This window comes from Schistocerca gregaria, chromosome 9 (genome assembly GCF_023897955.1).
Source record: "Schistocerca gregaria isolate iqSchGreg1 chromosome 9, iqSchGreg1.2, whole genome shotgun sequence".
NCBI lineage: Eukaryota > Metazoa > Arthropoda > Insecta > Orthoptera > Acrididae > Schistocerca > Schistocerca gregaria.
The window spans coordinates 25,499,999-25,644,177 of NC_064928.1; the positions used below are offsets into that span (position 1 = coordinate 25,499,999).

The window sequence follows — 144,179 nt, forward strand, 5'->3', positions numbered from 1 at the left end:
GGGGTCAGGGATTTTCCGTGCCTCGAGGTGACTGGCTGTTGTTGTGTCGTCTTCATCATCATCATTCATCCCCATTACGGTCGGAGGAAGGCAACGGCAAACCACCTCCGCTAGGACCTCGTCTAGCCGGCGGCGCGGGTCTCCCGCATCGTCCCCTACACTCCTCGGAGTATGGGACCCCATCATCATCACCATTGACTTCTGTGTTCCAAGGAGATCGTTTGTAGTCTTGTCGGGCTCAGTCGAGCTGGAATCTCATTGACTGGAATAGAATTGCCTTCAGTGGTGAGTTCCACATCAAAACTGATGATGTGTAACTAACGTGTTTCTACGGGTTATTACGTTAAGATTAGGGTCGCCACCGACTAACCATAGAACTAATGAAAGGTTTGGCCGAGTCGGAAAATAAATTAATTTGATCACAGACCAGAAAGACATAAAAATGCATAAGTTTTGATGTGGCTCATAGGGGATGCGATGTAATTAACAGTATTGCCCGTGCACTGTTCTCGAGAATGAAACGTTTAAAATAAAATAGCAAATGCATCAACACTGTGCATAAGATCAGCTCCCAGTAACATACCTGAAAATAAGACTTAATATAAAGCATTTGTTTTAAAATAAAAGGGGAGACTAATCACTGGACCTGTGCGTAAGGAAACGCGTTGGATGTGCTAGCGGGAAAGCTACGAGGTGAGTGGCTTAGGTGCGAAAACGTAACCTCGGAACACAAGAGAAAATTGTGGATAAAATCATTTATTCCTAAGATATGGATATGAGTCACGTACACAACTGCTGATAACATTAATTCCTAAAACATTAAAGAAAAAGATCGATACATTCACCGTTTTAATCTACACCTAAAATCATTGTTGTGAATCACTCATAGACCTGCTGTTGCCTTATAACTGATCGCAATAACTCGAGAAACGCTACACGTTTCGCAGTACACCCGCGTGCCCACGTGGTTTGTGGAGACGCAGTTTCCAGGTATCGTCGCCAAGTTTGAACAATATCACATCACACAATCATGAACAGTTAACATTCTTTAAAATAAAACATGAGATCGGACAGTTAGTGATGACGGTAGCCCAAAACGTGGTTGGCTCCCCACGGACGAAAGACACATAGAGCAAGGAAAATTTACGAGAAGGGATAGCTATTAATATATAGAAAAATAAAAGCGTATTCAGGCACACCTGGAGGCAAAGAGACATTCATACAGAAGCGAGTGCTCACTTCTTGTCGACACCTTTGTGTGGCGCTCTTCCGGCGGATCCAAGTCTGCTATAGAAATTTACTAAAAGAAACATCTGCCAAAGTTTAGCATTCCTCGCTGCGACAAGGCAAAGCAATCTCTCAGAGCTGAAAAGCGAGACCAAAAGCGAACAGCTCTCCCCTCGCCAAGTAACAACGCGGCACGCGGTCGGTCTAACTCACCCTTCTCCGACTGGAGCACAGCTATGGACGCTTCACGTACCGGCGGCAAACTGCCTCCCTTTTTCTTCTCCAGCCTCCTCCACGCTCCGCGTGGCCCGGAAATCCCAAAGATGCCATTTCCGCCACCAACCTAACGCAGGTGGATTTCTCGCAAGTAGCGCAAACCTCTTTGCCTACTTGACCACTACGAGAGTTGGCTATTCTGTACAACTGCTGCTGAATCTGTACGACTGTCGCAGACTTTCTGCAGCAGACTACGGCACCGTCTAGCAACGTGATACACAACCACATTCAATGAAATACACCACTGTAAGAGTTATGAGGAAAGACAAACAAGAAAGAGACACGCTAGTGGAAACGGGCTACCGGACTACTGAAAGGTGGGTACAGGACCCTTTCAGATGCCCCAGACAGCGATGGGCTGCCGCCCACAGCGCGCCCCGACAGCCAGGACTGATGGTCTGGGCGGCAGCTCGACTCACTGCCGGATCCTCTGGTTGACGTCCGCGGCACACCGGTACGACGGCAATATTCTGCGCCCCTTCTTGTTACCCCTCAGGGCAAGCCATCCTGGTCATATATTTCGGCAAGAAAATGCTACTTCTTGTCTTCAGGCTCGGCAAACCCTGCCTTGGCCAGCAACGTCGCCGGATCTCTCCCCAGTTGAGAACGTTTGGAGTGTTATGTTTAGGGGTCTCCGACCAGCTCATGATTTTGACCATGTAACGCGCCAGTTGGAAAGAATCTGGCACGGTATGACTCAGTAGAACATGTAACAACAACGACTCTCTACTGTTGTACATATAAGTAATTCTTTTCATCTGATTTTACGACATACTTGTGTAACTGATGTTCTGATTTCATTTCTTTTTGTTTCATGCCACTATGTTAAGAAACCTGTAAATAAGTTTCAATGTGAATGTTAATGTTTATGTCAAATGTCAAGTAATATTGTAGTAGAACTGATATGTAACAAATGTTGAAACTGTTGTAAGACGAAACTTCCTGGCAGATTAAAACTGTGTGCCCGACCGAGACTCGAACTCGGGACCTTTGCCTTTCGCGGGCAAGTGCTCTACCAACTGAGCTACCGAAGCACGACTCACGACCGGTGTAAGATGTTTAAAATTGTAGCTGTGTGTCTGGTCCATACGCAGGCAATGTGTTAGGATATGTAGAATGCAAAACCTCGGGTGAATACCCGGTCTGTCAGGGAGCGGTAAAAGGTGGATGGCAGGCGAGCGCGGGACAATGCAAGTGGGCTCTGTACGGCACAACGGGCTCAGCAGTAGTTGGAGTTTGGCACTGGTCTGAGCAACTCCTTCTGGAGCGAGGAGGCTCTCCTGGTAGAAATAGCTGCACTGAGCCTCGGGTGTGCCGTTCCAACGCCCACACAGCACGGCAAAAGTCCATAGGCACTAAATGGAAAAGTATTGCGATGCTAAGAAGAATTAAAGTGCCGATACGTCAAGATCCATAGCTGTGGTTGTGTGTGTGCTCTGTGCCTCGCCATCTTGCCGCCCTCCAACCGCCGCATCGATACCAGCAGGTTGAAACTTTTAGTAATGTATTCGTATGGACCAGAGAGTGAACTGTGTTTGTATGGTGCAATAATAACCTAAATTTTACCAGAACTTTTCATTTAATTATCCTCACAACTACCCTAGACAGGTTCCTTTCCAAACGTTATGCAATCCGAGTGTCCCGAAATCAAAATTAAAAATTGTGTTAATAATAATTATTTGCAGAACTAGCTATATTAGAATGGTGTTTCAAGAAATGTTTTGTTAATGAACCAGTAAATTAATAGCGAAGGACTAACGAAGTCGAAAGATAACTTTAGTATTGCTATAGTAATGAAGTTTATTATTTCGAGATAGATTTAAAGGCATTTAAATGAGCAGTACATAAGATGAAAAGAGTAGTAACTTATATACTGGAAATCTTGAATTAATAATAAATTAAGTAATCAATTTTTTAAATACAGCGATCATAACAGTTTTAGCGTCCCCCCCCCAATTCACTTGAATTCTGAACTGTGCTAAATTGGTTTGACCAGCAAAAGTAAAAATCAATATAAAAGTCAAAATTTACCAGTGTTTTATCTTCATCAAAATTGACATTCTGTGTGTGTGGCATGAAAGTACAATTTCTAGGGTAACCTATGCCTGATTTTAGTCAGATTAATACACAGTAGAAAGTTTTGTAGTAAACATTATAGTGTAGTGTTATGTATTCATGGTTTTTCCATATCAGTACAGAACGTGAAACTATCAGTTTAATAGATTTTTTGGTTCTAAAATTCTACTATATTATGCAGTGTTACAACTTCTTGTTTTGCATGAATATATACCAACTTGTACAGGGAAGAAACTCAGTTAATACCTAAATAGGCTGGCGACCGTATTATTGTCACGTTGGTAACAGCTTCTGGTTTGCTTTTGATCCATCCTGACGTGTGATTGCATTTCGAACTTACTTGACGGATCATTGTTATTACAGAGTGGGTGTAAGTCTGATTTGCCACCATTCAGGTACACACTGTCGATATCTATGCGAAAATCCTTTCTCATGAGGTGAATCCCGCTCACTCACCATAGCACAGGCTTTAATGAGTAGTGTGTCAGGGATTACAAACACCCAACAACTCTATCAATCAATGCCAAAGCGAATAACTGCTTGCGTAAGGATCAGATGTGGATCGACACGTTACTGATTTGCTCAATTTTTGGAGCTCTTTCTCTTGAATTCATCATCCAGACATTTGTTTGTCTTTATATGTACATCGCATCTACCAGTTTCCGTCATATTCGAATAATTCCTTCGCAATGTGTGTGTGTTTGTTTTTTTTCTTTTTTTCTTTTTTTTTTACATGTATTTCCCTTACTGCGTCAAGTTCTGAAACGCCATCAGGTATCATTCCATCTCGCAGTGGGTAGTGGTCGTAGTGTATTGACTAATTAATGTAGATTCCTCTTCTTCTTCTTGCGTTTCACCCTCTTTGGGGTATGCTGGATCAATCATTTCTTTGTGCGTTGTTCTTTTCTTAGGGCCTAGTATTTCTTCATTCTTTCTGACCTTCTTTTCCTCTCTTCTTTCGAGATGAAGGGTTTGGAGTTTTGTGTAGATTTGTCTTGGAACCTTATGTTTTCATTTTTAGTAATTAATTTAGCTGTTCGATCGATAAGTGAATTTTCTGAAATATTTAATTCTACTTGGTCTTTCTCAGTTTCTTTAAACCAGTAGGGTTTAGTTTCGCGGTTACGGAAAAAGTCAAAGATTTGTTTCGTTAATCTGTTGAAATTCATTCTGAGAAGATGGCCATAAAATTTATCCTCCTTTTTTACATAGTATCTGAAAGTTTTTCGATTTTCTTCTAGAGAGTTTCATTTTTGATGTATATAACTTATTGTCTTGAAATTTTGGTCCTATGATTTTTCTTAAATTTTTTCTTTCCTTTCACTCAAGTTTCTCCATTTGGCCTTTGAAATTCATGTTTAGTGTTTCTGCTGCATACAGTGCTTCTAGCGTAATCACTGTCTTATAATGTGTAAGTTTGGACCCCCACGAAAGGGATTTTTGTTGTATGTATTTTTTGTTAGTTGGAAGGCCAATTCAAGTTTATTTTTTCTGGATTCCATTGCTTTCCTTTCGCAGCATTCCAACTAATCCATTCTCTGAGATATTCCACATAATCAAATAACTTTATGATTTTCTTTTGCTGTTCCTCCATTGTGGTTTTGTGTAACCACAGGTAGGTCAACAAACATAATTTTAATTTTTTCAGACGCTGTCGCACAATTTGATCATAATCATAAGCCCTTTCTGCCATACATTGGCCAATATGCGACAAGTCGGATGTGGCGAACAATTCGCTAGTTGCGTTCCCGTACCTGCAGTGGAGATGCTTTGAACGTATCGTAGCTGGCGCGGGGAGCCCCTGATATGTGTAGGGCAGGCAACCCGCCAAGCACAAGAGTCGGGCACAAAACTCCCGCCCGGCCCTTCTCACGGCTCGCTATCAGACAATGGGGAGACACTGCTGTACTAGGTCACGTCGACCGTGAGATCATTAGGATGGAGAGCTTGCTCTCGCAGGTCAGCAACAGAATAGGAAAGGAAATAGCCCCGCCCCTTCTTTTCAAGAGCGCTTTCGTCTTCTCGTTTCAGAGCAAAATGTCTCGACTTCACTACACCATCGTTGCGACGCTCCAGGTTTTTCAACTCGCAATGTTCATCAGCGTAGAAGACAGTCGGTGCATCCATCGTAGTTCAAAGGAGAGGAAGGAATATGCAGCCAGCCGTTGTGGACGAGCGGCTCTAGGCGCTTCAGTCTGGATCCGCGCTGGTGCTACGGCCGCAGGTTCGAATCCTGCCTCGGGCATGGGTGTGTGTGCTGTCCTTAGGTCAGTTAGGTTTAAGTAGTTCTAAGTCTAGGGGACTGATGACCTCAGATGTTAAGTCACACAGTGCTGAGAGGCATTTGAACGATTTGAAGGACTATGCCACTTTCGAGCTAGTGCAAGAAGTCAACATGCTTTCTGTTCAGTTCCAGTGTATTTACGAACTGTCTCAAAAGTGCACTTTATCTACATTGCTTAGATGACTCTTTTCCGTAGCCGCAGTCATACCGTGTTTTACTACCGTAATAAAAATTTTATTTGGACTATACGTGTTTTGCTTTATTTTACAGCATCTTCAGAGGTCATTGTGGTTACTCTTAAAAACCTGTTTGCCTAGGTCTTACACGCTTCTGAACACTGTTAAATTACTACAGTTACAATGACTTTTTGTTTTGCACTTCGTTTCTAACGTTGTTCTATACACTGATGTTCTGTTGTAGTACAATGCACTTCACAGACAAGGAATATATTTGCGTTTTCTTGCTTTGTGGATCAACTTAAGCCTCGTGTCCAGTACTTCGTTCTGATGTGGCGATATGTGATCGTCTTTTGTTTTCGTGGTGGCGTGGTTCTCGAAACTTCTGATATTCATTATTTGAATGGCTGCTAGCTGAGAACGGATATTAGAGGGAGGATATTTCATCTCTAGTGTGTGGCCTGTGGGAGATCGGGCTTCGTGAGAAGTGAAGCATCCGGGTTCGAATCTGAGCGCGTAATACACTTTCACATATCGCCGTTGTATTTAATGCAATTTCCGTATGCAGCTGAAAGCTGAAAATTTTCTTTCTATATAGAGAAATGCGGCTGCTGAATCATACAAGTGATGTCTGTTCTTTCGGGCATCTAAATATGAAATACGTACTATTTAACGACAACAAACACGGGCTCCTACCAGTATCAAGACACTGCTCGTCATAGACCAGGGAATGTAGAAAGCTGCGTCCTCTACACAGTGTCGGCCTCCATCTAACATCTAGTCAAGTGTCAAATCATTTCCGATTTAAATCTCGTATCAACTATTTAATTTGATGATATAATAATAATTAAAAAATCGAAACTCAGTGTTTATTTATCCATAAAACTTTCTGAATTATGGGATACATAAGCCCCAAAACAAAGCACTCCGTCTTCAGGCAACAAGTGGCCCATCGGGTCCATCCGACCGCTGTGTCATCTTCAGTTGAGGATGCGTATAGGAGGGGCGTGTGGTCAGCACACCGCTCTCCCGGTCGTTATGGTGGTTTTCTTTGACCGGAGCCGCTACTATTCGGTCTAGTAGCTCCTCAGTTGGCATCACGAGGCTGAGTGCACCCCGAAAAACTGCAACAGCGCATGGCGGCCCGGATGGTCGCCCATCCAAGTGCCGGCCACGCCCGACAGCGCTTAACTTCGGTGACCTCACGGGAACCGGTGTATCCACTGCGTCAAGGCCGTCACCATAAGCCCCATATACATACTGTTTATGACTTCTTGCACAGACATGCATGCACACACACACACACACACACACACACACACACACACACACATACATACATACATACACTTGCATAAAGTACAGAAAACGATTTTTTCTTTCCTTATCTGCGAACTTGCAGCAAGAAATTTTGCACTGCCTTGTTTCAGGTCTTGTATTTCACATGTTGCAAAGTACCTGCTACTGAATACAAACATTGATCAGTGACCTTAGGACTTTACTAAAAAGTGGAAATGATTAAATAATTTCCATCTTATGCAGAAAACAACTGAGGGGATAGGAAGCAAAGTGGTATAAATAACTTCTTGCAGTTGTGAGGAAAGTGAAATTAAAGTTCACGAGGTTTAAGAATTGTCCTGAAACCGTAAAGCGAAATTTCAAATTTTTTGTGTGTGTTTTAGACGTAAAATACTGTTTGTGTTTGCTTGTTGGAAGAACAAACTAACTTAAATGATCTGGTTTGTATAATAATTCGTAAAAGTCTGTATGCACCTGCATCTTTTTGCTTTCAGAATATTGTGTATTAAGGAAAGTTTGACTTGTGCTTTTCTACAATGTTTTATAAGTCTAATTACTGTTGTCAGTTCAGTTATTATAAAATTGCTATTTAGAGCTATACGAAAACATTTACGAGAGTAAATTACGCCTTCAGTAAGTACTGCAACACTTACAGCCCGCCCGGTTGGCCGTGCCGTCTAACGCACGGCTTTCCTGACTGGGAAGGAGCGCCTGGTCCCCGGCACGAATCCGCCAGGCGGACTTGTGTCGAGGTGCGGTGAGCCGGCCAGTCTGTGAATAGCTTTTAGGTGGTTTTCCATCTACCTCGGCAAATGCGGACTGGTTCCCCTTATTCCGCCTCAGCTACACTATGTCGGCGACTGTTGCGCAAACATGTTCTCCACATACACGTACACCACCATTACTCTACCACGCAAACATAGGGGTTACACTCGTCTGGTGTGAGACGTTCCCTGGGGGGCCGAACCGCGCAATAACCCTGGGTTCGGTATGGGGCGGCGGAGGGGTGAAGTGGACTGCGGTAGTCGTCGTGGGGTTGTGGAGCACAGCGGCTGCGGCGGGGACAGTTCCTCTCCGTCGTTTCTAGGCCTTCAGGCAACATAACATAACATAATGCAACACTTGAACAACTATTCGCGCTTCAGCCCCTATAGTTTCATTACTTCAGAGAGGTGGCGGCGCCGGCCGGTGTGGCCGAGCGGTTCTAGGCGCTACAGTCTGGAACCGTGAGACCGCTACGATCGCAGGTTCGAATCCTGCCTCGGGCATGGATGTGTGTGATGTCCTTAGGTTAGTTAGGTTTAAGTAGTTCTAAGTTCTAGGGGACTGATAACCTCAGCTGTTAAGTCCCATAGTGCTCAGAGCCATATGAACCATTTTTGAAGAGGTGGCGGCGCTACACGTAGCTTTTAAAATGGCGTCTGTAACAGACGTGAATTCCAAGAAGAGTTGTCGTTCACGTTCTTTTGGCGGAAAACCAGAGTATCCCAGATACGCATAGGCTCTTGCAGAATGTCTACGGAGAAGCGACAGAGAACAAAAGCACGGTGAGTCGTTGGGCGAGGCGTATGTAGTCATGGCAACAAGGTTACGCTGACCTGTCCGATCTCCCTAGTGCCTGCCGGCCGCGCACACTGGCACTCCTGCAGTACTGGAGGTGCGTTCGCTCATTCGACAAGATCGACAGATCACAAATAGACACCTCTTTCTCCATGATAATGTGAGGCCTCGCGCACCCGAGAGCAGCTCACAAACCTTCACTGGACTGTTCTGCCTCATCCACCCTACAGCCAGCACCTCGCACCTTGCGACTTCCACCTGTTTGGCCCAATGAAGGACGCACTCCACGGGAAGCAGTGCGTGGATGATTGGGAGTTTATGGTGCAGAAAAACGTGGGCTGCGACGTCGGCTAGCAGAGTGGTACCGTGTGGGCATTCAGGTACCACCAGCACGGCACTAAACAAAGAGTGTTTCGAAAAATAGGGTGGGGAATAACACCGTGTACTGAAATCGATAATAAAACCAGCCTGCTTGCAGAAAAAAATATGTTGTGTTACTTATCGAACGATACTGCTACATGTGCACCATGCATTCTGTAGCTTACAATAGTGAAACAAAATAAGGAAGAATGCTATTTAACTCATTACCCCGTAACTGAAAATATTTCGCACCACCTGGGTCACTTCCCCTTCTCACGCATCATAAAAAGTGTTATAAACATATAAGACATAAAAAATCAACAAACCCTATTTGAACATAATGCATTTTTTTGACACATGATTTCAAAATTGTTCGGCAAAATAAGTCTAGTCATAATCCAATTCCGGAATTTCTTTTTTTGCCGCGGTCTAAGGCGTTGCAGTCTTGGACTGTGGGGCTGGTCATGGCGGAGGTTCGAGCCCTCCCTTGGGCATGGGTGTGTGCGTTTGTCCTCGGGATAATTTAGGGACTGATTAACTTAGCAGTTAAGTGCCACAGGATTTCACACACATTTAAACACATTCTTCAAGTTCGTCTATGGGTCATTCCTAGTTGTTCTTCCTGGGTGTCCTTCCTCCATGCGTAAGCAAGCGGAAGACTCCATTATGGATAAGAAGGATAAATGGAAGCATGTACAGATGGTTTTTGTATTTAGGAAGCTCAATTTTTGGATACTGGTTGTGCAGAACTGACAAAATGGCATTCGTGGGAGTTCTGCTTTTTCTGACAGCTGTTATTAGGTCATACGTGGGAAACTCACATATAAGTGCACTGGTGTCCCTTTTGTGCCAACTATTTCGGGACATCTTATAGCTAATTTCCTTTTCATTCATCAGCGAGCAGCACTGAGTTGGATTTGTATCACTTTTCCACAACCATATGACATGGCTTACCATGGTCTAGATGTACTCATTTTTTTGGGAAAATCTAACTTGTATTTCTTTGCTTCTGAACCCCTCGACTGTAAGTTTGTCTCGCTATATTTGCCATTGTAGATGGCGCTGACAAATGAAATTACGTCTTGCCATATGCCGTGTGATCCGTGAGTGTTTCAGGCTGCTTGACTGTCACAGTTTACTGAAAGCGGCGGAACAGTCCACCGTTTGTGTCGGTAACCGGCCGTCACAGTGATTGTGTGCGGCAGGGCAGATCGAAACGGTCGAGAGCTGTATGAAAGGACCCACGATCACAAAAGCGCCCGTGAGAGTCACGTCGTCCATAAACAGCCCTTTTCAGTCCCAGGCACGTTCCATAATGTCTAGAGGACATGCTAGCCACTCTAAGCGAGGGTTGTCGTTATCTTGAAGGACGTCATTCACGAAATGTGCACGATGAGGGCGAATTGTCGACCCCACATAATGCCAGGCCAAGAAAGCAGGGAACCGCCACCTTGCTGCGCTCGCTGGTCAGTTCGTCTAAGGCGTGCATCCTGACCGGGTTGCCGCCAAACACGCCTCCGACGATTGTGTGGTTGAACGCATATGCGACACTCATCGATGAAGAGAACGTGATGCCAATCTTACCGGTCCATTCGGCATGTTGTTGGGCCCATCTCTTCCGCGCTGCATGGTGTCGTGGTTGCATATATGGACCTCGTCATGCAGCCTATTGCGGACAGTTTGAGTCGTCACACGACGTCCTGTGGCTGCACAGAAGCTTTCTTCAACATGGTGGCGTTGCTGTCAGGGTTTCACCGAGACATAATCCGTAGGTAGCCCCTGGACGGCCTGACGAGGCACGTCATCAATAGTTCCTGTCTCTCTGTATCTGCTCCATGTCCGAACAACATCGCTTTGGTTCACTCCGAGACGCCTGGACACTTCCCTGGTTGAGAGCCCTACCTGGCACAAAGTAACAAAGTGGACGCGATCGAACCGCTGTATTGACGGTCAAGGTCAACACGAGCCGTGTACCTCCTTCCTGGTGGAATGACTGGAACTGATCGGCTGTCTGACCCCCTCCGTCTAATAGGTGCTGCTCGTGCACGGTTGTTTACATCTTTGAGTGGGTTTAGGGACATGTATGAACAGTCGAAGGGACTGTGTCTATGACGCAATATCCAGAGTCAACGTCTATCTTCAGGAGTTCTGGGAAACAGGGTGATGCAAAACTTTCTTTCATGTGTGTATATTTTGAGGCACCCCGTTTACATGGGGCTCACAAAACTGGATATCGTAAGTCGATTCCCAATACCACTTCTGAGTGATCCTGTAAACACTTCAAAATTGATTCTGGAAATTCGCTTGTTGTTGTGGGCTTTCCAATTCCGCAATAGATTTTTGCTACCATTTAAATGCTACCTCTTTTGGAACGTGATTGGGCTGTCAGGTTTTATCTTGTTTAAAAAAAAATTCCGGGTGATATGAACGGAGTGGCATTTTGTACAGTGAAGGGGAAGCGAAAATATTAGATTAGGAAGAAAAATTGTGATTGTGCTGACCCTATGAGAAATTGTAACAGCTATTTTCCAGGCGCAATATTGAACTGGGCTAGCAAATCCACTTCAGACCTTAGCATGACCGCGAAAAACGGTTTTGGAAATTTCGTCTTTCGGAAGATGCGTCGCATGTAAAGACGGTGACTGTAGCGTTCTTAACCAAAGTCTCGAGCGAACAGAGCCGCCCCCTGAGGAGGGAGAGTCCAGCACTGGGGGTCCGTCAGCTGGCGTCCCGTTCAAGGACGGGGCAGCCCAGCCGTCGCTCTCCCACCAGGGGCAGCTGGACTGACTGAGAGAGGCGTGGCGGCGTGCGGGCCATGCCGTATCGATTTGTGACGTCACGGTATGGCCTGCTGCCGGGAAACACCCGCCACACCTCCCCCTCCCAAAGCGTGCCCCCTGCCCAACCCACCTCCTCCGTGAGTCACTTACGACCTCTCCCCCCCCCCCCCCCCCCCCCCTGTGTTCACGTCTTAAAACGGCCCGTATACGATCAATATTTATTGACAACAGTAGTCTCATGTCGTGTTCAGCGTACTGGCGGTCTGAGTGTATTATTGAACGTGTGCGGAGCTCAAAAGGGCTTCTCACATGTTCAATATTTATTGCACCATAGTGGGTATTGTGCAATAGTACCGAACGTCTGAGATTGGTACAGATGGTTTGTACAATATGTGGAAGAGAGTTGAAAGGTGGCTATACTGAGTCAGAGCGCCAGAGATTGCGCCAAAGAGTATTATTCAACCGCCTCCACTGGCAGTTGCCGCTGAGAAGTTGTTGAGGGCAGTAGTAGTTCTGAGGTAGCCGTAGTTAGAGTACTAATTGCGACCATGTCGTGTGCACTTGTTCTGTTGGGCAAGACACCAGATGTTGTTGAATTGGATATGTTGTAATGATCAGAGTGAATTTTTCGTCGATATATTTGAAGGTAAAGAAAATTTTTTATTTCAAATGTCTTATGCCTCTTGGTCACAGGTTCAATCAACAAAGCATCTGGCTCGTGTTCTTGTGTTAGACTGTAATTCTGGTCTCTATGTGCAATCATAATATTTCTGTTTTTTTTTATTACTTCATTGTAAATGCCGTTTTAAGCATCTTGTCGTATTGAGGAAGAACTGTGCCAGATGTGTACGTTGAATCGCACTTCCACACACAGAACAGTTACATTTGTGCTTCGTTGTTTCGTAGCTTTTATAGTTGCTGGGGACTTAATTAATTAATTGTGTTAACGGAAATTTCCTTTCATTCTTTGTTGTTGTTCTGTGCAGTCAGATTGCGGAGTAACACTAGTTAGGGCCAACCGGTTACGAGACTGCGTAACCGGACAAACAGCGACTAAAACTAAAATTATTTGCATTGTATTTAATAAAGCCCCCATGCACAGTATATAGTGCAATATACTTTACAGGGAGCGAAAGGCTATTTACAATTTGTACAGAAACCAGATGGCAGTTATAAGAGTCGAGGGACACGAAAGGGAAACAGTGGTTGGGAAGGGAATAAGACAGGGTTGTAGCCTCTCCCCGATGTTATTCAATCTGCATATTGAGCAAGCAGTAAAGAAAACAAAAGAAAAATTCGGAGTAGGTATTAAAATCCATGGAGAAGAAATAAAAGCTTTGCAGTTCGACGATGACATCGTAATTCTGTCAGAGACAACAAAGGACTTGGAAGAGCAGTTGAACGGATGGACAGTGTCTTGAAAGCAGGATATAAGATGAACATCAAGAAAAGCAAAACGAGGATAATGGAATGTAGTCGAATTAAGTCTGGTGATGCTGAGGGAATTAGATTAGGAAATGAGACAGTTAAAGTAGTAAAGGAGTTTTGCTATTTGGGGAGCAAAATAACTGATGATGGTTGAAGTAGAGAGAATATAAAATGTAGACTGGCAATGGCAAGGAAAGCGTTTCTGAAGGAGAGAAATTTGTTAACATCGAGTATACATTTAAGTGTCAGGAAGTCATTTCTGAAAGTATTTGTATGCAGTGTAGCCATGTATGGAAGTGAAACATGGACGATAAATAGTTTGGACAAGAAGAGAATAGAAGCTTTCGAAATGTGGTGCTATAGAAGAATGCTGAAGATTAGATGGGTAGATCACATAACTAATGAGGAAGTATTGAATAGGATTGGGGAGAACAGAAGTTTGTTGCACAACTTGACCAGAAGAAGGGATCGGTTGGTAGGACATGTTCTGAGGCATCAAGGGATCACCAATTTAGTATTGGAGGGCAGCGTGGAGGGTAAAAATCGTAGATGGAGACCAAGAGATGAATACACACTAAGCAGATTCAGAAGGATGTAGGTTGTAGTAAGTACTGGGAGATGAAGAAGCTTGTACAGGATAGAGTAGCATGGAGAGCTGCATCAAACCAGTCTCAGGACTGAAGACCACAACAAGAACAACAACTTAACTGTGTGAGGCTGATATCGTGAAATACACATCGGTTCCTACCGAGATCGAGTGAAGTTCAACTCGCTACGAACGGATTTTCGCAAGAATTGAAAAAGAAAGACGAAAGATCAGGAAGTGGGCTGGAAGATCCATATGAAAGCGCCATGTGGTCCTCAGAAGGAAAAGAACTCCCCATTGATCATAAAACGTCGGATGTCTCGTAGTCCTCAATGTCAGAGGAAACTAAACATCATGGTGTCATGGCAGTAAGCAGAACTGTTTATTTTACTTAAATAACTTTTCGTAATTGGCAAATAAGAACAGACCAGGTGACCAGTGAGTATAAGTGTATTTTTTTCTGGCGACAGTTGTTACAGCACAAAATAAGATTATGGAACCTTTCAGTCAGCATAACTATTTTACTTCTTTTGCAGGAATAGTTAAAGTAGAGAAATTCATAGTTAACAGAACACGTACATGATAATGTATAAGTTAAGTAATTGCTGTTTACGAATATATCCTGCCACGAAAGAGTGCCTGATCCATTGATATGTTCATTGAAAGCTTCTCGGACTTTTTCGACCGTTCTGTATAACACCCGCTCGTGTTTTGCAAGGCAAGGAAATCAGCCGAAACGCATGTTGAGTTTCACAACATAGAGATGCGACGTTTTCGCCACGAAGGCAGATGTGTAAGGCCCTGTACCCACTAGTATACAGAGTCGAGCGGTTTTTGCACCTTGACAGTCTCAATAGACATTCGAGAGATTCTGTATACAGAGAACTGAGAGATATTCATGGCTATAGACACGCTTTTGCAACTAAATCGCAGAACATTTGACTACCGTTTGCAATGGGAGGCATAAGACAACTGTAGACAATGCTGAGCAATGTTAAGTAGTTTTGACGTGTTTGTAGACATGGTCTCCAGTTATTCTCTTTGTGGCACGAAAAAACCTTCGTCAATTTTGCGCCATTTCTGTTTTTACTATTGGTAAATATCACTCATCAAGATGTGGGCAGTGGAGAAAGGGTTACAACTGACTGTAGATTTTCACACAGCACCATGTACACTCCTGGAAATGGAAAAAAGAACACATTGACACCGGTGTGTCAGACCCACCATACTTGCTCCGGACACTGCGAGAGGGCTGTACAAGCAATGATCACACGCACGGCACAGCGGACACACCAGGAACCGCGGTGTTGGCCGTCGAATGGCGCTAGCTGCGCAGCATTTGTGCACCGCCGCCGTCGGTGTCAGCCAGTTTGCCGTGGCATACGGAGCTCCATCGCAGTCTTTAACACTGGTAGCATGCCGCGACAGCGTGGACGTGAACCGTATGTGCAGTTGACGGACTTGGAGCGAGGGCGTATAGTGGGCATGCGGGAGGCCGGGTGGACGTACCGCCGAATTCCTCAGCACGTGGGGCTTGAGGTCTCCACAGTACATCGATGTTGTCGCCAGTGGTCGGCGGAAGGTGGACGTGCCCGTCGACCTGGGACCGGACCGCAGCGACGCACGGATGCACGCCAAGATCCTACGCAGTGCCGTAGGGGACCGCACCGCCACTTCCCAGCAAATTAGGGACACTGTTGCTCCTGGCGTATCGGCGAGGACCATTCGCAACCGTCTCCATGAAGCTGGGCTACGGTCCCGCTCACCGTTAGGCCGTCTTCCGCTCACGCCCCAACATCGTGCAGCCCGCCTCCAGTGGTGTCGCGACAGGCGTGAATGGAGGGACGAATAGAGACGTGTCGTCTTCAGCGATGAGAGTCGCTTCTGCCTTGGTGCCAATGATGGTCGTATGCGTGTTTGGTGCCGTGCAGGTGAGCGCCACAATCAGGACTGCATACGACCGAGGCACACAGGGCCAACACCAGGCATCATTGTGTGGGGAGCGATCTCCTACACTGGCCGTACACCTCTGGTGATCGTCGAGGGGACACTGAATAGTGCACGGTACATCCAAACCGTCATCGAACCCATCGTTCTACCATTCCTAGACCGGCAAGGGATCTTGCTGTTCCAACAGGACAATGCACGTCCGCATGTATCCCGTGCCACCCAACGTGCTCTAGAAGGTGTAAGTCAACTACCCTGGCCAGCAAGATCTCCGGATCTGTCCCCCATTGAGCATGTTTGGGACTGGATGAGCGTCGTCTCACGCGGTCTGCACGTCCAGCACGAACGCTGGTCCAACTGAGGCGCCAGGTGGAAATGGCATGGCAAGCCGTTCCACAGGACTACATCCAGCATCTCTACGATCGTCTCAGTGGGAGAATAGCAGCCTGCATTGCTGCGAAAGGTGGATATACACTGTACTAGTGCCGACATTGTGCATGCTCTGTTGCCTGTGTCTATGTGCCTGTGGTTCTGTCAGTGTGATCATGTGATGTATCTGACCCCAGGAATGTGTCAATGAAGTTTCCCCTTCCTGGGACAATGAATTCACGGTGTTCTTATTTCAATTTCCAGGAGTGTATGTTGGGAGCTGGAAGTTCCGAATATAAAAATGACAACAGGAAAAAGTTGACCGTGGAGGAACTGGCCACAGGACACTAAGCAGCAGTGAGCACTGCGGACAAAATCCGTACTGTCTTTTACTTTTACTTCGGTTTCTTACACCATCCATTACTATCACTGAACAAGCCGCATTTAGCAAATATCGGGGAACAATTGAGTATCTAGACTGTCTATACAGGGTGTACATAAAATCAGGAAACACTTTCAATTATTTATTCCGCAAGAACCAAACATTGTACAGGTATCACACATAAGTCATTCTGAAGAGAAATACTGAAAGCTTTTTTTCGTGTATACCGCCAGAGCGTAGTTTGGTAATTTTCCGATATCGCTATTCGCGAACGTGGAGAGTTCAGATGCGAAGCGAGCTTTCTGTGTGTTGGAGTTCGAGAAAAACACCAGATCTCACTCCGTGTGACTTTTTTCTTTGGGGACATATTAAAGATGTGGTGTGTGTACCGCCTCTATCACGTGATGTAGCAGATGATGATTAAATCAAGATCCTAAGCTGCCGACAGGCGCTGATAGACATCAACGGGGACAGTTGAAAATGTGTGCCTCGATCGGGACTCGAACCCGGGATCTCCTGCTTACATGGCAGACGCTCTGTCTATCTGAGCCACCGAGGGCATAGAGGATAATGCGACTGCAGGGATTTATCCCTTGTACGCTCCCCGCGAGACGCACGTTCCCAACGTAATGTCCACACACTACATTCGTAGTGCTCCTGTAAGAGTTCGGACAATGCGTGTACATCCAGCACAGAAGAAGAAGGTCAATGACCGGTTAGCCTTAACTATATATGAAGATGGTATCTGACCCGCCAGCTTATCCGAGAGCGCTAATGCTCTGCTTCCTGGACTCGGGCAGGGGCACCTGCCCCGGTTCGAATCCTCCCGGCGGATTAACGACGAGGGCTGATGTGCCGGCTGGATGTGGTTTTCAGGCGGTTTTCCGCATCCCGCTAGGTGAATACCGGGATGGTCCCCTATTTCCTCCTCAGTTACACTAGCTCACAAGACATCTGAACCCACTCGCACTATTCCATTAATTCCACTCGATGCAGACAGTTCGGGGACACTGATTCCGTCCCAGGAGGTATGGGGTGGCGGTAGGAAGGACATCCAGCCACCCCTTTCCACTAACCTTGCCACATCTGTTCCTAACAATGCCAACCCTGCTTCAGCACGGGACATGGCACCAGTGAAAGAAATATATGAAGATGGTATTGTTCTCTCGGACATGTCTGAAAGAGCAGATACCATCTTCATATATATATGTAGCAGAGCTCCGGGACAGAATACGGGAAGCGACTGCCACAGTCGACGATGCCATGCTGGGACAGGTATGGCAAGAATTCAATTACCGTATTGACGTACGCCGGGTCATTCATGGTTCTCATATCGAATGATTGTAAAAAAACTTTCAGAGTTTCTCTTCTAAATGCAACACGTATGACATCTGCACCATGTTTATTTCTTGTGCAATAAACAATTGAAAGTATACCCTGTATACAGTGTTCGGCAATAAAGCCTCCGTCATTTTAATAGGTTGTCACAGCAATACTAAATATTATGGAGAAAAATTACTTTTATTTATGAGAAATACGTACTTTTCCATTTTGGACTATTTAGTTTTATAAACTGTATTTCGTAAATGACGTCCTCCACTGCTGACAGATTGACAAATACTATCCCAAAACTTCTGCATAGACCTTCGAGCCATTTATCTTGGAATGGCTGCCTCTTCTTGGGTAATAGCCTCTTTAAGTGCTTGCAATGTGGTTGTACAGTAGAGCCTTTAAATGTTGCCAAGGAAAAAGTCGCAAGGGGATAAATCAGGTGACGTTAAGGGCCACGCGACGTTTCCTCGTAAAGAGACAAGGTGACTAGAAACCAACTCGTGCAACATTTCCGTAGAACGCCGAGAGGTGTGGGATGTTGCTCCATCTTGCTGGAACCACACTTCTCGTCTTCATGATCTGTAATAAACTGGTTTAGCCTAGGTTGGAGGAAGGTCTCTAGCATCTGACAATAACCGTTTTCTGCGAAAAAATACGGTCCCCACACAAAGCATTCAGCAACCAGACAGCCGCATGAACGTTACGTAGTGGTCGCTGATGAATTTCACGAGGGCTTTCTGCAGCACAGTAGCGCAAATTCTGTTTGTTTACAGTTCCTTATAAGTGAAAATGGGTTTCATCCGAAGAAATAAAGAAAGCGCCAGGTGGAATGTATTGAAGGATTTCCTCACACGCAGCTTTTTCACTTAATTCCTGGGTGACCATGATTTTGAACGGGTGCATACGAAGTTCTCTATGAAGATTTCTTCTTACATTCCTATCCGATAATCCCAGGGCAGCTGCATGTTTAATTGCTGAACGCTTTGATGATTGTGCACGGACGCTCTCACACGCTCCACATTTACCGGCGTCGTTGCAATCCTAAGGACGTCCGGTAGGTTTTCTTTTCAGTGCTGAAACTGCCTTTCTAAAGTTTGACACTCACAGTTGATTAATTTTTCTATCCAGGACATGATCATGTCGATCAAGTTCGAATCGTCTCCGAAATACTCGAAGAGCACTAATCACAGAACCAGCGTTACGAATAAATTCCTCCACAACAAACGCATGATGCTGACCAAGCCGCGCCATGGCGCACACTGAAAATGGCACGTACACCGCTTTCAAACAAAACACACTCCACATCAGTATCTTCACTACAACCCGCACGCCCGCCACGTCAAATACATGTCTACAGACAGTCGCCTACACTGTCTATAGACAGTCGCCCGATTTTGTTTACAATTGTGTACTTCCTGGGTATAAATATTGCACAATATTAACGTGCCGTTCTTGGCTCCGCGCCTCTACGCAGTTCACTGAGCGTGTGAGGGTCGCCTTAAGACCTCGCTCCTGCAGGTAGCGGCATCAGCCGTGTGCTGAGAGCCCCGCCGTCAGGGGCAGTCAGCGTCACCGTACCGCAATAGTGTGCAACATCATTAAACTTTACCCTTGACTGCTCAATAAAAAATGTATGCAGTATTTTGTTCAGTCCGAAATGCTGGACGATTAAAGACGATGCCGCTATGTTGATTGGTCTCTTTTGTTGTATCCAGAAGAAAGAAAGGAAAACAGACAATTCGAATAGGACACGCGATTCCAGGCTTACGTGCAAACTTGCTTATGTACGCAGGGTGATGCAAAATTCCTGTTACAGGCTTCTAGGGGCTATAGAAGGGACTTTACAGATGAATTTTTGAGAAGGAACCCACGTCCGGAAATTTACTGTGTGAATATAAAATAATTTCGAAGACCGGATTACTTTCAAATCTCTCACTTCACGCTACGCGAACAGGGCGTGCAGCAATTTGCGGTTGTTTTCTGATGATGCTCTGGTGTACGGCAAGGTGTCGAAGTTGAGTGACTGTAGGGAGATACAAGACGGTTTGGACGAAATTTCTAGTTTGTGTAATGACTGTGGCAGCTAGCTCTAAATGTGGGAAAATGTAAGCTAATGTGAATGAGTAGGAAGAAAAACCTTTAACGTTCTGATACAGTATTATCAGTCATGTCGTTTGAATATCTGGGCATCGCTTTGCAAACGGTATGAAATGGGACGAGCATGTGAGGGTTGTGGAAGAAAGGCGAAGGTCGACTTGGATTAGTTGGGAGAACGCTAGGAAAATGTGGTTCACCTATAAAGGAGACTGACCACATATAGGACGCTGGTGCGACCTATTCTTGAGTACTGCTCGGGTGTTTGGGATCCGTACCAGGTCGGACTGAAGGAAGGCATTGAAGCACTTCAGAGGTAGGCTGCTACATTTGTTACCGGTAGGTTCGAACATCACGTAAGTGTTACGGAGATTGTTTGAGAACTCAAAAATGGGAATCCCCTGAGGAAAGGCGACGTTCTTTCGAGAAACGCTGCTGAGAAAATTTAGATAACTGGCGTTTGAAGCTCACTGCCGAACAATTCCAGCTCCGCCAACATACATTGGCCTTAAGGACCACGAAGATAAGACACGAGAAATTAGCGCTCATACGGAGGCGTACAGACAATCGTCCTCCCTCGCTCTGTTTGCGAGTGGAACAGCAAAGGAAATGACAAGTAATGATACAACGTACCCTCCGCCACGCACCGTACGATGGCTTGAGGAGTATGTATAGGTTTATGCAGAGCTCCTGTATAAGAGCGCTGCAAGAAGCTGGCACGTTGGCAACTGGAAGGGTTGGCTTTGGTGCTTCACGGACGCCGTCCACTGCGGACTTCAGAGATGTGCCACGTTACGCAGAAAAACACTGCACGTGCCTCGTGCCCCTACAGCCCTACAGAACATAAGTCAGAGCTAACTGCCTCTTCTGTGTGCGAACAGCGAAGGGGGAGATTTAGAAATGATCCGATCTTCAAACTAAATGTACACCTAAACGGTACGTGTCCGGGCATGGTTTCCTTGTCAGAACTTCGTCAACTAAATCCCCTCTACGGCCCCCATAAGCCTGTAGTAGGGATTTTGAATCATCCTGAACAGACATGTCATCTACAGGTTTTGATATGCGAGTTGGGTCGAAATACGAGGTCTGTTCAAGAAATTCCGGGACATTCGCAGTTTCCCGACAATGATGTGTTGGACCGAAACGCGATTGACATCCCTGTACACGCCTGTGTTTAATGTTTAACTGCCGAAAGTTTCATTGTTGTATGTTATTGTTCAGTGCCGTATTGAGTATAACGTCACACAGTTTGCGATTTTCAAGATGTTAGAGTTAAAAGAGCAACGCGTCTGAGTTACCTGGTGTACCAGTATGAAATGGGCGTTAAGATACAAATGTGTCGATAGAGAACATTTGTTGTGAACGAGCCTTAATTTTTTTTTTTTTTGTTTGGTCGGTACGACATGTGTCAAAGAGATTTAGTATACATCAAGTCATGGAACAAGCAACATCATATATTTTCATCGTGTTAACAATGTCGAATTTTGTACCAGAAAGTGATGATTTGCGGAAAGCATTAATTTTTTGTTTTCATTTGAAAAAAGTGCTGCACATCGAATGCTTGTCGAGGCATACGGTGATCATGCTCTATCAGAAGCAACATGCAAAAGATCGTTTCAACGGTTCAGAAATAATGATTTTGATGTAAGAAATGAACACCACCAAAAAACTTCGAAGACGCGGTATTTCAAGCAATATTGGATGAAGATGATACTTTGAGTCAGAAGCAAATGGCAGCAATGCTAAATGTTGCACAACAAACACTTTCTGATCGTTTGAAAGCTATGGGAAATACCCAAAAGTGTGGAAAACGGGTGCGACATGAATTGAATGAAAGATGGGAAACCAAAAAACCATTTGTCAAATTTTGTATCAAAGACTTGAAAGAAAATGAATTTTGCATCGAATTGTTACTGGCGACGAAAAACGGATTTATTTTAAGACTCCTAAACGGGAAAAATCATGGGTTAATCCGGGACAACCATCAATATCGACTGCAAAACCAGATCGATTCAGCAAGAAGACAACGCTCTGTGTTTGGTGGGATCAAAAAAGTGTGGTGTCTCATGAGCTTCTAAAATCCGTTGAAACCGTGAATACTAATCGCTTAATCGCTACAGACAACAAATGATCAATTTGAACTATACATTGATTGAAAAAAGACTAGAATGGGCCAGAAGACACGACAATGCACCTGCACACAAAGCAAAACTGGTTCAGGATACAATGAAAACACTTGCGTGGGATCTGATACTCCACCTGCTGTATTCACCAGACTTGGCCCCTTCCGACTACCATTTGTTTTCATCAGTGGGACACGCATTGGCTGAGGAACACTTCGATTCATGCGAAGAAGTCGAAAATTGGGTGTCTGATTGGTTTGCTTCAAAAGACGAACGTTTCTATTGGCGTGGTGTCGTCTCATTGCCAGAAAGGTGGTCAAAATGTATAGAAAGCAATGGTCAGTAATTTGAATAAAACGTTTTTACTTTTCAATTCAAAATTAGTGTTTCATTTTCACAAAAAAAAACGCTCATTTCATACCGGTACACCTGGTACATTTTGCGTGAAACTCGACAAACCCTTTACAGCGACACACCAAATGATCCAAAAAGCCTCCGGTTGATGGGTGCTTAAGCCGTACTCGGTGTTATGAATGGTTGACCCGGGCGGAATAACAACAAGATATCGTAGTTTAGGACGGCCTTCGATGTGTGCCGACACTGAAATTGTGAGTGCGAAACGCAGATTGCAGCAGAGCTCAACACTCCAGCTGGGTCGCGTCGTGGCGTCCTCACGCAGCGTCTGAGAATGCATCGTGTTGGAGTCGAGTTCGTCCCACGGCTCGTGACGCGAGACCACAGAGACCTGCGTTTCGCAGTCTGCGAGGAGCAAATGACAACAGATTCTCCGGACCTGGCCTCTACGGACTTTTTTTATTTCCAAAGATGGAAACCCCGCTGAAAGGGCGAAGATTTGCAACGATAGATGAGATAAAAGAAAACTAGAAAACTGGCAGAGAGCGCGCGCTGTTCAGCAAGATGCGTACGAAGACTGCTTCCGGAATGGAAGCGGCGTTGGCCGTTGGCAGCGCTGTATCAACTATGGAGGGGAATATTTTGAAGCAGGTCATGCACAAAACTACAAGGTAAGCCTAGAAAAATTTTCTGGGCCAAGTTCCGGAATTTACTGCACGGACTTGGACGTAAATGGTCGTATCAGTTGTTGCATTGACTTGCATGTTCAGTCCTTTCAGAAACAGATTGCTTGCAGAGTTTGATGATAAACTAGCTCCATACCTAACAACCATATACAGCCGCTCGTTCGAAGAAAGAACCTACATGAAGACCGGAAACTCGCACATGTCACACGAAAGGGAGTAGGAGTAATCCGATGAATTACTGACGTCCATTTGCAGTAGGATTTTGGAATGTATGCTGTGTTCGAATATTATGATTTACCTCGACGAAAACGAACTACTGACACGCCGTCAGCACGGTTTCAAAAAAAAAATCGTTCTTGTGAAACGTAACTAGTTCTTTATTCTCACGATCTCAAATTTATGCCATATTTCTAGATTTCCAACAGGCTTTTCATACTGTTCCTCACAAGCGGCATACAGTCAGGTTGCTTGCCTACGGGGCATCGTCTCAGTTGTGCGACTGGATTCCTGACTTCCTGTCGGAAAGATCTTAGTAACTGACGGAAAGTCATCGAGTAATATCGAGTGATATCCGGCGTTTCCCAAATAGACAATCTCAGCATCCGTCTGTGATTGTTTGCAGATGATGCTGTCTTTTACCGTCTAGTAAAGTCATCAAAAGATCAAAACCAATTGCGAAATGATTTAGACTAGATATATTTACGGTGCGACAAGTAGTAATTCAATTAAATAATGAAATGAAGTCAACCACATGAGTACTAAAAGAAATCCGTTAAATTTCTGTTACGCGATCAATCATACAAATGTAAGGCTGTAAATTCAACGTAACGCCTAGGGATTACAGTACGAAGAACTTGGATAGATTATGATGGGGGGGGGGGGGGGGGGGGATGACAAGCGAAGGTTGCGTTTTATTGGCAGAACACTTAGAAGATGAAACACGTCTACTGTACAGACTGCCTGCACTATGCTTCTTTGTCCTCTGATAGAATGAATACTGCGGTGCAATATGGGATCCTTAGCAGATAGGATTGACGGAGAACATCGAATAACTTCAAAGAACGGCATTTCATTTTGTATGATCGCGTAACAGAGGAGAGACTGAAACGGATATGATACACAGGTTGGGATGGCAATTATTCATTCAGAGGCGTTTCTCGTTGCGGCGAGATCTTTTCACGACATTTCAATATCCAACGTTCTCCTCCGAATGCGAAAATGTTTTGTTGACACCCACCAAAATAGGGAGAAATTATGATTGTAACAAAATAAGAGAAACCAGAGCTCGCAGTATTCGTTTTTCCCTCGCGCTGTTAGAGAGTGGAACGGTAGCGAAATGATGTGAAAGTCGTTCGACGAACCCTCTACCACGTTCTTAAATGTGAATCGCCGAGTCCTCATGTAGATGTAGGTGCAAATCTGATTTGTAACATAGGGTCACAGGATTTATTGATCTAGAAAAGACTTCAACAAGGTAAAGTGACGAAAGACATTTGAAATCAGCAGAAGAGTGGGAGAAAGCTACACTATAAGAAAGCTGTGGTGTACAGTGACGGGTCAAAGCATTACAACCAGCTGCATAACCCTGTTGCGCCACATGTGCAGCGCAGTAGAACAGCGACTAAGCGTGGCATAGGTTCCCTGGTAGGTTTCCAGAAGTACCATGACACAAAATGTGTAAGCATTATGGGCCAGCGGTTCACGGGCGCCGAATTGGCACCTGTTAACATTCCAGATATGTTCCCTCGGGTTCAGATCGGGCGAAGGCATCACGCTCCTGAAAATGATGCAACACGATTCTGGCCTTGTGACTCGGTGTGCTGCACGTAGGTGCCATCGCCGCCAGGGAATACACCTAATACGAGGGGATCCAGGTACTTCCCAGTGGTGTTCACTTAGTTCGCAGCTCTGTTGGTGCCTTCGGTTACTACCACATATTCTAGTCAAGCGCAAGTCAACGTCCCACTACAAAGCAATACTGCTTGCTCTCAACACGACCATCGATCTAGTGTGACAAGAAACGTAATTCGGCCAACATGGCAAACATTTCCATTGATCTGCGTTCCAGTCTTAATGATCCCGTGCCCACCGCAATCGTAACAGACGATTTTGTTTTGTCACAATGGCAACACGTACAGCTCAACTGCCGGCCCATATTAAAGATACACTATGTGATCAAAAGTATCCGGACACCCGGCTGAAAATGACTTACAAGTTCGTGGCGCCCTCCATCGGCAATGATGGAATTCAGTATGGTGTTGGCCCACCCTTAGCCTTGATGACAGCTTCCACTCTCGCAGGCATACGTTCAATCAGGTGCTGGAAGGTTTCTTGGGGAATTGCAGCCCATTCTTCACGGAGTGCTGCACTGAGGAGAGGTATCGATGGCGGTCGGTGACGCCTGGCATAATGTCGGCGTTTTAAACCATCCCAAAAGTGTTCTATAGGATTCAGGTCAAGACTCTGTGCAGGCCAGTCCATTACAGGAGTGTTATTGTCGTGTAACCATTCCGCCACAGGCCGTGCATTAAGAACAGGTGCTCGATCATGTTGAAAGATGCAATCGCCATCCCCGAATTGCTCTTCAACAGTGGAAAGCAAAAAGGTGCTTAAAACGTCAATGTAGGCATGTGCTGTGATAGTGCCATGCAAAACAAGGGGTGCAAGACCCCTCCATAAAAAACACGACCGTATCATAACACCACCGCCTCCGACTTTTGCTGTTGGCACTACACACGCTGGCAGATGTCGGTACCCCGGTATTCATCATACCGACACCCTGTCATCAGATCGCCACAGTATGTACTGTGATTCGTCACTCCACTCAACGTTTTTCCACTGTTCAGTCGTCCAATGTTTACGCTGCTTACACCAAGAGAGGTGGATCTAGGAATGTTTGGGAGTAAGGAAATGTCGCGTACAGACGTATGAGACAAGTGACAACCAATCACCTGACTACGTTGGAAGTGCCCCATTCTGCTCTCTCACGACGTCTAATGACTACTGAGGTCGCTGAGATGGAGTACCTGGCAGTAGGTGCCAGCACAACGCACGTTTTTGGGGGTGTCGGGATAGTGTTGATCAGATAATGTGTGTACACACTCTGTCCGAATGGGACGAAAATCAGTTTATGTACTATACATGTGCACACATATTGTAAGTAGGCTGTTTAGATTTTTATATTGGTAACGCCAGTTAGCACTCTGTATTAAAATCGCTGACTGCGCTGTGTGCAGTCTGTGGCTGGTTTGCATTGTTGGAATATTCGCTATTATAGTGTTGGGCAGCTGGATGTGAACAGCGCGTAGCGTTGCGCTGTTGGAGCTGAGCCGCCAGCAGTGCTGGATTTGGAGAGAGAGATGGCAGAATTTTGAGACCGGATAATCTGGACGTGTGTCCATCACAAAAAGGAAATTTGTAAGACTGGATCTCAAGAACTGATTTATATGTGATGACTTTTGTACATTATTAAGGTAAATACATTGTTTGTTGTGATGGACTCCCAACGGTCTTGCCGCAGTGGTAATACCGGTACCCGTCAGATCACCGAAGTTAAGCGCTGTCGCGGTGTGCCTAGCACTTGGATGGGTGACCGGCCATCTGGTCTGCCGACTGCTGTTGGCAAGTGGGGTGCACTCAGCCAGCCGGCCGCAGTGGTTGAGCGGTTCTAGGCGCTTCAGTCTGGAACCGCGTGACCGCTACGGTTAGTTCTAACTGATGACCTCAAATGTTAAGTCCCATAGTGCTCAGAGCCATTTGCACTCAGCTCTTGTGAGGCAAACTGAGGAACTGCTTGATTGAGAAGTAGCGGCCCCGTCTCGTAAACTGACATTCGGTCGGAAGAGCGGTGAGCTGACCACTGGACTGACGATGACATGGCGGTAGGTCGGTGCCGTTGGGCTTTCCTGGCCTGTTCGGGCGGAATTAAGGTATTGATTTATAGAGTTCTTGAATATCCTCCTGAGGGATATTGTGCCAAATTCTGTCCCATTGGGGCACTAGATCGCCAAAATCCCCATAATGCTCCAAACGTTCTCAGTTGGCGATAGATCCGAGTGCCTTACTTTCCAAGGTGGTGCGTGGCAAGCAGGAGAGCAAGCAGTCAAAACTCTCGTCGCGTGCGAGGATGCATTATTTTGCTGAAATATAAGTCCAGGATGGTTTGCTAGTAAGAGCAACAAAACGGAGCGTAGACTATCGTCGAAGTACCTCTGTGCTGTGCGGGCGTCGCTGATGACAAACAAAGGGGCAAGAAATGAAATGGCAGCACGGAGCACCCCTGGATGGCGGGTGACTGTCACGTTCGCAGCCCACCGCCGCCCGGGGCGACCCCAGACTCGTGTTCGCTGGTCGTCGAGGCTCAGTTCGAAGCGGAACTCATCACTGGAGACAGTCCTTCTCCAGTCAGTGGGATTCCAGGCCGTAGACGTGTCTGGAATCGCCCTGGACAGCGGTGGGATACCAACCGTACGGCCCGACAACCAGGAGTGACGGTCTGGGGTGCCATTTGAAAGAGCCGTCTGGTCGTCATCAGAGGCAGCCTCACAGCACAGCGCTAAGTCGACGATATCCTGCGCCTCATTTTGTCGCCCCTCGTGTCAAGCCATCCTGAACTTACTTTTCAGCAAGATAAAGACCGCCTGCATACGGCGAGAGTTTCCACTACTTATCCTCGTGCCTGCCAAAACCTACCTCGGCCAGGAAAGTAACCTCATCTCTCCCCAGTTGAGCAAGTTTGGTGCATAGCGGTCAGAGCCCTCCAACCAGTTCGGTATTTTGACGATGAACCACGCCAGTTGATCAGAATTTTTCACGATACCCCTCAGGAGAACATCCAACCACTCAATGCATAAATTCCGAGCCGAATAACTTCTTGCATAAGGACTAGTTCTTTTTTTTCTTACAGTGTGTTTTCGTTCAGTCTTGACAGTAAAAGTAAGCCTCTTTTACGTAACGGGCTGTGGAAATACGGTGTGGCGGATTAGTGGACCCTTCCTGGTCTTTCTTCAGCTGCTGAGTTCATGTCCGCCCTGCCGTTTCTGGCAGAATGACGTCGTCGCTAAGGCTGTAGGTTTTTACACTACTGGCTATTACAATTGCTACACCAAGAAGAAATGCAGATGATAAACGGGTATTCATTGGACAAATATATTATACTAGAACTGACATGTGACTACATTTTCACGCAATTTGGGTGCATAGATCCTGAGAAATCAGTACCCAGAACTACCACCTCTGGCCGTAATAACAGCCTTGATACATCTGGGCATTGAGTCAAACAGAGCTTGCATGGCTTGTACAGGTACAGCTCCCCATGCAGCTTCAACACGATACCATAGTTCATTAAGAGTAGTGACTGGCGTATTGTGACGAGCCAGTTGGTCCGCCACCATTGACTAGACGTTTTCAATTGGAGGGAGTTCTGAAGAATATGCTGGCCAGGGCAGCAGTCGAACATTTTCTGTATCCAAAAAGGCGCGTACAGGACCTGCAACATGCGGTCATGCATTATCCAGCTGAAATTTAGCGTTTCGCAGGTATCGAATGAAGGGTATAGCCACATGTCGTAACACATCTGAAAAGTAACGTCCACTGTTCAAAGTGGCGTCAATGCGAACAAGAGGTCACTGAGACGCGTAACCAATGGCATCGCATACCATCACGCCGGGTGATACACCAGTACGGCGATGACGAATACACGCTTCCAATGTGCGTTCGTCGCGGTGTCGCCAAACACGAATGCGACCATTACGATGCTGTAAACAGAACCTGGGTTCATCGGAAAAAATGACGTTTTGCCATTCGTGCACGGATCGCAGGCGCTCCTGTAGGTCATGCAGCGTAAAGGGTAACCGCAGCCATGGTGTCCGAGCTGATAGTCCACGCTGTTGCAAACGTCGTCGAAATGTTCGTGCAGATGGTTGTTGTCTTACAAACGTCCCCATCTGTTGACTCAGGGATCGATACGTGGCTGCACGATCCGTTACGGCCACGCGGATAAGATGCCTGTCATCTCTACTGCTAGTGATACGAGGCCGTTGGGATCCAGCACGGCGTTCCGTATTACCCTCCTGAACCCACCGATTGCATATTCTGCTAACAGTCATTGGATCTCGACCAACGCGAGCAGCAATGTCGCCATACGATAAACCGCAATCGCGATGGGCTACAATCCGACCTTTATCAAAGTCGGAAACGTGATGGTACGCATTTCTCCTCCTTACACGAGGCATCACAACAACGTTTCACCAGGCAACGCCCGTCAACTGTTGTTGGAAACTTTCCTCATGTCAGGACGTTGTAGGTGTCGCCACCGGCGCCAATCTTGTGTGAATGCTCTGAAAAGCTAATCATTTGCATATCACAGCATCTTCTTCCTGTCGGTTAAATTTCGCGTCTGTAGCACGTCATCTTCGTGGTGTAGCAATTTAATGGCCAGCATATTTCTTCTAATCGAACGCTTAATTGCTTTTCCAAACTGGTGAAAACAGAGACAGTATTTTTGGCGGTATGTGTAATTACTGGTGAGTGAATTGTAAAATGGGCACTGGAGTACGGTGTGAAGGCGTCCTGGTATATCGGTCAGCTGAGCAGCCTTGGACTGGTTTGCAACTAGACCAAGCGGCGCGGCTGGCCACGCACGCTTCTGAGAAGCTGCAGGTTTCTCCTCAGGCGCGCTTCTGTCCTGCTGGGAGCCACGCACACGAGTTGAGGGTAGTTCTTACTTCTGCAAACGGTCCGCTCGTAAAACCTGTTCTTCGCTTCCTCGCTGAAGTGGCAGACTGGTTACGCAGCGAACAATGGGGCGCCCCGGGCTTGCGAAATCCCCCGCCGGGCGGATTGCGGGTTTAGCTGACCCCCCCCCCCCCCCCCCTCTCTCTCTCTCCCTCTCTAGTCCAGACGGCTGCGCCAGCCCACGAGGCTGTGACGTCACGGTCTAGAGTTGCGCCGCCAAAGCCGACCGACTGTGACGTAGCGCGCCCTGATTCTCACTCACAAGGCAACGAAGGATACAGACAGCGGCTCAGCGGACTCGCGTATCGTGCGCAAAGCTGAAGTACACGCTTACTGTAACGAATGCTTCTCCAACGTTTCCGAAATATCGTGGTTCGAGATAACATTCACAAGTAAGAATAAACATTAAACTCGAAACAGCAATTCCTACCAAGGAACGAAACTGTACAACGACTTACTCAAACAAATTAAAGATATTAGTGAAACAAAGTTATCTGCCGGCGTAATTATTAGAGAGAGAAACTGCGCCTCAAATAATCGGACAATTTGATGTAAGGTCTACACTAGCAAATCTGATTGGATGAAAATGGTTCAACCAAATAGAACAAAAATTCTTCTCAACCAACCAGCACATCTCAAACAAAATAACCTACTATAGAAGAAATGTTGATGATACAATCTAGCCTTTTGATGGTACAAACAATGAAATAGATACATTAGCAGCAGATCTAAGCAAAGTGCACAAATATATTAAATTCACAGTTGAACGTGAAACTAATAAAAGCATTAACTTTTTGACCTGAAAATTTGCAATAGTAACAGTAAATATCAATTTAGTATTTACAGAAAACCTACCGCCACAGATGTCAGTATTGGCAAATCATCTCGCCACTCCCGCCAACAAAAAGTGGCATATTTCAGAACAATGCTACACCGAATTAAAAAAGTACCAATCAGTGACACAGACCAACAAAATGATATCTATATAATTAAAACAGTAGCTCATAATAACGGATATAAACGCATAATAATAGAAAAACTCCGCAACAAAATGCAGACAAAAACTACAGATCCACTTCACAGGGCGTTCTTCAAGTCAAATCAGTGTGCCACAGAAGCCAAACCCAAATATGCTACTCTCCCATACATAGACCCACTATCGTATCAATTAGAAAACTTATTTGAAAAGAAGAAAAATATTGCAATCAGCTTTTCCACAAATAATAAATTACAACAAAAAGTAATCCATGATGTAAATACCTCCAAGAGTCCCTACCGTAAATCAGGAATATACCAACTCAAATGTGATACATGCCCAAAATTCTACATCGGACAGACAGGCAGAAGTTTTGAAATTAGATACAAAGAACATATTGATGCTTTAAGACTTGGTAACTTGAACAAATCAGCATTTGCAGCAAGTATTGCTGAAGAAAACCATTCAATAGGAAACACTGAGGACAACTTAAAAATTTTGCATCTAGCAGAAAAAGGAGCCACTATGAATATATTAGAAGACTTAGAAATACACACACATAATAACAGCACCCCAGACTATACCCTTAACGAACAGAGTTAGCTAACACGCCTTTTCTGAAAAATTTCCCAGCCTCCTAAGCAAATAATATTAGTACACCTATCTGCAGATCAAGTAGCAAATTTATACGTTACTATAATTCTCATGATACTAAATGTAACTAAATAATATATATATAATTACTTTTACAATATCAACTCAAAAGTTCAGTGTCTCTGTACTAGTGTAAAAGGCATTACAGTTGCGTAAATGAATATATGATCCTTTCCAAACATAGGACATCATCGTCAACTGTTACGATATATCATAGCATCTGTGATACTCATACGTTTGTAAGCTCTCTGTATGTATCAAAAGATGTGGTGCGTGATAGAAATCTTCTCAGTGATAAATCTAAAGTGTTCAGTGAGAACAATTTACGTGTGCAGCAATAAGAATGCAGTGGGAACGTATCTACATCGTTTGGACGAATGTTATGGAAACAAACACTCCAAACCGACGTTTCACGTAAGTCACATGCAACGAAAATCTGTAACGCAACCATCTGTGTGTGGCGTGTTTATAATTATGTATTATTTATATTTTAGGACAATTGATCTGTAAAAAAGACACCACATGTCATAAAGAAAGCGTGTAAACCGTCTGAGGATGAATCACAACGATTAGAAACCAGTAACGGTACCCTTTGAATAAAGGAACTGAAAGTAAATTTGTGGCTGGTTGCTGTCCTAACACCATCAACATTTGGTTCAAATGGCTCTAAGCACTATGGGACTTAACATCTGAGGTCATCAGTTCCCTAGGCTTAGAACTACTTAAACCTAACTAAACTAGGGACATCACACACATCCATGCCGGAGGTAGGATTCGAACCTGCGACCGTAGCAGTCGCGCCGATCCCTTCTTCTGGTCAAGTTGTGCCACAAACTTCTCTTCTCCCCAATTCAATTCAGTACGTCCTCATTATTTATTTGATCTTCCCATCTAATCATCAGCATTCTTCTGTAGCACCACATTTAAAAAGCTTCTATTCTCTTCTTCTCCAAACTATTTATCGTCAATGTTTCACTTCCTTACATGGCTACACTCCATACAAATACTTCCAGAAATAACTTCCTGATACTTAAATCTATACTCGATGCCAACAAATTTCTCTTCTTCAGAAGCGCTTTCCTTGTCATTGCCAGTGTACATTTTATATCCTCTCTACTTCGACCATCATCAGTTATTTTGCTCCCCAAATAGCAAAACTCCTTTACTCCTTTAAGTGTCTCATTTCCTAATCTAATTCTCCCAGCATCACCCGACTTAATTCGACGACATTTTATTATCCTCGTTTTGCTTTTGTTGATGTTCATGCTATACCCTCCTTTCATGACACTGTCCATTCCGTTCAACTCTTGCAAGTCCTTTGCTGTGTCTGACAGAATTACAATGTCATCGGCGAACCTGAAAGTTTTCATTTCTTCTCCATGGATTTTAATACCTACTTCGAATTTTTCTTTTGTTTCCTTCACTGCTTGCTCAATATACAGATTGAATAACATCGGCGACAAGCTAGAACCCTGTCTCACTCCGTTCCGAAACACTGCTTCCCTTTCATGCCCCTCGACTCTTATAACTGCCATCTGGTTCCTGTACAAATTGTAAATAGCCTCTCGCTCCCTGTGTTTTACCCCTGCCACGTTCAGAATTTGAAAGAGAGTATTCCAGTCAACATTGTCAAAAGCTTTGTCCAAGTCTACAAATGCTAGGAACGTAGGTTTGCCTCTCCTTAATGTTTCTTCTCCAGAGTCCAGTGCTGCGGCACTCCTGCGCGCTCGCTCCGTCCCTACATGACGCTAGGCAGGCCTACGACTTTGTTTGGCTCTTCACTGTAAAACGTGAACGTAGGCCTTGAGGATAAGGCTGCAGCTCTGAAAGGAGCTTCACTAACGCGTCGTAGCTGTTGTGCCGATTAAAGATTAAAAACAATAACAGATAACTGAATATCATCAATTTCACATAAATTAAACGATTTGAGCAGTATACGCCACTTGCCGTCGTATTGTCGCGTAGCAGGGATAGTTTTCACTGTAGAGAAGATGAACAAGTGTTTATAGCACTTGAGGTGTGCAATTTAGAACCCATGTTCACTAGACACATTTTTTCTTGTTCGTCCGTACTTGTGAAAGCTTCCTACCCTGCAATCTTAGAAACAAAATGTATTTCACGGAAGCTTCCTACCCTGCAATCTTAGAAACAAAATGCATTTCACAGTCAGAACGATTTTCGCTCACAATTTCGACTCGTTCGTTTCCGGGGAGGGTCCCTTATTTCAAATTAAAGTGTTTACCCTCGTCCATTAGCCCTGAAAATTTGTAACATTGTCACGGAATCAACGGTATATAAGTCAGCATGTGTGAAAAGCTGTGACCAACCCGAAGGTAGGTTTGAGTGCCGTAGTTCAAGCGCAAGTAGCATACCGCTGCCTTCCCCTGACCTCTGAACTGACACCCACGCAGTTATTGGGAAGCCTGCGGTATAACGTGGAGTCCGGACCACAGAGAAAATTTGGCAGTTTTCACATTAATCAAGAGTGTCAGAGATGAAAGCGAAGGATGAGCGACGGATTGGTTGCTTGGTTGATTTTGTGGAGGGGACCGAACAGTGACGTCATCGGTTCCAACGTATGAGAGAAGGACTAGGAAGGAAGTCGGCCGTGGTCTTTCAAAGGAACCATTCCGGCATTTGCCTGGAGCGATTTAGGGAAATCACAGAAAACCTAAAGCTGGATGGCCGGACGCGGTATTGAACCGTTGTCCTCCAGAGTGCGAGTTCAGCGTGCTAACCACTGCGTCACCTCGCTTGGAAAAAATGCTGACAGGAATAGAATACGATACGTAAGTCACACATACCATTTTTGTTGCTTTAATAATTCTTAAAGTAAATTGCATACTAAAGATGCTTTTCAAATTTTTGTGCAAATCTTTTTCAGATAATACATTTATCTGTACTGCAATTTCTTGAAAGTTATGCTGAAGCGATATACTAAGTACTTATATAAACAATTTATTTAAAATGTTTAGTTCAACAGTTATACTATAGCGCTATTATTTTTAAACTGCTATGCATCTGTGACTACTTATAAGTGAGGGAGACAACAATCTATTTTTGAAGATGGGGAGTAGGCAGTAACGAAGTTGCGAACTAACACCCTATCCCGGAGTCGATTCATAGATCGGCGCGTGGTTTTGGGGACATCAAAGTCAATTCTCCAGTCCCAGACTGGTTTTCTGCAGACACGCTTCAAGGACGGCTGCCTCCGCAGTCGAATGGATCGAGACAGACTTGCAGCAGTTCAACAGTTGTTATAAAGTAAAATTATGCTAAATGTTTCATGGTATGTAATTAGTATGCTCCAGTTTTCCTCCTTTAACGTTAATTTTTTTATTGTTACTGCTGATGAGGTCTTTCGTAAGAAGGAAGGAAGGAATATTAGGTTTAGTGTCCCGTCGACGCCGAAGTCAAGCTGATTGTGTCAAAGGTGTGGAAGGAAGTCGGGCGTGGCCTTTCAAAGCAACCACCCCGGTATTTGCCAGGAGCGATGTAGAGAAGTCACGGGTAAACCTAAAGCTGGATGGCCGGAAGCAGGTTTGAACCGCAGTCCTCGCGGGTGCGAGTCCAGTGTTCTAACCACTGCACCACCTCGGCCCGTGAGGTCTTCCATGTGTGATTTTTCAGTTGTTTGTAACAGAATAATCTGCTGGAATAAAAACATATCTGATGCTATTCACATTTAACAGAAAAAATCGGTAAGCCTAGCTGTCTTCGGTGTGGAAGGACCTAGGTTTCATTGCCGATACTTCCTCTGATTTTTGAACGAGGTACGGAGGCATGGGCCGCGATCCGTTCAGCCTCGTGAAGGCAAATGAGGCGGTGCTATAATAGAGAAGCAGCGGCATCACCAGGGTTCACGATGTTTGGTCAGCTGCTCGGCTGTCGGCTACTTTCAGGAATGATGAGGACAACACAAACAGCCAGTCATCTCGAGGCAGGTGGGAACCCTGACCCCACAGGGAATCGAGCGCGTCCGGGATTCATACACAATCACTAGCGATACCGGCTAGAAAGACTTGCGGCGTGCTAATCTCGTGTCCCACGAACGTGGGCGCTACTCGTACTGCCCTGTAAGTCCGTTTTACACGAATGACTTTCTGTTCAAAAGCCGACTACTAGAAGTTCGTGCGTGCCTGTAAATCAGCAACCAACCGTGACGCGAATGTGTCTATTAACGCCAATGATCTATAGATAGCGCCGAGTTCTAAATTTCCCAGTATGCTGCGGTCCGCAGCTCAATGTCTAGTGGCTAGCGTTGCTGACTCTGAATCACAGGGTCCCAGGTTCGATTCCCGGGACGGGGGAATTTCCCTCTCCCCGGGAACTGGGTGTTCGTGTTGTCCTCATCATTTCGTCATCATCATCGCCATCATTCGTGACAGTGGATGGATTGGATTCTGTACAAACTGGACTGTGTAAAAATTGGGACTTTGTACGGGCGCTGATGACAGAACAGCTAAGCGCCCCACAAAACGATCATCATCCGAGTATACTGCTCACTGCTCATGCACACAGACGAAGGGCCTACGGCGGCGTCTGCTAATAGCATCTATTCTAGTTGCGCTCACTGATGGGTTTTGAACTTTCATGTCTTCTTAATGGTTATGTTGTTTCCTTTGTTTTCGTGGCACACTGAAAAGTTACACAAGGTGCTGTTTTTTTTTTTTTCCTACTAGTGTTCTACAAGCAAGACGAAGTAGCAAAAAGCATTTACATACATACAAAGATAAAATAAAAAGGCGCTATTTACTGCGTTCCACACATCGTACGATGTGTTTGGAAGTCCACACTTATTCGAGCAAATAAGTGCAAATCTTTTGAAATGTTTGGATGGCACGTTTCCTATTCTTCCAGTTCTGAGCCACGAGTGTGAACAATTCACCACCCGACCTTCGACAAGAACTTCGACTATGAACTCTGTTTTGGTCATTAAAAAATTCCATTGCCATTGCTTGTTCCTACATTTTCTTACCAGACTTCGTTTTTTTTCTTTAAATAGATTCTTCCTTCATAATCTCACTTTCACCATTCGTGTGCCAAACTACCCAGCAGGCAACTCTCCCAACACCGGCAATTTTGATTCTGACGTCAAACGAAAACGAGTGTTCAAAACAGGTGAGATAGTATGCGAATAAAACGCCAGGGGAACTGCAGTAGACGAACCTGCCTCACAGACATACACTCATGCTCATAAATAAGGGTAATGCTGATACATGGTGAAACAACGCTCTGGTGTACGGTTTGCGGCTTTAAATCACCTGCGGTCGTCGCACGGTGGCGCTGGCAGCAGTTCACATGAGCATGCTGGAGCATGACAGAGTAGGCTGTGCAGACGTTTTCATACGTTCTAATGGTGACTGTTTGTTTAAAATGGCTCAAAGAACACATACTGATGACGTTATGGGGGGGTAGAATACTAAGGCGACTCGAGGCTGGTCAAACACAACAGTAGCAGCACGGACCCTCCGTCTGCCACAAAGTGTGATCTCAAGATTATGGCAACGATTCCAGCAGACAGGAAACGTGTGCGAGCGCTACAGTACGGGACGTCCACAGTGTACATCACCACAAGAAGACCGATATGTAACCGTCAGTGCCCGCAGGCGGCCACGGAGTACTGCAGGTAGCCTCGCTCGGGACCTTACCGCAGCCACTGGAGCAGTTGTCTCCAGACACACTGTCTCCTGACGACTGAACAGACATGCTTTATTCGCCGGGAGACCTGCAAGGTGCATTCCACTGACCCCTGGTCACAGGAGAGCCCGTTAAGCCTGGTGTCAAGAACACAGTAGATTGTCATTGGAACAGTGGTCCCAGGTTATGTTCACGGATGAGTCCAGGTATAGTCTGAACAGTGATAGTCGGCGGGTTTTCATCTGGCGTGAACCAGGAACCAGATACTAACCCCTTAATGTCCTTGAAAGCGACCTGTATGGAGGTCGTGGTATGACGGTGTGGGATGCTATTATGACTGGTGCACGTACACCCCTGCATGTCTTTGACAGAGGAACTGAGACAGCGCAGGTGTATCGGGACGTCATTTTGCACCAGTGTCTGCCTCTTCAGGGGTGCAGTGGGTCCCACCTTCCTCCTGATGGATGATAATGCACGGCCCCACCGAGCTACCATCGTGCAGGAGTACCTTGAAACAGAAGATATCAGGCGAATGGAGTGGCCTGCCTGTTCTCCAGACCTAAACCCCATCGAGCACGTCTGGGATGCTCTCGGTCGACGTATCGCTGCACACCTTCAAACCCCTAGAACACTTCAGGAGTTCCGACACGCACTGGTGCAAGAATGAGAGGCTATACCCCAGCAGCTGCTCGACCACCTGATGCAGAGTATCCCAAACCGTTGTGCGGCCTGTGTACGTCGGCATGGTGATCACATCCCATATTGATGTCGAGGTGCATGCGCAGGAAAAAGTGGAATTTTGTAGCACATGTGTTTCGGGACGATTTTCTCAACTTATCACCAGTCCTGTGGAGTTATAGATCTGTGTCGTGTGTGTTCCCTATGTGCCTATGCTATTAGCGCCAGTTTTGTGCAATACCTTGTTGTGTGGCACCACATTCTGCAATTATCTTTAATTTATGAGCATGAGTGTACATTACTAGACTGGCAAAGACGTATGTTTTACTGAAGCCCGACGTTTGGTGAGATAAAATTATGGCGTCAGGGAGTTTTTGAATGACATAACTATGATTTTATGAAATGAAATGGCTTAAGATTTAGGAGGTGGTATAAATAAGTTCTGCAGTCGAGAAAATATTTGCGTACTAGTTGAGTTTACCGCATACAAGAATCGTGTTGTGAGAAGAACATGAGGTTGCATATACACACTTTTAAAACAGACTTAGTTTGCGTAATAACAGTGAAATAAGTAAGACAGTTGTCCTCAACCACAAACAAACCGTGCTGATTATAAGAGCACTTACATAACGAATTTACTATTCGAAGAAAAGCCGAAGTTGATCAAACCTGGTCAAAGCCGCATCATTAAGCTACGTCTGAAAATACTACAATGATTGAACCCCTTAATGTGCAAGTGAACTAGTATAAAACTGCCGGTTTTTTCAGGTGAGACAATCTTCATTGTAATTATTTAGGGTTGCCTGTAGACAGTCTGGAACCGCGCGACCGCTACGGTCGCAGGTTCGAATCTTGCCTCGGGCATGGATGTATTTGATGTCCTTAGGTTGGTTAGGTTTAAGTAGTTCTAAGTTCTAGGGGACTGATGACCTCAGATGTTAAGTCCCATAGTGCTCAGAGCCATTTGAACCATTTTGGTTGCCTATAGTGCATCTACATCTACATGGATACTCTGAAAATCACACTTAAGTGCCTGGCAGCGGGTGCATCGAACTACCTTCCCAATAACTCTCCATTATTGCAATCTTCAACAGTGCGCTCAAAGAACGAGCATCCATATCTTTCCGTACGAGCTCAGATTTCCCTTATTTGATCATGGTGATCGTTTCTCCCTAAGTAGGTTCTCGTTTCTCCCTGTCTAGGTCGGCATCAAAAAATATTTTTCCATTCGTAGGAGAAAAATTGTGACTGAAATTTCTTGAGAAGATTATTTCGCAACGAAAAACACCTTTGTTTTAATGGTGTCCATTCCAAACACTGTATGGTTTCAGTGACACTCTCTCCCTCATTTCACGATAATACAAAATGTGCTGCCGTTCTTTGAACTTTTTCGACGTATTCCGTCAATCTTATCTGGTAAGAATCCCACACCGCACAGCCGTATTCTAAAAAAGGACGGAGAAACGTAGTGTAGGCAGTCTCCTTAGTAAATATATTACATTTTCTAAGTGTCCTCCCAGTAAAACGCAGTCTCTGGTTAGCCTTCCCCCCAACATTTTCCATAAATTCGTTCCCATTTTCGTCGTTCGTAATTGTAATTCCAAAGTATTTAGTTGAAGTTACGGCCTTTAGATTTCACTGACTTAAAGGTGTAACCGAAGTTTAACGGATTCCTTTTAGCTCTCATGTGGATGACCCGACACTTTTCATTATTGAGAGTCAATTGCCAGTTTTCGCATCCTGCAGATATCTAGTCTAAATCGTTTTGCAATTTGTTTTGATCTTCTAATGACTTTACTAGTCGATAAACGACAGTCTTCTACAAACAGCCTAAGACGGCTGCTCAGATTGTTTCCCAAATCGTTTATATAGATAAGGAAGAGCAGAGGGCCTATAACACTACCTTGGCGAATGCCAGAAATCCCTTCTGTTTTACTCGATGACAGGAAATCACGAATCCAGTCAGACAGCTGAGACGATATTCCATAAGCACGCTATTTCATTACAAGCCGGCTGTATGGTACAGTGTCAAAAGCCTTCGGGAAATCCAGAAATACGGAACCAATTTGAAATTCCTTGTCAGTAGCACTCAACACTTCATGCCATAAAGTGCTAGTAGTGTTTCACAAGAACAATGTTTTCTAAATCCGTGTTGACTGTGTGTCAATATGCAGGTTTCTTCGTGGTAATTCATAATGTCCGAACACAATATATGTCCCATAATCCTGCTGTATATCGACGTTAATGATATGGTCCTGTAATTAAGTGGATTACTCCTACTACCTTTCTTGAATATTGGTGTGAGCTGTGCAACTTTCCAGTCTTTGGGTACGGATCTTTCGTCGAGCGAACGGCTGTATATGATTGTTAAGTATGGAGCTAATTCATCAGCATACTCTGAAAGGAAGCTAATCCGCGCCAAATTTCGAGCTTCTGTAATAGATCGCCTATCTTGGAGAGTTTGCGCCTGTTTAAATTTGGCATGTTCGTTTCGTTGTTTCCGCAACAGTGTTCTGATCCGTTCTGTGTACCAAGGAGGATCAGCTCCGTCGTTTTTTAACTTATTTGGTATAAATCTCTCAATTGCTGCCGATATTATTTCAAATGGTTCAAATGGCTCTGAGCACTATGGGACTTAACATCTATGTTCATCAGTCCCCTAGAACTTAGAACTACTTAAACCTAACTAACCTAAGGACAGAACACAACACCCAGTCATCACGAGGCAGAGAAAATCCCTGACGCCGCCACATCTGCTGTACGCTTATATTCAATTTGGAAGGAGTGGAGATTGTCTTTCAGGAAGGCGTCAGGTGAATTTTTACCTGCTTTTTTCAACAGGTATATTTTTCGTATGGTTTTGGAGGATTTGGGGGTCACAATATTCGCCAACCTTTTGTTCACTAATCCCTTTATCCGTTTTGATGCTCGAAGATACGTAAAACGTCTCTAGTTATGCTTGCAGTGACACATGTTCATTTCTTTGTATCTTCCGTCAGCTGTACGCAAAATTATAGCGAAACACGACACAAGTATAGACCTTTGTGTTGAATCTTTAAAGGAACGTAGCTGTATCATTTTACCTCCTTTTCACATTTTTGTCAGTGAACAAACAGTTGATTTACACGACCTCTTGCGCTTGGCACCATAGTGCGGTTCTAAGATGCCGACTTCTGTGACACCAATGATACTATATACGGTATTGCCCGTCTAGTGTGTGTGTGTGTGTGTGTGTGTGACTTGTCTCGAGTAGTCAGCTGGGACAGGAAAGTCGGTCGTGTAAAAGCGGCGGCCGCATTCAGCCATGTGGAACAGGCCTAGCCTCGAGTGGTTTTTACTTTGCGAACCTATGACATGAAGATCTTCGGTGTACAAGTACAGTGATTGTTTGTTCTGTGTGCTATTTGCCACATTTTCGTTCAGTGAAAGCCGTGTTTCTGTAGGAATAGCTTCTCGGTTCAGATATTTGCTTGTTGTGGTGTTAGCAAATAGTGTGTTTACTATCTCCACATGGGAGTGTCGCAGTGGTTCGTGTTTTGCACCAGAAGCAACTGCGCCGGCCTACATCCGAGTAACGGCAACGCTGCGTTGTGCCAGTACTGTAGACCCGTCCGTCGGCTTTAAAACAGACAAACCGGCAGTTCGTTGTAGCGCATGCGCCGTAACGCGGCGCAGCCTGCCACGTCACAGCCGGGCGCCGAGGGGTGGGGGGCGCGACTGGCTGCGGCCGGGCGGAGGCGTCCAGTTGTGTGCTGCACGTCACTGCCGGTGGAGGTCGGAGAGGGAGAGACAGCGGTCCCTGTCATACGTCTCACGTGTGAAAGTGGGGGGAAGCGATAAAAGTGTTTTCTCGGGATGCACGGAGCGTTCTCGCGGGCAAAATGATATTATAGTGCGTCACGGACAGGTACTGCGGGCGTGTGTGTTTGTTGTTGTCGTCGTTAGGTGGTCAGTACGCGCGACCTCCCCCGGCGCGGAGGAGGGACTGGAACAATTTCGATGAGGATGTCGGTGCTAGGGAAGAGACAGCACTGCTACCTGTGCGACCTGCCGCGCATGCCGTGGGCCATGCTGCACGACTTCACGGAGGCGGTGTGCCGCGGCTGCGTCAACTACGAGGGCGCCGACCGCATCGAGCTGGTGCTGGAGGCGGCGCGGCAGATGAAGCGCGCCCATCAGGGCAAGCCGCCCCCGCAGCAGATGCACGCGCGCGCCGGCGTGCACGAGAACGGCACGGCGGGGCTGGTCGAGCTGGCGCCCGGCGCCCACGGGGGCGGCGGCGGCGCCGGGGGCGGCGGCGGTGGCGGCGGCCGGCAGGCGCAGTCCCAGCAGCAGCAGCAGCAGGTGGCGCCCGGGCCGCCCCCGCCGCCTCCGCAGGGGTACGCGATGCACCACTCGCGCAGCAGCGCGGCGGCGGCGGCCGCGGCGGCGGTGGCGGCAGGAGCGACGGGCGGGCTGCTGGCCGAGTACCAGCCGGTGCCGCCCCCGCCGGGCGGCGCGACCGCGGGCGCCGGGGGCGGCGGCCGCTCCTCCGCCCCCGAGCACGACATGGTGCGCGTGCGGCTGCCGCACCTGTCGGCGACGCACCACGCGCTGGCGGCCGCGGTCGCCTCCCACCGGCCCCCGGGGGGCCTCAAGCGCGGCCTGTCCGCCTCGGCCGACCCGGGCGACGACGACCACGGCGCCGACTCGAAGCGGCTCCTGGCCGACGAGCACGGTCCCGCGGGCGTGGGCCGCCCGCCGCTCACCAGGGGCGAGTCGCTGCCCGCCGTCTCCATCAGCACGCCGCCCTTCCTCGAGAGGTCCTTCAAGGACAAGCACCCCATGAGGGCGCCTTCCTTCGATACGGCCACCGCCTTCAAGAGCAACGGTAAGCCCCGACGCCCAACCCACCTATATCAGAATAGCGAAGTGATCGGCTCACTGTATCCACTGCGAATCGCCGACTGCAATTATTTAAATCTGTGATTTGCGTGGGTATACTAATCATGCAATCAGGCACTTTCCTGAATTTCATGCGATTTATTTCATGAGTAACTAGTTTTCAAATCACCGGACGCCCGTTGTCAGGTTGAGCTGTTACACGATCATTACAGCTGCATGCAGACCGTATGGTCCAGATTCTGGCGGGAATACTTTTATTTCCTCGCAATCTTGTCGAATGCTGGCATATAGGAAACTGCTCCTGCTTTACAATATGAAGACTTATAATTTAAGCAGCAACCAGCTACAAGTATGGTTAAATAAATATTGAGTTAACGGAAGGTTTGTGAATCGGAATAATCATTTTTCTAGATTATTTACATTGCACTGTTTTTTGGTATCCATGACGCACTGAAATCGCAAGGCAGTACAGTCTAAGTAAGCTAAAACATGTAAATCGTGTTGTTTCATAACCTTTTCGATACCTAATTTCCGTTATTTCCTCCAGCGCCTGCACATGTACCGACAAGGCTATTCATGTAACAACTCCATCTGATCAGGCTGCAAAGACGTTCAACAAATCGTATGAAAACTTGAAACAGCGACTGGTTTTGCTTACTATACCCACATAAATCGAGACAGATGAAGAGTAGACAGGTCGTGTTGCCGGCTCACGTACTCCAGAACGCCCAATATGGCCGCCGCAGTAACAGCTGTGTAGTTGAGTACCGAATATTTGTGTTAGTCTGGGATACTGAGTTCGCCTAGCAGGTTTGTTACAGCTGCATGATTTTGCTGCCAACTAGCGCCATTCGCGAACAGATTCTTTTATGTGTTTTTAAGAGATCGGCAGTAAGAACCAAAAGCAATGGCGCGAACGATTCACAATTGTTCGTTAGAAGGCGGAGACGCCAGAAGGCACAGTCAAGCCTATGCAGTTGTTAATAAAGGAATTAAATTTCACAAATGAGCTAGCGACATTGTGAGTACTTCGTCAATAAAGACCTAGGTCGCTTAATACTTTTGTTGCATAGTTTCGGCTACTGCCACCAACAGATCTGCAATTGAGATTAATGGCACACACAGTGAAAGGTTTTTAACGAATTATGTGGCTATAAAAGATGGAGAAATTAAAATTTAAAACAAATTTTAAGAAGTTAACTCACAAAGATTTAGAAATTGTTACACATTTGCATGGTGGTTTACATAAAGTACCTCTAATTCTGTGTTCCTTTAACGCTGAAGATCAGAAGATTACAGTAGCCGAAACAGCGTAATATATATAAATGGATCAGAACGATTTTAATTACGAAGTTTTCCATTGTTATTAGGGTAGCGACTAGTTGTTAAACCACTTTCGATGTTCTGATCTGGGTGTAAGGCGACATACATGGCGCACGCTGCTAGGTATGGGACACCCAAGAGATCAGCAAAGAGCGGTACAGGACACCTGGACACTTCGCGAATTGAGCATCGTCTGTACGTTTTGTTGGGGGTTCACGGTTTTGGCCGATCGTTAGATAGAAGTTGAGTGGTTGTAATAGTTGTCACTGGTAAGATCGGGTCAAACCGCTGGAAAAAGTTGCATAGTGAAATTCTCCCATACCTTGCATTTTTCGTGTGTATTACATATACTAAAGGACTCGGTCGCTGCCCACTATGTGATATAGGTACTCTGAATTTACCTTGCAGTTTTAGCTTCACATGACACTCTCTTCATTTCACCTTGACTTCGCCACGTCACTACCGAAACTGTCATTTTCAATATCAGCTAGGTCTCGGGCTACACTACGGATCAGTGTGTCGCCATAGTCAGTATTTCAAGGGGCGCTACCATCACAAACTACAGTTGACACTTATGTCTACATGAGTAGTGGAATTAAATCAAAGGTATATAGTGCTGTTTATTTAAGATGAAATACTCAATAGCACTGGTCAGTTAAACAGTTGGTCCAAAGACTGTTACAACAAAGGAAAATGACTTGCAATTATTTTTATCTCAGACCCCCAGGGAAAGATAACCATAAAAGATAGCACTGGCAGCAGAAGTCATGGATTAGTATAATTTAAAGGGATCGTGGAAGACGTTAGGTGTGTAAACATATCAAAATATAATTTCAAGAGATGGATAGCGGAATTAAACGATTTAAAGCGAAAATTCCCGATTGACTGCGGCTTCATCTGTCACACCATGCCTACCCCAGAATAGTTTTGGCGCTTATAGGTCTCATATTGTTATGTGAGTATCATTAGCAGTAGAATGTGACTTTGTTGCGTGCTAGTCATGCAAATGTTTATGTAAATATTTCCTTGTAACATGTCGAACAGAGCGAAATGTGGAGATGGACCATTTTATATTTTACAAATACTATAGCTGGTCGTGGACGAATGTTTGAAAGGAGATTAGTAAGCGCTACCTGTTCGTGTCTCTCCAAAGCACAACTACAGAAATAAGAGATCTGTTGTGCCACGCTCCTAAATATTATCATCGCTCGAGTTGGCGCGTGGTTGACACTTGACTCATTATTCGAGACGATAACGGCTCAGATCACCGTTCGGCCATCAAGTTTAATTTTCCAGACATTTCCGTAGATCGCTTTGGGTGAATTCTGGACGTTCCTTTGAAAAAGAGACGGCAGGTTTCCATCTTTCATGTTTATAATGTCATCTACCGACTGTCCATGAAATTGTCGTTCGGAGTCCAGCGAAGAACTCCTCAATAAATCACCATCAACTTTCTTGGCTATACATACCCTGCCCACTTACATTTGACTTCATTTGCGATTTTAAGTGCTCCGCTCTATGCTTTGTGCTAAACAATTGGTTTAACGTCTCCATTGCTCAATATTTTTGGTGCGCTTATTATAATTAACGAATTTCTCTAAATCTAAAATTTGCTTAAGATTACGCACTGTTTTTTTGCGTATTGGTAGCTATATTCACTTAATATTGGCAAAACGTACCACTAGGTGTCAATAATATTTTTTTGTTTTGTTTTTGGTAGGTGCTCCATTATATTATTTTCTGTTCCTGTATGGAGTCAGCGATGTACTTCTTTACTGATTAATGGCTTAATGCATTTACATGGGTTTTTAAATAATCGCACTGGTAGCTATGATTTTTTAACATGTTTTCTGGCATAAGTTGACAGTGCCTCACTCAGGCATGTAAGGTATTTTTTTAATTTTATTAAGTGTTTTTAATTTCATTCCAGGAGTAAAATGTTTGTTCGATGTTCTTTGGTTTCGCGTATTGGGATCGTTGCTCTTCGTGTACGCAATATTTACTGCGAAGTTCTTTGGTTGAAGATTAGCGTGACTGATTGTTGTCGTGGACGTAATAGTTGCGATTGAAAGCTAATTATTTTATTTGATGGCAGGATATTGTGTCCAGTCATGGCAAATGATACGCAGTACACATTTTCTGCTCTCGATGGAGTATGTTGCAGATGGAAGTGGTATGTAAATTGCTTGCGTGTTGGGTTTTAAGTTTATGAATGTAAGTTCTCTGCACTCGCCTATGAAACAAGATGGAATTTAATTAGTATTTAGCTGCTGTTTACATATGGATCGGAGATTCTTGCCGGGAGACGTGCGGTTTAGTGCTCACTGCTACTTGCTTACAGTTTTTTTTGTCTAGAACATCTGATCCCTGTGACCAGCCGTAATCGGGCGTGAAATCAGAAACAAGCTCTATGTCTTATCGGCGATGGTTTTATTGATGCTTACTACTTGGAAGAGGAAAGTGGTGACGCATTTGCCACAGCACTTAATTGACTTATCAGTTGTATCGCTCTCTCTAGGGAGATAATTTTTGATCTCTTAATCCTAGGGACGCTTATCTTCACAAAGTCTTACGCAACACTGCTTACAGAGCTTACCGTCATACCATGTGGTAGATTTATGTAACGACGTTGTTTAGCAGAGCCATTTTATTAACTGTAGACGACGTACATAACGCAAAAAAAACCACGAAACTGTATGACGAAGGAACTAAAATGTTATGTATACAACCTATGTATCAATCTCATTTTGAAGGTTTCTTCAGTTCTTAAAGGTTGTCTCACTTGTCACATACTAATTTCTTCAAATGGTAACATTACTCCATTCGCCTGTAGTTCACATCCATTGTTTGTATATACATTTCATTCCCGTGGAATTAACGGATTTTTAATTGTGGCGATGGGGTAATTTGCAAGAATGATTGCCTATCGAAGTCAGGGGGTCCAGACGATACATATCGAACGTGCGATTGTTAATCGATCATGCGACTCTGGTGGCGGGAATTATATTTACGGTGGTCGCTACAGCAACGACAAAAGAAGAGCGCTACAAAAATACTTATAATGTAAAAGGAGACGACTTACCCTGCTCGTCATCGGTGTTGACATCATGTGAAAGTCCATTACAGCGGTGTGGATGGATAATTTGAAAGAGTTGAACCATGTATTCTTCCAGACATCCCACTCACTAACGGCATAAATCGTCAGGGATTCCCTAGCAACTCAAATAATTCGCGTCGGCATGTAATTTAGAGCAACTAACGGAACGACGGAAGACAGATAAAAATGACAATCACAAATAATTGATCACAACGCCCGTCACCAGAGTCGCATGATCGAATTGCGAATCGCACGTTCGATATGTATCGTTTGGACCTTGCTACTTCGATAGGCAATCATTCTCGGAAATTACCGGCGATGGTATAAATTTGAACAGTCATTTATGCATCATTGATCGTTCCACATTCATAGTATACAACTCGGTAACTCTTTTTCCAGGGTCATCCAGTATTTAATCTGAACGTAGCAAAAGACAGTTTGAACGTAACACTGTTAGTGATTTGCCGCTGTCCTATTTTATGTATCATATCGGCATTACTGCCGTGATTTTCATCAGCTATACGTTAGTAAACCCATCGTTCACGGACTAATCCACAGAAAATACATCACAGCCACGACTTCTGCTGGTTTGTACCTGCCTCTAGTAGCCAGATTGGATGTCTCGTTAATTACTTTAGTTACGAAGTACTGCTTGTGCTCCAGTAGGTCAAATGCTCGGGGGGGGGGGGGGGGGGGGAGTCACATGAAGGATGTGTTCCAAATTTCGATTCGATTTTCTTTTTGTTTTTGCATGGTGTCAAGATTCAATCAGCTCAAATAAAGCGTTATCCCGCAACAACGATGTGTGTCTTTGAACGATCAGTAGCTATTCAACCTCATTATTTGTACCGTAAATTAGAGCAGTAAGCACCTCCATCGTAAATGGCTACAGTTCTGTTGCCAAGTACTGTGTGCTTCATATCGACCAGTTAATGTTGAAACTGGCATGCAGAGCAACTGTACATTTGCTTCACAGTTTCAGAGGGAACAAATTCTGTGCTGGTCAGGTGAGGCCCCAGGAATACTTCTTCTCTCGTAGTTGAACCATGAAATACCTCTTCTAGCTTCAGTTTTTTTCCAGTCTTTGTTTCAAGACAACCATAATATGGCATCAGTATTTACCGGATAATAACATGGCCATTCATGTTCCACCCCACAGAAGTCGGTCTTGAATCGAGTGTGACTGAAATATTTATAGCCCGCATCTCGTGGTCGTGCGGTAGCGTTCTCGCTTCCCGCGGCCCGGGTTCGATTCCCGGCGGGGTCAGGGATTTTCTCTGCCTCGTGATGGTTGGGTGTTGTCCATAGGTTAGTTAGGTTTAAGTAGTTCTAAGTTCTAGGGGACTGATGACCATAGATGTTAAGTCCCATAGTGCTCAAAGCCATTTGAACCATTTTTTGTAATAGTTATATGAAGTGTATCGCTAGCAGAATTGTTCCTTAAATATGAATTACGGACTCACAATAATTTCCTTCATGAAAGGAAGTTTGGACATCACTCTACTAGCCTGTTATTGAGCTGCAGTATTATTGTGGTTCGAACCTCCATCTCATCTTGTTTTAAAGAGATTTATTTGTGTGTAAAGCAGAAAACTTACTTTTGGAAGCAATCTAATTAATTTTTTGATAGATTTCGTGAAACCTTCAGCTGCCATTCTCTCCTTCAAGTACGATTGTACAATTCCGGCTGTAGGCCATTTTCAAGTATTTATCAATGGTTTTTGGTATTGCTTTTAGCCATGTATATTGTTGCTCCTAAGACTTCCATGTCATGCTCGTAAAATAAATTGGAGGTGTTTTACACGTAATTATGCCATTTATGTTTCGAGCGTAAAACATTTCGGATTTATTTCACTAGCGTAACATGGTCATAGGAGCAACAACATACAGTGCATAGTTTCCTATCCATAAAATACTTGAAAATGGTCTAAGACCGGAATTGTACAAGCGTACATGAAAAAGAGAATGACAGCTGAAGGCATCATGAAATCTTTCAAAAAATGTATATTGCCGGCCGCGGTGGTCTCTCGGTTCTAGGCGCGCAGTCCGGAACCGTGTGACTGCTACTGTCGCAGGTTCGAATCCTGCCTCGGGCATGGATGTGTGTGATGTCCTTAGGTTAGTTAGTTTAAGTAGTTCTAAGTTCTAGGGGACTGACGACCACAGCTGTTGAGTCCCATAGTGCTCAGAGCCATTTGAACCATTTGAAAAAATGTATCGCAGCTGCAGATCCTATCGCACTGAAAATTGTAGACTCTAGTTAACGTATTCCGAAAGTAAGAGTGGCAGCAATCGCATACGATCACCCATACGTAGTGAAACTGTCTACTGAACGAGCGTCGAAACCTCGTATGGACAAGGTAGATGCTTTGGAGATCGCTGAGAAATGTCTCCGGAAAGGTTTCGTGCATTTTTGCTCGTTTAATCACACGCGTACTTCGCTGCAGCAGTCTAGACAAGCGTGAAGTAGTTATTTCTTAGTGTAAAACAAATTTAAAATGTTATTCTTCTCGGAAGACGGTGGCAGGCGGTTTGTTTAAAGATTTCTGCCGATTGATGACTTATGAAGGGGAAATACTCGGGTACTACAATTGATAGCCATGTAGAAGACAGTCATTCGTCACTCCAGCGTGTTTGCTTGTTTGTGTACCTCGACCGGGAATCCCGACTGTTATTTGAACTTCTAGGTGCGATATATGATTCGACGAAAGCGCTTCCTGGAATCGGCTTTCGTTGTAGCAATTCATGTACGGGAAGTGGAGTAGGATGTACAGAGCATGTGTAAACTGTTGTAGGCAAGGTGTGAACTTCCGTGAAGTAACGGCAGGATGTTGGCAAGCGAGCGGTGACGACAGCGATGTGCCGTGTGCAACACTGCTGTCAGCCGAACAGTGCCTCCGCTTCCACAGCGCGTGACATCACCAAAACGATATCACGCTGGGCACTTGTTTTCCTTCCGCTACGAGGTGGACTTTATAATCAGTTGCTAGGCAGAAATTTCTGAAGGCAGTGTTTACAACTTTGGGCTCTTCCGAAACAGTCGGTGTCGTTACTTTTCTATCGGTGACGAAAATCTTGGTTCAAACCCAGGGAGCTATTTAGACAAATGTTCGTGAGGTTTATTCGACTCTTATGTGATGATGGAATGTTTTTGCCTTATAGACTCGGATTAATAACTCATTGAACAAGGATTTAAAACGTTTATGGAGTTGGAAAAACAAGCTGTAGCGAAGTTCACAAAGGTGAAGAACTCCGTTGATGCAGAAACTATCGCAGATGCTAGGTTGCCAAGAGCATGACATCCAAGAAAAGATTGATTCCACTCGTACGGAGGAAGGCAGGATATCCGGTGCATCAGTTACTTTTTCATTACCATTACAGTAGCATAAAGTGTAAAAATCCGTTTGGTTAATTATTTTATTAATATTGTAGCTGTACAAAACTCAGTTTGTCAGTAATAACAGCATAATTCACTCTTCACGATATCACTTTGCACGTCTGCAAGCTTCGGAATTTCATTATTAAGGGCTCATGTTGAGCTTCATACAGTTGATTTAGAACTGGATATTAGTTTCACCGTAAAACTTTTTCAGGTCACATAATCGGTCGTTGTAGTTACCAAAATATTGTCTTAATGCATTTGGGTACTGATAACCATCCTTTAAAGTCATACACAGAATTTACTGTGTTTGGAACATAAATAGTTCTAAAACTGTCTTGGATGCATTAAAGGACGGAGAGTTTGTTAAGTGGATAGGGTAAGTACTTCTTTCCCGATTTCACCGTTTCTAACCAGTGAACAAAAAACAGTCGCCTGAGTGGATTGAAGTAAAAAATAAATAAATGTAGGTCAGAAGTTTGCACGTTGGACTTGCATTCGGGCTGACGACGCTTCAAATTCACTTCTGGCCATCCACATCTGTTTTCCACTGGTCATCCGCATCTGTTTTCCAAGGCCTCCCTAAATCGCATAAATTCGTTTGAAATGTTTACGGCCAAGTACCCTCCGCATCCCTTCTCCAGTCTGAGGTTGAGTTCCGTCTCAAATGATGTCGTCGTTGAAGAGGTGCGAAAACAATCTTCCTTCTCTTTCGTAACCTCGTGTCTTTCAGATGTACCCTAGCTACTTGAATCTATTATGGCATGGTACTGAGGCGTATTAGAGCAGGAAAGTTCCACTATTAGAAAAATAGTATGGAGAGCTGAGTGGGACAGCCGACTAAGGGTTGCGCCTCGACAGGCTGGGTTAACCGCAGAGATACGCGCAACATGCGGGAAATATAAATTACACTCCTGAGTGATATGTCATGTGACACTCTTGCAGCGGGGCGGGTGAGATAATGGGCACTTCCGGTCCCTTGTGACGGCTGTATACCCAGGTTTTGGACATCCTCGTATAAAACGAACGCTCCGACGTAATTCTGTTCCCACATCTGGTCACAGGAAACGCGGTGGAGCAGCTGTATTGGGTTAGGCTCCGACTGCCCTCCTTATTCACGTGTAAGCGTTGCATGCGGCATATTTCAGTTTATCTTTGCCTTACTGCCGTTGCATAATGGATGTGTGTCTGCTGCTTCCTGGCATTCTCGAGTTAAACTAGAAGAAACCGATGTACTCTGTGAAAGCCGTTAGGTGGAAGCGCTGTATGTGATTGAACTCTTTTTTTCTTCTTGTTGCCTGGACACTTAAATACATACTAGTCGACATGCACTCCTGGTATTCTGCTGAAATCTGTGGATGTGTGTTGGTGGGGAATCGTAGAAATTTTGTCTGGAAGACAAGTCATTGTCCAAACAATGAGATGTGTGTGCTGACATCCAATTGGAAAATATTTATGCCATGGCTTAATGGTTGTGCAAACGTCGAATTATTAATAAATAGGCCAATGATGCTATCCCCTTTGTTAGTGAGCCCTTTTCTTGTTAGCGTGACGATCACATCTGGCCCTGATTTGTCTGCATGGAAAAGTAAAATAGCATCTTATTTAGCATTCTACATCGAACTGTAGATTTGGCAGTCTTCAGTTTGGGAAAAGGATACTACTTTCTTTATGATAATGCCCAGTAGAGTTGTAATGGTCGAACAGCGATCTGCTTTTGTCGTAAAGGCAGGAACTAAAACACGAGAAAATCGAAGTTCTCTCTCTTACTAAATTGGTGATCCCTTGATGTCTCAGAATGTGTCCAGTCGACCTACCCCTTCCTTTAACCAAGTCGTGGTTCAATTTTCGTCAGTATCTCCTCATTAGACACATGATCTACCTATCGGATCTTCAGCATTCTTCTGTAGCACCAATTTTCAACAGCTTTTATTCTCTTCTTGTCGAAACTGTTTATTCTGCTTGTTTCTCTTCCAAACATGGCTACACCTTCAGAAAAGACTTCCTGTCCATGAAATCTATATTCGGTGTTAACAAATTTTTCTTCAGAAACGCTTTTCTTGCCGTTGCCAGACTACGTTTTACCTCCTCTTTATTTCGGCTGTCTTCAGTTTTTTTTCTGCCCAAATACCAGAACTCTACTTGTTTAACTGCTCTTCCAAGCCCTCCTCTGTCGCTGACAGAACTACAATGGCAACGAGAAAACCTCTTAAGTTTTTGTTTCTTCTCTCTGCACTTTGATTCCTGCCCCAAATTCTTCTTTGGTTTCCATTGTTCAGTGTACAGATTGAATAATATTAGCGATAGGCTATAATATTACTATAAAAATTAAAGATAAAAAAATTGTTACCACCTAGTAAACTGCAATTTACGCTGTATTTGATGTCGAATCCAGTGTTTCCCCAAAGTGCACCGTTCATGAGAAAGTACGGTTGGTAACAAATGGGAACTCCTTGTGTGATGCAAATACAAACCACAGTTGCGAAATAACGAGCCCGATGCATTGTGGAAGTTTAATCACTTGCGCTGGAGGGTAATGTCACACAAGATTCCTATCCAGGCCACTGTTTGAATGGTCAAGGCAGACTAGAATCCCACACGAAGAAGCACATGGACAGTTGAAGTTACAGATTGGTAAGGTATAACACGCATCCTGTGCATTGACCAGTGGAAAGGAGCTGGGGGGGGGGGGGGATACTTTGCCAAAGAGGCATGTTTCTAGCAGAAAGAAAAAGATAACGATACTACGGAACGATACGAGACCCGAATTGCAGTGTGGAGAACAGCTGTTCTCACTCTCATGTTTACCGGAGTATCTTTTCACCGGATCGTATTACGCCAATAGGAGCACGCATTCACGTAAACACAAACGCGCGAGACTTATAAACAATCGCAGTGCTAGCCACTGGCGAGCTATTCCTGACTGGTAAACAAGTCATAAAAGCCACAGCGCCTTCTCCCAGCCCCCTAAATTGCATCTCCTTACGCGACACAGCGCCAAACCACAATTTCAGAACTGCTAAACACAGAAGCGCGGTTATCATCCGTTACTAGGTGCTCTTACTTCCGAGCTAAAGCTTGAATAGGCTACTTTTTTTTTAAGGTTAAAAATATCGGTAGTGGTAATTCCCGGTATGAAAAAATTACTGTCTGGATGTCTTTCTACGACGTTACATCTCTTAAAGTGACCATTATTTTGTCAAATGGGTTAAAAATGAAAATACTAGCCATTTGATACCCATAATGGAAGCGGCAATCGTTATAAGAGATAATTACATCGAATGAACGCTTTATTTATTGGGTCCTTTGTGAGAATTTAACATAAATTGTTTGTAAATTTCACCTGTGGTTGGTCGTTCAGGTTCGAAACAAAGAATTTACTTTTGCCCCAGTCCATTTTGGCAGGTTTTATATATATAAAATCATGATGTGCATTCTTTGCAGCTTTAGGTGCTCAGTTATTACTCTCCCGAGTAATGGTTGAATTGTTAATTACTATAAAATAAACACGTTTCATTATTAACGAGAATACCCGTAGGTGATCATGTTTATCCTTTGTTTCGGATGTACTTAGCGGTGTTACACAAGCGCTCGGACACGTCAATTTATTCCTATGAGAACGAAAACTTGAGCAGGCGTTCACAGCCGGTCTCTGTGTTTGTCTTATCCAAGACAAGCAAAGGCATTAACGCAGCAGTAATGCCATTCGAGGGAAAAAATTCCAGTTACCTTAAGTGCGCTGAGAGATTACGCCGCAGCGTCAGCTGACATTTGTTTTTGTCTCAGCATAAGCTGACGAAAGCAAATAACACACTTTTCACCGACTATTGGCTGCGAGCAACAGTGTGACTGACAACTTGCCTGTCTTTTAAAAGGTTTTGTGTCATGACACGTCTTGCTAGATGACATAACCAAGACACGTTTAATGGTCGTTTCACGATCTGCACATAAAGGAAATGCCACGTCGGTGTAGCTGAGTGAACCGGCGAAAGCTGTACAGGGAACTAATTTCGTAAATCTGAGAGCCAGTCATTGATTTATATTTCAAAATAAGCTTATGTCAGATACCTCCATTACATGATTCCTTGCTGTTTACTCATATGGTTGTTCCTCGTATTTTAACAGGCGTGCTACAGTTCAGTTGTACAATTCGTATAGTTCCTTTATAAGCTTGGAAATGAGTAATGTAATATTGACAAGCCCTAGATTTTTGGATGTTTAGTTGAGCATGCCCAGTACAGCCAGTCGAGATGTGACTGACCCAGTTACATCAGCTGAAATCCGTTAGGGATGAAGTAATATCCAGGGTAAAATGACATTTAACTTCAGTTTGCCCATAATGTATAGAATTTGTTAATACCAGCAATTGTGTCACGAATTTTGTAAAATAGGTACAAATTTCTTAGCTTCAGCCATTTTTATAATCAAATATTGACGCTACACGTTTCGGTAGCATGCTGCCATCACTTGGTATTAGATATATATAAAGATTGATTCCCGGTGCATGTGAGATGACGAGATTTTTCCTTTTGATTTGCTGTAGTCGGGATGTTACTCATTAAATATATATCAGTTGTGTATAACAACATAGGCGTGCTTATAAGTAAGTGATTATAAAAGTGACCGAAAGTGAGAAATAGGCATGTATAATTAATAATTTAGCTCAAACGACGACGGCTTGGTAGGAGCAAGAGTAGTCCAGCGTTTCGCTGTCTAATCAAACCGGGGGCAAAGAATAGCTGTACATCTTTGTCTCCTTCCTTCACTTTAATTGGCTGCGACGAGAGACGTTAAACTACTCTCAGGGACGCAACAACCTGGCACACGAGAAACAAACGTGGCTGGTTCTACTTTTTTGTCGTGTCTGTTCTTTTAGGTGCGCTCAATCACCACAGTTTAATTAGAAACGAGGGAAAGGTTAAGTTGCGGAGCGCATTGCCAACCAAAGTTGTCCTCCTTCGGCGGCGTGTCGAATTCTGCCTGTGGATCTCGCACAGGTTGTAGCCGCAGTATGTATTGGCAGAAGTTAACACTAGTTATGTTTTGTACTTTTCATTCATGAGTGAGGAAGAATTACAGCCCCACCCATGTTTGTGCGAACTTTTATCTCTTTAAGAGCACACGGATGTTTTACGTTATATGGGGCACCAATGAGGGGCAAAGAATGAAACTTCCACTCTACAGCGGAGTGTGCGCTGATATGAAACTTCCTGGCAGACTAAAACAGTTTGCTGGACAGAGACTCGAACTCGGGACCTTTGCCTTTCGCGGGCAAGTGCTCTACCAACTGAGCTACCCAAGCACGACTCACGCCCCATCCTCACAGCTTTAATTCCGCCAGTACCTGGTCTCCTACCTCCCAAACTGTACTGAAGCTCTCCTGCGAACCTTGCAGAACTATGTCCTTTCTTTCAGGAGTGCTTGCTGGCCCTCCAAGGTTGGCAGGAGAGCTTCTGTAAAGTTTGGAAGGTAGGAGACGCGAGGTACTGGCGGAATTAAAGCTGTCAGGACGCGGCGTGAGTCGTGCTTGGGTAGCTCAGTTGGTAGGGCACATGCCCGCGAAAGGCAAAGGTCCCGAGTTCGAGTCTCTGTCCGGCACACAGTTTTCATCTGCCAGGAAGTTTCAATTAGGGGCAAAATTTGCCTGTGATAGAATAGGCAATAAATCTTGTAATATGTATTTAAGGGATTGTGTTTCCAGTGTGAGATTAGTTTAAAAGTGCTCAGTGACATGATAACTAAACACGTAATATTTGGAAATCTGTCCCAGACGTTTAAGATGATATAGTAATTTTCTCTGGTAAAAACAACAGTGGTCGAAACTTGGACAAGGAAAGTTTGAATAAACTAGAATTGTAAAGTCCGTACTACGTCCAGAATTTTTATTTAGTCTTTGATCTCGAATTACTGCGTAATAAATTCTTGTACTTGGACAAAAAGTTTCAAAAACAGAAATAAAAACACTTGTACAAATATAGGTTATAATGCATTGAAAACTTGCCTGAAACACACCCCAATCGGATAGAATATTGTTATTTACAGATATCATTTTCCCTCCACACACAAAATGTTTCATTCTGAATTATCTACACAGATGGCAATGACCTCCACATCCAGAGGGGTTGGTATGAATAGATTAATGGAGATACTATAAAAGAGAACAAAGTAGTAATAAATTTACGTGAGGAAACGGAAGTCTTCTGAATGAATTACTGATGTTACTCCGTGCCAATGTTACCAAAAGAGATCGACACCATGACAAGGCTGCCAAATGAAATTTAGATTCGATTTGAATTACGGTCACAGGTAGTACCAGTCTAGGGAAAAATACGCCCTTGAGCATAAAAGTTGTATTTATTTCCAATTTTTAAAATTTTGTGTTTGGCAAATATGCGATATAGTGGATCTCGTCGTAACGTCACAGTAGGTGCTGACTCCATTGTATACATCACAGCTGCACCTTTTCCGGAGCTTTTAGTTATGCCCGCATGCGACTTCTATACCTTGGACATGAAAATAGCAACAATTTTCTCATTGCTGTACATTCGCACTGTGATTAGAGTATTTGAAACTGGACTGTTCGTGAATCCGTATATTCAGATATGTTGGAAATATGTTTCAGCAAGATGCGTTAGAAGCAGTATCTGAAGTCAAGTCTTATCATCGTGCGTTATAGCGAAGAAGCGTTTCTGTGCTTTATCACTGAGAGAGCATATTTCGTTTGAAAGTAGGAGACTAATTTGTGTTTACTAGTAATGTTAAAGTTCTTACTTTTATTCGCTCTAAACTGTAAAATTTTCCGCGTACAAATTAGCGCCCTGTCGTTGGTTAAAGTGCAGATTCCAACAATTGTGTGAAGTAACATTGATATTCGTGGTCGATCCTGTGAAGGACGTATGTACTTCAGTTAAAATTAAAGATGTTTTATACGTTGAAGAGGACCGATGGCAGGTAAGCGTTAACAGAAGTTATATGCAGCAATTGTATAGTCTAGCCAATAAGGGTGACGTGTGTTGAAATGCTGTATGCACCACAGTGCGATGGAACAGTAAGGTAGCTTTTTACGTCGTCGTCTTAGTATTATTTCACATGTTTTAGAAGTTATTATTACCGAAGAATTGAGCAAAAGCCAGAAGCAGACCTCGGTGGTAGTAATAGGTGGATAAACTGTACCACCGATTAAGGGTGACGTGTGTTGAAATGCTGCATGCACCACAGTGCGATGGAACAGTATGGTAGCTTTTTACGTCGTCGTCTTAGTATTATTTCACAAATTTTGGAAGTGTTTACTACCGAAGACTTGAGCAAAAGCCAGAAGCAGACCTCGCTGGTAGTAATAGGTGGATAAACTGTACCACCGATTACAATTAGAGCAGCGCTTTCGTCATGTTGGGTTTTGCTGGCTTGTCCAGTCATTATAACAGACGATAATGAGAGACAAACATTCCGAATATAACATAGTACGAAGTGTGGTGTTGAAGACCTGAGGATCTCATATAGTACTGCAGTGCCGGTGGCGTTGTGATATTTCTTGTCATACCGACCACTCCCACACCCGAAATAAAGGCTGAACAGTAACCCAGTGGCATTACTAAAATAGTGGAGGAAAGGACGGAAAATGGGTAGGTAACCGTCTGATGTAGGTAACTCATTGGATCTATTAGGCATAATACGAAAGGACTGGGCTTTTCAGAACGGAAATCGACAGATGGAACTCAGTCAGCGGATGGGAGTGTCCTGGTGTACTCTAATGTTGTCTGCCTCTCTACTCTGCCGTTCTTGGGCTATGAGCCAGGGCAATTTTAATTTTACCTCGCATAAAGGCCACAGAGGCTGAAGGGAGGGGTCTTCTGGCAACCGATTCGCGGTCTCTCGTCTCCTTCCCTCCCGCGCTTTGCTCCTTCCCCATCGTACTAGTCATCGCTGGCATTGTGACGTAGCCTGGGCGACCTACAGAGCTTCATAATGAGCGCCGCAGGCTAGGTGCTAGCCGTATTAGTAATAATGGTGGCCTGACTGCACGCCTCGCGTCGCGTGGCTAGTATATTATCTCCTGACGGAGCCGGGCAAGGGCACAAAATGGCGGCGCGTCGGTCGCGTAACCCACATCTGGCTGGCGGCGGCATAGCTGCGCGCGCAGCCAGGAAGTGCGTGACGTCACGGCTGCGCGCGCAGCCCGTCCTGTCGTGCCGCGCCTAGCAGGGTCCCAAGGTTACGCGCTTCGTTCACAGGCCTTTGTTACGTAACGCCCGGCCCAAACTACTGACACGTGACGCCTCGCAGCAGCTGTTCGCCCTGAAAAGGACGTCTGCTACGACGTTGTCTTTGATGTTTCGCCTGCTTTAGAGTAGCCTCGTCCAGCTTATCGTCACGCATGCAGTGTTCTGCAATTGCTGCTACCAGTACTATGGAAAATAAGTTCGCCGAGCTGGAATAAGTCCGATTCATTCCAGAAGAAGCAGGAGGAGAGAGGGGCCGCGACTATAACGTCACTTACTAACAACTGGGAGCTTTTCCATGTCGCAGGGGGTTTCCTATATAATACTGCGTAGTGGTCGTGTAGGAAACTCACTCGAGTTATAGCTGTAGAGCGTATGTCATGATAGAACTGGATCATTAGATCCCGAACTGGAAGGAAAATAAACATGGACATTAGGGGCCATTTGAAGTGTATTAGGCAGGCGGCGACTACTAAGAGTATCGTCATTCAGAAGTTGTGGCAGTTGCATGTGGCTAGTTAAGGACGAACAGAGTGGCGTGCGTCTGTCGTTACGGAAAGGAAGAACCGGTTATTGCGTGTGTCAATGCTTTTGTGTGTGTGAGAGAGAGGGGGGGGGGGGGGGGCGCTTGCAGGTACAATATTGCCAACATAGACGAAAGCACGAGAGAGATTTACTGTAAGACTGCGAAATAGCGTTGCAAAGTGGTACCCATGTGGTGCCATAGATCAAAACAGCAGGCATATAAGGAACATAATTACACGTAATGAATACAAGGCACTTCAAAAATGAAACTTTTAATTCGGAAATGTCATTTCAGTACCTTACCTTCGAAAGTATGTTATTGTGAATTTACGCGTATTGCAATTGACAATGAAGACGAAGGACTGTCTTACTACTGCTGAGGTGGAAGTTGCTTGTTTGACAGGTAACAACGTTGCCTATCTTTACACTACATACGGAACGTACACACGAAGAACACCGATAATACTTCTGTGAGCAAACTTACAGGAACGGAAAAACGATATCGCTTCTATACTAGACTCTGTAGGCAATCTTAACACGCCAGTTGCAAGTAAGACATCTATTTCACGCTCATGACCCATTCTCGCCGCGCTATACGCTAGCGATGCCGCTTTGTTAATTCGTTTTCCATACAGCGAGGCTTTGCGCCATGTTGGTCTGAAATTGTACAGTCTGCCAAATGCTATCTGCTAAATGTGTCCAGCGTTATTACTTCGCGCGACTATTGCATTTGTAGTCCGATAGCATACAGCAGCAGCTGGGTTTACCGGTATAACGCATCAGTGCCCTAAATTTCCAGATTGCTTCAAGGTCTAGCACATAGAAGTGCGCTCTTAAAGAAAAATTGACTGCCAGTAGACTACATAATTACTCGGGAGACGAAGCCGTTTCGAACTTCCACTTTTCCGGAGGCAATTTATCAATTACGATTTGCGACATTTCTCATATAATGTCTCATCCCTTCTCAGTAAAGGGTGCTTTCGAAGAAAGTCTCATAGGTTGTTTATCTGATTTCGCTTAAGAAGTGACACCTTCCCTACACAGATTACAATATTTTACTACCGTTACATGTAGCACCCCAGCATATTGACTATTAAAAAAGTTCATTTGTATGTGTGTATAAACTCGCCAGAAAAAAGTTTGAAATATACAATATGGATACTTCTTTTGACGTTTTGGAACATTACGTTATCATTACCACTAATTTCCCACGAATAGGACGGCTTCAGTAACTTGAAATACAACTTCTGAAGCTATACTGGGACAATCTTTAAACGTCTGGCGTAAGTTAATGTGATGTTTCTTCACCAGTTTTTTCACCTGCTACATGGTAGAACAGTTTCATAGCAAAAAATAGAGCACAAGAATGTACTTCTCATTATCTGTAGAATATCTGTGTTTCTGTGCTTTTCATTTATAAAAATGCAAAGTAGTCACTCCGTGTGGCAACGGAGAAAATATCTGCGTTCGTCTCAAAACAAGAATTTGGCCACGCAAACAGGATGCTCGTTTTGAGTGCTGTCATTTGACGCTACATTATGTTAGACTAGTTATGAAATTGTGCTCTCGTGCAACGTGCATTATTCCATTTGGAGTAATCTTCTGGGACCTCCAGACGCGCAGTTTATGCTACGTCTTCGCCTTTGCAGAAAGAGAAACGCAAAGATGCTTTGAAAAAGGACGGCAGCGGATTTTCGGTGAGAGCTGGCAACGCTGCAGTTGAAGTGCAGGCTCTGAATTTATTGATCCTGCGCTGCTGTTGCTGGCCAGCAACGTCACAGCTTTCCTTCCTCTGATACAGCTGTCGTTAACGAAAGTTTAAACTGCGGTTGTAGATTGATATTTCCATTTGATGAGAAATACAGAACTTCAAAAAAGGAACAGAAAAAATTATAAATCGTGCGAACTAAGAATTTTTCAAATATGGTATGCATTCGGCATGCACTCACCTATCGTGTTAAGAAGCTAGAAATATTGTGTGCTTAATTGGCAATATCATAATACTGCGTGAGGTAACTGCTATCAGAGCCCTGGTCTACAGATTCTGTTAAGTTTGGGAAAGAAAAAAAAAAAAAACGTGAAAGCCCTCTTACCAATATACGAGGAGCGGTCACCAGAGCAAATAGTCACTAAGCCATCTTTCACGTCGTATTTCACATGATTTACATATAGCTTATCGTCTATTAAGAAAAAAACGAAACTAACTTTACGAGAGAACTTAATTAGAGCTATCTTTATATTTTTTAATTTGCTAAGTTTCTGAAGTATTAGAACTGCGTCCATTCTCAGTGTTTATATTTTCCTTCCTAAGTAATATGGCGTTTCACGTCGTTTGACTCATATCAGTCGCCGTAAAATTTCCATCAATATGAATAATAACGCAACGACGGTTTCCGAACATTCTCACACAACATGCACAGACGCTTACACCACCACTACAAAGGCAAATCGTAAGGTTAGTTTCAACACGACAGTGATTTCTACAATAGACGTGGCCGTTTTAGCGGCAGCAGGTACGCCTAATTTTTGTAGCTTACGAATAATTATGATGTAAAGCCGTCTTTGTTGTTGTATGTCACAAATAATTTCAAAATATTGTTATATGCGTGGGCAGAACTTGGCGACTGGTGCTGGAACAGCCGAAGTAGTAGTAATTATAGGAAACAATCGCAAACTATTGGTGATTGTACTGATTGAAACCGGTTTCAGATGCAACAAATGCGTTGAATTATGGTTATTTTAGTAGATTGGAAAAGTGCTGAAGTGATCAGGAATGCCGTACTTGGCGTGATTGTACGGTTAAAATACACAAAAATTCATAATATTGCAGGAAATATGTTATAGGTGATGTTAATTAGAAGCCCTTTTTTATTTGTTAGTTTTTCTAAGAGTTCAAGGGAATCCGGAGAGAGAGAATTGTGATCAGGCTGATGTGGACACTTCTGTCTCGCGTTAGCTATTTTAAGAGAAGCCGACAACTACCATTTGACCTGAGATTCACCGGATACGAATGTTTTTACGTAATGTAGAATGTTGAGCTGCCAGTTAATTATTCCCTGTTAGCCCCACCTGTAGCCTCATTTCGTGTGTTTTTATTTCGTTACATACGCAGCGGCAACAAGCTGCATCCACAGAAAGCTCAGCGCCGACAGTTAGTGGCCTTGACTAGTTTCCGCCCGCCGCCGCTCTTGGCGCTGCAGTCGCGTTCCCGTTCCGGAAGTTTCCGTGCCGATTGGAGAGCTGGGAGTGTCTGCCGTTATCTTGGCCTCGTTGTTTGCTTGTGATCGGAGATTGTTGGCTCCTGTTTGTTTTGGAGAAGCACGACACGTCACGTACAGCTGTGCCTGCTGACGCAAGCGCTGCGTCTTGGAACATCGCCGCACTGTACTTTGATTACTGATATGGAAGTGCCCTCTGCGAGTGCAGCTACAAGAAAGTGCTATAACAGTGCGTTAGTTGTTCATATTAACTTGAACACTTGAAAAATAATTTCCTTTTATATGCAAACATGGTACAAAAATTGTTTCCTTTTATTACCATGGCATGACTGTCAGTACTTTGAAGAGATCTAGCAGGTAGCGGCGTCTCCTTTGAATGGTGGACGTAACAATATAGCCCCTGGTTGCACATTCATTTCAACAGATTTGATGCTTGGAACCGAGCACTTTTTATGACCGGACTCTTGTCGCTAGATCATAGGTTCCTCCATTGGTCTTCTGATACCGAATGCCGGCCGCGGTGGTCTAGCGGTTCTAGGCGCGCAGTCCGGAACCGTGCGACCGCTACGGTCGCAGGTTCGAATCCTGCCTCGGGCATGGATGTGTGTGATGTCCTTAGGTTAGTTAGGTTTAAGTAGTTCTAAGTTCTAGGGGACTGATGACCACAGCAGTTGAGTCCCATAGTGCTCAGAGCCTAACTAACCTAAGGACATCACACACATCCATGCCCGAGGCAGGTTTCGAACCTGCGACCGGAGCGGTCGCGCGGTTCCAAACTGAAGAGCCTAGAACCGCTCGGCCACTCTGTCCGGCTAGTCAATTGTTTCGTCTATGGTCCACTAGCTGCGTAGTAACGCCTTTGGAAGCACATGAAATCACTATGAAGGAGCTGGTGTACTCTTAAGATCGGAATGTAAGTTCGTCTAGGTTTTTTTCAAAGCTGACGTGAACAGAACTCTGCGGTGTACGTACGTGATTGAGAGGTCCATATAGGCAGGTGAATAAGATGCTGTTACTTAAACTCAGCTTGAGAAATCTCCCATTAAGGAAATTCACTGACTGATTTAAACGAAATTCACTGACTGATTTAAACACTGGACGACGACAGTACGGTGTAGTGAATTTGAAGTCATGATTAATAGCTGTTCCGAAAACGATAAAGTTAAGATTCGTGTATGCACCGCCTACTGTAACAGGATATACTATTCATAGAGCTCAGTTTGGAAGAGGACATGAAGGATGCAGCAACTCTTGAATGTTTTATCAGCTTAATAGAATTTCAGAGCCAAAACGTATCAATAATGATTTTAAACTTAAATCTGTTAGTCTGCAATTTGTTAAAGGTGTTTCGCATACACATGAAATTCATTGTTTTCAGACTCTTCTAATTTGCAAGCTGCACTCTGTGAGCAGTACCCACATGTTGGCTGTGTTACTTCGAATGCTTGCTAAAGAAAAGTGCCATACAACCTATTCCTCGTTCTCAGACTAAGAGAACTAGGTCATTATGTCTGGAACATTGAGTTACCTATTTCATAATCACGACGTGAAAGGAGGGAAGAGATATAGAGTGGATGTTTGTGCAGTCTTGAGAAAAGTATTCTCGTCGCGTATCCTAGTATCCCAATCACAAGACACCTGGAAAGAACATTCACAGACCTCGGCCGTGAACCCTAATACCAGAATCATGTATGCTGATACTATGGCGACGGGAGTATTTCCGAAGAACCTCGTATCAGATTCTGGCACACTATTTAACGACAGCGGGAAGCGGTTAGGTTAGTGGGCGTGATCTTTGTCCTCTGTAGCTGATGATTCTGCAGGATACCGCAGAAGAGGAAATTCCTGAAAGAGGACAAGGACGCATTGTAGCGTGTGTCGTCAGAAACTTGCTCTTGGCGGCTTGGCAGAATGACAATCGTAGAAAACACGCAAAACATGTTTTCACACTTAAAAAACGCGAATCTGTGGTTTAGTCAGAACGGCCATATCCTATTGGAATCTGAGTTGGTTGCAGAACTGGATGAAAAAGATAGCCAAACGAAAGATTTAAGTTAAGATCGAAGAAGACCACAGAAGCTTGTTACCGATGACATTTAAATCAGTGCTGTAAAATACAAGAATGTCTATTAAAAATTAGGAAAAACTCCTGTTGGGTAGGCTGCACTGGATGAAGATCTGCATAAGGAAACCAGAATGTAGTTCACAACAAAACGATCTTTACATCAGTCAGATAAGATCTTTACATCATTTTGGAAACAACTAGCAGCTTGTTTAAGCAGGTGCGATAAACAAACCAGCTGTATCAGGTTCCCTTCCATTCAGAAAGTTGTTGCACTCAGCGACTGTTATATTGACTTTTATAGATTGCAGGGATCAGTCGTCATTTTTTAATTTTTTTGTGCAGATCTAGATTTCGGCTAGAAGCTAGCGATTCTCAATGCACTGTTATTTTCGCTCAATGCATCATGTATTTACCTGTTGGTTGGGCTTCATCCACAGTTCATTGAATACTCACGTATTCAATAAACTGTGGATGAAGCCCGACCAACAGGGAATTACATGCATTGAGCGAAAATATTAGTGTATTGGGAATGACTAGCTTCCAGCCGAAATCTAGATCTGCACAATAAAATTTAAAAACGACAAATGATCGCTGCGATCTATAATTTACAAACAAGCTGCATCTTGTTGAAAGATCCGCCACGCAGTAATCCGGCTGAAGTATCCCGTTAACGTTGCGACAGACTTGACGTTCCCCGGCAGCGACTAGTCAGAGCTGGGCGAGCCGCCGAGTGCGTCGGGCAGTACCTGCGCGAGGTCGACGGCCGCGTCTCGCCGTTACGTCACGCGCGCTCATATGGCGCTGTGGGCGCGTGACGTCAGAGGACAGGGCATGGCATTCAGGCCGGAGAAAGCGGCCCAGCTGAGGCCGCGCCAGCCGTCCGCTCCCGCCACATTCGTCATCGCTGTTGCACTGGACGCAGGTGTGTCGAGGGAAAGTCACGCCACGGCGCGGAACGAGCCACTGGTTTGAGGTTAAGTGACAAAGTGGGTCTTGGTGACCGTCTCTCGAATATGGCTCTCCTTACACTTTTCCATCCAAAACGGTCTTTAGCTACCCTTGTCAGTCACTAAAATTGCTTTCTGATCATCTATCCACCTTCCATTACGATCTTCCCGGATTTATCTACAGGAAACCAGCAGAGAACGACGTTAATCCATCAACTATTCTCCTCGCTACTTAGCCACTACCACCCATTTTTCATTGTAACTGTAATGGCCTATTACATTTCAGTCTAGTACGTAAAAAGTTACATACATGGTCTGTAAACAGCTGTTAAATGTATGTACTTAACGTTAGAGGGTTCTTGCCGTTCGAGTCGCGTATGGAACGCGAGAAAAATGGCCGCAGATATGCATCTGTTCTTGTCAAATGCATTTGTCAAATCTTGGCTTCACTGCCACTACGGAAAAAATACTAAGGGGACACGTGTTTCTAGACTCAGGGGACTCAAGTGTGTTCCTAGATTCACCACTCAATACTGGTACTTTACTTAACTTTCGTCGAATACTTCACGTTCATCTTCAAGCATACGTCAGTTCATCTTTCGCATAGTATCAGTGGTTATGTCCCATGTCTCAGGCAAACTTCCGACCATCAGTGCTGCCCATATTTGTGTATGTTCGATATCCCACATTACAACTATTTGGTATGAGTCACATTTCAGCAGTGTTCTAACAAGGGACGCATAAGGGTTTCGTAAGTGATCTGCTGTACATAGACTGAACCCTACTATTATGCAAGGATCGTAATGCGAAAGGCGAATGAGGAGACCGTATATAGAACACCAGTGCGACCCATTCTTGAGTGTTGCTTCTGTATGTGGGATCCCCCACCACGTCGGATTATGGGAGACATCGAAGCAGTACAGAGACGAGATGCTAGATTTGTTCCCAATAGCTTTGATAAACAAGACAAATATTACGGAAATGTCTCCGGAACTCAATTGGGGTCCCTGGAGTGAATTGCGACGTTCTTTTTCGAGGGACGATATTGAGAAAATTCAGAGAACTGAGCTGTTTGCAGAACTATCCTATTGCCGCTAACATACATTCCGCGGAAGGACCATGAACGTAAGAGAAATTGGGGCTTGTACGGAGGCATATAGTCGGTCTTTGTGTCCCATACTCTGCAAGTGGAACAGGGAGGGAAATGATTACTAGTGGTGCAAGCCCCTCCGCCAGGCAACGTACGGTGGTTTGCTGAGTATGTAACCAGATGTAGATCCTACCAAATAAACCGAAGCCTGCCGTGTACCTCATCTCTAACTGTGATAATTTCGTTCCATATCCATGCTTCCCTGCTCGGATTGACTGTCGCACGTGCATCGAAAATCGTGCTCACACACGTTTGTTCTGGATGCTTTATCAACATTTATGAGCCAAATTGCTGAAGGCATGTTTCGCTAGTAAATGTCGCGAATATTGGAATGGATCTGCTGGATTAAATTCTTTTATACTCTCTGGATATGACTCTAGATTCCCACCTTCAAGGTCCTGTTGAGCAGAAGTCTAGAGTCATATGGCAGCTGATTAACTGAACAGGTAGGCGTACTTTTCACTAAGTGATTGCATGGTATCCTCCACTCCAACTCTACATACATTTGTCATGCAACATTTAATTAACATTCAAGGCGGTTCAGGTGTGTTTCCTTATAGAAAAAAGCAAAGCTACCCTGAATCCAAAAGTCGCTATGAATGTAATAGTGCCTTACTATATGTATGGTCCTACTGGAAATTGTGTACCCTTGCCTTTGAACCGAATTACTCAGCTACTTGTAGGGTAGCTACAGTTACATTTAGTCCTTGAACCACAATGCTGCTTGGCATATTTGACATACGCAGACCACTGCCAGAGACGAAAGAAGTGATATATGACAGAAAATTCGAACCCCTGACTATATGTTTTTGTCATTTACCCACCGAGACAATAAGTAATATTGTAACTTTTGTTTTAAAATTTGTGCTATGACTAATAAACAACTGGATTATTCGTTTTAACGAGCACATAACCCTCCCCCCCCCCCCCCGTTTAAACCCTACAGCAGGAAGCAGGACAGGTGTGTTGTTAGCTGCGAGTGTGTTGTAGGGGTGGACTGAAACCGGCTGTCCCGCGGCCAGTAGGCAGCGAGCGGTAGAACGTTGCCCTCCGTTACTCGACACCGCTCGCTAACTGTGCGCCCGAGTAACCGAATCTGCCTAAGAGACTTCCGCAAAGTACGTCTGCACGCAGCCGTTACCCTCTCCAGCAACGGCGCTTTCCTACTTTCCGTGCCATTTGTGACTCCCCCCCCCCCCCCTTTCCCCTCCCGATGTGTTTTGAGTACCTCCAATACTTAACGTTCGCAGCGCACTCGTGTACGCGGATGAATAACAATGCCAAGGGTCTATTAATTGCCGAGGATTAACCCTTCAGATCTCCAGTTCTGGCCTTACTTCGTTAAGAGTTTAATCTAAAACGACCAACTCATTGACAGTGGGTGAGCGTTTGCTGGAGGCATACTCTTGCGCTCTTAGAACACAATATCCAGCGCGAGGGGGTGACACAAACTACAGCTGATGTAGATGTTTGTACTTACCAGATATGTTCACTTAATAGTGGGCTCTTCCAGTGTAGAACCGGTCTGGCACCACACACATCTTGAAGGATATCTTCCTTTCAGTGCCCTCTTACACATTTCTCTGCGTTGTTCGTTATTAGAGAGGGTACACGGAAGCAACCGTTCGCCACAGAGGAATGCGGAGCAAATATGATGTATGCGGTGTGAAGTTTTCCCGGCGTATTTCTAATTTGAACAGTTCTCGGGTATCCGACCGGGTAGCGATTACGGTGGTACCCGGGTGGATACTCGAGAATTGTTCAAATTCAAATATGATATCTTGTGAATACCGTTTGTCTGGGCGCTATAGATTTAGAAAACCATTTTCCAATGATTTTATTTCGGGATGAGAATTTAAGCAGTGCTGTTGTTTAAAATACTTGCCAAATTCCGTTTGTTGAAGCTCCCAGTTTAGCAAGATTGATGCTGCCGCGTCCTCAGGTATTTCGATGTGGACTTTTACAGCCGTAAGGCAAAGAATGCAGCCAGCATCCACATAACGTTGGCTGCATAAAGGTCCATGCAAGAATTTCTTCGTGAACGTATGTCGATAGCGCTGTTTGGCGTCACATACAGTGTTACTTTTCGCATGGTGCTTAGTTTTCCAGTGTCGCGGTTCAAATATAATTGAAGACTGATAGCTTACAATTTGCTGTAATTATCAAAGTTAACACAAGCTGCGACATGGTCGCGAATGGAACAGTGACCCGAAAATTTAGAATAAATTTCTTTTGTTTCACGTCTGTGGTCACACACTCGTATGTGCTCAGACTACTAGGCTTTGGTCAGCAATGACCATCTTCCGACCTGTTTCATGTCCTAATATACTGGTGCCAGAATGACATCGTGTTTAGCATTTGGAGATGCCCCTATGGCTCCGCTGTATTAGGACATGCTTTTATAAAACAGATCTGAAGATGGTCATTGCTGACAGAAACCTGTAGTCTGAGGTCTGAGGACCCCAAGTTTGACGAGAGAAATTTATTGTATCAAAGTTAAACTGCGTGAAGATATAGTAATCCACCAAAACTAGTAGCATTTAATAGAGGATATTGTCAGAGGTGGAATTTTATTTGTGGGATTTGAAAACGATCACCGTCACGTCACACGTGTGTAACCTAATCAAATGTTTCTTATGCTTGGATTTTCGATCTGTGAAGGCGGACGGGCGTCTTCGACTTTCTTCATAGGCTTTGAAGGTCAGTGCGTGAACATGACTTGTCTAAATAAATATGATGCACTTGCCTAAAACACACGAAATAAATGTCTTAATACCCATGTATATAAAATTTCCACCTTTTCAACAGAGCCGTTCGCAGCGTTCCAATTTTGTAATCAACGAGGTTCATGCATCACGCAACTTGTTTTTACTTTTATTTGAATTCTATATGTATCATCGCATTGAAATGCTCATTAATTTATTATTACTGTTATTATTCGAACTTGGCCAACTGAAGACCGCACGAAACAGCTGATTTATTACATTCTTTTCCAATTCTTTGGCTTCCCAGTACTTCATTCTTGATCTCTGTTCTGTTTTTTTACCTGTCCTTCTCCCTCGTCTCGTCTCTTCGTTTTAGTCTGGAAACCCGTGACTTTTCTGTAACTCTTCTTTGACTGTATACCTGTTTACTATGTGTCTGTTACTTCAAACTCTTGTAGATCTTTCGTAACTTCTGTAAACCTTGACGTTTGTGATGTTGGGTTTTTTGTCAAAGAAGTACAGTCTATTTTAAGTTTTTTCATACACCTCGTTGCTTCAAATTATTGGTATTATTTAGATACTTTGGACCCTAAATTAGGCCGATGTGTGGGTGAGATATCGGACAGCTGACGAGTGCAGCAGGGCTATAAGGCTGGCTCGGACACCTGTGTGACGACACTTGTCCAGCGGTTGGCCCGGTCATAGCTAACGGCTGCCTAACGGTCTCCACAGCGGCTCCCGCGGCCAAAAAATGCACCGTTACTTTTTCAGGCTCTCACTGGCACCCAGGTTTCCTGTCCCGCTATTCAACCGCCTACCCGAGTCTGCTTACGTGCCGCGTTGGAACCACCTGGTAGATACACGCGGCCGTCGGAGGGTAACGGATGGTATCAAGTCGCACGTGCGAACATTGGCACAGGTGTTCGCATAAAGCGCGACACTATGCATGTTATCAACCTGCAGACTGAATGCAACGCGATTTTCCTCTTCTGGATTTGGGTTTCAATTTTCAGTGCGTCATAATATTTTTTTGTCACTCGGCTATTATCTAACAATTATTTGTTAACAGCCAACATGCTAAGTTGCATCGGTGTTTGGAGTCAGCGTTAAACTGTAGGTACCTGTACAACTGACCAGTTCATATGTCGGTGAAAGCCAGAGGGCGTCACACTAACTTGGTAGGACCGTGCCAAACAAAACACTGTGGTGTTCAAACTAACCTAAGGGTTGATGACAGCCCAATTTTAATTTAGTCTCAATTATTTCATTCTGTACGCCATGTTGTTCAACTCTGTGTACCATCAGCCATCTTTGTGTGCAGTAAATGTCTACGTCCGTACTAGAGAGTTACTGTATATACGGCAGACTGCACTGCGTCCAAGTGATAGTACGTCTCAGCCCTCTTCAGTCCACGAACGGAGCTAAGGAAAAAATCGCTTTATGCCCTCGTGAACCGCGATCTATGAAACTTTCCAAGACAGTTTTGCTCATTCTGATCACATGTATAATATTTTAAATACGCTATCTAATACTATCTCGTACCCAACTGTAGGGACTCCCTGAAGGTACGCCTTGCCATGTTGGCGTAGCACAGGCACGAACAAAGAACCAATTCGTTTGTAGCTTCACTTGTCAATTGCACGATGCTTTAATTCCTCTTGTTACAAGTGGCCGTGATTCACACTTGCAGGTGAGATAAACTGCTTCCTTAATCCCACACCGTTTTCGGTCTTAGGTGAAAATAGTTTTCACTTAAAAAGTGCTTGAAAACTTTTTAGCTTAAAGTGTATTTTTTCATATTATTACATGGTATTGACGTTTTTCAGTAACTCCACGTCATAGACTATAATAATTTAATTTTCATTCTCCATTTGTGCGTCTATAAATATGCTTCATTATTTCTTCTTCTAATTAATATCTTATATATTTTAGAAAATCACAAGTTCAGCTACATCAGGTGGAATTGAATTTATAGGAAGTGTGTTAGGTATGAAAACGGCGATGTTACTTTTGGAGTTGAGTTTAAATGTGGTCACATGAGCTGTTATTCAGTAATCTTATCCGTAGTATTGCGTAAAAGACATACTGTCACGTGTCTTCAGGCTTCTAATCCGTTATCTATTATAGGCCAGTTTCTTCATACCAATGTTTGCTCAGTTTAGTGAACCTTTCTTATCACTGGTCAAACGGCTGTGTCACTATCGGTGATGAATTAATTTGCTCTATAACTGATAATAGGTCACATATGCTTTCTTCCGTATCATCAAGGCGAAGAACCACACAGATAAAACTTAAGATAGTGTGTTTGTGATAACACAGCGCGGACGGAGGAATGTGAGAAGATTTTCATGATACTGTAACATTAAGATTTAAGGATTTCGTGCAGCAATAACCGCTCATGTGGACGAGTTCTGTGGGCCCAGTTGGTGGTGGAAGTATTGGTGAACAAATTTCTCACCCAACTTGTACATGATAGGTTTATTCAACTGCATATTTGTGATGTCTACCTAAACGCTTTATTATAAATGCTGAACACAGTGGATGGCGTGTATTATCCAAAATGTGATCCTTTGTTCGGAGCGAAAACATGGAGTGGGCTTAATGGCGATTGTTTATCATATGTTATAACTTACCTGCTCGTGCATGTAAGCTTTCCCAAAACTCTTGTGCAAGCAGTTTAAATTTTAGTATTTTTTCACATTATAACTTTAACATTCGTGAGTATACCTTCTGTAGCCCCCCTGGTCTCACTTAAAGAAATCTGAGTGAGCGACGCTGATGTGGTTGTATTAGCCGGTGCTGGCTATGAACTGTATACTATAGTTGCGTTTTCCATATCACAAATTTGTTACAAGCGTTCATGGCGTTAAGAACCGGTTTTGGCCCTTATCAACGTATCATAGTGTCAGTTTTCGGTAATATTGTACCGTCATTCGTTATGTGATACTCAGCGTGAAGTTGGTGGATGCATATTTTGTCACTTAGACAGTTGCGTGTCATTTTTGCTTCTAAAGTAATGGTGTATGTTACATGACGAGGCAACAAATCATGGTAGTTTATCCAACGAACGTCCGTGCGTAATTTGGGAGAATAAGCTTGTCACACCACCTCATATCCCATACAAACGTAAAATTGTTCTTGGCGGAGCATATTTGATACAGCGACGGTTACGTAGTCATAATACGTTAGCTATTTTGTAAACAGTTCTATTTTATATATAACACGCTTTGATTATTAATAAAACAGTGCAAATAATCAAACTCTTGTTAGAGGTGGGGGACAAAATGTTGCTTAGAAACCCATCCTTCAAAGTTTGCGTGGTGCAAAAGTTGAAATTGCGTCATCAAAATCGTTTCTTTCGCTAGACTAGGTTTGATCGACAAAGGACCTAAGACAGGTCTTAGAGTTTTGAAAAACAGTTCTCACATGACGCTACCGAAACAAAACAAAGCTAAAAAAATGTACAACCCAAAATTAAGGTGGGAACAGTTACAGGAAATACATATTCATCCATGAGCGCTAAGAATCTTAAAGATGTCCGACTCGGGCAAGTTGCAGAATCGTCTTAGGCATGGAATTTCTAAAAGGATACCATGTTAAGCAATGTTATCATAACTGTCAACTGAACTCTAAACAGCTATTGGAAGTACCATTTCTGAGATTTTAAGCAGATTGCTGTGTTTCTAAAACAGCGACATGAGTTAATGTGCATTCCAAAGTTCTGCCAACTCGTGTCATTTTACAGCAACTTGTCAATGCACTCTTCAACATCGATCTTTCTGGTGATGTCAGCGTGTCTATTTAATCGGTATCACTGTCTGAAGTGCTGAGGTAGAACTTGACTTGTTTACACGCTGTGAATACAGAAGTGTCAGGCCAGCCTTACCCGTCCGCTGCCTACTGTCAGTAAGAATCTATGAAAAATTCGTTTTACAACCCCCAAAGAGCTGATACTCGGTGCCGACGGCAAGTCGCTCCGCAGCTCCTCAGGTACGCCACTGCTTATAAACAGATAGTTTTGCATTGTCTTTCGTATGAGGTCACGCGGTGCAATGAGGCAGCGGTGAGGGCGTGCAGCAGACCAGCGCGCTGCATCCGCTCCTCCCAACGGCCGACCGCATTCTGAGCACGGGAACAAGGGAGCGCCGGCGTTTCAGTCACGCATGCGTAGTGGCGCGAGGCGGCAACCGCGCGCCGTGACGTCACGCCAGGCCGGGCTTGTTGCCGAGCGCCGGCGGTGTTGCCGCAACCGCGGAATGCGGCCCCGTCCCGGCCTGCTTGAATGGAAGCCAGGTGGTGGCCAGCTCGGCAGGTTGGGGCCATTTTTTCTGCCCGTTCTCTCCTTTTCGTATAATTCCTTTTTCCAGCGCTGCCGAGCTTAGCTGCAATCCGAGCTAGCTTTCCTTTCGCCGTCGGACGCACAGGTCGTGCAACGTCGTGGCCACGCTGCCGTGAAAACTATTTCACATTGTGCGGTATAGAATACGCTTTACGTTAGATTAAATGAAATGTCGTGTGGCTAGGGCCTCCCGTCGGGTAGACCGTTCGCCTGATGCAGGTCTTTCGATTTGACGCCACTTCGGCGACCTGCGCGTCGATGGGGATGAAATGATGATGATTAAGACAACGCAACACCCAGTCCCTGAGCGGAAAAAACCTCCGACCCAGCTGGGAATCGAACCCGGGCCCTTAGGATTGACAGTCTGTCACGCTGACCACTTTTTTTTTTCAATGTCGTTTTGTTCGCTTTTGTTCGTTTCATTTGCTCGGGGCGGACGTAAGACATCCGTTTTTTTTATTACAGAAGGCACGTAGCCCTCTGACCGAATACGCTGAGCTACCGTGCCGGCTGTCCACTCAGCTACCGGGGGCGGACTTACGTTAGATGAATTCCTGGTAGATGTTCTTTAGTTTTGGCTAGTAGACCAAGATCTGCAATAATTCAAAGAACTAAACATTAATTTTTGTGCACAGTTCAATTTTCCCAGCTACGTTACTCATAGATTATATAATGGTAAGACAGAGATTTAGGAACCAAGTTTTAAATTGTATGACATTTCCAGGGGCAGATGGGGACTCTGACCACAATCTATTGGTTATGACCTGTAGATTAAAACTGAAGAAACTGCAAAAAGGTGGGAATGTAAGGAGATCGGACCTGGATAAACTGAAAGCACAAGAGATTGTACAGAGTTTCAGGGAGAGCATAAGGGAACAATTGACAGTAATGGGGGAAAGAAATACAGTAGAAGAAGAACTGGTAGCTTTCAGGGATGAAGTAGTGAAGGCAGCGGAGGATCAAGTAGGTTAAAAGACGAGGGCTAGTAGAAATCCTAGGGTAACAGAAGAAATACTAAATTTAATTGATGAAAGGAGAAAATATAAACATGCAGTAAATGAAGCAGGCAAAAGGGAATACAAACGTCTAAAAAATGAGATCGACAGGAAGTGCAAAATGGCTAAGCAGGGATGGCTAAAGGACAAATGTAAGGAGGTAGAGGCTTATCTCACTAGGGGTAAGATAGATACTACCTACAGAAAAATTAAAGAGACCTTTGGAAATAAGAGAACCACTTGTATGAACATCAAGAGCTCAGTTGGAAACCCAGTTCTAAGCAAAGAAGGGAAAGCAGAAAGGTGGAAGGAGTATATAGAGGGTCTATACAAGGACGATGTACTTGAGGACAATATTATGGAAATGGAAGAGGATGTAGAAGAAGATGAAATGGGAGATACGATACTGCGTGAAGAGTTTGACAGAGCACTGAAAGACCTGGGTCGAAACAAGGCCCCCGGAGTAGACAACATTCCATTGGAACTACTGACGGCCTTGAGAGCCAGTCCAGACAAAACTCTACCATCTGGTGAGCAAGATGTATGAAACAGGCGAAATACCCTCGGACTTCAAGAAGAACATAATAATTCCAATCCCAAAGAAAGCAGGTGTTGACAGATGTGAAAATTACCGAACAATCAGTTTAATAAGCCACAGCTGCAAAATACTAACGCGAATTCTTTACAGACGAATGGAAAAACTGGTAGAAGCCGACCTCGGGGAGGATCAGTTTGGATTCCGTAGAAATACTGGAACACGTGAGGCAATACTGACCTTACGACTTACCTTAAAAGAAAGATTAAGGAAAGGCAAACCTCCATTTCTAGCATTTGTAGACTTAGAGAAAGTTTTTGATAATGTTGACTGGAATACTCTCTTTCAAATACTGAAGGTGGCAGGGGTAAAATACAGGGAGCGAAAGGCTATTTACAATTTGTACAGAAACCAGATGGCAGTTATAAGAGTCGAGGGACATGAAAGGGAAGTAGTTGTTGGGAAGGGAATAAGACAGGGTTGTAGCCTCTCCCCGATATTATTCAATCTGTATATTGAGCAAGCAGTAAAGGAAACAAAAGAAAAATTCGGAGTAGGTATTAAAATCCGTGGAGAAGAAATAAAAACTTTCAGGTTCGCTGATGACATTGTAATTCTGTCAGAGACAGCAAAGGACTGCCGGCCGCGGTGGTCTAGCGTTTCTAGGCGCGCAGTCCGGAACCGTGCGACTGCTACGGTCGCAGGTTCGAATCCTGCCTCGTGAATGGATGTGTGTGATGTCCTTAGGTTAGTTAGGTTTAAGTAGCTCTAAGTTCTAGGGGACTGATGACCTCAGATGTTGAGTCCCATAGTGCTCAGAGCCATTTTTTGAACCAGCAAAAGACTTGGAAGAGCAGTTGAACGGAATGGACAGTGTCTTGAAAGGAGTGTATAAGATGAACATCAACAAAAGCAAAACGAGGATAATGGAATGTGTCAAATTAAGTCGGGTGATGCTGAGGTAATTAGATTAGGAAATGAGACACTTAAAGTAGTAAAGGAGTTTTGCTATCAGCAAAATAACTGATGATGGTCGAAGTAGAGAGGATATAAAATGTAGACTGGCAATGGCAAGGAAAGCGTTTCTGAATAACAGAAATTTGTTAACATCGAATATACATTCAAGTGTCAGGAAGTCATTTCTGAAAGTATTTCTATGGAGTGTAGCCATGTATGGAAGTGAAACATGGACGATGAATAGTTTGGGCAAGAAGAGAATAGAAGCTTTCGAAATGTGGTGCTACAGAAGAATGTTGAAGATTAGATGGGTAGATCACATAACTAATGAGGAAGTATTGAATGGGATTGGGGAGAAGAGAAGTTTGTGGCACAACTTGACCAGAAGAAGGGATCGGTTGGTAGGACATGTTCTGTGGCATCAAGGAATCACCAATTTAGTATTGGAGGGCAGTGTGAAGGGTAAAAATCGTAGAGGGAGACCAAGAGATGAATACACTATGCAGATTCAGAAGGATGTAGGTTGCAGTAAGTACTGGGAGATGAAGAAGCTTGCACAGGATAGAGCAGCATGGAGAGCTGCATCAAACCAGTCTCGGGACTGAAGACCACAGCAACAACAACAACCTTACTCTATTTGCTTTGACAGTCACTGTTGTCTCTAATCAAGTCTTTAATTTAATTGGCTATCATTCTTTGTTACAATTTTTGGCGTGATCTGTCATGTTTCATTTCCGTATTATGCTGCCTTGGCTTCTGATGTCATCTGCGTCACCTCCCTCTTATAACTGTTACGGTCTTAAGGCGAACCGCGACTATCAGGTGGCGTACATATTGGGAATTTATAACAATGGCTATTTCGGCGCCAGTTGAAGCAGCTGCTGAGTTTCGCAAGTGCTGAGCGAATTAGACAAAAATAAGAAACTTGTTAAATCCCTTTTGGTATTAGACATCTTGTCTTTGGTATGTTTGGTATTTTATATGTAATACATGTTTTACAGCTAATTTAGATTTAATGGGGCTAGAGTCTCCTGTTCGCCGTTTTGTTAGCAGTATTAAAACACTTATTTGCTTCACTCTGGTTGTTTTTAAGTATAATCCATAAATTTTTCTTACAAAATAAAGTTTTCTACGCCAAGCTTGAGTGTTGTGATTTTATGATCATAAACACTATAAAACTGACAACAGAATTCTTAGTGTTTAGTGGTAAAATGCCATTCTAAGTAGCGCTAGTGAAGAGATTGTTTTGACACCTCTGAAAGAACGGTAAAAAAGGCTACAGTATCAGAGAACTCTTGACAAGCGGTTTAATACGTTTTTACGTATAAATGTACCAGCGCAATATAACTGATGGGGTGAGAGACCAACCAGTAAGATTTTCGTCACCCTGAAGAGGAACGCTGCAAACTCATAGAGAAACTTCGGTTTTGTTTCATAGTTGCTTTAGCACGCTCTGATACCCAACAGGGTTTTATTCGTGTTGACATTAGTCGTGGAAGCTTGCTCAGTTTTCAGACTTGTGAATGCATTCAGTTGTTGAAAAATATGTTTGCCTCCAAACCGTGTCATTGTGGCAGACCACAGAAATAGGTGTAAGGGAATAACCCCTGCCGTCGTGCAAGTGATTGGACGTGAATGACGTATGGAGAGCGTAGTGTGGGCGACCTTTGAAATCTGGACTTTCCGGTTGCAGTGGCTTGGACAGCCCTGGGCGGCGCACTTGACTCACGCGCTGCACAGCCACTCGCCCAGTTGTTTTTCTTGCTTGCAGACCTTTTGCTCGCTTTTGAAATAGTCTGGCTGGCTACTGGAGCCTGTTCCCTCCAGTCTCACCGCTCCCCAGTAGAACCGGTTTGACGGCGACCGCTTTTAAGGGCGTCGTGTTAAGGGGGGGGGGGGGGGGAGTAGCTACAGACAGGTAGGTCGCGACCAGACACCAGCCAACGGTGCCCCCCCCCCCCCCCCTCTTCCAATCCGGAATCCGGTCCCTCTTACGCTGCACGCAACTCAGGCAAGGCTGGCTTCGCCGGGAAGAAATCGTCGGTGAAGAAAAAATAGCGTGTAAGTAACAAAACACTAGTTGTACAGAAGAGACAAAAAACTACTCTCTAGAATACCTAATATGTTTTAAAATCACGAAATTTGCGTTGTTGCACTACACTGATATTCCAGATCATAACAAAAAAGTGAAACAAAGAAAGTACTTTTTAGAAAGCTTAATCACGTCAGATCCACAGACTTGTCAGGGTATTTATGAAAGAGAAATGTTGTTTACGCGATAGTTGAGTCTTCTGTACGACTTACCGCCATCACGTGTTTGTGGTGCTGAAAAACAGTAAAAACAACGTTTTGGAAAGACTTTATTGAAAGACTTAATGGGAACTGCTGCCAATATGCACACTGTTCATACAAGTCTGATAATGTCTGTAGATTTCTTCAAGGACAAACTGCCGAAGAAAGAACTACATCGCTCTGTCTTTACTGAAACAGTAACATCCAAGATGATTATCGTTCGTAAGGAGTGTTGCTGTAATAGCAGTGACAATCGTTAGGAAGTGCGGCTTTAAATTGTAGTAAATGGTCCCATTCCTCTTTCTTGATTTTCAGCCTTTCTTTGTATAGTTTCGGGAACAAACTTTTTTGGATATTTTTCCCGGACGTCTTGATATTTCTTGCCACACTTCGTTGAAAGTGCACTTGTAGTAAATAATAGCGTTTGGGCGGTACAGTATCGCCCTCGGGTCCCCAACGGGCACATTCTTTGCAGCTCTTCCTGGCTCAGTTGAGTCATACGCCCTCAGGTCTTTAACGGGCACATTCTTTGCAGCTCTTACCGGCTCAGTTGAATCATACAGCCACAAACGTTTCTGTGCATAGTTAGCTAAAACTTACATCTGAGCGTGACCTTTGTGCAAAAACTTTTGCGTAATAAATACTCTTGAATCAAGCGCTAATCGTAGAAGAGCGTTTGATAATATCACGTTTCTATTCTGATATGTACAGCCATTAGAACTCAAAATAACTGGGACAGGATTTTCCTTAATACCCTTCGACATTGTAGTACACAATGCAGTCAGTTCACCTTGGGTGTCATCAAACCAGTAGTACACTGCACCATAACTTTTTAAGTTATGCATTGTAAAGCAATGGACAACCAATTTTGTTTTATAATAAACTCCACTTGTCAGTAAAAGTTCTGCTACTTCACGGTCTGCTACTCCATAGTGTAGACAGTGCAGAGATTCCGCCGGACATGTTTCTCATCTAGATCTTTCTGCAATCTTGACTGCTCTTTCTGTGGTATGTGCTGCTTCGACATGTCTTCACTCAAGTTTCGGAGCCCGTAACTACAACACATGTTGCATTGGTCTTTCTTTGGGGAAAATAAGCTAAGGTTGCCCTTTTTGAAGATAAAGTTACAGATGACCCGACTCAGTGGTGAAACCTGTTCATTACCACGTTTTCGGCACGAGTCCATGCAGCTGTTTGCTTTGTACAGCATCTTGGAGGATGACTTCCTGCAGTTTCGGAAGACAGTCCAGGAGTTCCTTTGCGAATTTTTTCTTTTGCTTTATGTTTTACTCGAGAACCTAACGATCCTGAATCCTGTATGTGGAATTATCCAGCCAATATCTAACGGTCCGTTCTTCAGCGCAAAGAGTATTGAAAAACATTTTCATTTCAGACATGATTTTTCCCGTATCATTTCTCAGATAATAAACCAGCTTGCCTTTTCTCCTTGATTCACCAGTGATTTTCCCAGGACGTTTGGTTGAATTACGCCGTGAAGATCGATTTCGTAAATTTTCCTGTGATCCCATAACATCGTTTCCCAGACAGCGTTGCGAATTGCCTGCCTGTCACCAGCAGAAATTTGATGACGTTTCCTGTGAACGGATTTCTGACATCTTTGAAGTACACATCGGACCCAATTACCATGCCTCTCTTGGATTATGACGAATATTTTTGACACTTCGACTTCATTTATATCCGATATATGCTTCGACTTAATTTATATCCGATATATGCTTCTAAGCGCATTCTCAGAGTTGTGTTGGTGTTTTTCTTCCAATCGTCAGGGCGGGCTTTAGATTTCTTTTTCCTGTCACCTGTTTAAGTGCCAGCCGTGGTGGCCGAGCGGTTCTAGACGCTGCAGTCTGGAACCGGAACCGAGCGACCGTGATTTGTAGACCGGAGGCTCAATAAGATGCTGTTGGGCCAGTCGCACTGGTGGATTTCTGGAATGAAGTCTGTTGTCAACTCGGGGATATCGTCATGGAAAGGAAGTTGAAGATTATTATAGTTGAAACATTTGACTTCGGTTTTAGCAAGATGATAAATGAAAGCAACACGCAGCCATGTTTCGGAATTTATCTCTGGAAGACGCTTTCATAAGTCGTCGGAAAAAATGGGCTTTAACGTGTGCGCAAAAACAATACCGTTAAACGTATACTGTTGTGCCTGTTTGTAATCACAGGTAAAAATTGTGTTCCTGAAAGATGCTATTCCGAGCTTTCTGGAACCTTCGAGCCACCTTAAGATGTGATTCGTTTTTATCTCTGGTGGTGCTGGAGAGGCCGGGGACATCGAAGCCTGTCGCAGCACACTAAAGAGGACATGACTCCGTGTTCTTTGTTGGGACGTTTGGAAAATTTGCAACTCTGTTTCTGCTAGGTCAACTGACTCCTTGTGTTTTAAATTTATGGAACACGTTGCTATTGACTTTGAGAGACCTGACATAGTGCCATCTCCAACTGAATAATTGTGACCCGTAAGGTCTTTCAAACTTTTAGTATTAGCTTATTCCATTGCTGATAAATAGAAGGGGCTGGTGATGTTTTTCTTTATGGGGTCATGGGCATTGACCCCAGAAGCCACGAATCGCTCTGTGTTCATTTCATCATCTCCCAGAGACCGTTAATTTTTGGATATATTCCCACTTCTTCCTTAATCTACACCTTTTGCTCTCTACAGCCCCTCCTACTGCCGTGCCAGTTACTCCCTGAAGTCTTATAGATCTCCTGTCATACTTAACTTTCAGTTAAGTTTTTTCTACGTAGTCCTTCGTGTCGGGATTCTGCCGAGAACCTTTTCGTTTTTATAGCTTACCAGTATCAGACCTCGTTATCTTTCTGTATCCTTTTATAACATCACAAAACGCCTCTTCCTTTTCCGCTGTTCCCATAGCCCGAATTTGCCGTCGTGCTCACGGAAATAATCCAGTCTTATTGAAATACTGTAAATCAGCCAACACAACATGGCGCAAACACTTCTAGTCGCTCACTATCACAACCTTTCGGGGCAGATTTTCGTGGGACTTTTGCTGATTCTGTGAAAATTAAAACAGTTGTTCGAAAGACACATGGTGTTTATATTACAGGCTTACTACTGTAAGACTGGGGTCAACGCAAACAATAACTGTTAAAGTATGTGTGGGAACTGGGAGGCGAACGAAGAGGAAGTAGTTTCTCTGTTCCTTTCCGTATCTCCCCCGCACCCCGCCTTCCCCTCCCGTCCCGCCATTGAATACACGCTTCCCACGCTAATGTGAGACCGGTTGTGACCCCTTGTTATTTCAGGAAGACTACTCGCTCGCTCCCCTAATCGTTCTAAAAACTGACAGCTTACCAATTCACCAGTATTCCCACATACCGTCAACCCACCTTAGCAGCAACCCTAGTGTTCAGGTACCTTCCAATTAACCCCCTCCCCGGACACACACACACACACACACACACACACACACACACACACACACACACTAACTAATATAGTGAAGTGCTTTCGATACAATTTGTGTAGCAAAGGTCGTAAATATTTTTTATTCCGACGTTTATGCGATATGCACACTCGGAGATTTCTTGAGAAAGCCAGTTATTTGTGGAAGCAGTTAGCGGTCCAAACGAGATTGCCCCAAGCCTGTTTGGCGAGGTCTGGTCCGGTGCAGGCTGCTGCAGTTGCGTATAAGCTGGTTAGCGACGATTGTGCTGAAAGGTTGCGTTCGCATCGGACTCTTTCATTGGGACTGTGGCTTGTAGCCACTGCTCAGCAGATGCACGTTGTTGTACAGAAGCTAATGCATGCATCAGTGCAATGCATTCCAGTGTCAGATTCGTTCTCTCTGCTACGTATGTTGCTTATTACGACATTCCTCCGTTGGCACAGCTGAAACATTCCGAGACAGTTCCTGAAAGGCTTCAACGTAGAATAACGCGCCCACGGAACCTGAGAAATGCTGCAGCAGTGAGAAATTTTTCCACGCGACGCTTTTATCCTACTCCCAAGAATATATTTATGGCTCACACATAACCTTCCGCCGAACAGCGGTTATGTGACGTATTCCGGTCCTACAGCTGTTATGTGACGTAGTCTTCCTCGTTTTACCACTTGAGACAAATGTGCTCTAAGGAGACCTGTGGCCACATTGGCACTGAATGGTCTTGATCGGCAACATAATTTTATCGCATGACACATTTCTTGATAATTTTGTCATCAGATCTCTGTGACTTCAAATACGGATTTTATGAAAAGATATCAATCCTGGCAATACCAAGGCGTTTTCCAAACGCAAATTACTAAGGGGGGGGGGGGCGGTACTTTACGTTCACCCTAAAAATAATTTTAAAAGCAAAACGCGCTGATTTTTGTTGAATTATATTAATAAAATGCCTCTTTCAAGAGGTACTGATATGTAAATAGGGTTCAGAACCAACAAAGCATGTTCGAAATCTGATAAAAGAATTCATTGAAAGATAAATATTTTTCAAAATTTTAAAATATGAAGTAACTGACTAGATCGCAATATTACCAAAAGATGGACATAAAGTGTCCCCCCCCCCCCCCCCGCTTCTTGGTATTGCAGGAGTTATGGGTTGTATTGCAACAACATAGTAAAAGCATGAACGTACATATTAGTATTAATACAGATTGTGTAGTCACACCGGAAATCGGCCATAATGGTTGTATGACAAAGCTCGTTAACATGTACATTCAGTATTTTAATTCCATATATAAAACATTGTTGATAAGAGATATGTTCCAACTACTAACGCTGTAGCAGCATAATTCCCAAGCTACTATAATCTCGAACATAGGGAAGCGGCATATACATTCGATAATATCCTAGCTTGTACATTTCAACATTTTTTTTAAAAAAAACGTAATGAAGATTATAAATCGATCAATAGATATAGAGCTTTACAAAATGCTATAGGATTTGAGCAGCGATATTCATTACGAGGAACCACTGACATTGCCCAGTTGCAGGTAATCCTAAACATATAGAGACCATTGGTCGTTACCGGTAATTGTGTTGATTATAATAGGTTGTTCTCTGTCACAATGTAGTGACCCAGTATTCCTTTTAATATCTTATCGTATATCCTAATTTCATTCTACGGATCTGACGACAGGGTTCACCGTTACATTTATCAGTATCGTCATAAACCAACGAGATACAATCGATTTGTACATACGGTTTTCTTCTGGGATCCAGTGGCTTGTGCTTTGGAGGTAACACAATGACTTTTCGAAATGGTATTTATATTACACATTTCTTCTATAAACTCACGGAAAAGGTCTATCCAAGTGAAACACAATTTGGAAAAGTGGCCTAACACCATTGGAAGATTATTCTCACAGGTTGACCAGAAAAATCGTGTATTCGCCTGTCTCCTGGAGAACTAGGTGCCATACAATTTACACTTTTCGTAAGTCAGTTCAGATGAATGCTAGCGTCATCAGAAAAAAATCGATTCCCACTGCAGCCGTAAACATTTCCCAATCCTTTGCCATCTTACTTATAAACACATTTTCTGGCAATTTAGGAGAAAAGCTCCTGGTAGTATGATTGCATTTGGGATTTATAAGAATTATTCCAATTCAATTCTTCATTCTTCGACTTTTCAAACGTGTTTAACGTGTACAATAATAAGTTGAGTTAACATTTTGCACCGAGGGAAGACGAAGTGTGTCGGTATTGACAAGAACGTAAATGGAGCAGAGGGGTGGCTAACGGAAATTAATGCCAAGGGTTCACATAAAGCAGGTTTTACCGCGGGGAGCATCTGTGTGGGCTTTGCCAGTGCTGGGCGGGCGCCTTTGTGCTATCCCACGGGACTAAGTCTGCGTGTGAACCTCTGGCGTGAGAAACCCCACAAATTCCGCGTCTCCTCTCTTGCCACATCTCTCTCTGTTTCTCATTTTGTTACAAACTGTTTTACAAGAAATATCCTCTGTAACTTTTTTTTGCGCCGTGATTCAAAGAAATTGAGAGAAACCACACGGCGATGGAGATCGATAGCAACATAATTTCCATTGGACTCCAGCTGCTATTAGTTGACCCTTCGCGCGACTTCTTACTTCACTGCCCAATAAATAGCTTTTCGTCTCGGTGAGCTGAGCTGTTTGATAAGTATAACGTATGTGGTTGTCATTTGTATGTTAGTTTACATTTAAAATGAAATCGTTGGGAAAGTTTGCTATTTTTTACTGACTTTTAAAAAGGAAAGCTAAAAGATATGTCAGTTACCATTTAATCTTCTTGTGACTTGACATATGTAAGCTTGGCTACTTCAGCCTTGTTATTGGATTTACCATTTAACTTGGCCACCTTCATCAAAATAAGACACTTTTCGCAACATTCGGTATTTACTTATTCGTTATTATGAGTTTGTGGCTGTACCTGCTAAGTTATTACCAGATATACGCCCTGGCAGTAATTACATTAAATAAATGTTTACTACTTTAATAAAGGGATGTTTTGTAGGAACAGGCTCAGTCAACGCCGTTCAAATGCCTTCAAATGTCTCAGGCTCCAGACTTTCTAGATTATTTCACATTTTCTGAATTGTGTGGGTAAAGAACGCACAGCATAGGGTATTTTCTAGTGCCAGACATCGATCAACAGTCCAAATGTTAATGTTTTGTTTGTATTGAGGCATAGTCTGCAATTTCATTGTAAATGAATGCGTGTAGTCAGGTAAGGGTCGTAGCACAGCATATGAAGATTGCCAGAACGTTCAGCATCTGTTGTGATTAATGCTATGTTTTATGTTACATACAATTATGGGTGTGGAGAACTCTTCATGCATAAGGCTTCATTGTAAAAAGATCTGTAGTCAAGAAATGAACGGAACCATCAGTCTCTGGAAGAGACTTCCATCGATTTCCCGCTCTAAGTTTGCTACAGGGAGACGAGATTTTGCAGTCAGTATGTCACGCAGTGATAAATGCCAAAATTTCATTCCAAATTTCAAGTCACCGGTAATCGCTTGAAATTTCGTGCCGAGGAAGGCAGATGAGGCGGCACTGGCTTCCTTACCTACGGCCACATCCAATGGACGCGGCTGTCACGTCCGGGACGTGACGTCAGTAGACAACATGGCGGCCGCTCGCGCATGCGCGCTAGGCCCACTGCCTCTGCTGCGTTGGCTGCGCGCCGTTTTTTATTTATTTCCTCTCGGGGCCCCTTTCATTCCCGGTCGTTGGGTAATAGGCTCGGGCGACTATTCCGGGCGGCAAGGCAGAATGCGCAGGTAGTGGCGCCAACCAGCTGTGAGAGCACGTGTGTGGGGAGCGCCACGTGGGCAAAGGCGCTAAACGGCAGGGGTCGTACGATTTGCTCACCCTACACCAACATGTAATTTGCACCATCACTAGTTCACATCGAGGTTGGTGGAGCGTGGGGGTATTGATTAACGACCCACCACTTTGTCAACCGGTACTCGAGATAATCACACAAACTACTTTCGGAGATACATTTTTACCGAACAGAATTGTGGACATGCTGACCTTTGTGTCCTAGCGGTTCTAGGCGCCTCAGTCTGGGACCGCGCGACCGTGGCGGTTGCAGGTTCGAATCCTGCCTCGGGCCTGGATGTGTGCGAATGTCCTTAGTTAGGTTTAACTAGGTTCTAGGGGACTGATGGCCTCAGATGTTAAGTCCCATAGTGCTCAGAGCCGTTTGAACCATTTGAATTCTGGACCTGTAGAACTCATTTGCCAATCCTAGACTGTTATTCAACAGAAACGAAAACAAGACCTGAATGCCGTAAGAAAGCGCAATAGAATTACCATTATTCTGTTGAGCTAAACGATGTAGCAGATATGATCAGTGGCGCTTTTGAATATAGACGCCGGCCGCGATGGTCTCGCGGTTCTAGGCGCGCAGTCCGGAACCGTGCGACTGCTACGGTCGCAGGTTCGAATCCTGCCTCGGGCATGGATGTGTGTGATGTCCTTAGGTTAGTTAGGTTTAAGTAGTTCTAAGTTCTAGGGGACTAATGACCACAGCAGTTGAGTCCCATAGTGCTCAGAGCCATTTTTTGAATATAATCGTATGACAGTACTGACTTTTGCAGGAGAGTATGGTTGGTCACTGTACTTTTTAAAGGAGAAGAAAAACAAGCGGAACTAGTTTGGCCGTAATTTAACTTCGGTGTAATGAGGGCATTTCTACGCTTCTGGCACCTCCCAGATGGCGATACTTAAAAATGCTGTTAGATCATCTTTCGAAATGAAGTACGTCGCGTCTTTGTTTTCCTCTCACCCTCTGCGGCATAATGAAGGCACGTTGGAGGGGTAAAGATTGAAGCAGACGTATCCTGGAGATAAAAGGCGATGCAATCACATAGCTAAATTCAGAACGCGAAATTACCCTTTACGTGTCGAATTTGCAGGTAGTAATGCCTTACGTTATATACCGATACTGCGTCAAAATGTAATGGAGTGGAGAATACTTCTCTGAGCGACGTCTCTTTGCAGCATTTCTAAGCTCACACCCAATATGATTTAGCGATGTCTTAACGCCTTAAGGCTTAAGGGATAAACTGATATCCCATTTGCTGTTCACGCCCACGCAACAGTGTGTGTTGATGCGTTTTCCTGTGTCATCGGCTGTATTGCGGTGAACAGTTGAGAGAGTATAGCTTTCAGTGGGCTGTTGAGGTTGCCCAACAATTTCGCAGCAAGCCTTTGGCAGATCGCCAGCGCGCAGCTGTATCCCGTCCGCTGCCCACGGCCGTTGAGCGTACATGCTCTCTCTCTCTCTCTCTCTCTCTCTCTCTCTCGGTATACTTGAACTTGACGCTTGGGGCCCGCGTAGGGTGTGCGGGCAAACTTTCCAGCCATTGGGCTATTGCAGTCGAAGTGGGTTTTCCTGTTGCTACCAGAGTAGATCGTAATTGTAATTGCTCGCTGCGGATATAAGTTTTTACTCATGTCACAAACATTCAGAGGTACCAACCACTGCTCCTCTATCGTTACGTACTGGACTGTGAATAGTCTGTTTCCTTCGTCCACCGGCAGGATGATTCGTCATTATCATCGTCATCATTCTTCCAAAAGTTAAGCCGTTTGTACTGTCTCGTGCCATTTCTTTTATTATTCAATCTAGAGATCTTCCACTATTGGCGTGGTAGTGTGCCATGGATTTTGGAATCCTCTTTGGACCCATGCGTGATAAGTTTTCTCGAATTGTTTTCGTAACACGTTTCTCCAATTGTTTTCGTAGTTCGTGTATAATGTGCGATGGGTTCTACTTGTAGGTCCTTAGACACATATTCATTCCTTTTGTAATTCCACGCTGTATAACCAGCTATCAGTCTGAATTTCATTTCTCAGGCTGTGTCTTTTCACACCTTTTGCCTCTATTGTCCCACCTTCTTTGCCAAAGCACAGTGCAGAACAGGTCTTCAAATGGTCTGGTAAAGTCGTTCTGTGGTGTGCTTCTTTACTGTAGGTGGTTTCACTACATTTTTAATGATTGTCAAAGTTTTTGTATACCTGATGGCTTTTTTTAGCTAGGTCTTATTTCATCCTGACGGATAGTGTATGGCTTAAATATGTGAATGCCTTCAGTCATTCTTGAGCTTTATTTTTTCAAACATATTTTTGTTTGTGCTAGGTATTTTACGCAAAGGGTCATAGTTTTTTTTCTGTGTTGATGTCCACGCCGTATTTCTAGATATAACACCTGTGTACAGAACACCGCAGGTCAGCTTCAGAAGATTCTATAAGATGTTAATTATTTGCCAAAAGTAAAACACGTCGATTTGTATGTTTTATTTGAATACAGTAGTGTGGCATTTGTCTACACTTGATTGTATTCGTATTAATAATAGAGAAGATTGATCAGAGGTACTCCTGTGTGTATTCTGCCCCATTCTGATAATCATCTCTCTTTCTTGACACAGATTAAATGTGTTCTGTAAATTTTGTATATATTATCGATAAATGGCTGGAGAACACAAATCATCTGGCAGAATATGTAATAATTTGTTTCTGTTGACAACAGTTTTGAAGTCGATAAAGGCAATGTGTGTTTCTAGATTGAACTCTGTTTTTATGTTGTGTATTAAGTAGATTCAGTGAAAAATACCCGTCACCCATGATCGGTTCATAATGAGTACAGTTTATTTTTGACGATGTTGCTAAAATTCGAATATGCCGAGCTCAGTAAGCCTCTTCCTCGGTATTTATCACAAGTTTTCACGGTGTCTAGTATGAAGACTATAGCCATAGTTTAATACTTTAGTTTTGGCAGTTTGGGAGAGATAGTGGCAAAAGTAGCCGAAGGCTGAATTCCAAATGACGTTGTACTAGTATTTTGTTGTAGCGGGATTTAGTCGCCTTAAAAGTCATCCAGTTTTGCAGTACCAAATAAACGGAATTTCCTGGTGTCTGCGAAGGTCATGACTATTCTGTCCCCAGCATTGCCCAACTGAGCTGTTATTCATTCTGATAATGGTCTCGGATGTCGTTAGGATGTTACACACTCCAACATTCGTCTATTTCAAAATGCCTAGCAAAAGATGAGTTTTCACTGAGGCACTGCCTGAAAATGAAGAAGAATATGACTTGTCAGAAATAGTGATTAAAAAAAATCTCCTTGTATTACAGGAGCATGTTATTATTTGGAGCTGTAACGCTGGCAAAATACTGAGTAGGACAGTGACTGGAAGAGCATACCCTTCCTAGTAACGTGCTGGATGACCACTGGCTCAAGTGAATCCCCCCCGTGCGGTTAAAACTGTCTTCTTATTGATCATTACCTTATCTTCTTTTTTGTTACCGAAGCAACCATCGCCGCGCCCCATTTTAACACATTTTCCTGATTTGCGGTGACTAATCAATCTAATCTGATCCGCATCGACTCCCAGATGGTATATATGTCTATGGTTGAAGCATAAAATAATCTACACATCGGCATTAACTCATATGACGACGTGAAATCTTTCCATTGGTCCGACATAGTATTTTTGTTTTAATTAAAAGGGCTTGCTGAAAGGTAACAGCCCAGAATTTTTAATATGAAAATTCTTAAAAGTCCGTAAAGAATTATAAAAGACATCAGACACAGTGATGAAGCAAATCTAGAATATTAAATGGTCACGGATAGTGAGTGAACTCTCGGTGTAAGATTCGTAGGTTGCATAAACATATATTAGAAGACTTATTATTGTACCTTTGAAATTGAATGCTACAAAGCTACAGGCGCACTGTAAGCAACAAATCAGGTGCCTGAAAGGCACGAGACAACAGAAGCTGGAGAGGCTAAGTCATTGCATCCAACTGATAATAACAAAACGTGCAGTCGACGCTCATTCCGCCAGCGGTAGTGCTATTTTAGCACAGTGTTGCAATGAAGAGTTCGAAATTAAAGATCAATACATTAGCGAAGAAAGGTTTGCATCTGTAAGGCTACTCACATTCGTGCATATAGTAAGTTTCCTGAGGTGAAGTGTTGCATACATGGCAGTATTGATTATTGTGCAGTGTATCTCAATCGTAACTTCGAAGTTGTATATACCTAGCAGGACTACCACTCCTGTAACAAAGGATATGTAGGAGAACTGTGGGGATTGGAAGGAATGAGAGAGGTACTGGGAGAGAGGTAAGGCTGTGAACCAGAACTCTGTCGGTAAGATCGTTGCCATGGCGCCGTTTTAATGTTCCCGGAAGTTCCGTAGACATATTTCCTCACTTAGTCTAGTACTTCCGGCTCCACTACTTATTAATATGTCAGCGTATCATAAGGTAATTGCACTCCCTTCCAGACATTGGAAAATTAATTCTGACACAGGTTTCTGCAGTGCGTTGATGGCCTGTTACTTTTTCAGCTACAGCACTGATAGTATTCTGAAAGAGTAATCTTTCTGGAGGCTCCAGAACACATGAATCCACTCTCACAGTTCCAAGATCTGCGTCGCGATTGGCGATGCATGGCCTCGAAAGTGCGGAGGACACTATTATAGTGGAAGGGGGCTACGACTTGCCCTTGTGTTGGTGGTACGATGCACCCGTGGTGAAGGAAAACCCCGGCATAATACTAGAACGGCGTGCCCCGCAACGGGATGGACTTGTCCGTTGGTGCCAAAAATACGGCGCTGGTCAGTATCTCCGCGCTAAATTTAAAGGCCGACCCGGAGCTACGCGCACTGCCTGAGGGAGGGTAACTCTCGGACAAAGAAGCCTTCCAGGGCGCAGCTCTACCGCAACTTGCTATTAGAATAGAACACAAATATTAACTGGTGTTAAGTAAGTCAAAGGTTTAACGGTAAGTTCACTATTGATTTTAATAACTTCCAAGTGAGCCAAAGCTACTCAGTCATGAAACGAATCAGTACAAGGTCACAGGATGATTAGAAAATTTATAAATTGAACATGAAGCACGAAGAAATGAGGCTTTACGGGAATTAATGACACAATACAGCAAAAATATTGTCAACTACTGGTAGGAACTAAAGTATAGGACTATGCCAAAAGGAAAAATTTTAAATTCGATTTGAAGACATTGTAGACAATCACACAATTTTTTTCCACCTAAACTGGAAGCGTATTGGAAATGAAACCTGATGAATAGTGCAAACGCTTCTGTAAAATAGTCTTTTCGTCTTCACTGAACATCGCAGGGTGGAGACCCGTACTCAAAAAAGCCCGTGTTCCAGTGCGAGTAGACAAATATCAGTTTCTCGAACTTATCTCAGGTGATGACCACGAGGGTGAAATTACAGAAATTTTGGCTTATAAAGTAGAGTAATACTAAATTTTCTTCTCTTTCGGCCCGCCTCTGGAACAGGAGGTTGCAATTGAAACTGGCAGTTCATTATGAGAATTCACGCTCTCTTATTACGCAGCTAACTTTTATGTAATGCTCAGATATATTTTAGCACATTTGTGCCAATGTTGCTTTTATGCTTTTATTCAGTTTCGTACAGTGTAAACATGTGTAAAGAACGAAATTTACCCCCAAATATTTTTATGCCTGTTGAGATGATTTCAGTCTTTTGTAGAATGTCAAGTAGTTCTAATATTTGCAGAAGGCATAAAAGTTTTAGACGCAATTTCAGCTTAGGAATCACGTAAAACATGGCTGAATTTTACAGAATTGACGAAGTGTCCACTGTAGACATTGAGTGCTGAAACATTGGGCATTGACAAGAACAGTTGCTTGCGTAATAGGTGCGCCTGATTCTCATAGTTTAATCAACAGACATGCCCATGTCTGCTGTGTATAGCCTAAAGCCATGATTGTACACCATGTGTGTGCCCATTGCCACGTACTATGCTCGAGTGCAGATGAGCCGCGAGAAGGCCCTCGCGTAACGCGCAAGATGGCGGCTGCGGCGGCGCAATGTGAGTCACGCGGTCGCTGGCGTCGCGCGTGACGTCACGCTCGGCTGCCTCCGCCGCGCCTCGGCGCCTGGAATGCGCCGCCAGCCCGTTTCGTTTCTCATGGCTCGCCACGCCTGGCAGCCTGCCCGCCGCGGCCGACGTAGCAGCGTGCCACTCGTTTTCTCCTCCCCTCCCCCCCCCCCCCCCCGATGCCGGTTTCTTTCTTTTTTTCGTGCCCCCTTCCTTTCCTCCACGTCCTTTCGTGTCCCTGCGCTGCGCGTAACGAACGTTCCCGGCTTCCCCCCCGTCTGGCCTGCAGCGACAGCGGCAGGGCACGTAGCCAACGGACGCGTCATGCGGTGTTGCGCGATCGCTCCGGCGGCGTTGCCACGTTGGGTAGCCGCGAGCGGACGCGACAGCAGGCCTTTGTGTGTGCGAGCGTGCGTGCCTGGCTGCTTGCGTGGCGTGAGTGGGATAATTCATGGCGTGATACGGCTCAGTTTCTCACGCCAAGCGCGCTACGTACCCCACTCCTTTCAGCTTACGCAATTTGAACTACAGAGCTACGAAGGTGTAATAATTCTTTTGTCCAGAGTTCAGTTTTTGTCATGAAATTGCATAATATTTCCTTAACTAACAGGGGTTCGATGTCAGCATTGATCGGAACGCAACACGGTGTAGTTTATTATATCCGAACTTCAGTCAGTAAGTCTCCATATCACATGTAAGTTCGAAAGTAGTTGAAACAGTTCAGAAAATTACATCGGAGTCGCCCTTTATGTTACCGGAAAATATGCTTGTATTCGCATCAAATTTACTCCCGTGTGTTTTGAAATAGATCTACATGTGAAAATGTTTTCCGTTGACGAATATTTCCTTCGCAAGATCATTGCTGTCTCATAAAATAACTTGTGTTTGCGTATCTTTATTTAGGAATTTTGGAAATTGATTTCAATATTAAATGCTGTACTCGAAGTTTCGTGAGCGAGAACGTAACATGCGTTTATAGCTGATTTCGATTTCTTTACTGTTATCATCTTACGCCGTTTAGGAAAACAGTTGGAAGAGGGTTGCTAAACGATTTTTCAGTTATAAAAAGTTTTTTCTAGTGTAAGTACTACGCTTGAAATTGCCTGTTTAATAGTGATACATTTCAAAAAGTAGAAATTGCCTGTTTAATAATGATACATTTCAAAAAGTATATATTTTCTGTGTCAGATGTTTGTCAAGGCTAAACAGAATTCTAATGGAGTGGGACGCTCGTCGAAAAGACAGGAAGAGAGTGGATTCTGATCGCACGACCAGTGAGAACGCAGACTCTTCGGCCAGTATTCCGCGCATTCACACAGTCGCATTGTTTATTGACTTCCGTGTGTATTTGGGGTTGCCATAACGAACATTAGATCGATAAATTATTAAGTATAAGCGACTCGCTGCTGTCGGTATGTTTAAAAACTCAGTTAATTGCTTATCGATCTTCCGTGAATTATGCACACGCTGAACAGTAACTAGACTTGAAGTCAGGATACGAGTAACTTCTGTCGCTTACTTTGGAATCATGTAACTACCGGAATTGTCTTTTGGATTACCTTTTTATAGTTCGATTAGCTGCGAAGGAATAAAAAATCTATTTTAAAAGGTATGAAAAGTATGTTTCCACTATGGTTTATCCCTTCTCTGCTAAACGGTAGGTATGATAACGGAGACCAGGTCAGACATAGGCGGTGTTTTGCTGTCTCGGCCATTCATTAAGAGCTATGCCGTCTGACATAACGGCCAGCTTTTTCTCTCTGTGAGTGCTATTTACAACTTGCTGCTGTGACTCGCAACACTGGCTCCGATAAGATTAGAGCCCTATAATCAGTATTTCCCCTCAATGTTTGCTTCATTCTTGAAGACTGTGCACTGTTTGCAGTGACGCGTAGTCAGTATTTTAAACTGATAAACGGCGAAATCGACAGTGTTCCCTATCTCACAGAAACTATAAAACAAGTTTAATTTTTTTTTCTGCACCATCTTGATGTGTGTAGTAACATGACGTAAGGGTAGCGCGAAATAAAACGGCGGGGGGGGGGGGGGGACCAAAAACGGCGGGTATCCGGCGCTTTCGTATACAATTTTAACTTCATAGGAACTTCAGGCTACTCTGCCCTTGCTCATTCCAGTTGATTTCTTGCTCCTGCATGGGCGAACAAGAGTGTCTCAAATATATAGTTTAAGTGATTTATTTATTGGTTATTCACTAGGGCATTATCGATCTTATGGCTACTCCATAAGCCTCATTCAGTTATTTCTATCTAATGCGTTGGATGACTATTCTATCTATTTTTGCTGCGTCACCTTTATTGTTAACCCGCATCGGCTTCTGGGTTCTCCTTTTCTCCACGGGCCAACAACTGTTTCTCCAAACTGTGATGTATTAGGTTCTGTCGTCACACACTTACTATGCAGCTCAACCTACTCCCCTTCAACAGTTTGTACAATTTTTTGTCTGAGCCTACATTCACTGGTATCATCGTCCATTACATGTCCTAAATATCCCTTGATAATTTTTCATCTAAACGTCAATAGTTCATCGTGTTTCTTCGTATTCTTTCGTAAACGTTCACACGTCTCATCCATGGATGTTTCCTTATGAATACAGGTCATTATTTGAATATAAAGTCTTCCAGTTTCTTTGCAATTTTATTGCGGAGTATTTCCAACAAGTTCAGTTGTTGCGACTTTGTGATGTGACTTTCTAAATTCACGGCGCATTACCTTCTGTAGGATCATGGGAAATTTACGTTCTGTTACAACTTAACATCCACCACTGGTGTATTTTGTTCTGAGTTAATCTGACGCTCCACATGTAGGGGAGAAGACTGTCAATAACAATCCCTTGTTTCACAAAGTGCAGGGGTTCCCGCAGCGGGAGAAGGGGCAAATTTTCCCTCCAGAACAGGATAGAATGCTGTATGGCTTGAGTACTAAAGGCGATGGCAAGAGCGCGGCGGGCGTAGTCGCGTGCGATGTTGCCAGGTCGTCGGCGTTCTGACGCCTGGAAGCTTCGTTTAGCTGTTCTTTGCGTCCATCGCAGTGGATCATCGCAGTACTGTCGAACTCAGTCTTCTCGTCGGGCCGTTCGCAGCTGTCGAAATTTTCCACATAGAAATTGCATTGTGAGGTATAATCAAATTCTTCTCTAAAACGTCGTAATTGTTCATGTAACCACGGCGACAAAGTGAAGCAACGCGCTGTTCCGATTACCCGTTAAGCTGTCGATACTTTTTCCCCCTACAGGTTTAGGGACACCCAAGTCGCCCAAGTAGCGTCCACTGTTCAGTGGATACTGAACATTCGTTATTCACTCCAACTTTAGATAAATACCTTCTGCTGCAGCGTTATCTTGGTTTTCCCCTGTCGATGCCAACCTCTCTTCAGTTCTGGTAGCAGTGACCTAACGTCTTGTGTAATGTATACACTGAATAACGAATGCGTCCAGACTCTAAAAGTCGAATACTAAAACTATTGCTACGTAGATACAGGAGCCATCATAAAATAAACGAAATCCTCACGGCGACGTAGATCATATGCACTTCATCGTTGAGAATATTTACACGAGGAAGTGTTTGTTTCACTGTTAATAGCGAAATGAGTCTGGGTACAAGTGCTGTGAGTGAGTATCCATTACACATTCTGGCTTTCTTCAAACTCTGCGCTTTGCGAATGTGGAGTCACAGAGACGACGACCAATTGTTCTTTGGTAATCGAAGACAGCAGTTCGTTAAAATGTTCTGTTCCAACACCTCCACTGACGCTTCAGGCGACAGGAGACTACAGGATGTACAAGGAACACTTTCGCTTCTTGTGTGCAGAAAAAATAAGTAGTAGTATAGACATAGGCAATCAGATAAATCTGTGTTAAATCAAGGTGCAACAGATTTGTAAATTTGAATTTGCTTGTTAGTGTACACAATGCAGTGAAGTGCAACCGACTGACTTATGCAGGATATATATTGGCAATAGTTGTATCAGTAACGTAAATGTATTTTGTTATACAATTATTTAGTGTGTACTTCTCATCACGACTTTATCTTACTATTTTACTCTCAACTTCGTTTTAATTGACCAAATGCAGTTACAAATAGTATCTAATTATGAACCTTCATTATAACTAGATATATATCACGATGTACTTTTTTGTAAATATTGTATCCAACTTACATAAACCAGCCAAAAAAAGAGTTAAATGCAAAAAAAACTGTGTGAAGATAGCTGTATAGGTAGGACGGAAATGAGCGTTTGACGTCATTGACCGGGAGGCCCCTTACGGGCAGGTCCGGCCGCCTTGGTGCAGGTCTTACTACATTCGACGCCACATTGGGCGACCTGCGCCCCGGATGGGGTTGAAATGATGATGATGAGTCCCTGAGCGGAGAAAATCCCCGACCCAGCCGTGAATCTGACCCGGGTCCCTTAGGACGGTTGTCCGTCACGCTGACCATTCAGCTTTCGGGGCGGACTGGGTAGAGATAGGAGCCAATAAATGAAAAGAACTATCAGTCACCGTAGTGCACGGAAGCGAAGTCGCCATTTCTTTGTTTGAACAAACTGAAGATTGAACCGCATTAATGCTCTGACATGCACCATCGCAATCAGGCCATAGGTTCGCTGCTTGTAAAAGTGATCAGCTTTTACGCCACATTGCCGACAAAGCAAAGGAACAACGGTCACATTGGGGAAGGAAATCGGCCCTTTCGATTATGCCTGCCCTGGCGCATTTCTGGAAATATTAGTTCCACAACTGCATTTTCTTTTCCATTATACTTCTTACATTTCTTTGTTTGCGAATAGTTTCGCGATCGGAGGCCCATTCTCAGTTCGTGTAATCAGCTAAGTTGTCCAGCTGTAGCCTCAAAGAAAATTCTCCCTCTAAAATATTGGACAAGCTTACGGGAAAAAATAACTCGTGGGATTTGCTTTAAAGCGATGCAAGCTAACACAGTAATCACCCTTCTACCGTGGGCGTATAAAGTTTCTCAGTAGATGCTTCAACGTCTGTTAAATCGTACGACGCAAAACCTAAATCTGAATCGCCTGTTTCCTGGAATGCGTGTGCAGCTTTTCAAACCATCGCGTCAGCTCTCGCTAGCCTCTGTGCACTGCGACCTTTCCTGCCAGCTCGGGTCACGCGCCGTTGTTCTTAACCGCAGTCGTTAAACTTAACTGCGGAGCAATAAAATGCAGTTACAGGGTAGCTGCCGCGACCTACCGCACGACACGACAGCGGCCTGAACAACGCGCGCCTTGCGGGCCCACTGAGGAGATGAGGGGTCCGGATCAAATCAGTCGCGAGCAATCGTGTCCGGGTAGTATGGCGCATTGTCATCCATAAAAATTTCATCAGTCAATGGCTCCAAATGGTATACGAGTAGTCAGTCAAGTCCAGTTGGACCAGAGGACAGCTCCACCAATGCACTGCCCTTTTTATCAAATCGCTATTCCATGAATTTTGTAACCTCATTGTATGTAGGGTGAGGCAACTAGTGTTGCGTCGCAAATTCTTTTTGGGGGTGGGGGAAGGAAGGAAGGGGTCCGCATTTCCAGTGGGCTAATGACGTAAGCGCAATGAATGAGGTCGCAAAAGGGTATATAGATGTATTAGCCAATGTTATTTTGTGTCCAAATTTTTTTTCCGTAGGTCGAACAAATCAGACGCACATGTCACAGCAACGCTACACGTTGAGCGAACGTGGCAAAGTAGAACGTGCTGATTAGTTGATGCCAAATCGGGCGAATGAATTTAGAGCAAACGTGCAAAATATGTACATGATTGCTAAAGACTGCTTAAAATTCCTATCATGTAAAATTAGAATCCAATTAAAGCACTTTCAGCGGTTGACATTAGCTAATGTTCCAACTCGGCAGAAACAGCGGAAGCTATCGGCTTAATCCGTCCACCCAGAACAGTGCAAATGAACAATATGAATTACAAAACGAAATAGTGAAGAAATTATGTCCTACTAAAGAGCTATTAGCAACTAGCAGGTACGGCTGTAGAACAAGTTATTCAAACTAAAATAAAAAAAGTTCTCCATGTAGTACACGAAACTGACTTAGTCCTGTCTCTATACCTTCATGGGGAGTTAACCTTTTTTTTTACGTTTATTGCGCAGTTAAAGATCAGTTGCCTTGCATTTATGGAAGTAGTACATTAATAGTTTTCATCTTATTACATGATCTTCATTATTAGACACAGATGCTGTTCTTCCGCAAACGTGCCCCCCGTATAAATCATCTGTGGGGTTTTATACGTCAGTACAACTCGATATTCCCCATACGCCACTCACCTACGCCACCCGCCGAAAACATACAAATAAATCCGAAAACATGCCCCGTCCATCGAAACGCTGGGAAAACCTCAGAATTCACGTAAATAATTGATTCAGGAATATTTTCTGTTGTAGGTATTTTTTTCCGAAAATAACTCGTATCTTTCCTAAGCGCTGTATCTGTTGCGCGGTGACTGCTAACAAATCGCCAGGTGAGAAGCTAAAAGCGTGCGAATGGTGGTCGAAGCTGCTGACAAGTTTCCGGGAGTGTCGGATAGCTGCGCTGGCATCGCGCCAGCGCTGACGTGGTCGCTCGTGCGTGAGTACTGCTGTGTGCGTAGGCCTACTGCTGCTGTATGCGTTGGATGTGCAGGATTTCGGCGCTGTCAATAAAGGTATTCCTCACGTGCAGACTAAACGGGGAAGCGACAGATTGCCATATTTGTGAAATAGAAGTGGGGAAAATCCTTCTGGTAAAGAACTTGAGAAGCTATTCAAAATTAACTACCGTATAGAATCGTTTATTACTGTCCAACACCATACCATCGCAGAAACATCCGTTGTCAAGATTTCAGGAGTGAAATAAACATTTATCCGCAGTAAGGCGTTGCTGAGATGGGACGTAGCATGGTATCAGCTGCTATTTCGACTGTGCACACCCGCGGAAAGCAGCAGTTGGTAACGGTGCAGGTTTGGCCGGGTCCTGCATTAGCATAGAGCGACCTTTAGCGGCCGGTTCCCCTGAGGTCGCCCGGACCTGGTCCGGTGTGGTTCCCCCTCTCAACGCGCCAGGAAAATCCCCGGTCCCTAGCCCCCAAGCCAGGTCCAAGTACACTGCACCAGTGCTTCCATCTAACCGACCGCATCCACACTACATCGTTGTTAACTAGCTGTGCGTCGTAATTGTCGATGACGTTCGATCGCGAATTGCTGATGTTCCCGCTACAGAATAGCGAACAGTAACAGTAAAATACTGACATTGAGGCGACAGATGTGGTACGGTTCAGACCATTCTGACGTAGCCTTCACGCCCCTCTCCTCCCTCTTGCTATCAATACCTCACTATGATGACGTATCAAGGCCGGAGGTCATTCACCATCTTGCTTCATATAAACTGTGCTGTTACAAAAAGGTGGAGCGTAACGTCCCCATGAGAACCAATTTGACTGCTGTAAGCGCACTATTAGCCTAGGCGAGGTTGTCGGTGGAAATACATTCAACTATAAAAATGGAATAGTGTCGATCAGTATTGTCTAACTCCTGAGCACTGGCAGCGTTAAGACAATTCTGCTCACTGCGTCTTGTACAGAAGCAAAGCGCGGAACTATCGTTCGCCGAAATTCTGCCTGTGAAATCTAAATAATACTTTTAATCGCCGTGTTACCCCGAGATAGCATGTAATGTAGCTGAAGTTAAGCTACTCCGACCATCCCCATGGCCGAAAGTCGAAGAGTGCGCGTAGAAGATTAAAGTTAACTCCGTCTTAAAAATACACCGTAACTAAAGATCTTTGCCATCAGCACCGAAGTGCACACACGTGAACAAAGGTTAAGGAGGGAGTTATGTCGTTCTATTACGTTACTATACAGCTCGTAAACTCACATAGTGTAGCGGCACTCTGTCTGGAGGCAGCTTATTCGAACCATGGTGCTCGCAGAAATTTTCGTCGCCACTGTTTACCTGGTGAAGAACGATAGTGGCAGCGTTGCGGTTTTGTTGGAAAACCTATCCTCCGTGTCTCGTCCAGCGGAAGGTACGTGACTGTTGACGATCCTACTGTCAAATGGAGATTTTTAAAGCCCCGACGACACCCTTTAAGTATTTTTGCACTCTGTGATTCTACATGACATGTGAGAGGAAGACGATCATAAACAGTTTTTTACGAAGATTCCCAACGTCCGATGTAGTTCACAGGTTTACTAAAGTATGTACTTTCAACATCAGTTACACATTGAATTCAGTGAAAGTGGAAGTATTGTCGGCGTCGAAGAAGATGCAAGCTGAACGAACAGCAACAGCCCAAGTTTCCACGCTACCCAGCAAGCTGCCGCAAAGCAGTTTGACGCACGGCAGCTCAGAAATAGCGACGGCTCAGGGGATTTTAGGCTGCGTGGGCGTCAGTGGCTTCCGGCTGGCACGGTTCTGCAGGTGCCTTAGTAGAGCTTAGGTTTCATAATGCCTGGTCGTGTACCCCAGGCACTTGTTGATATTACTGCCAGATCAACCACCGAAATATGGTAACATATGGAATGAATACTGGTGTCGTCAGTAATGTCGCACTGATGCTCGTGCACTGTTTCGGGTGTTTCCATAGGGTCCAGATTTTTTTTTTTCCGTACACCAGTGGGCGTTCGCCCAATCGACGACGAGGCCACCTAGACGACACGAGAAACTCCACATTCAAGGGCTGTAGAAATGGCGGGACATTCCATTGTTAAGCTAACACCACGAGTTGTTGAATGTGATTCCGAGGTAAGCTGTATTTGAGGATGTAATCTGAGGACTTTGCCTCCTTGGCAGAAGACTGCCAAAGCTCTGCTGGCGTTGGCGGGGCATTACGCTACAACGCCTGCTGTCATTGAATCGCAGACTGTGGACTATGAACTGCTGTGTGGTGTTATTTTCTCTGTGAAACGTTAGATCCGCATGAGCTCTAAAGTATGTCATTCTGTGACACAGTGGCGTTCGAATGGTTAAGGGAGTGTTTATTATATGTGGAGAAAATTGCATAAGACTAGGGTGACAAATTGCTGTATTTTGTTTTGTCAGTAATGCGCTGTCGGGATTCGGAGCAGGCGCATCAAACTTGTTAGAAAAGTATATAGCTCGCCAAAACACACACCTGTGATAAGTTCGAATTCAGTAACAGTCGAGATGTCTTTTCGCAGGGTGTCATGTTTTTCCTGAACTGCAACACTTATCACTATTGTGCGCTACACTCCAGCACCAAAATAGGAAAATTTGTGAACCAGGCAGTGAACCCACGGAAAATGACAACCACTTTTCGCCTTGCCTGCGAAATAATCTGAATATTATTTCTACCACTTCCACTCGAATCTGACGTCTCCGCACGAAAAGACACATGATCGGCAAGAGTAGACGAACCGATGAACTGCCATCTGTAGATCTCTATTTGTGATCTAACTTCGCTCAGAAAGTTTGCTATTTGCTCGTAGGCTATTGTACGGAAGCGGGTCTGATGTGGGGGTGGGACGTGGTTCAGTTTTGTACTGATTTGTGATCTCCCTCATAATATAACTACTGTCACACTCACCTTCAGTGTGCCACAGGTGGCGAGAATTATACCGGAATACAGTGCAGGCGTATCTATTTGGCCCAAAAAAGTGTTTCACCTGTAAATAAAATTGACTAAGATGTATGTAAAACGTCGCTTCAGTTGCTGTTAAGAAATGTTTTAATTTCCATTATCGTCATGTTAGCAAGTTGATGTACCTAGGATAACACAGAGTGCATTGGTACACATGAAAATGTTCTCAGTAGCATGTTGTTGCATCCCAAGCCTAACGATACGAATACTAACATGTATTAACAACTATAACAGCACAGTACGAAACACGCCATGAAAAGCTTCCGGGTGTATACTCTACAGAATGATTCTGCATGTCCTTGCGGAGCAGCAGCGCGAGAGTATATTATCCACTCTAACATAAAAAAGGTTTGCAATCTCGGTTCCGAGAGTTCCAGAAACTGCGCAGAAAATTGGAATAGAGATCAACATAAACATCATTTCGGCCCATTTATTGCTCATGAGAACGACGCATTGCATGTTGTACCACCATACAGCGAGACCTTAAGAGGTAATGCTCCAGATTGCAGCACACATCGGTACCTATAATACACAGTAGCACGCCCGCTTGCATTGCTGCATACCTGTATTCGTCGTGGCATGTTGTCCACAAGTTCATCAAGACACACAGTTGGTGCAGATGGTTCCACTCCTCAGCGGCCTAGATTTCTCAGAGTGGTCGGCGGATCACGTCGCCCATAAACAGCCCTTTTCCATCTATCTCAGACATGGTGGTCAGCACTCTAGTCGAGCGAGGTCGTTATCCTGAAGGAAGTCATTCATAACGCGTGCACGATGGGGCGCGAATTGTATGCCTCGCCAATATGCTGCCGATATGGTTGCACTATCTGTCGGAGGATGGCATTCAAGCATCGTACAGCAATTACGGCGCCTTCCTCGACAACCAGCGGTGCACGTCGGCCCCACATAATGCCACCCGAAACTAGCAGGGAGCCTCCACCTTGCTGCACTCGCCGGACATAGTGTCTAAGGCGTTCAGCCTGACCGGGTTGCCTCCAACACGTCTCCGACGATTGTATGGTTGAAGGCATCTGCGACACTCATAGGTGAAGAGCGGTCCATTCGGAATGTTGTTGGGCCCATCTATACCGCGTTGCATGGTGCCGTGGTTGCAAAGATGGACCTCGCCATGGACGTCGGGAGTGAAGCTGCGCATCACGCAGACTATTGCGCACAGTTTGAGTCGCAACACGACGTCCTGTGGCTGCGTGAAAAGCATTATTCAATATGGTGGAGTTGGTGTGAGGGTTCCTCCGAGCAGCCATAATCCGTAGGTAGCGATTATCGACTGCAGTAGTAGCGCCCTTGGGCGTCCTGAGCGAGGCATGTTGTCGACAGTTCCTGTCTCTCTGTATCTCCTTCATGTCCGAAAAACATCGCGTTGGTTCACTCGTAGATACCAGGACACATCCCTTGTTGAGAGCCCTTCCTCGCACAAAGTAACAATCGCGATAGAAGTGCGGTATTGACCGTCTAGGCAAGGTTAAACTAGAGACAACAGGAGCCGTGTACCTCCTTCCCGGTGGAATGACTGGAACTGATCGGCCGTCGGACCCCCTCCGTCTAATGGCGCTGCTCATGCATGGTTGTTTACATCTGTGGGCGGGTTTAGTGACATTTCTGAACAGTCAAAGGGACTGTGTCTCTGATACAATATACTCAGGCAACGTCGATCTTCAGGAGTTCTGGGAACTGGGACGATGCAAACCTTTTTTGATGTGTGTATTTTCTGGTATGTGTGTACGGCTTGTGACGTCACCGCGGCACCTACACAGCAGCCCAGCGGTTGCGGTCGCTCAGTGCATCCGTTTTGCTACCGGACATGGTTCTAAATTCAAAGTATTGTATCATACCCGCTTTCCAGCAGAGATATCAATGTCATCTGTGCAAACGACCAGATTTGTTATTTGCATTAGCGGTTGGGTTGGTTGTTGTGTGCTTGGGGACGTCTTACGTATGCGAGGGGGAGACGGTGAACTGTGCCCTGTCAGATAAGACGAGCCTGCACGACGCGTTGCGCAAGAGCACGTAGGCGCGACGTGTCCGCGATAGCAGTCGGCAGCGGTGCTGGCCCAGCCGTATTATTAGCCCTCCACGACCTTGCCTGGGGTCACGGCTTGTGACGTCACCGTGGCCACCTGCACAGCATTCTAGCGGCCGGGAGCGCTCACGTACATCCGTTGTACTAACCGATACGTGTATGTAGTTCTAAATAATGCCCAACATTTAAGCTCGACCTCAGCTGAACCTAATTATTGACACATAAAAAGTGAAAGTTACTGAAATATGACAGAAGCCTCATTCATTTAACGCTTTCCTCCGGCAGTGCCTTCAACATTCAATACGTACCTTCTTTTTAAGCGGTTACGGAGGTAGAAATTGCACTTTAAATTAGCCAAGGCTTAAGAGTTAATCGAATCACATTACTAACTCTTCAGTAGCGGTATCTGTTACTTAAAATTAAATGTCGTTTTCAGAACCAGGGCGCCTACGGCGTGACTAAGCACATACGTTTGTTAGCGTAATATTGGTCGTGATCAGGGGTATAATATTAATTAGTGAAATGTTGTGTTAGTTCAGTATACAAAAATAAGAAGAAAAAAAGAGAATTGCATTGCCGTGTATGTTGGGAAGGTATCATATGTGCAGGCCTAGAGCGTGATAATACAGCAAACACCGTCCCCCAACCATATATATATATATATATATATATATATATATATATATATATATATATATATATATATAATAGAAAGAAACTTCCACATGGGAAAAATATATTAAAAACAAAGATTCCAAGACTTACCAAGCGGGAAAGCGCCGGCAGACAGGCACATGAACAAAACACACACACAGAATTGCTAGCTTTCGCAACCGATGGTTGCTTCTTCAGGAAGGAGAGGGAAAGACGAAAGGATGTGGGTTTTAAGGGAGAGGGTAAGGAGTCATTCCAATCCCGGGAGCGGAAAGACTTCCCTTAGGGGAAAAAAAGAACAGATGTGTACACACACACACACACACACACACACACACACACACACACACACACACACACACACACACACATATCCATCCGCACGTGTGTGTGTGTGTGTGTGTGTGTGTGTGTGTGTGTGTGTGTGTACACATCTGTTCTTTTTTTCCCCTAAGGGAAGTCTTTCCGCTCCCGGGATTGCAATGACTCCTTACCCTCTCCCTTAAAACCCACATCCTTTCGTCTTTCCCTCTCCTTCCTGAAGAAGCAACCATCGGTTGCGAAAGCTAGCAATTCTGTGTGTGTGTTTGTGTGTTTTGTTCATGTGCCTGTCTGCCGGCGCTTTCCCGCTTGGTAAGTCTTGGAATCTTTGTTTTTAATCGTCTGTAGCATAGCCTGTGGTCAGGGTTAGGTTCGAAGGTAAAAATTTGATTAGGATGGTAATCGTCGAAGTCAACAATGGCAATGTGAAGTTAATGGCAACAGATTCATCTGTATTGTAGCCTGTTGTGTAATTACAGTCTGTTTGATGCACTTGAAACAAAAACTATTAGGCATGTTCAAAAGGTTCTGTATTATGCAATGGACAAGTTTCGAACAAAAAAGCTATGTACGTAAAACACTGTGTGAGGGATGACTGTTGTGTTACTTGCACCAGTCAGTGGATCCATTTTAACATCCTGGGCATTGTGCACATAAGAAAACTGTTGATTAGTGCAGCTGAAGTGCCTAGTCTGGTGTCAAAAAGATAACTGTATTGAACTTCCCTCGTGGTGGCTGTGGGAAAAAGGGATGGGGGATTCAGAGAATACGCCAGAATTCTTCTTAGAGTACATCTGTAGCAGCTGTCAACCCCCTCATTCTTTAGACAGAATGTGTGGATTTTGTTTCAGCCTTTTTTACAAATCATTTCAGTACCTCTGTGGCTTTTCACATGATGCACTGTAACGGCTGATTAAATTTTCACTATTGTCCTTGGACATATTCACATTACTGGAATAAAATTAGTAATGTACAGTTAAATTGTTTGACATAGCTTTCATCATCATAGCATTCAGCTAGTTCACAAGAGGAGACAGATGAAGTTTGCATGCACCAATTGTGAAAACTGTTTCAGTAACAGACAGCTTTTATCTGTCTGTCTTTCTCTCTCTCTCTCTCTCTCTCTCTCTCTCTCTCTCTCTCTCTCTCTCTCTCTCTCTCACACACACACACACACACACACACACACACACACACTTTAAATTTAATAACATAATATAAAGTATATATAAGATTCTTGTGCCGTGCTGGAAGTAAACAAAATAGTTTGCAATCTTTCAGTTACTGCTGTAACCTGAAAATAGCAGAGAAATATCTGTACATATCTTGCTTCTGGCCAAAACCAAATGAACCTGTTGGAAGCGAATTGAGAGTGCTAAATTGTAAACCCTCAAACATTTAGTTTTTAGTTATTACTTTGGTATGATAAGACATTTTCAAACAATGTTTATGCCTTCAGCAGCTGTTTCCTCAGTGATTCATTTGTGACAGTGTTTTCTGACGAAGCAGTGTTTCTGCTGTTGCAGGATACCCAGGTGTGGCGATGAGCGTGAGTGCGGGTGGAGCGGGCTCTCCGCTGGGTCCGCGCACCAACACGCCTCCGGAGTCTGCGGCTGCCACAGCGGGCAGTGGCGCTGGAGCCGCCGCCCCTGGACAGTCCCCCATGGCTGCTCTCATGTCAGTGGCAGACAACTTGCCACCCGGATCTCCGCGCTCTGCAGGAGGCAGCCCTCCAGGCCCACCGCGCTCTGCTTCCAGGGGCTCCCAGCATTCTCCCAACTCCTCAGGTAAGTTGTCATTTCTTTCTTTGTAGCATATGTACAACCTGTACCACTGAGACAATGTCCTCATTTTTACTATTGAACTTCAGAGGGAATTGGTGGTAAAACCTTCAGAGTTGTTAGGCCGTGTCAAATATTCCTCTTGAAACTTCTTTGCTACCCGATGTCTTGATCCCTGTAGTTCCACTGGTATCCTTGTGTGGTAATACTTTCATTGATCGCAATTCTGAATACTGTGTTGCACTTCACTACGTTTTCGGTCAGCTGTGCTGCTTTTCATTATTTTTATATGGGTTTTTGTCCATATGTTAATAGTTATTCCAATGTAGTATCTTGCGGGTCTGTGTCACCAATCTGCCTACCACTCTGGCTACATTTATTACTCACCCTGGCAATAAAGTTATCCTGTTCCTATGCACACATTATTCTTACTGTCAGTCTTACCTCCACTGGTGGCACGTTACTTGCCTGTTAGATGCTCTGGCTGTTCTACGTTCAGCCTTGCGTCATAAACCACCAAGTTGCGACACTGTTTATACCTGAAGAGTAAACATCCGAGCTCTACGAGTGACTCGTTAGTTCTGTTGACTTTACAGTGTGACCACAACTGACTTGACACTCACATACATGAAAGTAAAGATCATAATCTAGTAGCATTGATAGGTCCAATCTGTGGGATATTGGAAACTTAATACATTTTTCCACAAGAGTCCAGTCACCGCTCCATCCCGTCTCACCCCTCTATAGCTTCGAGAAGGAAGATAAGTTCTCTCTCTCGTGTGCACGCATCGGGAGGTACAATAAAGATCGAGTTTTGGAAGTATGTAGCTGCCTTCAGCTAGTTTCAATTTTTCTTGTAAAATAGGCCCTTCAACTGATGTCTCAGGTTCCACGGGGAGTCGCCGTAGTTCTGGAAGCCGGACTGTGAGCTCGACCACAGTGACGACGTCCAGCGAAGCGGACGGTGCGGCTGCCGGCACGGGTAGTGGCGGAGCTGCTACCGGGCACGACGGAAATTCCACCACAGCCTCGGGACCCGGGCAGACGCCGGCGGGGACCGGCGGCAGTGCGGCGGGCACCGGCGGCAGCTCTGCCACCACACTGAAGTGTACGCTGTGTCAGGAGAGGCTGGAAGACACGCACTTCGTGCAGTGTCCTTCTGTTCCACAGCACAAGTTCTGTTTCCCGTGCAGCAGAGAGTCCATCAAGAGGCAAGGTGCAGGTGCTGAGGTAAGTGCTCGTTGCACAAGTACTTCCCAGCAATGCCCATTTACATGTACATGCAACAGCTTATTGCTTGTATTTATATGCCCAGACCTTTCTGTAGCTTGGCTTAAAATATTTAATATTATGACCCTTTAGGCTTGCCCAGTGGATGTGTTCAGTGTTTCTTGGGTCTGCTGCCGGGTCAAGTTTTGTAAATCCTTAACACTATTTCATCAAAGCAGCTCTTAGGCATTCTCGGGTGGTGACTGCCGGTTACTGCCAGTAAGTAACAACTCACTCTTGCTATCGAACCGGCAATATGCGGCAGCCACCACCTGATGGTGTCGGGCGGGTGCTTTGGTGAACTGTTGTGGGATTTAGAAAGTGAGATTTGTCAGCAGACCTAAGAGATGTGTATTGAATTGTTATTGTATGGCTTCAAAGACACTGACTTTCAATGAACGTGATAATTTTTTGCGTATTTCTGTTGAAAGTGCACTTAGTACTTGCAGTTCTGCAATTTCAAAAGTTTGTTTACTGCATACATATAATACTGCTGAAAACTTGCACAATATTACAAGTAAAATTTGATTTCATTTGTACTGAACACGATATCCCACAACCAACTGAAGCAGTAAAATTGACAAAATTCAGATGTCAGATATTTTTCTTTCAATGATGGTATATGGTTCTGCTGCCATGAAATGGGATCCACCCAATTTGCTATGCCACATGACGACAGTCTCTCAATATTTCAATCACAGCTTAACAGACAAGTGATATTTATCACATTAGAAAATTTTGGAAAGGGGTGTGAACATTCAGTTCATCAAACTGACTTTTTATGCCTCACTCTATTCTTTATTTCCCCTGTTATTTGTTGTACTTTTTTGTGATAAGAGTTAAGTCAGAGACTGATCAGTTATGTGGGAAACTTTTGACAAACCCTGTAAACAATGGGGCGACTGTAGTTTATGATTAGTTGTGGTTTTCCCCCCTACAGATAGCTAAGCCACAGCTCAGTCTGGCACACAGCCAGGTTTTGTTTTAGTTTCATGCTCATTGGCTTTGCCAAATCACAGCAAAACTGTTAATATGCGCACCAAAATGTTCTGTCACAGAGGCCATTAACATTATGCCACTAGATGAAGCTGACAACTACTATCAAATATTCAACTTGATCCCTTTCTTGTGCTGTTATTTTATCTCGGATATGTAACAACTGGAGAAGCCACATTGACTGTCTCAGTAAACACTTCATTAAAATTAAAGGAAGGAGACTTGTTAGGATTATGTTTGTAACGACATACGGCTCTGTTCTTGATTGTTAAATAAACATTGTCGTTAATAAAGACAACCGCTCATCTTGTAAAGGAAGGTATAGCAGCTATGTGAAGTAACCATTTTTTACCGTCTTCTTTCTGTGTCCGTCTACAACTCTGAGCTACCTGTATTTGTTGAAAATTTCTACCTGTATTTGTTGAAAATTTTGTAATTTGTCAGTGCTCATTGCTTGTAGACTTCTGAGGTGACAAAATGTATTTTACTGACACTTAAAAAAAAAAAAAAAAAAAAAAAACAAAAAAAAAAAAAAAAAAAAAAAAAAAAACATAATACTCACTCTCGTGGCAGGTTTTCTTTTAAATTAAGTGTAGTCAGCAGAGAATGTTTTGTTGAAAAATCAAAATTGCCTTCACACAACAGAACAAACCATGAAAGAAGAAACAACCATAACTTCAATATTAATGATGTAAATAAAATAGAAAGAAACTTCCACATGGGAAAAAATATGTTAAAAACAAAGAATCCAAGACTTACCAAGCGGGAAAGCGCCGGTAGACAGGCACAATAAAATACGCACAAACACACACACAAAATTATGTGCTTTCGCAACCGGTGGTTGCTTTGTCAGGAAAGAGGGAAGAAAGATGAAAGGATGTGGGTTTTAAGGCAGAGGGTAAGGAGTCATTCCAATCCCGGGAGCGGAAAGACTTACCTTAGGGGGAAAAAAGGATAGGTATATACTCGCGCGCGCGCCCACACACACACACACACACACACACACACACACACACACACACACACACACATCCATCCATACGCCCAAACCACCTTCCCTACCCTCTGGCTCCTACCCTTGTAACCGCCCCCGGTGTAAAACCTGTCCTATGCACCCTCCCACAACCACCTACTCCAGTCCTGTAACCCGGAAGGTGTACACAATCAAAGACAGAGCCACGTGTGAAAGCACCCACGTGATTTACCAACTGACCTGCCTACACTGTGACGCTTTCTATGTGGGAATGACCAGCAACAAACTGTCCATTCTCATGAATGGACACAGGCAGACAGTGTTTGTTGGTAATGAGGATCACTCTGTGGCTAAACATGCCTTGGTGCACAACCAGCACATCTTGGCACAGTGATAGACCGTCCGGGTTATCTGGATACGTCCCACCAACACCAACCTATCCGAATTCCAGAGATGGGAACTTGCCCTTCAATATATCCTCTCTTCTCATTATCCACCAGACCTCAATCTCCGCTAATTTCAAGTTGCTGCCACTCATACCTCACCTGTCATTCAACATCATCTTTGCCTCTGCACTTCCGCCTCGACTGACATCTCTGCCCAAACTCTTTGCCTTTAAATATGTCTGCTTGTGTCTGTATATGTATGTGTGTGTGTGTGTGTGTGTGTGTGTGTGTGTGTGTGTGTGGGCCCGCGCAAGTATATACCTATCCTTTTTTCCCCCTAAGGTAAGTCTTTCCGCTCACGGGATTGGAATGACTCCTTAGCCTCTCCCTTATAACCCACATCCTTTCATCTTTCCTTTTCCTTCCCTCTTTCCTGACGAAGCAACTGCCGGTTGCGAAAGCTCTTAATTTTGTGTGTGTGTTTGTGTGTATTTTATTGTTTCTGTCTACCGGAGCTTTCCCGCTTGGTAAGTCTTGGATTATTTGTTTTTAATATAATTTCAATATTAGTAATGTATAACTTTTTGGCCAGTGAAAATTGTTTGTGGTGCTCAGCCCTGTATGTATGTATGTGTATATGTATTCCTTCTCTGTGCAAGAATGAAATTTGGGCTATGAAAAGTGACTGTCACTCGTCCATCTGTGCTGTGCACCCTTCCTCACACACTTGCTTGGGTGCACTATAAAACAATTAGCTGCCCATTATAACAACTTTTTCATACTTGTAACAACATGCGTTACATACTGGTACATGTGAATAAAATATGGTGATATATCCATAACGGATATCAGTTGATGCATCACATGTCCGAATGGAAAGACCTCTTAAAATTCACTTACTTGGCATATGTGTTCACAGGTATACTGCCCGAGTGGTGAAAAGTGCCCACTGGCTAACTCCAATGTGCCGTGGGCATTCATGCAAGGAGAGATTGCTACAATCCTGGGCGAGGAGTTCAAAACGAAGAAGGAGACCTAGGGGTACGTCCAGATGCAGAGGGTCAGAACGAGTCGTCGCTAGTCGTTAGCCTCGGCAGGGGCACGAAGGGGGGGCGGCAGCGCCTGTGCCTGCGGAGAACACCCCCGCTGCCGTCTTACTGCGGCTGGCCAGAAGGGGCCTGAGGAGAGCCCTCCCTTGTCTTTTTGGTCTAACACTGCGGCCCCCCTTCCCTGAGAGAGTGGAGGGGGTACACCTCTATTGTTTGTCTGGTCACTGGAGAAATAATGGGCTGTCACAGAATGGCAGTGTATCATACTTAACCCCGAAGCTGAGACCTTTTCTAAAAGCAACAAACAAGTAAATCTGCTGATGGAAACAATGTTGGTGATATATTCTCTGAGACCGTTTGTCAAACTGTCTTGCCATTTAGCTGTTCTCAGTGACCATTTTGTGTATATAGAATAACCTTCCACGGTGCGGAAGGGTGTATTTGGAGTCTTCTTGGGAAGGTATTAAGAATTTTCCTGAAATTGTACTGCTGTTCAGTTTTGATAGCAGTTTTTGATTTAATTTGCACGGTGAGAATTACGTCCTCTGAGACTTTTGTCAGAATTGTTTTTAGTCGGACTGACTGTATTAGCAGCGCTTGTATCTAGTAGGGACAACAAACAAATATTATGTATATAGTATAAAAATCAGTCATAAATAAACATATTAATATTCATAATAATAAGAATAACAACTCATACCTTTTTCTGAATGTAAATACGCAGTTTACAGTGCTTTGTGTATTACACATTACACTTATGTGATGCATTTATGCAAGAGACATGCCACGGATTCACTACTCGTGGAGTACCAGGTAGAGGGGACTGTTTTACCCCTCACAGAATCTGTTCCACTTTTATTGATCTTTATATCGAGCTGCGTAATTGCGCTAGCCGCATTACGGAGTTTTTCTGTGCACAAAAGTACACATCATGGGGAGTCGTTACAGTGTATATAAATATATCATTTATTGTAAATAAATGAACTGTACATAGTATATATTAATTTCCCTTTATATAGTGTTGCATTGAACTGTTGTAGACTTTTTTAAAATTAAGGCTAACTTGTAGATCTTACACAGTTAAATTTTAACTGTAACATTTCATGAAAAGGGACTGGAAAGTTTGTTTTTTCCCGAAATGATTCCTAGGTACAAACAGTGATAAACTCTTTTTGACTCTTAGTTTTTAGCACTAAGCTACTTACTAAGTTTAGGAGTGATTTTTTAACTTGTTTACAAATTAGGTGTGTATTCATCTTTTTGTATACAAACTAATATGTGCTGGACAAATGTATTAGTTCAGCTACTCTTTTGGATTTGAAGGACTGAAATAAAGAGTGAAAGTGTTCAAAACAGGGTTGCACAATATTTTTGTGGTTTTTTTTGTGTGTGGATGTTGTAGCATTTGAGAGTAATTTTGTTGAATTGACTGTGGTTGAATGCATGTGTGTCAAGCCTTGTTTAATGTCTGATCTTTGTGAAGTCTCAGCTACATACCTTGTTTTACTTTTGTCGATTGTGTATCATATGTGGATTGTGATGTGCTGTTGATGTTCTTTTGACATGTGAGGCTGCCCATTTCAAATGATTTTTTATATTATGTTATGTCTCCATTTATGGCTTCAGTACTCTTGTCTCTTCACCGCTTGTAGGCCTGTTATTGTGATGATCATGTTACCTATAGAATCAGAATAACTTTACTGCTGTTAATAAAAGAATGTTCTAAAATATTTACGTATAGGAAAGGATGGCAATTTTATGCAGTTCTGATAATGGCTGCAGATAATTAATTTTATAGATGAGTTTTCAAATGCTTTTAAAATTGTCTTCAGTGATGTATGTGTATGAATGGATAAGAAACTCCTGTTTTCTGTTGTTACTAATATGTGCTGCACATTTTATGTGGAGAGGTTCGGTTTTTTACATAATACATATTATCACGTTATTTTGTTTTGTATAACCTTTTCACAATAAAAAATAGTCATTGCCAGACTGTACAGTGAAGTACTGTAGACTAAAAGTAATTATCACATGCAAAACGTAGGTATCTTTCACACCAGACTTAAATAGCCAGTGTACATCAATATGTTTCAAATGTTGAAATAAAGAGATTAGTTGTTTGAGGCAATTCCACAATCTTTGGTTGGTCAAATGAGCTAGTTGATGAAGGGAATAGATCCAGAGGTTATCTCGAGTTCTACAGCTGTGTAAGCCCAATATTCTCTTTCTTTGCTGCAGTACAGTGGACCAGAAGCATCAGAAAATGAGTCTGGCAGCTTAATAACGTTTTTTGCTGTTTGATCGCAGGCAGTCACTGGCTGCTTATATGATAAGTTTTCTCACAATATGGTAGACCATTGCTGCCACATTATAAGGAATATTTTGCTTTTTTTCTGCAGCAATGATTTTTTGTTTTGTTTTTAACTTCCTGTAGCTTTTGCAGTCATCAGCCACACTTTATTGTGTAGTAGATAACCTTCTTACCCTAGTCAATGCCTGGACTGCAATGTCCTATAAAGGAACTCCAAAACTCGCTGGTGTGTTTTAACAATTAATCAGAATTTGATTAAAACCCTTGTGTAGTAAGACAAATTTTACTAGCAAAACTTAGTACTAATAGTGTCTCTAATGAAAGGTAGTTTTGCAGCAAAACTATCTCTATTGTATAACAAGTAACTTTGTAAAAAGGTAAAGTTTTTTTTGGTCAGTGATAGCTCAGATGGACTATTTTTAATTATAATTGTTACTGAAATGATGAATTAACTTAGATGTTCCTTTTGCCTTGTACAAATAAATATGTTTGCTGTAATACAGCTTGAGTTGAAGTATATAAATGGTGTGATAAATATGACTTCTAGCTTCTAAACCATAGCCATCTAATTCACTAACAGCTTGTGAAGAACAAAAACAAACACACACACACACACACACACACACACACACACACACAATTTATCCTTTCATTCGCTACTTTGGAAACTTGTGGTAATCACACATTGTTACGCTGGGTCAATCGGCCTCCATAGCTGAGCAGTTTGGTTGGGTCATTCTTCTATGCAGAGGGCCTGGGTTCAGTTTCTAGTTCTGACAGGGATGGTTTTGCAGGATGGGAGAACTGGAATGAGAGCACTCAGCCATGTGAAGCCAGCTGAGGTGCCGTTTGATAGAAAAGTAGTGGCTCAGGATGTTGACAATGGTGAGGAGAGTGGTGTGCTTACCATAGGGCCCTCCATACTGCATTTAAATGATGTCACAGCCAGAGGATGACATGTCAGCCTGTTCATGTGGCGGAATCTTCAGGGCCTGTAGTTCTTTTTTGGTCTGGGTTGGCAATTCCATTTTTCTGCACGCAATGTCGATGTGTTTGAAATCAAGACAGCAATAACCATCTTTTGTGGGTTTTGAAAAATGGTAGTGAAAAATGTGATTTGGCTCTGGCAGACTTGTGCGAACTACACCTTCTAAAAGATCACACACACACACACACACACACACACACACACACACACACACACACACACACATTCAGTAGCAGTAGAGGATTAACTTTAGGAATATATTCTGCTGCATGAATTTTGGAACCAATTAGAGACAGCGCTCACAGTTCTATTCATTCTGTGGACAGTGACCATTGCAAGCAGTAAATGATTTAGTAATCCTTCCATCACTATAATGGTGCACACTACAATTGACTTACACAATGACTGAAGTCCAAGAAATTGTTTCAGCGCTGTGAAATGATGTTTTTACAGTATGTGCAGCATAAATTGCTACGTATAATTTATAATTCTAAATTTATTTCTGAACTGGGTTAGGAATCTGTGTGAGAGCACTGTACTCTACTTCAAATGACCTAGAAGCTATTTAGCAGAAGGAGACAGTGGAAGGAGAAGTGATTTGCATTGAAACCTTAACTCATCATCAGGAGACTAACTTGGAAATTGATTGTGCCAAATTGCAGGAGAGAGTAAGACACTAGTGTGTAGTCACAGCATGGCATATTACTGTCCTGAAATTGAAAAAAAGACCATGAACTACTGTTCAGGTGGCGGTGTTTTGCAGCACTTTCCTAAAAAGAAAAAAAATTATGAAAGAAGTGTAATCTAAAGAAATTGTGGTACCCACCTTCCTTCGTAACTTTTTACTGTATGCCCTTTGCTACAAAATACACTCCGGTGTTCAATTTTGATCCTACACATCCAGTTCCTTTTGCTGCCCTGTGCCTTTGGGCTTAGTGGCATTCAAGATCATGAAACCCCTCATTTTTGCTTGCAGGTACTAAGTTTCCTTTCTACTCGGATATCCTATTACATTAGCCACTTCTGTGCCAGGATGGCATTGGAATAGCTCCTCCCCTCCCCAATTTCACGAAAGTGTGACACTGAAGTGAAGCTCATATGTCCTGAGCTTATTAGATTGTGCTGAAGAGTGGTTGAAATGTGCACGCAGTGGAAGTACAGTTATTACTTCCATGCCAGAAACTCATTTTCTGATACCAGTAGCATAGATGGCAGGCAGAATTGTTGCAGGTGGTCAGTTGGGGCATTGCTTGCTGTACTGCTTCTCTGGAACCTGTGTATCACATCTACTTTGTCTTTAGTTATTAAAGTTCTGCTGGCCATACTGCATAGTAAAAAAAGTACTGAACACAGTAGCTGAGGTTTCCTGGTGGGGCACTGGTAGTGTTACTTATTTGAAAGCAAATGAGATTCTCTAAGGTTTGAAGATACAAGTTATTTGTAGGCCAGTTTCATAAGAGTAGGCTATGTACATAAGATTCATTGTCATATGTGGTAGACTCAGCTGTGATGAACCTGAAACACCATTTGAGAGACAGGATCTGCAAGCCTGTTTCTCGGTCTGAATGTGCTGATTTTTATCTTAGACAATCTGTTTGCTTTAGAAGGCTGCATTAGGGAATAATGTCTAAAATGTAATATTAGTACAGTACTGTAGAGAAGTTGTGTACACGTGAAGCCTGTGTTTATTGTTTTTTGATGCTTGTAACCATACTTGACATGCTGCAGAAGAAATTATATGCTCATGAAATAAAATATTTTTTGGTGTTTACAATAATGATTTGCATTATTTGTGTTTCCTCACCCTTTATGAGAAACTTTACTCTGGTGTGTGCTAATCTCGAAGCTATTTTACTTCTGGATTAATCGACAAAGAAAGATGGCAATAAAAAATCTTGTAGGCTAAAGTCGCCAACTGCTGTGAGGCTCAATTTATTTTCCCCTTGTATATAAATGACCACCCTTCCTTTATTCCTACTGTACCTTTGTGTGAGTGTGTGTGGGTGTTGGGGGGGGGGGGGTGTTACAATGTGAATATTTCCCAGAAAATATTTTTGTGTGCCATTGTATTGTTTGGTCATCTTAACTGCTAAGTGCTGTTGCGGTTCTATTAATACAGAGCTTATTTCCATGTGGACAATGTTCGTAATTGTTTTCCTTTTGTCTTTTTATTAAAGGTTTGCTACAGGTGAAAGTTGGCCTGCACTAATTTGAGTACATTAGTAAAAAGCACTGATATCAGTCTTTCAGTGCTAATTCATTAGTATATGTATTGAACTCACTGTTATAGAACTTCAGTATACATGAAACTGTGCAGTATTCTAATATCCATGCAGACAAGAATTGAATAGCAAAGACAACCAGATTGTTAGCTATGGCAGAGGTTTTCCTCGGCTTTGATAACAGATTCTAGTGTGTTGAGAGTTGAACAATTCATTATACACCGAAGCTTTATAATATGCAATGTTATTTTAAAGTAGACTTGAGATTGCTGTTTTTGAAGCTGTTTTGCAACTTTTATTACTCTGTTTAAGAATTCTGTGGCTTACAAATTACAGGTACCATTATAACTTTGTATGATGATTTCTCTTTGCTACAAATTGTTGGCTTTAAGCTATTATTATTTTTTTAAACTGATACACAGATGTTATTTTTATGGTGGTAAACTGGATTTGTTTGGTCGTGCTGATTATTTTGGAGGTGTGCTGACCCGTACACACTTTCTTTTTCCTTAGCTTTTCCTGTAACCACATGGGGTTGGCACGTTATTTTTTTGGGTTTAGTAATGGTAGAGCTTTCACCAGCTCATTCTCATCCTCAGGACAGAATTTGTTTATACCGTGTGCGTGCATCTGGTGTTATCCTGTGTAAAAATGTTTGAAATTTTTCTAAATGTTTTTGAATCATGTAAACGAGGTGGGACAGGTGTACCGGGTCAGTATTCTTCTAGTTACATGCTATTCTTCTAGTTACACCTAAAAAGCACATTCAGGCTGGTTGGCACAGCAGGCCCCATTCTTAACCCAACAAATGGATACCATACATGAAGCGTGCAGCAGTGTGTTTCTGTGGTGGTCTGGCCAGTACTTGCTTTGGGGTGTGAAAGGTCAGCACCACTGGTAGATGAAACACCAACAACAAAATGGTGTGAAAAGTGTTTGTGTTCACTTGTCTTCACATCTGATATGTCTCGTCTTTTGCTTTCCGGGTACAGGAAACCTGTGGTTGATTCACATCGTTTACGAATATTATCACTCTTTCCTGCCTAATAAAGGAACTAATAGTTTGTCACCTTGTAATTTTACTTGAAGGACATATGTCACACACAATATTTATTTTGTTTTGGCTGTGAGCAGAACAATTATTATACCTCTGAAGCACTTTGAACAAATGTTATAAGACATTGAACTGTTTACACTATTTTGAGGTTAGGAAGTGTGGCTTACATTGAAACAGTTTCATCTTATATTTATCCGTATGTTGAGTGTAATTAACAGTATATGAGCAGTCAAGTATTTTAAAACGCATCACCCAAAACTGTATTTTAAGGAATGAGTCTCACATACACAGTTTAGTATTATTTCCAGTAATATGAAACTGACCTATAATTGTGGAAACTAAAATGAATCTATTTCCAAATTTCACTGTGATCCATAAACAGCTCTCTTTAAATTGTGCTGCTTGATGTTGTGGATCAATAGTGTATAATTTAAGATAAAATTGTTTTGTGATTGAAGGTAGAGTTCATCCATTCTTGTTTGCACTTTTGATTTTTCAGTGACAGAATCAGTTATATTAAATTTGCTAAATCGTGTAAATGATTTGTTAACTTGACATGTTATCGCAATAAAAGGAAAGAGAAGAAAGACTGTGTTACAAATCACACAAACTTATGAACATGGTAGTTTGTTTAACAATACGAATTAGTATAAATTGCTACTCACCACGTGGAGGAAGTGTTAAACAGAAGACGGGCCCATTTAAAAGTAGATATTAAACAGTTTTTCTAACTATTGAGCAGAGTCATTGGTCACACACAGCAACTCTTGCCATAACTAGACCACAGCACCTGGAAATGATAGTGGCCCCGTGTGTGTGTGTGTGTGTGTGTGTGTGTGTGTGTGTTTCTTCACTTGAAATGAAACATCCAACAGGTAACCATGCCTGTCTGCTGTTCAATAGCACCTCTATTAGTAATTTATCTTGAACTGTGTTGTTACTGTATCTCATATTTTCGAGCATCTCATTTTGCACGGGGATGTATCTCTTGGTTTAGTGAATTTTGATGATGTGCTTTCTTCAAAATTTGCGTATAATTTGAGTTTTATTTGTCAGCAGCTTTAAGCAAGAAATGTACAACACGACATGAATGATAATCATGTACAGCTTTTGTTGTGTGTCAATCAAATGGAAAGGAGGCTCCACATGAAGTAGATGGTTGTGTTAAGAGACGGGAAAAAGAAAATTGTTCTGTGAAGGAAAAAAAAAGAGAGATAGTGTATTGTGGTGAATAAGGTTACAAAGACAATAACAACACTCGACATATTTCTTAAGATTATATAGGCTTTGTGAACTTTTACTATCTTGAAAAATGTCATAAGAGGTAAAAGGGAAGCAAGTATGTTAATATTTTGTGCCAAGGTGATGTAAATGTGTTAAAGTGGTAACAATGAAAAACTCATAATTTTTATACAGGGATGGTGGGATGTAGTTATCACACAATTGCAATTGTTGGCAAGTTAGTACTGTATCAGTGTGGCAAGAACATTGCTTCTGTTGATTAATTAATATCGGTGGAGATGTCGTTGGAACAGGCATTGAGACAAAGTGAACAAGGCAAATTGGTGTTGGATAGCGCCTACACCCAGTTATTTGAAGAAAACAAAAAATTATATGGATTTACAGCAGAGTTGTGTGTTTTGAATCTATATCCAATGAAATGTGGAATTATTTAGTTGGCACAGTGATTGGCTTCTTATGCTGACAACCCAAATCTGAAGGACTGTGGTTAAATAGGCTGCTATAATTGTCATTCCTCAGAATTATTGGAGAAGAGCAATGGCTTCATTTTCAATGTTCATAATTAAGATTGTCGGTGGGTCTGTTGAAGGACGTCTACATTGATCAACCAGAACATTATGATTTACAGAATAGCCGGTACGTCCACTGTTGGCAGGGATAACAGTGGCGACACATTGAGGCGTGGACGTAACGAGGCCTCGGAGGTCACTGGAGGGAGCTGCCGCCACTTCTGCACACGTCACCTAATTCCAGGGGGTGATAGCTTTGACACAACATTCATGTGTGTTTGATCAGGTTCAGATCTGGCGAGTTGGAATTTGCCACTGGAGTCCTCGAGCCACTCTATCACACTCCTGGCTTTGTGGCATGGTGCATTATCTTGTTGAAAAATACCACTGCCATGTGGAAACAGGGTCCTTGTGAAGTGGTGCACATGGTCTAAACCAGTGTACGATACTCCTTGGCCATCACGGTGCCTCGAAGAAGCTCCACTGGACCCACGGATGCCCACGCGAATGTTACCCAGAGCATAATGGAGTCACCGACAGCTTGTCTCCGTCGTGCAGTACAGATGTCAAGGAGTTATTCCCCTGGAAAATGACGGATTCATGCCCTCCCATCAGCATGATGGAGGAGGTATTGGGATTCACCAAACCATCCAATGCTTTGCCACAGCACTAGTGTCCAGTGCCCTCATTCCGGTCACGGTTACCGATGTTGTGTTAACATCGACACAGGCACGGATCAGTGGCTGCAGAGGCCCATCGTTAGGAGTGTTCGGTGCACTGTGCATTCTCACATGCTTGTACTCTGCCCAGCATTAAAATGACGTTAGTTTAGCCACAGTTCACTGCCTGTCCTGTTTTACCAGTCTGCCTAGCCTGTGTGTGACATCTGACATCGGTAATGAGGGGCAGTTGCCCAATCTCAAAACATCTGGATGTGATCACACTCACCACAGCACTCCTTTAACACTCAACAAGTCATGCAGTTTCCGAAATGCTCGTGCCTTGTTTCCAGGTGACCACAATCTGCCCTCGGTCCAACTCAGATAGAGCGAGTACCTTCCCCATTCTGCTTATGGACAGCACACTCACTGATACTACATGCACCGTGCGTGTGTCTTGACTGGCAGTCATTCCTCACCAGGTGACGCTGCTATCGTGTGGACAGGCTTATGTCGATAGTAGGTCGGTGGTCATAATGTTCTGGCTGAGCATTGTATAACAGTATCTAATATTAATGTTCTAACTGTAAATGTAATTAGAAGAAGCAGTGTTATAAATAACTATTGGAGTTAAATGGTTGTAAGCATATAGTCTGCACTTAGAAACTTATAGTTTTCTTGATAAAATGCAAACCAACCATCTTAGCCATGTTTTAAATTTATTATTGGGCTAGCAAGGAGGAACAAAGGTTGCAGAACTTCACAATAAATATAGTAACAGAAAAGTAAACTTTGCTGAGGATCTGATTTCTGAGATGGGTCTACTTTACTTCCTACATGACTTACAATCATTCTTTGTGTCTTGACAATATTCTTGAAGATGGGGTAATACTGCTATAAAATCCTGTCTTCATGGACATCAATATATAAGTCATACGTGTGCTAGTGCATATCTGCTAGTGCAGTCGGGCTATTCATCGTAAATGTTCCTCATTGAAATATATGATTAAGCTGTAGACAGACATGTTAAAACAAGATTTGGAACTAGTAGTTGAAATACCAGACAGTGTCCTGCAAAAAATAGCACAAAAACACAGTTTCATTATGCCAGCACTGTAGCTTCAGGGCTATTGAAGCCCCAAAAATCAGTCCGCAGCATGTGGTCTAGTGGCTAATATTGCTGCCTCTGTATCACAGGTTCCCAGGTTCGATCTGCAGCCGGGTCAGGGATTTTCTCTGCCTGGGGACTGGGTGTTTGTGTTGTCCTCATCATCATTTGGGAAGAACTGAGAGTGCAAATGGAAAGATTTGGAATTTGTATGGGGACTGATCACCACACTGTTGAGCGCCCACGAACCAACCTCATCGTGACCACCACCAACATCACCAAAGACCAGTAGATAACTAATTAATCAGGTGTGTGACCAGCTGTTTCACAGACAGTGCAGTGTGTCAGAAATGTCGCTTTGAATCTGTAAGGAGGATTACAGTCCTAAATGGAAGTACTTTCAATTATGGATAATGGAAACTAAAGTCTGCTTACCGGGCAGTCATCAAATTGAAAGACACGAAAGCTGACAGATTCACTAGCTTTGATGAAATTGAATACCTCAGAGTTAAGGGCTGAAGAAAATAGTCTTTTCAGAGGTTATAAAGGCAAACTTTTCAGGGCCCTAGATTTATGGAGGAAAAGAAGTGTACGAGGAGAAATCAGGTGAGAGTGAAGTATTAGTGAATGTCAAAACATAATAATAGATAAAATACAATGTCACTCGTGTCAGTCTGTACATTCATATTGTCACAAAACAAGTAAAATATTTGAAATTGAGAAAAGCTAAAGAGAATTATATGAATAGACAAATAGATGTGAAGAAGTAGAAGAAAAACACTGGAAGGTGTAATAGAGAAGAGCAGGACATAGCCAAGTTCCAAAGTCAGGTGGGGGGCCATACCTGAGGCAATGCTGCACCACAAGTGTCCACGTGCTAGTGCAGTCGGGCTTATTTAAGCCCATGTGGTGGGTTAGGGACACAAGTGTTGCTGCTTGGGTGTTGTAGAAAGTTCACTACAACCAGGCATATGCTGTTATAGCGAGGCTTAGGTCCTACATTACAGTGTGTGTACCAGAAGTACTGTTCAGTATTCCTATATCCATTTGTTGCAGAATCTCAGAACATATTCCGATCGCAAATGCAATGAGGTACGTCGAACAGATTGAACTGCACAACGCCAATCAGTCTGAAATCTGAAAACATCGATCAAATGAAACCCAAGTTTTCTCACATGATATCCTGAAAACTATGGCTCAAGGCAGTTGGATAGATGCAGTATTTCTGGATTTCCAAAAAGTGATTGACTCAGTACCACATTTATCCTCATTATCAGAATTACAACAATTGGGGATTTATTGTTGTCTTCTGTCCGAAGACTTGTTTGATGCAGCTGTCCTCGCTACTCTATCCTTCGCATGCCTCATCATCTCTAAGGACTACAACCTACATCCTTCTGAATCTTCTTACTGCATTTATCTCTGCATTTACCCCCCACACTTACCTCCAATACTAAACTGGTGATCCCTTGCTGTCTCAGAACATGTCCTGTCAACCTATCCATTCTTCTAGTCAGGTTGTGCCACAAATTTTTTTTCATTTCAATTCTTTTAAGTACCTCGTTCACTAGTCTTGATCTACCCATCTAATCTTCAGCATTCTTCTGTAGTACCACATTTGAAATGCTTCTATTCTCCTCTTGTCTAAACTGTTTATCATCTATATTTGACTTCCGTACACAGCTACACTCCATAATTAGTGCGATATTCGTTGATGGCACAATGACTACTGAATGGTAAATGGAAGACAATTTCCTCCCCATTATCCAAAGAGACCCTGATTTCGACAAGATGTGGTTCACGCAAGACGGAATTCGATCTCATCGAAGCAGGAGAGTGTTTGATGTCCTGGAGGAGCACTTTGGGGATCGTATTCTCACTCTGGGGTACCCACAGGTCACAGGCATGGGCCATGATTGGCTTCCGTATTCTCTGGATCTTAGCACATGCAACTCCTTTTCGTGGGACTATCATAAAGACAAGGTGTACAGCAATAGCCTTAAAACCATTGCGGAGCTGAAAACAGCTATTTAGGAGGTCATTGACAGCATTGATTTTCTGACACTTCAACTGATCGTGCAGAATTTCACAATTCGTCTGTGCCTCATCATTGCTAAGGATGGCGGCATCTCAAACATGTCATAACCTAAATCCGAATATTTGTAGTGATGTTTACATGTTGAATAAAGTGTGTGCATGTCATAGCTGGTAACTAATTTACCTTTTTTAGTTCAATAATTGTTACCCTGTATCTTTCCCCTAGCGATATTTTTCCTCTAGCCATTTTTGCATGTACTGTCAATCTCCTTTTTTTCCTTTTTTATTTCCTTTTGCCTGTGTCAGTTGCTACATTTTTATGTGTTCACCTTTCATCAACTAAATTCAATATCTGCTGTGTTATCAAAGGATTTTTGCTAGGCTTCTGCCTTTTTACCTATTTGATCCTCTACTGCCTTCACTACTTCATCTCTCAAAACTACTCATTCGTCTTCTACTGTATTCCATTCCCCTGTTCTAGTCACTTGTTGGCTAGTGGTCCCTCTGAAATTCTCAGTAACCTCTTGTTCTTTCAACTTATCCAGGTTCCATCTCCTTAACTTCCTACCTTTTTGCAATGTATTCAATTTCAATCTACATGTCATAAGAAATAAATTGTAGATGGAGTCCACATCTGCCCCTGGAAATGTCTTACAATTTAAAATCTACTTCAGAAATATCTATCTTACCATTATATAATCAATCTGGAACCTTCCTGTGTTTCCATCCATGTCTCTTCCACGTATGCAACCTGATTTCATGATTAAATTATGCTCTGTGCAAGATTTCAGTAGGTGGTGTCCTCTTTCATTCCTTTTCCCCACTCCATATTAACATACAATTTACCTTTTTCTTCCTTTTCCTACTACCAAACCCCAGTCTCCCATCACAGTGAAATTTTCGTCTCTGTTAATTACCTGAATAAGTTCTTTTATCTCATCATACATTTCTTCAATCTCTTCATCTGTGGAACTATTGGCATATAAACTTGTGCTACTGTTGTGGGTGTGGGTGTCGTGTCTGTGTATGCTCTTCATAGTAGCTTACGTGGATACCTGCTTTCTTATTCGTTATTAATCCTACCCCTGCATTCCCTCCATTTGATTTTGTGTTTACAACCCTGTATTCATCTTAGAAGTTCTGTTCTTCCTGCCACTGAACTTTGTATCAAGTGAAATTTGTGACCAGATTAATGGCTTTTTGGGAAGGCAGGCACAGCATATTAACTTGGATGGGGAGTCATCAACAGATATAGAAGTAACTACAGGAGTGCCCTAGAGTAGTGTGTTGGCTGCCTTGTCCATGTTGTTTGTTAATGAACTTGCAGACAGTATTAATAGTAACTCAAGACGTTTTGCAGATGATGCAGTTATCTATACAGTAGAGAAAAGCCGCACAAATATTCAGTAAGGTTTTAATAAGATTTCAAACTGGTGCAAAGGTGGCTATTTCCTTTAAATGTTAAAAAATGTAAAACTGTGCACTTCACAAAGTGAAAAATGTGATGTCCGATGACTCCACAACAACTCATAAAAATACCTGGGTGTAACACTTTGTAGAGATACGAAATCAAATGGTTACATAGTCTGTCATAAGTAAAGCCAGTAACAGACTTTGGTTTATTGTTGGAATACTGGGGAAATGCAATCAGTGTACAAGTCACCGGTGCAACCTATCTTAGAATATTGGCGCAAGTATGTGGAACCTGCATCAAATAGTACTATTGGGGAATGATGAATTTGTTTGGAGAAGGACAGCACGAATTGTCACAGGTTTGTTTGACGCACAAAGGAACTGAACTGACAGATACTTGATGATAGGTGCAAACTACCCTGAGTAAGCCTACTAACAGTGTTTCAAGATTGAGCTTTAGATGGCGACTAGGAATCACTACAACTCCCTATGTATCACTGCCACAGAAGCATTTAAATAATCATTCTTCCCGCACTGTGTGCGTGTGTGTGAGTGGAACAGGAAGAGACTAAATAACTAGTACAGTGGGACTTACCCTCTCCCATTCACTTCACAGTGGTTTGCCCTGTATGGATGTAGGTGTAGGTGTAGACAAGTTTTTTTTTAAGGTTTCGTTACTGGAAAAAGTTGCTGACTTTTTTTCACTTTATATAAACTCATCGTGTAAGATGATGTCAAGTTTAATGCATCTGAACCCTGCAATTGAATGAAACAAATTCTCTATTGTTTACCTAAATCTCACAAAGGGAAATGCCAGGAGGATTCTTTTAAAAAGCCATCCTTATCAATGATGGAACATCTTTTAATGCTCTTCATTTATGTATGCTTGTACTGCTTGCTGTATCTGTCTTTCTGTTGCATCTTCAGTTACTTTCCTCCTACCACTGTGCAAGTTTAATCTTGCAGTTTCCATAGTGATGGAATATGGTGGGGACATCACCTGAGATGAACGTTGTGGGAGAAAATAAGTTCTCTTTATTTTCCTCTCTTTATTTTATTTTATTCATGTGCTCAGCTGTTTTGTTTTCCTGTGTAAATGCTGTCTACAGGCACAATGATGTGGGAGTTGATTTACATATGGAGTGTATTGTCTGATGGAAATGGAAAGTGTTACATCATGAAGTAACAATCACATATTTATCCAACTTTGTCCAGATGCCAGTCAAATAATAATAATTAAGTGATTAAAAGTGATTAAACCTTCATTCCATTTGTAACTGATGTCCATTGTCAACATCATATGAGTTGTGACTCCAATGGGTGCAATCAGAAAAATATATAGTCATTGTGATAGGGAAGCCAACAGTATCTGAATGTTACCTTGAAGAATTTCTTGTCATGCCTGAAACACATCTGTGTCAGTTCATGTAGCTTGCAGGCTAGAGCCTGACATGAAAGTATATATGACATGAAAGTATATACCCTCCCATCGTATCTGAGACATGTTTTACGGGTGACAAATCGAGGGACCGAGCCGGTCAGTCAAAGATCTGTACATTTCTGAAAGTGGTTTATGGTGTGAAAAACAGCATGACACTTTGCAATATGCTGCTGGAATATGCCACTTGTTACCTGGCTCATGAACGATATAAAAAAAGGTTGCCATTCCTGTGCCACTCCAAGTATTCAAACTCTCTTTTAATGATTAGTAAACCAGTCGTGCTGACATATACAATTGCTCTCTACAATCCACAATTCCAGTAATAATATAGGTGTAGTACTAGAGAATTGCTAGATCCTGTGACCTTTCACCAGTTATATTTGCATACATCAGACAACGACAAACACAAGTCAGACTTGTCGCTGAACCCACAGACTGCCATTCAGTGTTGCTGTTGACTCTGTCTCTGTGCAGTGCAAATGTCTATTGTCTGTGGCTTAGCATCTCACCCCAGCCATCCACTAACCGTTTCTTGGTGCTTTGTGGTGGCACCCATCCATTATGTAATCTCTATCCAGATTTCAGCTGTTGTCAGCCATCTGTTTGTCATAGCCATGCAGACAATCTTACAATCTTCTCTTGGCACCCTGGTGTGCTGATTCCATCTTGTCACCACCCATTCTGCAGTCACTGTGTGACAGCCCAACTGTCTTTCAGTATGATGCCCTCATGCCTTTATGGCCAGTGTTTCATCCTTTCTCTAAGTCAAAAGTTAGTCATAAGTTCTATCTACATGTTCTCTTGGCATTATCTGTTGTGATCTCCATTTGAAAAGTTGCAGTGACAGTAGACATGTCCAATAGCCATCCTGTACTCATACAATTCTTCTTCTGTAAGAATGGCTTTTTTTCTGTGTTGAAAATGCTGGACCATCATTTTCAAACAATGTAACTCCACGCTGAAATATTATTACATGTTAGCTTTCAGACAAAGCCTTCATCAGTAAAAGAAACACAAACACACACACAGACACACACAGACACACACACACACACACACACACACACACACACACACACACACACACACACACAAGCAAGCAAGCAAGCACACTTCACACACACATGACCACTATCTCCTGCAGCTTGGCCCAGAATGCAACTGTCACATAGAATGGAAGCAGCAGTCTGGAGGCAGTGGGGATAACAGTATGTGGGTGGGAGGGAGAGAAGACCTGTTTGGTGGAGTGTACGGAGACTCGACTGCCGAAAGGTGCAATGTCGGTAGGTTGTTGGGCAGGGAGCTGAGGGGGGGGTGGGGTGGGGGGGGGGGGGGCAAGGGGAGCAGGGAGCAAAAAACAGGAAGAGTGGGGAAAGATGGACAGCTGCATTGGCAGAGGGCAGCACACAAAGAGGTTGGGAGATAAGAATTGGGAGGAGATGATAGGACAATGGAGGTGGAAATTGTTGGGTGGAAGGTGTGAGGACAGTATGTTATCATAGACCGGGATAATTCTGGGAGGGGGGAATCGGTTGTAAGGATATCTCACACTTGCACAGTTCTGAAAATCTGGAGGTTCAGTTGTTCCAGTCCAGGATGGTATTGGGTGACAAAGGGTGCACGTCTTTGAGACTGGTTCTTTGGGTGGTGGGAGGAAAGGGGGTGTGATGGGAAATGGCACGAGAGATCTGTTTGCGGGCTAGGTCTGGGCCTTCTGTAGAAGATTATTCTATTCTTTCCCGTTTTGTACCAAACACCTTTACCTGTTCATCATAAACAGATGTGGCCAGGAATTTCTTCATTAGATTTAAGAACACTTGATTTTTACAGGTTGGGTTGTCAGCCCAATGCCAAACTTCAGCGATCCTGAAGTGTTGATGTTTTCTGTTAGGGTTGGCTCCCTTAGCTGGTAGGCCCCATTTTTAAAGCATCAGGAACTCTGTTTTTCACCTCGCATGGGTTAGATGTATAAACCAGGTGTATACATTGCCCAGGGCTCGTGGGATATACGTACACGTGCATGCACTGGACTTGGTAGGGATACATGGGGCATGTCCTATGTTTTGTTAGTACATGTAGACCAGCAGGAAATGTACCCACAGAGCTGCATACTCATTTGAGCTCCCTTTAATGATGGCAATGAGGTTTATTTTTAAAATTTTATTTCCATTTATTTTGAGAAGTTAGAGCAACTGCCAGTGGTACGTAACTAATGAAACTCAGAACAAGGGGTATGCTTCATCATGTGTAGATAGCCTGTCAAGAAAGAAATGCTAACAGGTGGAAATAACTATGTAATATAAACTAAGAGAGTTACAGAAACCATTCAGAAACTAGGCTGTTGCCAGAATGTGTGATGTTCTGATAGGACATTATTTTGAACTGCCACTAAGCTACATTGTGGTCTACTTCTGTTTACTAAAACATTATGACAGCTCAGAAAAGTAACATATAATTAAGTTGTGAAGAAACAAGTGAAATGTGTCAGATTATTTTTAGTGAATATGTGTTTACTCTTCCATTGTACCCCACAAGCAGATAGTTCTTTGCATATACCATTGTCATTTCATCCTTTTCTTGTTCCACTTGCAAAGAGTACACAAGAAAAACCATTGTTATAGGTGTCCACAGTTACTCAGACATATCAACACTGTTGTGTGACTCTCCTTGTAAGTACACTCTTGGAATGTTATCATGAAATCTCTCTCTGATGCACGAATCCTCTCTTGTAGTGTCTGCCACTGGAGGTTGCATCAGCATCTCCACGACACTCTCACACATATTAAACCCACCTGTCATAAAGTGCACTGCTATTATTCAGTTCTTCTATGTATTTTTGCTATTATCTCAGACTTGTGAGCAGTGCTCAAGAATTGATCAAACATAGGTTTTGCATTCAACTTTCTACTTGGGTCTCTCACATATCTGTAAGACTGTTTCATGAAATCACAGAGTAGAATATGCTATTTCTACAACTACTTTTAGCATGGTTTTGAAACTCTGAATGTATCCTTCATAGTGCTACTGTTTACTGTTATTGATTGCCAATCATACAATCAAACTGCAATATATTTTTCATCCTACGTGCAGGCAGTATAGTACATTTATTTATGTTGAAGGCTAGTTTCTTACAGCTGTACAGTGTGATAATTGTCTATGTGATATATTGGCCTGTGACCAGTTCGTTACTGTGTTACCCAAGTTGTCGTGTGGCTCTTCCTGTCGGAAGTCCGAGTACTCCCTTGGGCATGGGAGTGTGTTGTCCTTAGCGTAAGTTAATTTATGTTAGATTAAGTAGTGTGTGAGCCTAGGGACCGATGACCTCTGCAGTTTGGATCCATAGGAACTTACTACAAATTTCAGATTTTGCACAAGTGGCATGTTACTAACTTGAGCGGTGTCTAAATTTAAAGAAGAATTTGTTGTTTGGGAAGGGACCAGAAGTGCTTTGTTTCCATTTTGTAACTCCTTTTATATAACTCTGTATCCTGTGTGGCCACCTCTGTGCTGAATGGTCAGCATAACTGACTGCTCTCTGGAGAAAACAGGTTTGATTCTTGGTACTGCTAGGGATTTTTCCTTGGTGGGAGGCCTGGAGTGGGGTGGACAGTACCATGAGGCTGATTGAGGAGATGCTTGATTGAGGAATAGCCAAGACATGAAAATTGACAATGGCTGGAAAGTGGTGTGCTGGCTCCGTGCCCCTCCATACTGTATCCAATAACACTATTGTCAGAGAATGGCATGGCGGTCAGTCTGTTCTGATAGCATGTCAGAGCCTGTGTATGTAGTTTATATAGTGCCTGGGTATGTACCAACATGCCACATGTAATATAAAACGTCCGCTGTCTGCCGCCCGAAACACATTTTTCATAGTATTAGTTTCTGACAGGAGCACATATTAATGAAGCTGAGAATGTACTGCTTTTATTTATTTGCAGAGTGCACATTTACAGATACAAACTGCATAGCTTACAATGAAGTAATCGGCACTTACATAATTTCATTGGACTGTGTTAGTTTCACCAACTGCAATGTTTAATTTCTGAATGAAACAACATACTCAAATTAATAACCAAAAGTGTTAATTCTCTACTCAAAATTATGTATTAATGCCAAAACCATAAAATGACAAATTATTGGATAAAAAAATACAGATGTATTGGGTTTGTAATTAAATTATTAGATCAAATGGTATGTTATACACTGTCTAACATGATTACTTTTCAAACTCTTACATACTACGTTCCCCCCCATGAACCATGGACCTTGCCGTTGGTGGGGAGGCATGCGTGCCTCAGCGATACAGATGGCCGTACCGTAGGTGCAACCACAACGGAGGGGTATCTGTTGAGAGGCCAGACAAATGTGTGGTTCCTGAAGAGGGGCAGCAGCCTTTTCAGTAGTTGCAGGGGCAACAGTCTGGATGATTGACTGATCTGGCCTTGCAACATTAACCAAAACGGCCTTGCTGTGCTGGTACTGCGAACGGCTGAAAGCACGGGGAAACTACAGCCGTAATTTTTCCCGAGGACATGCAGCTTTACTGTATGATTAAATGATGATGGCATCCTCTTGGGTAAAATATTCCGGAGGTAAAATAGTCCCCCATTCGGATCTCCGGGCGGGGACTACTCAGGAGGATGTCGTTATCAGGAGAAAGAAAACTGCCGTTCTACGGATCGGAGCGTGGAAAGTCAGATCCCTTAATCGGACAGGTAGGTTAGAAAATTTAAAAAGGGAAATGGATAGGTTAAAGTTCGATATAGTGGGAATTAGTGAAGTTCGGTGGCAGGAGGAACAAGACTTCTGGTCAGGTGACTACAGGGTTATAAACACAAAATCAAATAGAGGTAATGCAGGAGTAGGTTTAATAATGAATAGGAAAATAGGAATGCGGGTAAGCTACTACAAACAGCATAGTGAACGCATTATTGTGGCCAAGATAGATACGAAGCCCACACCTACTACAGTAGTACAAGTTTATATGCCAACTAGCTCTGCAGATGATGAAGAAATTGAAGAAAAGTACGATGAAATAAAAGAAATTGTTCAGATAGTGAAGGGAGACAAAATTTAATAGTAATGGGTGACTGGAATTCGAGTGTAGGAAAAGGGAGAGAAGGAAACATAGTAGGTGAATATGGATTGGGGCTAAGAAATGAAAGAGGAAGCCGCCTAGTAGAATTTTGCACGGAGCACAACTTAATCATAGCTAACACTTGGTTTAAGAATCATGAAAGAAGGTTGTATACGTGGACGAACCCTGGAGATACTAAAAGGTATCAAATAGATTATATAATGGTAAGACAGAGATTTAGGAACCAGGTTTTAAGTTGTAAGACATTTCCAGGGGCAGATGTGGACTCTGACCACAATCTATTGGTTATGACCTGAAGATTAAAACTGAAGAAACTTCAAAAATGTGGGAAATTAAGGAGATGGGACCTGGATAAACTGAAAGAACCAGAGGTTGTACAGAGTTTCAGGGAGAGCATAAGGGGACAATTGACAGGAATAGGGGAAAGAAATACAGTAGAAGAAGAATGGGTAGCTCTGAGGGATGAAGTAGTGAAGGCAGCAGAGGATAAAGTAGGTAAAAAGATGAGGGCTGCTAGAAATCCTTGGGTAACAGAAGAAATATTGAATAATTGATGAAAGGAGAAAACATAAAAACGCAGTAAATGAAGCAGGAAAAAGGGAATACAAACGTCTCAAAAATGAGATCGACAGGAGGTGCAAACTGGCTAAGCAGGGATGGCTAAAGGACAAAAGTAAGGATGAGGAGGCTTATCTCATTAGGGGTAAGATAGATACTGCTTACAGGAAAATTAAAGAGACCATGGGAGAAAAGAGAACCACTTGTATGAATATCAAGAGCTCAGATGGCAACCCAGTTCTAAGCAAAGAAGGGAAGACAGAAAGGTGGAAGGAGTATATAGAAGGTTTATACAAGGGTGATGTACCTGAGGACAATATTATGGAAATGGAAGAGGATGTAGATCAAGACGAAATGGGAGATACGATACTGCGTGAAGAGATTGACAGAGCACTGAAAGACCTGAGTCGAAACAAGGCCCCCGGAGTAGACAACATTCCATTAGAACTACTGACGGCCTTGGGAGAGCCAGTCATGACAAAACTCTACCAGCTGGTGAGCAAGATGTATGAGACAGGCGAAATACCCTCAGACTTCAAGAAGAATATAATAATTCCAATCCCAAAGAAAGCAGGTGCTGACAGATGTGAAAATTACCGAACTATCAGCTTAATAAGTCACAGCTGCAAAATACTAACGCAAATTCTTTACAGACGAATGGAAAAACTGGTAGATGCGGACCTCGGGGAGGATCAGTTTGGATTCCGTCGAAATGTTGGAACACTTGAGGCAATACTGACCTTACGACTTATCTTAGAAGAAAGATTAAGAAAAGGCAAACCTACGTTTCTAGCATTTGTAGACTTAGAGAAAGCTTTTGACAATGTTGACTGGAATACTCTTTTTCAAATTCTAAAGGTGGCAGGGGTAAAATACAGGGAGCGAAAGGCTATTTACAATTTGTACAGAAACCAGATGGCAGTTATAAGAGTCGAGGGACATGAAAGGGAAACAGTGGTTGGGAAGGGAGTGAGACAGGGTTGTAGCCTGTCGCCAATGTTATTCAATCTGTATATTGAGCAAGCAGTAAAGGAAACAAAAGAAAAATTCGGAGTGGGTATTAAAGTCCATGGAAAAAAAATAAAAATTTTGAGGTTCACCGATGACATTGTAATTCTGTCAGAGACAGCAAAGGACTTGGAAGAGCAGTTGAATGGAATGGACAGTGTCTTGAAAGGAGGGTATAAGATGAACATCAACAAAAGCAAAACGAGGATAATGGAATGTAGCCGAATTAAGTCGGGCGATGCTGAGGGAATTAGATTAGGAAATGAGACACTTAAAGTAGTAAAGGAGTTTTGCTATTTAGGAAGTAAAATAACTGATGATGGTCGAAGTAGAGAGGATATAAAATGTAGACTGGCAATGGCAAGGAAAGCGTTTCTGAAGAAGAGAAATTTGTTAACATCGAATATAGATTTATGTATCAGGAAGTCGTTTCTGAAAGTATTTGTTTGGAGTGTAGCCATGTATGGAAGTGAAACATGGACGATTACTAGTTTGGACAAGAAGAGAATAGAAGCTTTCGAAATGTGGTGCTACAGAAGAATACTGAAGATAAGGTGGATAGATCACGTAACTAATGAGGAGGTATTGAATAGGATTGGGGAGAAGAGAAGTTTGTGGCACAACTTGACTAGAAGAAGGGATCGGTTGGTAGGACATGTTTTGAGGCATCAAGGGATCACAAACTTAGCGTTGGAGGGCAGCGTGGAGGGTAAAAATCGTAGAGGGAGACCGAGAGATGAGTACACTAAGCAGATTCAAAAGGATGTAGGTTGCAGTAGGTACTGGGAGATGAAGCAGCTTGCACGGGATAGAGTAGCATGGAGAGCTGCATCAAACCAGTCTCAGGACTGAAGACAACAACAACAACAACAACAACAACAACATACTATGTTCAAAATTCTTCCCTTTAGTATTGCTACACTTATCAACCTATCATTGTATTGAATTCCAGCGGTGCTCATGTATGACTGGTCTGTTGCATATGATCCGGTCTTGCACAATAATCTCTACATCTCATACCAGGATCCAATGCGCAAGAGATTTCAAATGCCTGAATATGAGACTGCCCTGTTTAGGTATGGAAAATGTGGAAGCCAGGGAACTTGTTATTTAGAATCTGAGTGGTAGTTCCATCACATTGATAAAGGCTCACCTTCTAAGAGATCTGACAGGTATTCTCTAAGAAAAGAGTGAAAGTTTGTCCATTGAGCAAGAGTGCAAAAGCATGAAACACTAACAAACAGTCATCAACAATGACATGAAAATTTTCATTGATATAATGTTTCAACAATTCCTTCAGGATTAATGCTAGTCTATCTACAAAGTTTGAAAATAATTAATGTACCTATCTGATCAAAAGTATCTAGACACCTTCACATAATGTGAAATTGTCTGATAGATGTTACGAGAGGTAAATCCACACGTATAGAAGGAGATGGGAAGTACACTGTTGTCAGTAGAGAAGTAGTAGCAGCAAATCTGATGAGTAAGGAGAGCTCAGTGACATCAAACAATGGAAAATCCAGGATGGAATAATGGCAATATTATGAAAATGACAGATAATGGAGATGTTAAGCACAACAAAAGGACTGCTGTACAAATAAGCTTTTGGCCCAAAGATGTTTTGGCTGAGGGTTGGGTCGGTTGTTTGGGGAGGAGACCAGACAGTGAGGTCATCGGATTAGGGAAGGACGGGGAAGGAAGCCGGCTGTGCCCTTTCGAAGGAACCGTCCCGGCATTTGCCTGGAGTGATCTGGGGAAATCACGGAAAACCTAAATCGGGACGTGGGATCGAATTGTTGTTCTCCTGAATGCGAGTCCAGTGTGTTAGCGACTGCACCACCTCACTCGGTGTTTTGGCTGAAAGCTTACGTGTTCAGCAGTGTTTTTGCTGCAGCTGTCTGTGACTCAACATCTCCACTATGTGGTGAGTAACAGTCTATCCTTTTCATAATATTGTCAGGATTTCAAAGATAGACTACTCATTGGATATCATCTGAGAAAAAAATCCATGAGAGGCATCTCAGCACTTCTAAAGCTGCCCGAGACAACTGTTGCTGATATGATTGTGAAGTAGGGGCAATCACAGCTGAAGCAAAACTAGACGGACAGGGGACTGTCGAGCATTGCAGAGGAAAACTGCATGAAATTAACGAAGGAATCACTCTTTAGTTTGCGAGTGCTACTGACAGTCCAGTTACCACAATGGCTGTGCGTAGGAAGTTAGAAGAATAGGATACGGTGGTCAAGCAGCTTCTCATAACCCACTCATTTGTATAGGCAATCCTAAGTTACCCCTGAGGTGGTCTAAAGAACAATACCACTGGACAGAGGATGATTGGAAACGAGTGATGTAGTGTGATGACAATGTGACAATTTGATGGAGGGGTTTGGGCTTGGAAAGTGCCTGTAGAACACTACCTGCTGCTATATGTAGTACCCACAGTGAAGTATTGGAGAGTTAGTGTTATAGTATGGATTTCTTTCATTGTTAGGGTGTGGTAGAGTTGACTTTAAGAAAATCCTAAATGCAACAGGATATTAACACATTTTACAGCATTGTGGACTGCATACAGTAGAGGAAGAGTTCATCAGTTTACTAACAGTAAATGTTTGTGCCAGTCATAAAGCAGTATCTGTGTGCCAACAGATTGTGGGTGGCAACTTTCCTGAAATGGACTGCACTGCCCAGAGTCACAACCTGAGACCAATGGAACACCTTTGAGATGAGTTAAAATGTCCATTTCGCTCCAGACCCAAGTGTCCAACACCACTACCTTCTCTGGCTCTAGCACATGGGGGAGAATAACCTGCCATTCCTCCACACACATGCAGACATCTCATTTAAAGTACTTGCAGCAGAGGTCAAATCATCCTAAAGGTGAGGGGCATCAGATCCTATATTGATGCCCAGTAACAGGTGTCTGGAACTGATCAGACAGTGTACAATGAAGAGCTGTAGACAGTTCTCAAATGGAAATAATTTCTCCTCTTATGTGTTGCATCCTTTAATTACATCTGAATTTACAAGGAGTCCCAATCTCTATCTCATATTTTTGGAGAGCAATAAATGTTAAAATCACACTTATGTGTATGTGTGTGTGTGTGTGTGTGTGTGTGTGTGTGTGTGTGTGTGTGTGTGTGTGCGTGAGAAAGAGAGAGAGAGAGAGAGAGAGAGAGAGAGAGCTGTGTCTTTATGTCACGTGATTTTACAATTTACTACACTTTAGCAGTCAGTAAAAATGGTTGATAGGGAGATATTCTTAACAGTAAAACATCTACCGACAAATATAACACAATAATTGGGAATCCCTATAAATCTGGACACAATTAAAGGATTTATCTTATTAATAACTGTTCTTCAGATAGTGCTTGTCTAGATCATGGGTTTCTGTAATCTCCCTTGACATCAAGATAACAAACTGTTCACTGGGATCACACCCTGGTCATACATTATGTTGTTGTTGTATTCAGTCCTGAGACTGGTTTGATGCAGCTCTCCACACTACTCTATCCTGTGGAAGCTTCTTCATCTCCCAGTACTTACTGCAACCTACATCCTTCTGAATCTGCTTAGTGTATTCATCTCTTGGTCTCCCTCTATGATTTTTACCCTCCACGCTACCCTCCAAAGCTAAATTTGTGATCCCTTGATGCCTCAGAACATGTCCTACCAACCAGTCTCTTCTTCTTGTGCCACAAACTCCTCCCCAATTCTATTCAATACTTTCTCATTAGTTATGTAATCTACCCATCTAATCTTCAGCATTCTTCTGTAGCACCACATTTCGAAAGCTTCTATTCTCTTCTTGTCCAAACTATTTATCGTCCATGTTTCACTTCCATACATAGCTACACTCCATACAAATACTTTCAGAAACGACTTCCTCATACTTAAATCTATACTCGATGTTAACAAATTTCTCTTCTTCAGAAATGCTTTCCTTTCCTTTGCCGGCCTACATTTTATATCCTCTCTACTTAGACCATCATAAGTTATTTTGCTTCCCAAATAGCACAACTAATTTACTACTTTAAGCGTCTCATTTCCTAACCTAATTCCCTCAGCATCGCCCGACTTAATTCGGCTACATTCCATTATCCTCGTTTTGCTTTTGTTGATGTTCATCTTATACCCTCCTTTCAAGACACTGTCCATTCCATTCAACTGCTCTTCCAAGTCCTTTGCTGTCTCTGACAGAATTACAATGTCATCGATGAACCTCAAAATTTTTATTTTTTTTCCATGGACTTTAATACCCACTCCGAATTTTTCTTTTGTTTCCTTTACTGCTTGCTCAATATACAGATTGAATAACATTGGCGACAGGCTACAACCCTGTCTCACTCCCTTCCCAACCACTGTTTCCCTTTCATGTCCCTCGACTCTTATAACTGCCATCTGGTTTCTGTACAAATTGTAAATAGCCTTTCGCTCCCTGTATTTTACCCCTGCCACCTTTAGAATTTGAAAAAGAGTATTCCAGTCAACATTGTCAAAAGCTTTCTCTAAGTCTACAAATGCTAGAAACGTAGGTTTGCCTTTTCTTAATCTTTCTTCTAAGATAAGTCGTAAGGTCAGTATTGCCTCAAGTGTTCCAACATTTCGACGGAATCCAAACTGATCCTCCCCGAGGTCCGCATCTACCAGTTTTTCCATTCGTCTGTAAAGAATTTGCGTTAGTATTTTGCAGCTGTGACTTATTAAGCTGATAGTTCGGTAATTTTCACATCTGTCAGCACCTGCTTTCTTTGGGATTGGAATTATTATATTCTTCTTGAAGTCTGAGGGTATTTCGCCTGTCTCATACATCTTGCTCACCAGATGGTAGACTTTTGTCAGGACTGGCTCTCCCAATTCCGTCAGTAGTTTCAATGGAATGCTGTCTACTCCCGGGGCCTTGTTTCGACTCAGGTCTTTCAGTGCTCTGTCAAACTCTTCACGCAGTATTGTATCTCCCATTTCATCTTCTTCTACATCGTCTTCCATTTCCATAATATTGTCCTCAAGTACATCGCCCATGTATAGACCCTCTATATACTCCTTCCCCCTATCTGCTTTCCCTTCTTTGCTTAGAACTGGGTTTCCATCTGAGCTCTTGATATTCATACAAGTGGTTCTCTTTTCTCCAAAGGTCTCTTTAATTTTCCTGTAAGCAGTATCTATCTTACCCCTAGTGAGATAAGCCTCCTCATCCTTACATTTGTCCTCTAGCCATCCCTGCTTAGCCAGTTTGCACCTCCTGTCGATCTCATTTTTGAGACGTTTGTATTCCCTTTTTCCTGCTTCATTTACTGCGTTTTTATGTTTTCTCCTTTCATCAATTATTCAATATTTCTTCTGTTACCCAAGGATTTCTAGCAGCCCTCATCTTTTTACCTACTTTATCCTCTGCTGCCTTCACTACTTCATCCCTCAGAGCTACCCATTCTTCTTCTACTGTATTTCTTTCCCCTATTCCTGTCAATTGTTCCCTTATACTCTCCCTGAAACTCTGTACAACCTCTGGTTCTTTCAGTTTATCCAGTTCCCATCTCCATAAATTCCCACCTTTTTGCAGTTTCTTCAGTTTTAATCTTCAGGTCATAACCAATAGATCGTGGTCAGAGTCCACATCTGCTCCTGGAAATGACTTACAATTTAAAACCTGGTTCCTAATTCTCTGTCTTACCATTATATAATCTATCTGAAATCTGTCAGTATCTCCATGCTTCTTCCATGTGTACAACCTTCTTTATGATTCTTAAACCAAATGTTAGCTATGATTAAGTTGTGTTCTGTGCAAAATTCTACCAGGCGGCTTCCTCTTTCATTTCTTAGCCCCAATCCATATTCACCTACTATGTTTCCTTCTCTCCCTTTTCCTACTACCGAATTCCAGTCACCCATGGCTATTAAATTTTCGTCACCCTTCACTATCTGAACAATTTCTTTTATTTCATCATACATTTCTTCAATTTCTTCATCATCTGCTGAGCTAGTTGGCATATAAACTTGTACTACTGTAGTAGGCGTGGGCTTCGTATCTCTCTTGGCCACAATAATGCGTTCACTATGCTGTTTGTAGTAGCTTACCCGCATTCCTATTTTCCTATTCATTATTAAACCTACTCCTGCATTACCCCTATTTGATTTTGTGTTTATAAACCTGTAGTCACCTGACCAGAAGTCTAGTTCTTCTTGCCACCGAACTTCACTAATTCCCACTATATCTAACTTTAACCTATCCATTTCCCTTTTTAAATTTTCTAACCTACCTGCCCGATTAAGTGATCTGACATTCCACGCTCCGATCCGTAGAATGCCAGTTTTCTTTCTCCTCATATTGACATCCTCTTGAGTAGTCCCCGCCCGGAGATCCGAATAGGGGACTATTTTACCTGTGGAATATTTTACCCAAGAGGACGCCATCATCATTTAACCATACAGTAAAGCTGCATGCCCTCGGGAAAAATTACGGCTGTAGTTTCCCCGTGCTTTCAGCCGTTCACAGTACCAGCACAGCAAGGCCGTTTTGGTTAGTTTTGCAAGGCCAGATCAGTCAATCATCCAGATTGTTGCCCCTACAACTACTGAAAAGGCTGCTGCCCCTCTTCAGGAACCACACATTTGTCTGGCCTCTCAACAGATAACCCTCCGTTGTGGTTGCAATTACAGTACAGCCATCTGTATCGCTGAGGCACGTAAGCCACCCCACCAATGGCTAGGTCCATGGTTCATGGGGGTAGGCATACATTATACAGATTACTAATATATTTTCACAGTTATCATTTACATTTGGGAATGTCAATCAGCCAGATGCAGATAAACAGCATAATGTAATTGGGAAGTCAGCAGCTCTGTTAATTTGCACCTTGGATGATTTCACCAATCAAGATGTTCTGCTGATCCCTGGACCAGATTTTTTAAGTGAATGAGTGAAGGTGTTTATGTTCTCTTAACCATACGAAGAATGTAAAAAGTGTACGAAGTGAATATAGAGGTTGTATGCAGTGAGTGTAAATTAACACAGCAATAATGCTCGTGTTGCTGCAATGAATAGTGAAGAATGCATAGTGTCCCATGGCTTACCTGCAATCTATTATACAGGGTGTTACGAAAAGGTACAGCCTAACTTTCAGGAAACATTCCTCACACATAAATAAAGAAATGACGTTATGTGGAAATGTGTCTGGAAATGCTTAATTTCCATGTTAGAGCTCATTTTAGTTTCGTCAGTATGTACTGTACTTCCTCAGTTCATTGCCAGATGGCCCGATTCAAGGAAGGTAATGTTGACTTCGGTGCTTGTGTTGACATGTGACTCATTGCTCTACAGTACTAGCATCAAGCACATCAGTACATAGTATCAACAGGTTAGTGTTCATCATGAACGTGGTTTTGCAGTCCGTGCAATGTTTACAAATGCAGAGTTGGCAGATGCCCATTTGATGTATGGATTGGCACGGGGCAATAGTCGTGGTGCGGTATGTTTGTATCGAGACAGATTTCCAGAATAAAGGTGTCCCGACAAGAAGACATTCGAAGCAATTGATCGGCGTCTTAGGGGGCACGGAACATTCCAGCCTATGACTCGCGACTGGGAAAGCCTAGAACGATGAGGACACCTGCAATGGACGAGGCAAATCTTCGTGCAGTTGACGATAACCCTAATGTCAGCATCAGAGAAGTTGCTGCTTTACGAGGTAACGTTGACCACGTCACTGTATGGAGAGTGCTATGGGAGAACTAGTTGTTTCTGTGCCATGTACAGCAGCTGATTGGCCTCCACGAGTACACTTCTGCGAATGGTTCATCCAACAATGTGTGAATCCTCATTTCAGTGCAAATGTTCTCTTTACAGATGAGGCTTCATTCCAATGTGATCAAATTGTAAATTTTCACAATCAACATGTGTGGGTTGACGAGAATCCACACGCAATTGTGCAATCACGTCATCAACACAGATTTTCTGTGAATGTTTGGGCAGGCATTGTTGGTGATGTCTCGATGGGGCCCCATGTTCTTCCACCTATGCTCAATGGAGCACGTTATCATGATTTAATACAGGATACTCTACTTGTGCTGCTAGAACATGTGCCTTTACAAGTACGACACAACAGGTGGTTCATGCATGATGGAGCTCCTGCACATTTCAGTCGAAGTGTTCGTATACTTCTCAACAACAGATTCAGTGACCGATGGGCTGGTAGAGGCAGACCAATTCTGTGGCCTGCATGCTCTCCTGACCTCAACCCTCTTGACTTTCATTTATGGGGGCATTTGAAAGCTCTTGTCTAAGCAAGCCCGGTACAAAATGTAGAGACTCTTCGTGCTCATATTGTGGACGGTTGTGATACAATACGCCATTCTCCAGGGCTGCATCGGCGCATCAGGGATTCTGTGCAATGGAGGGTGGATGCATGTATCCTCGCTAACGGAGGACATTTTGAACATTTCCTGTAACAAAGTGTTTGAAGTCACGCTGGTACATTCTATTGCTGTGTGTTTCCATTCTATGATTAATGTAATTTGAAGAGAAGTAATAAAATGAGCTCTAACGTGGAAAGTAAGTGTTTCCGGACACATGTCCACATAACATATTTTCTTTCTTTGTGTGTGAGGAATGTTTCTTGAAAGTTTGGCTGTACCGTTTTGTAACACCCCGTATGTCAGGAGGAAGCTGTGGCTTCTCCATCAGCATGAATGTAGTCCTGTGCTGTGTCTGAATTCATTATATTTTTGAGGAGTTGTTCTATAACTGAGACTGAGGTACACAGTTTGTGTATGTGAGTGCTGTCATTCAGCAAGTATTTGAAATAAAGGCCTCTCTTTGCAGGAGGTGTGACAATAATCTCCCAGTAACTCCTCAGCCATTGATGTTGACATTGTAGTAGAAATAGGAAACTCTATGTTTGTAGGTTAAATTTGTTTTAGCTTACAAGTTATTTTTTTCTGAGAATAATGTAGTAATGAACTAAGTGTTAACATTTAATAGACAGATAAAACATTACCTAACTACAAAAAAATTATTGCCTCAACCAAAAAAGTTTTATTTTAGCAAAACAAAGCAAGCTTCTCAGACTAGCTCTGATGGATCATTCAGAACTGACTGACAGCCATGTCATCCTCTGCCAGTGGCATCATACAGATATGATATGGAGGGACATGGAGTCAACATGCTGCTCTCCACCCACTATTAGATTCCAGGCTTTGGAATGGCTACTTGCCACTCATGTAGATCCTCAGTTCTCATCATCAGGTTAAGTGCCCCTCTCTATGTCTACATATATACTCTGTGAATCACTGTGAATTGCATAGCATAGGGTACATTCCATCGTGCCAGTTATTAGGGCTTTTTTCTATTCCATTCACGTTTTAAGCATGGGAAAATATCTCTGTGTGTTATGTAATTAATCTTATCTTATCCTCGCAATCCATATGGGAACGATATGTTGGAGGTTGTAGTATATTGAGTCACCATTTAAAGCTGTATTTTGTGATTCATATGTAAGCAGTCTTCTTTGGAGATTGATTTCATTTCCCTAGTATTTCACCAATAAACTGAAGTCTGCTACGTGATTTGCTTATGACTGAGACTATATGATCATTCCACTTCTGTCCCTACGTTTACACCAAAGTATTTGTATGAGTTTACAGATTCCAACTGTTACTGACTAATATTATGTTCATAGGATACTATGTTTTTTCATTTTGTGAAGTGCACAATTTTACAGTTTTGAACATTTAAAGTAAGCAAGCAATCATTTATTAATCAAGCAGTGACTGAATATTTTTACAGCTTCATTCATACTGTACATTGTTGTAGGTAACTGCATCATATGTGAAAAGTCTGAGGTTACTACTAATACTGTTCACAAGATCATTAATGTACAACATAAACACCAAGGGACCCAGCCCATTTCCCTTTGGTACACCCAAAGTTACTTCTACGTCTGTTGATGTCTCTCCATCCAAGCTAACATGCCGCATCCTCCCTACCGAGAAATCCCCACTCTAATCATGTGTTTCATCTGATACCCCATATGATCATACTTTTGATAACAGGTGTGGTACTGAGTCAAATACTTTTCAGAAATTGAGAAATACCGTATCTACCTGATTGCCTTGATCCTTGGCTTTCAAGATGTCACACGAGAAAAAGTGTTTTTTTGAAATCCATGCTGGTTGCCATAGAGGAGGTTGTTCTGTTTAAGATACATCATTTCAGTCCTACCACCATGGAAAAGTCTCTGGTGGTATCAGGAATCATACCTGGGTTCTCATAGATGTGATTTAGTGAAGCCACAAAAGCCTTACCCAATAAGACTGTCTATAGCTATGAATGCTCTTGCAGAATGTACATGTAGATTTCTATATGACAAATATTCAATAAACAGAACCTTGTCACTGCTTATGCATATAATTTATTTCTTAACAACTTAACTGCGTATTATCTACATGATGATGTACAATATGTTACAAACTGAAATAGACTGTAATGAAACTCCATGGCTATTCAAAACACTATGTTATCAGAATAGTGAATAATGTTTTATTCATCTCATAACATACAATTTCTAATCATATGATTAGTGTACAGGAGACACGTAAAAAAAATGGATAACACAACTTAGGCCTAAATGGTACAAAGAATTTTAACATTAATATAAACTTTTATTTTTCTTTCCTCCCTTTTGTGAAGGACAGCTACATTTACACACAAGACAATATGTAAATTTATCCTGCTCAAATGTTCAGTTCATCCTTCATAAACTCCTCAGCAGTGTAGCAGCAGCGTTTGACAAGTATATCATATAGCTTTGTGTTCAGTGTCTTTAGGTTCATACCCAGAACATTCTTTCCTTTTAGCTTGTTATGAATTTTCATTGCCATATACTGAGGAGACTCTGCATATAGGTTTAAGCGATGAGTGGGAAGCATAAAATTGTCTTTGTTCCTCGTGTTACACGTGTGATTGAAACAGTTTTTCTCCAGTAACTGTAAACTGCTATGTAGAAAGATGATAATATCATAGATGTATAAGGAGGGAAGTGTTAATAACTGTTGTTTTTCAAATACTGGGCGACATGATGTCCTTGGATGGGCAGTACACATGTTCCTTATTATTCTTTTCTGTAACATTAGTATGCGCAATATATTGCTTGAATTTCCCCAAAAAATAATACCATACCTTACAACTGATTGAAAGTAGCTGTGGTATGCAATTTTCCTTGTATTCATGTCTGTTGCACCAGCTAATAGTTGCATAGCAAATGCAAAGCTACATAGTTTGCTTAACAGGTAGTCAACATGTTTATTCAAATTTAAATTTTTATCTAGGTTTTACCCTAAAAACTTCACAGAATCCACTTCTTCTATATCCTGATTTTTATGAGTTATTTTAATTTCTTGTGGCTTTGACTGTTTTGTTCTGAACTGGACCATGTGGGTTTTG

At 43.2% G+C, this 144,179-nt stretch overlaps 1 protein-coding gene across 1 annotated transcript; it reads left to right on the top strand.

Moving 5' to 3' along the window:
* Positions 1–42,027: 42,027 nt before the first annotated feature.
* LOC126291641 (interferon regulatory factor 2-binding protein 2-B) lies at positions 42,028–116,163 on the top strand. The gene is made up of 4 exons (XM_049985212.1): positions 42,028–42,892; positions 106,160–106,420; positions 107,301–107,644; positions 110,958–116,163. The coding sequence occupies exons 1-4, from the start codon at positions 42,028–42,030 to the stop codon at positions 111,075–111,077; spliced, it is 1,590 nt and encodes a 529-aa protein (XP_049841169.1). The 3' UTR covers positions 111,078–116,163.
* The last annotated feature ends 28,016 nt before the right edge of the window (positions 116,164–144,179 follow it).

Bases quoted from the DNA above. Each gene is read 5' to 3' on its own strand.
- LOC126291641 (XM_049985212.1), top strand. From the start codon at position 42,028: ATGTCGGTGCTAGGGAAGAGACAGCACTGCTACCTGTGCGACCTGCCG. The intron at 42,893-106,159 runs GTAAGCCCCGAC...CTGCTGTTGCAG, and splicing joins CACCGCCTTCAAGAGCAACG to GATACCCAGGTGTGGCGATG. The intron at 107,645-110,957 runs GTAAGTGCTCGT...ATGTGTTCACAG, and splicing joins GGCAAGGTGCAGGTGCTGAG to GTATACTGCCCGAGTGGTGA.